This window comes from Rhododendron vialii, chromosome 12a, assembly GCF_030253575.1.
Source record: "Rhododendron vialii isolate Sample 1 chromosome 12a, ASM3025357v1".
Taxonomy (NCBI): Eukaryota; Viridiplantae; Streptophyta; class Magnoliopsida; order Ericales; family Ericaceae; genus Rhododendron; species Rhododendron vialii.
In genome coordinates this window covers 20139106-20283284 of record NC_080568.1, presented here as the reverse complement: position 1 = coordinate 20283284, position 144179 = coordinate 20139106, and the positions used below count along the sequence as shown (strand labels likewise).

At 37.8% G+C, this 144179-nt stretch overlaps 9 protein-coding genes, 3 long non-coding RNA genes, 1 other non-coding gene and 1 pseudogene across 20 annotated transcripts; 10 read left to right on the top strand and 4 right to left on the bottom strand.

The window, feature by feature from the left end:
* The first annotated feature begins 2495 nt into the window (after positions 1-2495).
* Positions 2496-4121, top strand: LOC131309546 (protein FAR1-RELATED SEQUENCE 5-like). The gene is made up of 2 exons (XM_058336162.1): positions 2496-3166; positions 3290-4121. Exons 1-2 carry the CDS (start codon positions 2496-2498, stop codon positions 4119-4121), a joined length of 1503 nt encoding a protein of 500 aa, XP_058192145.1.
* A 15-nt stretch (positions 4122-4136) lies between these two features.
* Positions 4137-4741, top strand: LOC131309545 (uncharacterized). Its single transcript, XM_058336161.1, has 2 exons — positions 4137-4430; positions 4574-4741. The coding sequence occupies exons 1-2, from the start codon at positions 4137-4139 to the stop codon at positions 4739-4741; spliced, it is 462 nt and encodes a 153-aa protein (XP_058192144.1).
* Positions 4742-6345: 1604 nt separating this feature from the next.
* LOC131311076 (protein MAINTENANCE OF MERISTEMS-like) lies at positions 6346-7439 on the bottom strand. Its single transcript, XM_058338398.1, has 2 exons — positions 7223-7439; positions 6346-7135 (listed from the first exon to the last, which is right to left on the bottom strand). Exons 1-2 carry the CDS (start codon positions 7397-7399, stop codon positions 6653-6655), a joined length of 660 nt encoding a protein of 219 aa, XP_058194381.1. The 5' UTR covers positions 7400-7439; the 3' UTR covers positions 6346-6652.
* Positions 7440-12036: 4597 nt separating this feature from the next.
* Positions 12037-13162, top strand: LOC131311182 (uncharacterized). Its single transcript, XM_058338526.1, has 2 exons — positions 12037-12268; positions 12515-13162. The coding sequence occupies exons 1-2, from the start codon at positions 12227-12229 to the stop codon at positions 13049-13051; spliced, it is 579 nt and encodes a 192-aa protein (XP_058194509.1). The 5' UTR covers positions 12037-12226; the 3' UTR covers positions 13052-13162.
* A 567-nt stretch (positions 13163-13729) lies between these two features.
* On the top strand, positions 13730-18989 carry LOC131311000 (uncharacterized). The gene is made up of 7 exons (XR_009195366.1): positions 13730-13926; positions 14568-14704; positions 15550-16635; positions 16738-16818; positions 17003-17041; positions 17614-18308; positions 18611-18989. It is a non-coding gene; the product is annotated as an uncharacterized LOC131311000 (long non-coding RNA).
* Positions 18990-32724, top strand: LOC131310998 (uncharacterized). Of its 7 annotated transcripts, XR_009195365.1 has the most exons (8): positions 18990-19053; positions 19172-19437; positions 20024-26518; positions 26635-26825; positions 26971-27174; positions 28902-28966; positions 29107-29184; positions 32016-32724. It is a non-coding gene; the product is annotated as an uncharacterized LOC131310998 (long non-coding RNA). The 7 variants fall into 7 exon arrangements; XR_009195360.1 differs by lacking the exon at positions 32016-32724 and having other exon boundaries at positions 20024-20179; positions 22897-26518; positions 28902-30200; XR_009195359.1 differs by lacking the exon at positions 32016-32724 and having other exon boundaries at positions 28902-30200.
* Positions 32725-35432: 2708 nt separating this feature from the next.
* On the top strand, positions 35433-39045 carry LOC131310997 (protein SIEVE ELEMENT OCCLUSION C). Its single transcript, XM_058338299.1, has 7 exons — positions 35433-36033; positions 36433-36540; positions 36627-37072; positions 37206-37318; positions 37466-37593; positions 37689-38177; positions 38255-39045. Exons 1-7 carry the CDS (start codon positions 35872-35874, stop codon positions 38873-38875), a joined length of 2067 nt encoding a protein of 688 aa, XP_058194282.1. The 5' UTR covers positions 35433-35871; the 3' UTR covers positions 38876-39045.
* Positions 39046-49063: 10018 nt separating this feature from the next.
* On the top strand, positions 49064-53964 carry LOC131311619 (protein SIEVE ELEMENT OCCLUSION B-like). Its single transcript, XM_058339125.1, has 8 exons — positions 49064-49383; positions 49648-49755; positions 49858-50306; positions 50555-50664; positions 50925-51067; positions 51165-51659; positions 52437-52704; positions 53412-53964. Exons 1-8 carry the CDS (start codon positions 49168-49170, stop codon positions 53759-53761), a joined length of 2139 nt encoding a protein of 712 aa, XP_058195108.1. The 5' UTR covers positions 49064-49167; the 3' UTR covers positions 53762-53964.
* Positions 53965-63303: 9339 nt separating this feature from the next.
* LOC131309544 (protein SIEVE ELEMENT OCCLUSION B-like) lies at positions 63304-78830 on the top strand (annotated as a pseudogene).
* Positions 78831-80810: 1980 nt separating this feature from the next.
* Positions 80811-80958, bottom strand: LOC131312206 (small nucleolar RNA snoR137). Its single transcript, XR_009195777.1, has one exon. It is a non-coding gene; the product is annotated as a small nucleolar RNA snoR137 (small nucleolar RNA).
* Positions 80959-86942: 5984 nt separating this feature from the next.
* On the bottom strand, positions 86943-88064 carry LOC131310007 (uncharacterized). 2 transcript variants are annotated; one of them, XM_058336768.1, is made up of 2 exons: positions 87937-88064; positions 86943-87509 (listed from the first exon to the last, which is right to left on the bottom strand). In XM_058336768.1, the coding sequence occupies exon 2, from the start codon at positions 87495-87497 to the stop codon at positions 87087-87089; it is 411 nt and encodes a 136-aa protein (XP_058192751.1). In that variant the 5' UTR covers positions 87498-87509; positions 87937-88064; the 3' UTR covers positions 86943-87086. The 2 variants fall into 2 exon arrangements, with proteins under 2 accessions (XP_058192751.1, XP_058192752.1); XM_058336769.1 differs by having other exon boundaries at positions 86943-87504; positions 87937-88035.
* A 24755-nt stretch (positions 88065-112819) lies between these two features.
* Positions 112820-118924, top strand: LOC131309543 (uncharacterized). Its single transcript, XM_058336159.1, has 3 exons — positions 112820-113539; positions 113585-113980; positions 118659-118924. The coding sequence occupies exons 1-3, from the start codon at positions 113077-113079 to the stop codon at positions 118922-118924; spliced, it is 1125 nt and encodes a 374-aa protein (XP_058192142.1). The 5' UTR covers positions 112820-113076.
* Positions 118925-127309: 8385 nt separating this feature from the next.
* LOC131310010 (uncharacterized) lies at positions 127310-130047 on the top strand. The gene is made up of 2 exons (XR_009195081.1): positions 127310-127537; positions 129744-130047. It is a non-coding gene; the product is annotated as an uncharacterized LOC131310010 (long non-coding RNA).
* Positions 130048-137149: 7102 nt separating this feature from the next.
* On the bottom strand, positions 137150-137855 carry LOC131310008 (clathrin heavy chain 1-like). The gene is made up of 2 exons (XM_058336770.1): positions 137732-137855; positions 137150-137630 (listed from the first exon to the last, which is right to left on the bottom strand). Exons 1-2 carry the CDS (start codon positions 137852-137854, stop codon positions 137502-137504), a joined length of 252 nt encoding a protein of 83 aa, XP_058192753.1. The 5' UTR covers position 137855; the 3' UTR covers positions 137150-137501.
* Between the last annotated feature and the right edge of the window lie 6324 nt (positions 137856-144179).

Sequence of the window (144179 nt, the reverse complement as noted above, 5' to 3'; positions counted from 1 at the left end):
CACACATCATAGCCAAAAGTACTCCTGGCTGGCTGCAACAAAAGTTACCCCGCCAGGGCCATTAACAGATATTCAATAAGAAGCAGACCACCACATATTTCAATACGAAATAGACCATATCCACCAATATATGTCAAAGAATTCTGTCCTTAGGCTTTGTAAATGACCAAATGCCCAACAACAACATGAGTGACTTTTTTTTTTCTTTCTAGAAAAGACAAACTTTGAGTATTCTAATCCTCTCATGCCCGAAAGAAGCATATGTGTAACGGTCTGAATGGTGAATTTTGGTTTCACATTACCATCACAAAGCCAAATCCTCAAGAATTTTGGTATAAGCTTTTGATATTGCTACTTCAAATACACCAAATTTGTTAACAATCCGAACCGAACTATTAGAGATTTTAATTCTACTGTTTTCATACACACAAAAAAAAAAAAGGAAAAAAAAAAAAGATTTTGATTCTACTATGAGCCTAGACATCATGCATGCTAATTGCAATCACGAGCCCATATCTTTTAACCTCAAGAAGAAGAAGAAGAAGAAAGAGTTCGAAGTTTGATCCCCTTTGCTAAAAAAATCTGTTTTCCTGGAAGACTTTAAAGCATTCGTTGCTGCTGCGCACAGCGTGAGCCTGATTGATTGTTAAGCTCTAATTTTGTAGAGCGATGGTTTAGATCGAGGATAACAATCTCAGCCATGGAGGGGAGGGAGATAAAAAGGTTCAAATCTCTAGTTCCCCCGAGGTTTGGATTGCACAATCGGGTTCAACTGTGGCTCGGCTGTATGGCTGTTCCTTGGTTATAAAAATAAAACATAAAAAATAAAAAAAACATCAGCCCTTTTCCTCCCTCTCACCTCAATGTTCCCTCTCCCATCAAAGTATGTGGTGGCTGCTATTTGCAGCGTACTTCTTGCTGCTCGCAGTTGATTAAAATTTTTATCAATTACGGACAAAAATGCCCTCAGCAGTTTGACCATTATACCCCTAAAACCTCATTTTATTTGACCATTTTACCCTTTAAAAATATTATATAACTCATTATATACAACCACAAAAAATCATCTCCCTGATTTCCCTCCCTCCCTCCCAGAACATCTCCTCCCTCCCCCACTTAAATTCCTCCATTTTCATCCCCAGCTGCCATCACCCACCACCAGGCTCCTTCCACCAGCATCCAAGTCTGCCTATCTTCCTCCCCTCCTCTTCCTCCTACATTGTCAATGGAAACCTCGATTGCTTCTTCTCCATCCATTGATAAACAAGCAATAGTTGACCACGATTTGAAGTCGGAAGATCACACAATGGATGTTGAGAAACATGTCAAAGATGTTGTAGTGACGGAGCAAAAATCGCAGCAAGAGGTAAGCCCGCCCTCCATTTTCAATTTCAGAAGCCCTCCATTTTCAATTTCAGTTCTGGCCTGACACAGTTGGACACGCAGTGCCAAAACTTAACTAACTTTTCAGACTCTAATATCTGAATTATGTACAACTATTCGGATATTAATATTCGAATATCGTCAACGTTGTTGGACTCTTATATTCGAATTTAGTGTCAGTTTTCAGATATTAATCTCTGAATGAAACTGCAGAAAATCCTGTATTTACAGTTGGATACATAGTGCCAAAAATTTACTAACTTTTCGGACTCTAATGTCTGAATTATGTACAACTTTTCGGATATTAATATCCAAATATTGTCAACATTTTTGGACTCTTATATCCGAATTTAGTGCCAGTTTTCAGATATTAATATCTGAATAAAACTGCAGAAAATCCTACACTTACCTGGTTGGTCTTTGGGTGTTACAGGTTGACACTTTAACACTTGGTAGTTATGTAGGGCCATCGACTATACCTACTTCAACTTGTCCTTCATACGATTATATGGAGCATTTTACAACGGAGATGGTAAGTGTTTTTATTTTGTGCAATCTTATATTATGGGCTATAATTTTTTGTTATGTGTGTGTAGGTTTTTCTATCCGATGAAGCGTTGGTAGATTGGATAAGATGCACTGGAAAACAACACGGGTTTATCATTGTGATTAAGGGTTCTGAGAAATGTATTAAGAATCGCACACATAGGATGAGATTTTCATGTGAAAGGAGTGGTAAGTATAGGCCGTTTATGAAGAAAGTTGATGGGAAGGAGGTAGCTGTGAAGAAGAGAGTACGGTCCACGAGCACCAAAAAATGTCAATGCCCATTTGAATTGAAAGCTGTAAAGGGCAATGATGGTTGGACTGTTTTTATCCACAATGGCACTTATAACCATCCTCCAGCGGTGTACTTGGAGGGCTATTCGTATGCCGGGAGGTTGTTGGCAGAGTAGACTAGCACGGTGGTTGATTTGTTAGTTGCTTTGGTGAAATCCAAAGAAATCCTAACCCATTTGAAGGTTTAAGATCCTGAGAACGTAACGTCTATCAAAACCGTGTACAATGTACGACAAAAGTATCGAGTGATAGAGAAAGCTGGAAAATCTCAAATGCAACATTTGTTGGATCGGCTAGAAAAGTACCACTACGTTCATTGGACCCGTGGGAACGAGACTGAGAATGTCACGGAGTTATTTTGGTCTCCTCCATCTGCCGGGGAGACGTTACGTGCTTTTTCCCACGTTTTAATGATGGATTGCACATACAAGACGAATAAGTACAAGTTTCCTTTGCTTCAAATTGTTGGTGTAACATCGACGGAGATGACTTTTTGTGCAGCATTTGCTTTCATGGAGTGTGAAAAAACGGAAAACTACACTGGGGTCTTGGAGAAGCTAAAAGGCATGATGGATCCCAACGCGCTTCCGTCCGTTATTGTCACAAATAGAGAGTTGGCGCTTATGAATGCCATCGCACATGTTTTCCCTCAAGCTACCAACCTCTTATGTAGGTGGCATATTGGCAAGAACGTATTAGCCAAGTGTAGAAAGATGTTTGATGACAAGATGTGGGAGGAATTTATTTGCAGTTGGGGCCTAGTCGTCCTTTCATCGGGTGTTGCACAGTATGAGGAGCGCCTTTGTGTTTTGAGGCGTAATTTTGAAATGGTTCCTCCAGCACTTAAGTACGTCGAGAAAAATTGGTTGGTACCCTACAAAGAGAGGTTTGTAGGAGCTTGGACGGACAAAGTCATGCATTTCGAAAACCTAACAAGTAACAGGTAAATGCTTCATTCATAACTTTGGCATTTTCCTTAATATTCATGTTATTCACGCGTTTTTGGAAAATTTTCATTTATTCATGTTATTTGCTACGGTTAATATCTTGCCATATTTATTCATAGGGCGGAGAGTTCACATTTGAAGCTAAAAAATCATCTTGAAAGCTCGCAATGCAATTTTGATACTATATGGGAGAAGATTCACAGATTGATGCTGTTACAAGTTACTGAAGTCAAAGCTTCGTTTGAGAAGAGCCTTAATTCTGTGCAACATGATTTTAGGACAACTCTATTTGATAGGCTAAGGGGAGTTGTTTCGTCAAATGCCATGACACTTGTTTTAGTGGCATCCTATCAAGTCGAATGGTTTGTGGAATCGAAGCGTCAATGCGAGTGTTCTTTGAGGCACACCCATGGTTTACCTTGCGCTCATGAGATTGCTCCTTACAAGATGGCAAATATCCCTCTACCGATTGAGTTAATCTACGACCATTGGAAGAGGATTTCTTTGCTTGCACCCCAGAATGAGGGTTCGATGGAGGAGACGCTTTTGGCTCACTTTGATTATTTTTACAACAAGTTCTTGAATGAAGATCAATTTGATGTAAAGCTAAATTATGTTAAGAAAATGCAAGAGCTTGCTCATCCGAAAACCAATACTCTCCTTGAACCCAAAGTGAATGCACAACCACGCGGTCGGAAGTCAACGAAAGAAAAAAATGCAGCCAAAGAACAAAATTCGACGCGTAGGGATCCCTCGGAATTTGAGCATGTTCTGGCATTCCTTCAAACCCCTAAGCCTGTCAAAGAGAAACCGCGGTGTAATCTGAAAGGGAAAGCAAAAGTTCTAGCACAACTTTTTATATGCCCCTTCATCAATCAGTTCCCAGAAGCAATAAGACCTTACATAGAATCGGTCAAGGATGTTGAAGATGATGGGAATTGTGGGTTTTGAGCAGTGTCGGACTTCATGAAAGACGATGTTCATGAGTGGTTAATGGTAAGAAGTGATTTGCTGAAAGAGTTGGAAACACATTTACACGTTTATGAACAAGTGGTAGGGGTGACGCAGAGGGCTAGGGAATTACTTCACATCTTGTCATGGTATGAAAGTCCGGCGCCCCAGGAACATTGGATGACAATGCCAGACATGGGTCACATCATAGCATCTGCTTATAATTGTGTCGTTGTCCATTTATCAAATGTTCAATGTCTTACATTCCTCCCCCTCCAATCGAAGCCTTTACCCTCCATGAAACGAAAGGTTATTACTATCAGGTTTGTTGACGGCGGACACTTTGTATAAGTATTATTTTGGTAAATGATTTGTTGTCATCTATATAATGAATTGTGCTCTTTAAATCCAACTTAATTTATCTTTTATAAGTACGTAATGCAATTTGATAGGTATTCCTTAAAAAAGGTTCCCCTATGCCGCCAATAGCTTGCAATTGGAAAAAATATCGTCTTTCTATCGCTAAAAATTGGGATGCAGCACATGTTGCAGCCATTCAGAAGTTCAATGAAATCATCGGCGTTGACGTAGCAACAAAGGAGGTCATCCATGTCAATTAGCCATTCAGAAGATTGAGAAACGATTTAATGTGTTGTATTATATAATGTGTTCTAATATTATGAAAATTGGATGATTACGTCTGCTAGTAGTTTTCGGATCATCAATGAAACTCTTATATTGTATTTCTGTTTGAAAACTCATAGTTGTCAAGTTGGTGACATTCTGTTCAGAAACAAGAATGGTGTCATGCATTTGACTAGTTTTCATTTTGTTCGGAAATTAGAATCCAATTAAAGGTATACAAATAAGATATTAAAGTCTGAACATGGGTATAAATTTCGGATATTTCTTTTCGAAATTATTGATCCAATTCGAACATTAGTATCTGAATGGTGTCAGGCTATCTCATAGTTTTCATCCTGTTCGGAAATTAGAATCCAATTAAAGGTATGAAAATCAGATATTAAAGTCTGAACATGGGTATAACTTTCGGATATTTATTTCCGAAATGATTGATCCAGTTCGAACATTAGTGTCCGATTGGTGTTATTCTATCTGATAGTTCTCATTCTGTTCGGAAATTAAAATCCAAGTACTGATATATAAATCAGAAATTAAAGTCCAAAACTTGTTATATATTTTGGATATTTATTTTCGAATTGAAGTTTCTCCGAATGAATGGGCTGTAATGGACGAAAAAGAGTATGGATATTAAAAGGAAAATTTGAAAATTAACTCCCTTATTTATTATTGGTGAAAATGGGATGTAATTCTTCCTCGTATAGCGTGGCAACATGAAAATATACATTTGCAGGAATTTTATTCCTCGTAAAACGTGTTTGTGTCCAAAAATCCAATGATGCTGGCATTTTTCTGTAGTAAAAAATGGGTTATATGGAGCGAATTTATGCCTCAAAATACGTGCTGATAGGACTATTAAATGACACCTGAGATTTTGTTGAATAAGAGAACGGATTTTGTGTAGAAATTTTTCCGACATGACTATTCAATGAAATTTCAGATTCTCTACAATAAATTACAATGGGTTAACTGGAAACCGACAAAATGGGTTTTTGGAGCAAAATTCTTATGTTCACCTCATAGCATATGCTTTTCAGGCGGTGGTTGTCTTTTTATCGAATCATCAATGTCTTACGTTCCTCCCACTACGATATCTGCCCCTTCCCCCTGAGAGTTGACGTTTGATTGCGCTCGGACACGTTAACGGCGATCACTTTGTAACGGTACATTTACGACCAAATTCCCCCATCCCGCCTATTGCAAGGAATTGGTATATACATCACTACTCATTCGCGAATGGATAGGATACACAATATTCAAACAAGATTGAAGAGTTTAAAAACATAGTGGGGAACAATGTGGCAATGACGGACATAATCAAACTAGACTAGGTTGGCTCGAAGGACTTTTATGTAAAATTTTAGTTCATAGAATCTTATTGTAAAACATGAAATTTATGCAAACCCTTGTTTTTGGTAGTGTTCTTTGTTTGTCTAGAGCATTGTCGGTTCGTACGGCACTCCTCATTTAAATCTAAATTTTCACATACGACTATTGTGCAGCGAATTATTTGTGCCTAGAAAAGTATCAAGAATGATTCAACTATAAAATTTACGTTTTGGTGCCCTACTTAACATTCATATTTTAACGATATCCAATTATTACAAATATCCTAATAGTTATCCGCACTAAAACAAAATTCATTCCGCCACGAAAAGTAGTCCATAAACCATGGTCATAAAGTGTCCAAAATAAATACAAGGCCATAAAGGCCATCAAAAACAAGCCATAAAGTCCATTAAAAACAAGCCAGAGAACACCAAGTCTCAAGTGCGGTCATGGCGCCGGCACCTAGTGTAACGACTCGAGTAACGATTAGAACTAGGGCCTGCTATGCTTGCTTCAGCAGCCTCCGGTCCCCTCAAAGTCATCTGCACTTCAACAAGTGCTTATCGTAGTTCATACGGGCAAGTTGAAGTCCTAGCCCTAGTCCCACCCAAAACACTGTCCAAAATGGCCAAAGCCGCTGCATTGTGCTCTTCCGTACTCTCGGTATACGGCACCTCTACGGGACGGGGTGAGACCCTGAAGTGGGAGACCGTCAAAAACCAAGGAAGGTAGTCGGGGTGTGACTCCCACGGGACTCCAGGCTGAATCGCAACTCGTTTCTCTGCATTCATGACATGATCGCGCCAATTTTCCCATTGACCATCTGTGTACGCGTAAACCACACTGTATGAATGACTATTAGCGCCTTTACTACCTCGCAATGGGACTAACGGAGGCCCAGGGACCAACTGCACCATGCCGAACTGCCTCAATACTCTATCAGGTAGATACGGCTCAAAGACGACCATGGCACGGTTGCAGCCCGTGTAAAAAACAACATCTGCGACTACTTGCCTGCGATCTGTGTACGGGTCAAAAACAACCTGCGAAAAAAAAAACATGTTACAATACATAATTTCGTATTTGAAGATAAGTATCTAACTCAAAACATACTTAAGTTTTCCACTAACCTGACTAGGACGTAGATCGTCTAACATCCCACGGTAGTGGTAAGTGGTCTCCATGGTAGTCTCCCAACGTGACAACCAACGTGCTGCCAGTGGTAGGTCCTCCGTGTAGGCTGGGTCCCTAGCGTGTCGAAACATAGGAAAATGCTCCCGAACCCATGCCTGCATTTTATTACACATAATACATATAATTACTAATGATTAAATGGAATAAGAATACATCACAGTTATGAATGTGTCTGAGTCCATATCCAAGTCTCACTCATAGTTGTCAATATCTCGTGTCTGTGTTGGACACGGTGTCGTGTTCGTGTCCGAATCCAAGTCCCACTTGTAGTTGTTAATGTCCCGTCCTTGTCGAAAGGACCCATAACCAATAAACTTGTCTAAGTATAACAAATTTGATGAAAAATACAGCTTTGGATGCTGCCCAAATTTTCTAAAATATCTTCACATCAATAGCAGTAAGCAACTTCAAAATTCTACAAGTTCATGCTCATAATCCATCTATATACCAACTAACATGCATCAATCTTGGGTTTCCATGATCAAAATCATATTATCCACAAATTAACAATATTTGAGAATTTAAGATGAATTAGGTATAAAATCACCATGTAAGCACTATAGAACCATAATTCTTAAATCTCTTCCATGTAGGTTGATTCTATATGCACATATTCATCAATACTCGTAGTTTAAGGAAGATTTCTTACCACAAGAAGAGAAATTTTCAGATTACTTGTCAAACTCCAAGAGATTACTTCAAGTTCTTCATGCCAAACTAGGGTTTTCCTATTCTTTTTCAATGGGGAAGAAAGAACTCCGAGTGGGGTAATGTTATGAATGTTTATGCGTTCTCACAATCGGATTCTAATGATTGAAATAGAGGGAACAAATCGGACTCTAATGTCCGAATGGGGTAAAATACTTTGGATATTAAAATCCGAATGAGGCAAAACATTTCAGATATTAAATTCTGAATGACCTTACCTTACAAATTCAGCTACATATTAAAATCCAAAAATTTTGTCAATCATTCCTGGACAATGTCAATGGTTTGTGTCATTGTCTAATCGGTTCACATTATATGATGAAAACGTCTAGAGTGAAAAACTTACAGAGACCGATTACAGAATTGGGGTAAAATACATACATAACTCGGGTAAAATTTAAAGTCCGAATGGGGCCAAATATTTCGGATATTAAAATCCGAATGAGGCAAAAAATTTCAGATATTACATTCCGAATGAGCTATACTAACAAATTTAGCTACTGCTGTAATACACAAGGGCCAATCGGCCAATCAGATACTAAAATCTGAATGAGGTAATCAATTTTTGATCTTAAAATCCGAATAGGGGACAAATAATCAGACTTTAATATCCAAAATCGTGTCAAACAATCAGACTCTGATGTTCGATTATATTCAAAATACATGAAATAGATACATGAAATAGCAGTACGCTCGTGGGTTTATCAAGAAAAAAATCATACGGAAATAAAAAAAACCGCGTAATAACAAGATTCAAAATTTTACCGATGTTCAACTTCGAAATTGTTGGTGATGCCGGCGTGTTGTGCTTCCTTCTCACACCTCCTTCACCTCAAAGTTGTGTTGTTGTTGTGGTGTGGTGGGAGTGGTGTTGTGGTGGTCACAGAGGGAAGAGAAGAAGAAACGGGGAAAAGAGAGAGAGAGAGAGAGAGAGAGAGAGAGAGAAGGGAGGGGGAGATGGCACTGTGGGGTGGGTGGTGGCAAACCTGGCGGTAATGGTGGGTGGGTGGGTGGTGGTGTTGTGGACCAGAGAAGGAACGGGGGGGGGGGGGGGGTGGGTGAAGACCTAGGTCAGAAAAGGAACGAACGGGGAGAAAAAAAGAGGTGTTGGGATATTTGATTGTTGGGTTGTATGTATTCTTTATACAAAGGCAAAAAGGGAAGTTCAGGGATATTTTTTTGGTTGCAAGTAGCAAATCCTTATAAGATGGTGGTTTGTAGGTAGCAATCGACTGAGAGTAGCACAAACTGGGCTGCAAATAGCAGCCACCTATTCGAATAGCAAGTCTACAACCCAATCGAAACTTAATATTTAGCCATTTTGAATAACCAAATATAGACAATATGTGTATCCTCGAGTTCTAGCACACTTATAATTTATCAAGCAACAAACCACCGTAAGCATTACAGAAACTCATTAGATGGTACTAATCGGACTGTAATGTCCGAATGAGGTATAAACTTTTGGATATTTAAAGTCCAAATGAGGCAATACATTTTGGATATTAAATTCTGAATGATCTAACAATCGGAAATTAAAATCCGAATGATGTAATCAATTTCAGATATGAAAATCCGAATAGGGGGCAAACAATTAGACTTTAATATTCGAAGCTGTGGAAAACAATTGGACTCTAATGTTCGATTAAATCTGAAATATACGAAATAGCAGTACATACTTACTATGGGTTTCTCAAAAAAATTCAAACAAAAATCGAACAAAAAAAAAAAAAAAACCGCGTAATTATAAGATTCAAAATTTTACCGATGTTCGACTTCGAAATAGTTGGTGATGCCGGTGTGTTGTGCTTTCCTCTCACACCTCCTTCGCCTCAAAGTTGTACTGCTATTATGGTGTGGTGAGAGTGGTGTTGTGATGATTGATGAAAGAGAAGAAGAAACGGGGCAAGAAGAGAAGAAGAAACGGGAGAGAGAGAGAGAGAGAGAGAGAGAGAGAGAGAGAGAGAGAGAGAGAGGGTGGGGGTTGGTGGTGCCGGTAATGGTGGATAGGTAGGTGGTGCCGGTACTCGTGGGTGGTGGAGGAGCTATGGACTGGAACGAACTGGAGCTGTGGAATCTAGGTTAGAAAAGGGAAGGGAATGAACAGACTGAATTGGGTTGTATGTTTATTGTATAGAAGGGCAAAAAGGGGAATTCAGGGATAATTTGTTGGTTGCAAGTAGCAAATCCTTATAAGGTGGTGGTTTGTAGGTAGCAATTGACTGCGAGTAGCAAGAACTGGGCTGCGAATAGCGGCCACCAAGTATGTCCCCCCATCTCTCTCACTCCCTTTTTGAGAAGAAATGTATATTTTTTTTCTCTCTTTTTTGCTAAAATTCTAGAAGTAAAAACACTTTAGACGATTCATAAAGTTTGGATTCAGATCAAATTGAAGCACTTTTAAATTGGCATCAGATTCGGATCTAATCCGGTTCATTCACAGGTCTAGGCAAGAGGAATCGAAAAAATACAAAATTACAAACCAAATTACTAGAATTTTTTCAATAAAGGCACAAATAATCTAAAAAGTTGCTTTCAATGATTTTTTTTAAAGATTTTGATAATTTTTCTTGAATTTAAATTTCACTCATCGAGACAAACCAATAATTTACAAAATATATTAAGACAAAACCATCAAATATGCAACAAACCAATAATTTGCAAAATATTGACACAACCGTTTAAAAAAAAAAACAAACTGTTGTAGTTCAAAAAAAACCAACCGTTGCCGCCTTGTTGTTGATGACGTAATCCAGCTAGCACCGCCTTTGAGAAAACAGTCATCAGCCGTTCGATCTCAGCCATCGGCATTCGTCACCTACCTCAACCTATAAATCGCGTATCACGCATAACATTTCATTCCTGTTGCTCTCTCTCTCTCTCTCTCTCTCTGTCTCTCTCTCTCAATATCTTGGATCCTCTTCCAGAAGATGTTAGAGTGTGTTTGGTTGGATGGAATAAGTTTTGGAATGGAATTATTATTCCAACGGATTGTTATTCCTGTGTTTGGTTCACAAATAAATAAAGGAATATGTATTTCAAAATGAATAACAATTCCCCCAAATGAGAGAATAGGAATTCCATTAAAAAGAGAAGGGAATAGTTATTCCAGTGCTTTCTATATTTTGTCATTTTGTCGGGAAACCCACGCTTCATATCTCTTGCCTCTCACAACTACGAAGCGTGTCTCTCGCCTCTCACAACTACAGAAAAGAAAGATCGATCAGTTCTCTCCACTCTTGCCTCTCTCTCTCTCTCTCTCTCCCTCTCTCTCTCTCTCTCTCTCACCTTGATCGGGTTCAAAGGGCTTCTCTCTCGTCGATCTGGATCTCGTATGTACTCTCTCTCTCTCTCTCCAGGTGCAGTACGTGCTTTCTATATGTACTTTTGCTCTCTCCTTTTGATAAGCTAATCGATCGATCGATCGATCAATTCTTCCTATGTATGATGGAGATTTGCTATTTGATTTTCTAGGGTTTGGTAGATTTCTCCATAGTTTGATAATTGATTTGAACCTTGGTTTTTGTAAATCATCGATTCTAAAGCTCATCAAACAAAAGAGAACCCATCCTAGTTTGTGTTGTGTGTGCTTTAAATCTGCAATGGACAATTAGCTCCTACAGTTGTGAAAATTTCGTTGTGGTGACTCAGGAATCTGGTATACCATATATTCATGTCTGTATGAATACATGTATCTATATTTGCCATTAGTTTTTTTTGCGTAAGATTCTATATAGGCATGACTGCTTTTGTTATCTAATAGAAAATGTGCCGGCTGTTGATAGCCCTCGGTATCGAAACAGAAAAGGTCAAATTGCTACGAATGTCTTGGCAGCGTGTACCCCAAACCTTCAATTCACTTTTGTTTTACCTAGTTGGGAGGGATCAGCAGCGGATGGATGGGTGTTACGAGATGCAATTAATAGAACCCATGGTCTAGTTGTTCCACGTGGTAAGACACCATGACACCAAAAACAATTGGACTTTTGTTTTTGAAGTCATAGATCACTGACATAATTAAACTGTGTTCATTTGTAAAGGGACAATGGGTTCAAGGCAAGTTCCCTCTCAGTAATTGAAGGAGTATTGCATGAGAAGTTACCTGGACATGGGATAAAGGCTAAACCACACATCGAATCTAGGATCAAGACATTAAAGAAGGATGTTTGCATCGTGTATGATATGATCTATGAGAGAGTACTAGTGGCTTTGGATGGGATCCAAACACAAATATGGTGGTCGCTGAAACACATATTTGGGATGGCTATGTTAAGGTATTGTGCATTTCCACTTCACGCTAAGTCATTTCTTTTCCCTTTTTTTGCCTGACCTGTTACCTTTTCTGTCTGATACAAAATTTCCACTCTATTGTAGACCAATATACCAATTAGCTACAAAATGGTAGTGTACGTTGTGCTGTCTGATATGTTTTCGGTTCTTTCCTACTCTTTTTTAAATCCCCACCCTGCTAGATTTTACATAGCATTGAAGAGATTATATCATATTTCATTTTGATTCAGAGCCATAAAGATGCAGCTAACTGGAGGAATAGGAGTTTCCCACACTTTGACATGCTTTTAACAGTCTTCGGGAAAGACCGTGCCACAGGTAAGAGTGCTGTTACTGCTGAGGATGTATTAGAGGAGGAGAGTAGGAATGAAGAGAGTTGTGATAGAGAAAATTTAGGCATTGGTATTGAAGAAATGGAGCACTTCTTGTCATCCACAAACGGAGAAGAGAGTAATTCTAACGGGAAAAAAAGAAAGAGGAATGATGATAGCTTGGATGCTTTCCATGAAGCAGCAACGATCATTGGTTCAAAGATTGAAGAAGCTACTAATAAGTTCAGTCAAGCTCTTGGTGTCGATCTTGCTATAGCTAAGATGAGGGACAAAGTAAATGATGAGCTTCGGAAGCTTTCAAATCTATCTATGATTCAACGCCATAGAGCCTTACTTGCCATAGCTCGTGATCATGCGACGACTGCGTGTTTCTTTACCTTGAAAGATGATGAGAAAGAAGATTTTGTGATGGCTTTGCTTAGGGGAGATCTGTGAAGTTACTACTTGGTGTATTTATTTTAATTTGCTTTGTTTCTTTTTCAAGAAGATTTACTTTGGATGTTAAATTTGAAGTGTTGGGAATTCTCATATTTTAGATCTATCATTAGGATTTTATAAATGTGACCGTTTGGCTTGCCTTGGAAGGACCTACTCCTATTTCAGCTCTTATCCATGCTGCTACCATGGTAGCAGCGGGTATTTTTCTTGTAGCTCGGCTTCTTCCTCTTTTCATAGTCGTACCTTATGTTCTTGGATTTTTGTAGAAGAGAGATACGCTAAAATATGTGTGAATTATGAACATGGCAGGTAATCTTCCTCTTTTCATAGTCGTACCTTATGTTCTTGGATTTTTGTAGAAGAGAGATACGCTAAAATATGTGTGAATTATGAACATGGCATACTTGCCATGTGAGATTTTATTGTTGGGAGACGTGCAAAAATTAGCCTGATATTGTGCAGGGGTATTTATTAATTTCATTCCATTGATGTGTGATTCTAGCATACCAAACACAGGAATTGGAATGTGAATTCCATTCTTTCTATTGATTCCTAGTCACAACCAAACATGGGAATAGGAATGATTATTCCAATTTCAATTCCTCAAATTCCATTCCATTCTTAATTCTATTCCAACTTATATTCCATTCCATCCAACCAAACGCACCCTTAGGGTTTTGGTTATAAGGAACTTTTCTGGCCTTTCCTGAGTTGAAGCGAATAGAAGACAAGAACAGCCGCCAGGTCTCCTCCAAACGACGCAGCAGTCTCACGAAGAACGACAGCGAACTCTCTATCCTCTGCGACGTTGATATCGGCCTCTTCATCTTCTCCGGCCGCAGCTGCCTCTTCGAATTCTGCAGCGGTGACAGGTACCGACGATTTATTCCATCCAAATCTCCCCAAATTCCCACCTTTTTTTCTGCACGAAGAAAGAGATCGTTTCTTTCTCTTCTCTCTCTTTGTAGGTCTGAAAAAGCGAGATGTTTGTGTTGTGGGCACGATCGCTTCACAACCCCAATAGTCTATAATATTATACTCCTAGAACTGTGCTGGCTGGACAAGAAGTGTACCCGTATAACTGATGGCACCATATGCTAGTTGTTCGAGTTGTTAGTGCAGTCATTATGGCGATAAGGAAAGCCGTTGTACTATTTTTTTATGCAAAGAAAAAACACTCTGTTCGTCCATTTTTGGAGATGTGTTACATACGTCTGTTGGGGTCATGGGTTTTGCTTGTATTAGTGCATCGGAAGTAGAGACAAGTCTTTTCAGCAAATGTGTGGTGTGTAAATTGAAGTCCAACTCCTATGTGCTTTTCTTGAAGATCAATCAATACTCTTGTACTAAAAGAACGAACGTTGGCAAGCCAAGCCACGCCGTGAAATTACGTTATTGTCCTTTTAAGTTTCCTTCATTCACGCAATAATCTCTTAGTTGTAGACAACTCTTTTCCTGATTTCCCAGAAAATTTCTGGCGTCTTACCGTGTTTTCCATTGCTTTGTCGGCAAGGTGGAAGCACAGTTCAACTTTTGTAGTGGCTGATGCTGTCCTTGAGAGAAGACGCTTGATTATTGCTCCATTTATGTGTTCATAAGGCTGTGCCAACTCGGGTGAGTAATTTCTAGGGTTTCAATCGTCAGTATCAGGTGTGTTTCTTGTTCTCTATTTCTTCCAATAGCTGATCGATTAACCTTTGTTCCCTACTGAATGTCCGAGCTTTCGTCCAATTCCTATCTCATTCAAGTTTGATTACTTCTTTTTAATCTGTTTGGGATGATTGTTTTGAGGTATTTTTTGGGATTTTTGTAATTCGGTGCGTTGTTTGTGTCGTGGTTGTGAAAATAGGAACTACTGTGAATGTATAAGGCCATGACTTAGTATAAAATGCTTTGGAATATGTTACTTTCATCATTGTCTTGGTGAGTGATTTTAAAGAATTGGTGTCTTTAAAGAATTGGTGTTGAAGCTGTAAAACTATTGTGTTTTTCTGTTTTCGTGAATAATTGTATTGCTTGGTATGTCTGAGATGATTATAAGTAGGTAAGAGAATAACATGATTTCAAAGAAGCTAATATGTTGTTTGTTGCGTTTGGTGAGAGATGAGAACAAAGAGTTATTAGTGGAAAAAACTTCATTTTCTGCTGATTATTGGAGAAGAAAAATATTGTAGGCAAGACTCATTTAGTTGGCATTCACATTCAATTCCATGAAAAATTCAAGATCCAAACACATCGTTCCGTATGGGGTCAATTACTAATGAGTAATGAGTGATTTCAAAAAGGTGGTATTTATTCTCCAAGAAATACTACTTTTTTAGGTTGTGAGTCTCACGAGTCTTGGATACATATATCTGTTGGTATCTGATCGGGAGCTGGAAAAATTTGCTTGTGTCATTTATGTTTCTTTGTACTCTTGCAGGCAAATATTTTGTATCTTGTGATGGTATATACGTTATACACATATATACATAAAATGTTGTTTTGATTGCCAGAAGATAATTCTGAATGGATGCTCCTTGGTCACTCCGTGTATTTCCCCGAGGGTATTCAACTCAAAGTCTCATTTCTCGGGTTCATATGGTGGCATCCCTCCTCTGCCTTCCCGTGTTTCATGTCGAAGCATTAAAAGTTCATGGAAACCCTTTCAAGGGCTGACAATGCAGTCTTTCATCGGTATGTAGACATGGTTGTTAAGTTGATGCTCTCTCATTTTTTTGATTTAGGTTTCATGTTTTGAAATTAGATGGATTTGTGTAATTGGAGTGATTTTTGCAGTAAAAAAGCTTAGTTTCTTGTACCCAGATTGTATGATGTTAGTTGAAGGAATATATGGCTTTGGTTCTTGCTAAGTGATGTTTTTTCTATGTGGTCATTTTTATTCAAAATCTTAGTTGATCAAGGCTTGAATTATTTTGGCACGGGCTTCTTTCAGCCTACATTATCCAATAATGCATACATTGGAGGCATGTAATAATGTCGGACTGCATATATCTAGGAGGCATATGTTATGGTAGATTGAAGTCGTGAGAGTGTGTTAAGGCCGTGGAACAGAAGTATTGCCTTCACATTGCTGCTCTAGGATTATATAACCGGATTGGGATGGGTCCTATAATGCATAGTACATAGCCATTAAGACATCTGTCATAAGCTTCGACTGTGTGGCATACCTATTGAATTTATGGATTTGTGTTCAAACAAAATGGCAAACAGGATTGTGACGCTCATCAATACACTTGTAATAAAAGAACCAACTATGGTAAGCCAAACCATGATTTGAATTTATGTTTTCGCCCTCTGAAGTTTTCCTTGCTGTTTGGTCCTTGCATGTGTGCAGCTGGGGTTAGTTTTGGTATTTTGCCTTTGGGTTGGGAACGGTCGGTAGCGATAGAGATGATAGGTGGTTCTCCGGAATTCACTCAGCAAATTGGTGCTCTGCTTTCGGATTTCACTGATTTTTGGTCCTTATTCAGCCGATTGATTTGTACTCAGTTTGACCCTTCCGAATTTTCCAGTGATCGTACCCTAACCTTTACCAGTTTTTTCGTTGCTTTGCCGGGAAGCAAGAACTACAGAGAAAGGTATTCGGTCTCTCTCTCTCTCTCTCTCTCTCTCTCTCTCTCTCTCTCACAAACAACAAGTCTCAACAAATTTCAGAGCTCTCTCCTCTCTTCCATGGCAAGTAAAATTGAAGAAGAAGTTGCCGACAAAGATGAACACACTTGAAAACCTATCCACCTCGAAACGAAATACGCATAACACTAGTAAATTTTGCGATTTCTTATGCATTAAATCCCTTTCTTAAATTCTCAGTCCAGTAGTTACATGATCAGCTTTTGATTTCGCTTAAATGTTGAGATTCTAACGGTTGCTCTCTCTTTCTCACGAATTCTTTGGACATGCAACTTTATTTTCTTTCTCTGATCTCCTTGGTTTCTTCGAGTGCAGAATCTGCAGATGTAGTGTGAACTGTGAAGCCGTTTTCAGGTAAGCCACCAATAACGGTTGTATTTATCGATTGCCGTATCATGATTGGGTTTAACTTTGTTAGAACCAAGGGTGTTGGTCATTGAATAAGATGAACTGATTTTAGAACCAAGTTAGCACGAAAACAAAAAACCCTCTATTCGCTAATAGTCATGTGGGTCTTTGAATATGTATATCGGTATATGTATATATGCATATAAATTGTTCATTAAAATACATGTTTAGTAGATTGAAGGTAGTGAGTTTGTAAACTGATCCTTTATGATACATTTTCAGGAGCAAATTTGCTGTTTACCAAGATTTATGCAGTTTGCTAATTACTAACCATGGCTAACTATTGATAGCCCATGCTAAACATTGCTGCAATTTCTAGAGAATTGATGGCTTGAAAAGATTACTCAAGTCACCACATTAAAGGTTGTGAGGACAATTTTTTGGATATCATGGTGTTCAGTTGAGCAATCCAATGGATGACATCATCTAATAGTAATTAAGTAGCTCATATGTGAGATGCAATCATGAATATTTGCGTCTGATAGAAATTCAAAATGCTTAAGTCATTGAGATGTCAGGGGTTTGTGCTGCATCTGACATATGGAGTGTTGGCTGCACAATGATTGAACTTCTTACATGCGTGCCTCCATACTATGATCTCCAGCTCTTCCAAATCGTCCAGGTTTCTTTTCTTTGTGTTATACAGTTTGTACTGCTCTCATGATGAAACAGTTGTGATCCCTAAATGCCTTGTTCTTCTGTGGTGGTTATACTTGATCTTTAATTATCTTTAGTAGTAATTGGAGTCCATTTTTTTCCATTGTTCATTCTGGATGTATAGTCAAGAATATTGCTTAATATCTCTCGGAAGTCAACTGGACCATTTTGATATTGTGTATTAGATTGGGAATCTTGGAAATAGCAATAGCAACTGGATTTTCCTTTTTGATTTCTCTGGATGAGCATCCTCCAATACTAGACGGTCTATCTCCTGACATTACTGATTTTCTATCTACAAAAGCTTGTTTCTACTGTCTCTCCATCTGCCGGTGGAATTGATACAGTAAGTACTCTATCTCATTTCTCAATCTCTGCCTCTCTTAGTATTTTAGATTTATTGATTTCTCCTTGTGCCATGCGTTTCTCTCGATCTCATTTCTCAATCTCTGCCTCCCAATTTGTGATGTTTGGGGGTGATTTTGGGTTATCTGGATAATTTCTACCCATTGTTGAAGCTGAATATGGCCATGGGATAAGCTATAACAGGCAAGTTGTGATCTCTGGTCTTATTCTACAGGTTTAACCCTTTGGGTTCTCATTTGAAGAACATTTCTTTTGTGTATTAGTTTTCAAATTGGCTTTGCTATCAATGTTTTCTTGTTAAGAACACTTAAAAAAAGAAAACATGTTTTCCCAATTTGTTTTTAACGAATTTTTGGAAAAGAGCCCACATTTTAAAAACACCAGATAGATGTAATGAGTGTTGATCGAGAAATCAAACTTATATTTTCCCTAACATGTAATGAGTGTTGATCCTTGCTAACTTATATCAATTGCCTATCCTACATTCTGCAGCTACGAGCTTCCAGATTTGCATCCTCTACTTAAAGGGGTTAGACTCTTACATGTTTAGATGCACACTCTAATTCAATGGACTTGCTAAAATTACAGTTGGACAATCGAGAACCAGATGACCCATGCTCATACCTTCTTGCTATATGGACACCTGGGAAGTACAACACAATAGTTAAGGTGGCTCATAACATCGCTAGAACAATACCGATGCATGATGATCTATACATAATCTAGAAGACATGAGCGTCTACCTCAGCCCCTCTGCAATCTCATTGCGAGACTAAGCACGAGGTCAATGTGGACAGTTGGACAATTAGCTCATTCATTTTTAATCCTGCTCTGATTTTGCTAATTGATTCTACTTTATGTCCAATGTCATGTCAGGTGAAACTTCAAACTCAATTGAACCACCAGAGAAAAGAGTTGTGGCTCTCAAGAATTTGGTAAGTTGGGCAACTTGATTTTGTTGTGGATGAATTGGCCTGTTAGTGGTCATAAAGAATCCCGCTCTTTCAAAACTCCTTTTAATTTGACTCTGTTGTTTGCTTATGTATTGAGCAGTTCCATAGCCTAATGACCGACAGTAGCAAAATTATCACTTCCATTTTTGCTGATTACCCAATTGGGAAGCTTCCAGATCACCTGCTAATAGAAATCTTTATCTGGGTTCCCATGTTGGAATGGGTGCAATTTTCTTGTGTGAAGAAGCAGTGGGCTAGCCTGTTTCGAGAAGAATGTCTGTGGAATGCTGCCCTTCTCAGAAATCTTCCTTTTGCTGGCCATGCCAAAAGGTGGCCTGGGCCTATCCCTTGAGGATTGAGCAAAAGGTATTTTTCAAATGAATGTCCTCTCTCCCTTCCCCTACTCTATCTCTTGTTTACTTGTCGTTCATTTCCCAAGAAGATAGGAAGTTTAAATCTTCTTATGAAACAATTTTACCTCATTACTGTAACCTTGACGTTCTTTTTGTTAATTTTAAAGGATTTATCTCTAAAACTAAATGACCATGGCGTCAGATTTCATTTGAAGAAGGCACACATAATTCTCTTATTCTGTCTGTTTCCGTGGATGTTGTCCATGGTCACCAAAAAATTTGTCTTTTTGTAAGTAACCAACTTAAGCTATTGTCCAAGACCAAAGTAAGAACTGAAACCTCTGAGCAAGGTGTGATTTTTTCCTTGATGCAAACAATTAATAATTCAGCATCGTAATGTCGTATTTTGTTGATCTGCTCTGGAATTTAACAACCAAAAACTATAACTTCTGTTGGGTCCTAATATGATAGTGTGCTCTATTTGTAATAGCAATTTTAAAATATTCAGGCTTGCTTGCGTTTCGTTAAGTTACATTTGTTGGCCTACTTTCATATTCTAAGTGACTTGGTCTATCATATATTTCTCTCTTTTTTTGCAGGAGGTATAGTGCTTTATATATCAGTAAGCACATCACTTGATATTGCATTGGATGAGAATCATGAGATAGTGGGCCATATCTATTTGTTTTTGAAGGAGCAACTCGAAATTTCAACCATACTCACTCCTGCTGGTATACTTCATGGGACTATTATAGGTGTGCTCGACTCTTTTTTTTTTTTTTTTTTCCTTTCCCAATAGTTTGCTTTTGGAATTTTAACTGTATCAACAATAGTTGTATCTGCTGATTAGAATGCCTCCTCTTGGTCACCCGTGAATTTTGAATTACCCAACATGAGGGTTGCAATAATGCAAACGATTTGACATCCCCATTGCTTGTTGGCTTTTGTTGCTCTGTGACTGTATTTGCAAAGTTTGGACACCTTACGTTATCCAATGTGGTGCCAATAAAATTAGCTTATATGGGTGTTTTCAGATGGATCCTATTTGAAACTGAGGATGAAAAAAATTGGTTTGTTCATTCTTGTGTTCAAGCACATACGTATTAGCATGAAAATATGTACTGTCAAAATGTTGATTTGTAATGGCATTATTCTGTCGAGTAATGGAAGCAAGACTTTGAGGCAGTGCAGAAGGACTGGGATGGGGTAGCATTTCTCATACTATTAAAATGGTAGGCCCGAGGGGCGTTTTGGAGGATTAAAAAAAAAAAAAAACTTATATACAATGCATCGACTATTCTACGGATCCCCTAATCCACTATCAATCAGGAGTCAAATTTTATGAGTCAATACAGCCTCAAAATAGGAGGACTTAACAACCCCATCTCAGTACACTGAAATTTGGACATCTTCCACAGACCACCTTTGCTCTCCATTCCTTGTGGCTCTGGAACCTTCAGACTCCATAGAACATTCAGTCATGAAGTCTTCTGTGAGTATAGAAAACCATGGCATGCACTAATTATAGTTTCAAGCAATGGTTCAAATCTCCATAAAACATAAGGTTCTGGTTCTTAAATGCTTTGAAAGTGTGGAAATTTCCTTGGGAAAACCTGTGTCTTGCTTCGTTTCTTGCACTGAGATCACAGATTGTGCCCGAAATAGAAACAGAAAAGTGCAACAAGAGAAGATGGCTAAAGTTAGTTTTATTTCATGCGCACAGTTAGAGGCAAATGAATGTGTAAATGTCATTGAGTTGAGTGCAAAGTTGAATAAATCAAACTGGCAAAACATGAGTGCTTCAGCTTCTTCAAAAGCTTGATAACTCCTTTTGAGAAATAGAGCATAGTTTCAGTTTTTGATAGTTTCCACCTTCCAAATGCAACTGCATACTGTCATTGGAATAATGGGTTTACTGCATTTTTGTACCTTTATTTTCTCACGAGTTTTACATTTGGAAGATAGGTTTGTATTCATTTTAGACTTTTTTTAGGTTTAATTTGGGTCTTCAATTTATCAAACGAAATAGTATTCTGCTAATTAGTCTTACTATGGAGTATGGATTGTTATTCTTTTTAACTCTTTCAGAAATTTTTTTGGCCGGCAAGACTTACTCATCTATATAGACTATATTCTTGCGATTCCTGTACTGTGAAGAACATATTCTCAAATTTAATTTTCCATGAGTTTATATAGCGAAATGAAATGAAGTAATGTCTATGAGAAATTTGTAAACTCTCTTGCTTATATATTTTATAAGTTAATATGTATTTAGAGACAGCTACAAATCACAAAGCCTACTCTTCTATTTTGGAATGTCACATGGAAAAACACATCTCATTCCTTTTTAGGTACTCGTATTTTTGCCAACTCCAAGCAGTCCAAAATGTCTGTAAGTCAGATTTTCAATATCTGCTCTTTGAGGGTATAATGGTAGCTTTTTTCCTCTTCAAGAGGCCTAACAGTTAGTTAATGACGCTACTGTCATTTTTGTTCTCTGTTTCTATTCTCTTCAACTTCTAAATCTTTGATGGCTAAGAGATGCTGCTGGCTAAGTAATTGATTTCAGTTGTGATGACATTCTTGTGGATCCAACTCATACCAGATTGCTTTGGTACTGTGACACTTATTTGGTTTTGCTGTTGTTGATGTTGCTTGCTCTCTTGCAACTCCTACATCTTGGAGAGCTAAGAGATGAGGCTGACAGGCTGTCAAAGTTTTGGTTTTAGCCTCGCTTATTGGAACCAATTCATCAGTTTGCCTTGGTTTTAGCCTCGCTTTTGGTGTGCTGCTGCTGCCATTGCTGTATGGATACATGACTATTTTGTGTGGCTTTGTTTGATCCAATTTGCCACTGTTCGGGCTCTATTGCTGCTGGCTTATTGGTACTGAATTTGATGCCTTTTGTAACTGTAGTGCTTCAATCTTGCGCGTGGACTTGTTTTTGCCTCTACCTTTTTCTTCAACATCCAATGCTTTATTGGAGTTTTTTTTTCTTTCCCTATCCCATGTATCAATATCATGGTACAAAACTAGAAGCAATTTCTGCGAGCACAATTGCACAGCATGGCATTCAGTTAGTTGCCACTACTCATGGGGTGACAATAGAGAATTTAACTATGAATCTTCACTGGGGATGCTTGTTGGAGGAATACAGGTGATATAGCATTTGGTTGTGATGTGTGCTTTCTACTTGATATGCAATTTCTAATGATACTTTGAATAATTGTTACTTCCACTTATCAGGTGTTTACTTTAAGTAATTCTCATACAGCTATACCATTTCTGTTAATAGTTTTTTATTTGTGTCTTGTACTCGCATAATGGTACCAATGACATGCATGGATCATTACCAAAGCTCATTTTGTGACTTTATGGGATTTTATGACTATTTGGGTCTGTAATGTTAATTCTCTAGGAGAAGAATGGCTTACTTTGTGATGGCTTGTCACATTACTTATCTATTTTTCAGAGTGTGACTCTAGGGGACGAAGAAGCAAGTCGGAGGGGTGTTCAGAAAACAATACTAGAGAGGAAAGGTCCCTCAACCTTTAGTTGTGGTGTAGAGATAATTTCGAAGACTGAGCTACAAGTTCATCGCAATTTAGAAGCAACAGTCGATGCTATTCTTCCTGGCATCTTTTCCTCCTTGTTCAAGACAAAATCCTGGCATTTACTTCTCCCATTTTCCATTTCTTTGTTAATTGTCCTTAACAAGTGCCCGTTCCAGTTTGCCTAATTGTTTGACATTCTGTTACTGTTGTGTTCAGGAAGGTGGCTGCCCAAACTATGAAGTTCGCAGGTTGAACCAAGGATCAGAAGCTAAAACTGCAGAAGGAAAACCTTTCATTCGTTATTCTTTAGGCACGGAAAATGAAAGTGTGGCTGAATATACTCTTGGGAGAATGATGCGACACCTACCAAGCTTGAAATCATTCCTGAAATGCCTCAAACCAAGGGAGTAACTTCTTCTGTTGACGGGGCACGTATTTGTTTGTTTTTTTATGGGGTAAGTCATCATCTTCGTTTGATAGTGTCTACATAGATGCCATCCACTCTGTTTTCTGTTTTGTAAGCTAGGTTAAAATGAGTGTTTCAAAGTTTTTTGAATTTGCTGACCTTAGTTGTGGTCCTTGTGGATGAACTAAATAGGAGTATTCAAGAGGATGATAATTGGTGTATCTTGTTTATAGAGGCCGAAGATATAGTTTTGGCTGGGGAAAACAGAAAAGTAAACTATGAGCTAGACTTGTCATAATATACACTGGAATCTGAACTGTGTAAGGAGAACTGAGAGATGGAGTGTAATTTTAGCAAAGATAGATTAAGATGAAGATTGAGTAGAACTTTATAGGCAGCTGATACTTAAGAGCGGAGACTTTTGATAGCTTGGTCATTTACTCAGAAACATGGACAACTTTTGGAGGATGTGAATCTTGGAATTAGGGAGGGATGGATGAAAGAGATGTGCATCAGATATGTTGTGTGATCACGGGGTAGCAGTGAAGTTTTTTTTTTTTAACAGAAGTTAGCAATGAAGTTGAAAGGGTACATTTGATAAGCCTGATATAAGATCTACTATGCTGTATGCACCCATGTTAGGTGGTTACTGGTTAGGGAGAATATATTTGCACAATTACTGTAGCTGGACGAGAGTATTGAAATCGATGTTGGCATTATGAGAAATTATAATTTGAAATGAATCTATCAGGATGAATTGAGATGCAGCACTAATGAAAGACAGTGGCAAAGAAATAGTTGGAAGGCTTAGGAGAACATTGATTGGGGCGATAAGGTAGGACAGTGTCACAGACAAAGATTTCGTTCAATAGGCTTATTCAAGAAGTCATGATTAATGCTAGTTTTTAGTTCTACAAGACCTATCAAAATCAAGTTTCAAAACATCAATGTGATACCATATTATTTCCAGTAGCATCTAGAGAAATGATATCCAATCTTTGATGCCATTACTACTATTTGTTTGCTCTTGTTTGACTACATTTGAAATCTTATGTCCTCAATTAAGCTTTAGGTCATCTTCTCCTGTCTCAAGTGCGAAGCCAAGTGTTGTGGTGTCAAACGACACTGCTGAAATTTGGAACCAAATATAATTGAGACAAGGTCTGTTGAGTTGAGTTGAGTAGAATGTTATCATGTAGCCTATGCAGTGAATTCCATCAGGCAAAGGAGGAAAGAATAATTTCTAGATTGAACATCTATGATTATAAGCTTCACTCTTCCCCTTCCCAAAAAATCTATCCTTGTTAAATGCCTTTTTCGGTAGATGGATGCTAAAACTCGCCAGAATGAACACGGGGGATGGAATTTTTTTTCTTGTCAAAAAAAAAAAAGACAAAAAAGATGAATGGCCGAACTTTCCTTTCAATAACTAGGACAGTTGTCCTTAATAGCATGTTCTTGGGATTAGCTTATTTAGGTAAATTATTAATGTCCATTTGATACTTGGTTGGAGGATCTTTTTGATGGATTGAGTTTTTTGTGCCACTCGACAGATACAATCTTGTAAATCTCCTTAAGAGTGTCTTAGCTTTGGATCTTTCAAAAACCAAGTTGAGAAGAATAAGCCTTCTGATTTTTGTTCTAGTTAACAGGCTACCATCAATTACCGGAAGAGCAACAGAGTGACTTTGCAGTTTCGCTCCGATATTTGGCGAGAGATCTGCGCTTGCCAAGTAGGAGAATGTTTTCTTTATAGGCAAAGCTGGTTCTCTATTGTCTTCTTCTTGCTTGCTCCTTGTTAATTTTGTAAATAGCATTTCGCATCTCTTATTTTCACTATCATATGGAGTACTTTTAAAGATATGTAGTACTTTGCTTTCTAGGGCTTTGATCCCTTTGTAACTCTCTTTTTCCACTCCATGCATATATTGAATATAGAATTACTTGCAGGGTCTCTTTGTTTGGAGGATAATTATTAGCATAATATTAGAGGCTGAATGATTTATGTATCTGCAAATAAGAAATGCTTGATACTCTAAATATTTTTCTCTATGAAACCACTATTGTCCAAGCTCAACCAAAATTCTCAAAGATTGAGCACGTGGTGTCGTGCAAAGCACGTTGAATTACACTAGTATTTATATTGTATGCTGCAGATTGTTGGTTTCCGAAATCGATCGAGGCTGTAGTTCTCCCTTCCATAAATGTAGTTTGGACTATTTATTGTGCTTTCTGATTTGTTTTGTTTCTCCGCGTACTTAATCTGCATGTTTTTTACCCATGCAAGCTGTAGATTGTTGGTTTCCGAAATCGATCGTGGCTATAGATCTCCCTTCCATAAATATATACGTAGTCCAGCCGATTTATTGTGCTTCCTGATTTGTTTTGATCCATGCGTACTTAATCCACATGTTTCCTACCCATCCAGGGTACATTCCTCTCGATTTTTCCTGTGATTCTGGTCTCCTGTTTGTGCTTTCCTGTATTTTTTTAATATTTGCTTCTTTTTTATTAGGTATTCATAATGTTCCAGATTTTCCTGACGCATACGTTATGATGGAGTTTATAAGAGTTATATGAAATTTTGGGACAAAAGTTTTTTTGACAATCAAAAGAAGCAATATAGTTCTGAATGTGTGATATATATTGTTTTGTTTATCTCTTCTTCTGATGATACAATAGCTGGGTTTTTTTATGCGATTAAGTTGATACTATTTTCCCCTAAGGTTGGGTTCTTTGCTTCTTGTGTTGTTTGATATGGTTGTTTTAAGCATGTCGCATGGCGCTTATAGATCTGTTTGTGGTGTTCTTGGTTTGAATATATATTTGCTATTGAGTGTGTTTGAGGGTGCTTATAGATCCATTTGTAGTGTTTGATATGATTGTTTTAAGCATACCACATGGTGCTTATAGATTTGTTTGTAGTGTTCTTAGTTTTGCAATATATTTTCTATTGAGGGTGTATTTGCTATTCAGGACCAGTGATTAGAATAGATCTCGGAACAACATACTCATGCGTCAAAGTTTGGGAGCACAATCGCATCGAGATCATCGCTAACAACCAAGGGAACTGTACGAGTTTGGTCCTTTGATATCTGCCATTCCTTTGCCTCTGCGCTTATCTCATGAGTTGGGTGAGTTGATGTCTTCCTGGAATTTTGATTTTCTGTTTGTGCTAGGGCAAGTTGATCTTGATTTTTAGTTTTTCTGCTCACATTTTTTGCTTGACGAGATTCATTTGGAAATACAGGCTGACGACGTGAACAAATGAGTTCCGTCGAGTTGAGTTTTCCATAAATTTATAGTCGCTTTGAGTGTCAAAACCACACCCGAAAAGAACGAGGAATTGGAGGGAATTGAAGACTCCGATGGTATAGATGAGGATATTGACCATGAAACTCAATCGATTTGGAAAAACTTGAAGAAAATGCAAAAGAATAGGTATATCTGAATGATGAAATAAAAAACTCGGATTGGCAATCTTTAAAAAAATTTCTTTTTTTGACATAGTTTGTTGTGTCCATGATCGATTATACTGGCTTCATTGTGATCGTAGATCTTTACTATTTTCCCTTGATGTTTGCAGGAATTGGATGCCTTTTAGGTTCGAAAAGTTTTGCGATGTAAGTTAGCATCTACAATCAGGGACTTATTTTTAAAATTTTCCTAACTCACCTGGCAGACATGGTCTGGCTTTGTCATTGTAGTTTTGATAAGCCATGAAGAGATTACTTCTCAACAAGTTCTTCGCCAAAGTCAGCGGAGCTAAGCGTCAAAACAAAGCCCATAGGTCTCTTTCTGACTCTCTTTCCTTTTCCTTTTTTGGTTTTCTCGTATGAATTGTTTGTACTATTGTGTCTTTCCTGCTAATTTCTGTCACTATTTGCCTCTGATGTGGGAAAATAGGGTTTTATGAGATCTCTCTGGCTTTGAATTCTTTAATGGTTGAAATCATGTTTTCTTTTTTTCCCACGAGTTTCCGCTTCAAAAAATCTGTCTTGATGTAGCGATAGAAGAGGCATTTGATGTTTAAAATGGATTTTTAAACTGCATAGCCAACAGACTCAACACCACCTCCCACAATCAATGACTCAATAGGTTGATCAACAATTAATATTAGGTTCTGTTTTGTTAGTGCGAGTACGGCCGGTTCTTATTGTGAGTGTTTTTACTGCATTTATCCAAATGATCAAACCAGTTTATCAAACCCGAAGTTCTGCTCAACTCATCTGTGTGAAGCTTTGGAACAAAGATTTTAACACCCTCTCCAAAAGATGGCTCATGAAAGTCCAACTAGAGAGAAGATTTGTAAAAAGGTTTTCGTTTGTATGTGTAGCATCTTTATTGTATTACGTATTCTGATACAGTAAGAAAAACATATGGCCTATATGGATGATTTGTATTATTTGTGCTTGGAGGGATGGTACTCTTATTTCAAGAATGAATTTGTTTGAGTGTGCTTTGCTCTGGTCAATTTGTTGGAGCATGCTATCAATGCTGAATTTCACTCAAAAAGAATTTTTTACCTCACAAAACTATTTTGGACCCTCTTGATGTAGTTTATTTAAATTGAGTTCGTATTACCGATTAGTTATCTAACTTTTCAAGGGAAATTGGGCATGGTTGTGGTAAACTAACATAAATAGTGAAGATATATGGATCGAGGATATTTGATACATTGTCAGCAATATGTTCACAGAGTCGCAGAACCTACTAATCGACTTCTTGAGAAAAAATGTTCCAAGTCCTACTCCATTTATCTCTATGTACATGCATGCCCATTTTTGGCATAGATTGCCTCTCATTTTGAGTCTTGACAAACACAGCATCTTTGCGGATCCCTCCAGGCCTGCACCTGTTAAGCTAATGCCTTAACAAACTTGGTTAGTCACTTTGAGGTATATGCTATTAGTTTGTGATTCTCTAAATGCAAAAAGGAGCATTGGTGGTTGAAACTGGGTGGTTTAAAGAATTTAAGTATTTTAAATTGGAAGTTGAGATATATGGTTTTATGGGCCAATACTGTCTCTTGGTATCTTCTGTACAACGGGCTCAAGTTTATGATACAATATACGTGGAAACTGATATTACAAAGAACACAACTAAAAAATAGATTTCTTTCTAGTGGGTTCTGGAGAAGCTATGGGGCCTCACTTTTGGCTATCCTGTATATTGGTTTCTGATGAGATTTTAACTGAACATGATCATATGACCTGTTAGGGAACTCCATTGTGGTAACATTGCTTCGTCCTAACAAAAAAGATATCTTTATAAACCAAACCAAACCAAACCAAACCGAGCCTTACGTCCCAATCACTTGGGGTCGGCTACATGAATACCTCCCAAAAAAGATATCTTTATGTTTTATTTTTTATGATATGTCGTTTGTATTGCTTATTGTATTGATAGTTACTTGCAGGCCATTGTACATGAATACGTCCCAAAAAAGATATCTTTATGTTTTATTTTTTATGATATGTCTTTCGTATTGCTTATTGTACTGACAGTTACTTGCAGGCCATTGTTGTATGCAAACGATGACAGAGCTGTGGCAGTGATGTTTGTAGCTTTCGGCAGGTGAGGTACAACATGAAGTCCGCTTCGTAGAACTTGGCACTTTCTTCTCCTATATATTTTGACTTGTAATTATTTAATGTTTTCAGCAGATGATGTATGAATATAAGTGAGGATTGTTTTATCTTTTTCTCGTACTGATGTCTAGAGTTTCTATTGAGACTGCCAGAGAATGATTGGACACCACTGCCTCACTGATTCTGCTTTATTTGGGTTCAACATTTAGGTGAGTTTTCTATGAAATGATCTATATGGAACAATGAAGGATTGATATGTTGTTGTGCTGAATAATTTTTTTTTTTTTTTTTTTTTGACCATGTGTTTTTGATCACCTATTTAAGAGACTTTTTCTTTATCTCCAATTTTTATTTTTGTAGACTCTCGAAGCTATACTTCACTATAGGCCACAATCCCTACTCATGAACTCGTTTTGAGGCTGAAATTGGGTACCATCTAGAATCGATAAACCAAATTTGTTACCATGGCTCCAACAAATTGATTAAACCGAATTCGTTTAAAACTACGACCCATCTAAACAAAGCAGACTACTTATTCAAGTGCGGGTGCCTTTGTTTTTTATTTATTTATAAGTAAATAAATAAATTAGAGAAAAATGTGGCTGCCTTTATTTTGAACAAGGACATCCACAATTGGGATGTAAAAAGCAATAGCTAGATGGATGACATATTCATAAGTGTACATATTTAGTTGTCAATGAAGTGTTTGATATATAGTGAACGATAGTGAGTGTTGTTTTTGTCTTTATCTAATAGTAGCTGCTATGATTTAGTTGGCATGATTCCTTTGTTTTTGTGTCACTGATACCTATAAAATTCATTTTCGCAGGAGAACTATCACCATGGCAAACCAGTTATAAATATGTAACGATACGTATATAACAAATAATAGAAGTATTATCCTTCTCCCCCACATTTTATACATGTGCTAAATTAAGTTCTGTGTCTCGCTTTTGATGCATCACCACCCAAAACTTCCCTCCCATTTTCCCTTCAGCATGTTGTAATGTGACATAGAGACAAATAATAGATATCATGCAAGAAATACACAATTTGGGTAAGTCATTCTTGGAGCTAATTTCAATTTTATCCTTTTCAGGTATGATTGGTGATTGTATGGGTTAACGACAGGATTATAATCACCCTTTGATACTGTCCTTGGCATAGATCAGTAGCTTGTTTAATGAAGCAGTAAGCCTTCAATCACACTCTACGTTGACCATTGATTGTTGACCATTGATTATGAGCTTCAATGTGATGCTCTATGTAATGTTTTCTACCTTTAATCATTGGCTAAGAATTTTAGTTTAAGTGTCAAATGAAATAGAATGCATAGGGTTCTCTCCACTTGCATGAAGACTTTTGGGTAGTTTGGAGATGAAAACTTCCATATTGTCCCACCTCTAATTGTGTGGACGCTGCTTCAGCAACTTTAGTGCAAGTTTGGCCTCTCTTCAGCCTTTGAGATGGGTTAAGACCAAAGGTCTTATATGCGTCGACATTCTTACCTATTGCACTGATGTTTATTTTACTACAAAACTTCATATTTGATTGTAGAATGTTAGCCTTAGCATTTGAGTTTGATCCTGGCTTATCAATTCAAGCTGCAAAAAACAGGCTCTAAAGGGGTGTGTGCTTACTTCATCCTTGGTATTTTCGGATTTCAAAACTGATAATTGGTATTCACATAGACTTAACGTTTACCTCAATGTACATACCTAAAAACTTCATCATGAAACCTACTACCGCATCACGGACACAAAATTCACAGGCACGACACTCCGCGTGCTGCACGCGTGCCTCACCTAGTAGTAGTACTATAAAATTATATGGAAGCAGGGATATGGGTGTGCTTCTTTTTTTCCTTATTTTTTAAAGTCAATTATCCTTTTCCCTGGGAATGCTTATGTGGAATATTTCCAATTCATATAGCAGGGAATAATTGTCGCTTTAGTGGTAATAATTGTCGCTTTTTATGTAGTACGATACCCATAGTTGGTTGGTGGAAGCTACAACATTTTCTGGCCCCACCAAGATCTTCCATCGAGATGCCTTTGAGCATTCATTACTTTTCTTCAAAAGGCGAGTAGGTAAAGTGATGGTGGAGAACTCTAGCATGTCTCCCATATATCATATCCCTTCGCGATACATGGAAGTATTGGGAAGTAGCGTATTGTCTCTACCCATTCTTGGGTTGAGTTCTTGACATCCGGATTTTACCGGGCTTTTGATAGATTGCCAAGATGGCTTGTCATGGTATATTTTACCGTGGCATATCTTGGTGTGGTCAGGAGAAAGGAACTTTCCACTTCTTGAGGTCCATTGGTCCAATACGGTGATGTCCATGCTATTGGAGAATGCCATTTAGATTTTGGAGAACGCGAGCAGTTTCCTTCCGTTTGCATGTAATGGGGGTAGGATAGGTTATCGGCATGTTTGGATTGGTCTTAGAGTTGTCTACGTCTTGACAGAGTTGGTATGCATGGGGTCCTCCATACTTGGGATGTATGTTGAAGTTCCGGGAGTGAGCGAGGCGGCTTTTATCCATTCAAAGATGTAGGATACAAGGATAGGGCTCTTCTGGCCAGCCTTTGCGTTTTCTTTCCTGGGGAGGTTATTACAAATGACGTTTTCCAGCTAGTAGTTGGTAATGAAATTTAAACTTTATGAACGAAGTTCAAAATATACGACTTTTATGTATATTTTCATCTCTCTGGTTCTAAGGTTGATTCTCCTTATTGTTGCATATCCTGCTTTTTTGGGTCTTTAGTGCAAGTCAAAAATTTTGGAACCAAAAAACACACGATTACCAATGAATACAATGAGCACGAGAAAATGTGCGGAGCACGGGCATTACACTAGTACTCTTGTAATAAAAGAACGAACGACGGCAAGCCAAGCCACACCGTGAAATTACGTTATTGTCCTTTTAAGTTTCCTTCATTCACGCAATAACCTCTTAGTTGTAGATGACTCTTTTCTTGATTTCCTGGCGAAACTGTTGGCGTCTAACTGCGTTTTCCATTGCTTTGTCGGCAAGGCGGAAGTACCGTTCAACTGTTGTAGCGGCTGTTGCTGTCCTTGAGAGAAGACGCTCGATTATTGCTCCATTTATGTGTTCCTAAGGCTGTGCGAACTGGGGTGAGTAATTTCTAGGGTTTCAATCGTCAGTATCAGGTGTGTTTCTTGTTCTTTATTTCTTCCAATAGCTGATCGATTAACCTTTGTTCCCTACTAATGTCCGAGCTTTCGTCCAATTCCTACCTCATTTAGGTTCGATTAGTTCTTTTCAATCTGTTTGTGATGATTATTTTGAGGTATGTTTTTGGGATTTTTGTAATTTGGTGCATTGTTTGTGTTGTGGTTCTGAAAATGAGGATCTGATTTTCGATGTTATTTTTCCATTTCTGACCTAAATTTGTTGTTCGTTGATTTTGCTACAAGGCTAGTTTGTAATTTTGATGTATTTCTTCCTCGGAGTAATATCGAAAGATCCTGCTTTCTTTGAAGAAACTGATATTTCCTGTTTCATGGATTGATGATTTTCGTAATTTGGTTGGAGTTGCTGTAAGTGGCATACGCAGAATTTGTGTTTAGCAGTGGTCCAAATCACGTGTATTTTCATATTGATAGTAAGAAATATATTTTATACGTATATATATTGCTATTTTAAGAAATGTTCTTCACTCAAGGGACTTATATGGGTATTGTTTTATTATTCAGTGCCGATCACATTGATATGATGAGAACCAAGTAATGTTTTATCAACCACCTTTAAATTGTTTTTCAGAAAGTTGATTTTTGCTAGCATAATGTGATTCTCATTACAACCACATTATCCGGTGAATGGTGATTATTAGTCTTTTTAACTGAAACATCTATTGAACAGTACAATCTTTTTGCTTGTTTATCAGGAACTTTTGAGGTTTACTTTTAGATATAGGCACACCCTTGTCACATGCCGGGGAATGCCTAACTCAGGTGGATTGTTATTTGATGTGGTTTTGAGATGGTTCACTGTTGTAATTTTCTTGTTCTACTTGATGTTTACAATACTCAAGGTGTGCAAACCTCGTTCAAGTTCGCTGTTTGTTTTTCTTTTAGCTGTCGTTGGTGGTATTTGTTATGTGGTTCTGTCCTTCCATCATTTTCCTCTCCTAATGTTATGTTTCTTTTACACTTTCTTTCTTGTTCCCAGAGTAATGCTTTTTGTTTTGTCCTGGCTTTTCAGGTATTTGGTTTATGTTGCAGTTACATGAGAGCTAAATTTTGGGAGGATTATAGTAGGGTGTACAACCTCCCTCTATGTTTGTCAGATGGTTCTTTACCTGAGATAAATGAATGTGCATCTTGTGGTTAGTATTGAATGTCAAGTTTTCTGGATTTTTTCGGTGCCCGTGTCCTATTTGAATGGATTTTCTTATCCTTGATTCGTTATGTGATTCCCTGCAGCAGAGAAGAATCCATATCCGACATGTGTTGGTCGCAGACACCACACGGCACTCTCTAGACATGTATTGGACATGCCAAAATGCTTGTCCAGTGTTGTTATTATATTTTGTTTTACTTGGACACTTTGTGGATAGTCTAGGACATGTTGGCAATACTCTTGGAACATGCTAAGGACGCATTAAAATGTCTCCGACGTTTATCCATGTCTATGCTTCTTAGTTCTGTATCATTAAAATTATTTAAGAGTTTGGACCACATTGTTTGGGGATTTTGGCATCTCTTTGGAACTGAAGTACTCTTGGGTAGTCTTTTTTCTGTTATGATAGATACCAGAATAGTCAATTGTAGTCTTCACTATCCCATATTATCATGTCAAATGATTGCTTCCTTTTACTTTCTTTGGTACAGTCTACAGAGTGGCCAATGTGAGGGCACTCTGAGAACTTCAAATAAATTTCTAGCATGACCAACAAAAATAACGAACATGTGGAAATGGCCAAAAATAACACACGTAGAGTTTGCCTAAATTTCAAATAAATTTCGAACCTAATAAAAATAACGAACATGGATCCATTGTGATCAAGAATAGAGGACAGCTGTGAAGATCAGAGTGTGGCAAAAATGGATTCTACTATGTCTGATCCTTTTTAAAAAATGAATTGGTCAAATACTCGCATTTCAGCAGCCCAAAATTATTCCTTTCTTTTTAGCAATGATATGTACATAGATGTTCGGACTTAGATCCTCCCACATGAATGATGCATCATGTGGAACGCATACATTGAACAGCTTTGGACACTTGCGTATGTATCTATGCCTGAATCTTTGTGTCCAAACAATTTTTATTTTCCCCTTCGAAATCTGTACGAGGGTAAACATAATGATGAAAAAGAAAAGAAAGAAAAGTGTAGTTGAGCAGTTGCTGACTTTACCAAGAATGGCATTAGCTCATCAACAGGCCAAGGAGAGAGTTGGTCACCTCAGCTTGGGTATATGAATTTGGCTTAAGCCATTCTTTCTAGTTAGTGGACTCTGAAGCACCATTGGCTTTTGAAATGAAGTCTGGCCACTCATTTGCAAATTCAGGTTAGTGCTTAATTTTCTCTTTTAATGCACATTGCAGGAAATTAGTCTTCCTGGTAGCGGGGGGAAATTATGAGATGGGTCATGTTCATTAATTCTTGAAAAAGTGAACTAGCACCTTAATTTCTAAATGCTCTGGAGTAAAGCTTTGCCTAATTCTAGTATGATTTCAGATGACCAAAAGACAGATTCACACTTTGGTGCATTGTAGTGCATTGATTCTTCCTTGTCTCTGTCTCCACACCACGATCAAAGCTCGATAGATTCATCGTGTGGTAGAGAAAAGCTCGATAGGCCCATTGTGTGGTATAGGATCCTGTCTCAGTCTTGGAGTATGTTGCTCCATATGAAGTGGGAAAATTGCATTAACCTTCAAAAGTGTAATATAAGGCCCCCACATCTAATTCCCCATTATTTGCTTTAACTACTTTTTCTTCAAGAAACAGTGGTCTTTGAAACTATATTTTAAGCATGTATCCGTACGACAATCTTCAGAAGGAAAGAATAAGGGTAAATACTTAAAGTGAAAAAGCTCATGTATCTTTGGTTTTTCAAGTTCCACCATTTCTCCTAAAATCACTTGGTGTTAGCGGGGCATCACTTATGTTGTTCATGACATTCTACATCGTACCCATGAGTCTATTTTAGAGCGATTGCAGAGAGCGGAAATGCGTAGATCGACACTATTCTTTCCTCTTTGCAAGTATTTCCACAAATCTGTAATCATGGCATACTAGTCACTTACCACTTTCTGGCCTGCCATTGGAGCAAATGAGACTTATTAATTAGCTGCTGGACACTTCGAAGATATATATATTTTTATGTTTTACTCCTGCCTTTACTTTTTCGAATTCTTTACCTTTTCTCTTTTCTTGTTGCCGTTAATTTGGCTTAATGAAAATGAGTTGTGTGCGTCAGAATCCATAGTAAGTACCTAAAGTGAGAACTACAAACATTTGAAGCCACATACCAAGAGCTTCTATGTCACTGCTGTTTATTGTTAGATATGTTAGTACTTGGTACAGCCACTTTTTTTTTTTTTTTTCTATTTGAGAGAGGAATAAATGAGAATGTGACTTGTCCAAGCAAAGTAGGGAACATGTTTGTCATTTTTACTAAAGTCATCCCATATAAAGCAAAAGAGCAAGGTCACAAGGCCATATCAAACCTATCAACCTATAAGCTTTAGGCTTTCTTCGGCCATGCACTCCTAGGAAGTGAAAAATCATTGTCATCTTCGGAGGAAGAAGATTTCCTTATAAAGCAGATCATGCTCACCCACAACCCTGACAAAGCGAAAGAGCAAGGTCAGAAGGCCAGATCAAACCTATCAACCTCTAACCTTCAGGCTTTCTTTGGCCATGACCTTCATAGGAAGTGCTAAATCATCGCTATCTTTGGAGGAGGACGATTTCCTCATAAAGCAGATCGTGCTCACCCACGACCCTGATGGTCACCACATTGATACTGAGCTATTGCTTCACGCAATGGAGACCGTCATGTCTTATGCTACCATATCTCAAGTATTAACTCACCCCTATGCCTCTGCCTACCAAATCTTTTATTTTTTGGACTCATGTTCTCTTCAAATGACTTGTATATCAGAGAAAACCAGATTAAGAAATGGGTTCTTATTATTATTATTATTTTTTGATCAGAGATATGGGTTCTTATTTGATTCAATGAAATGTATATTGACGGCTTCCATATATGTAATCAATCTGACTCTCTGAATAGCTACTCTCTGTCGATTATTGCCAATAAGAACCATTTAAGCTTACACATTTCGACTCTAGTTCTATTGCTATTTATGTAGAACTCATCTTTCATACTAATATCTTTCACCCTACTAAGTACAGTTGACTGAATGCAACCAAAAGTCCATTTCAAGATTTCAATAACCATAAAATACCTTGTTTTAGGTTTTTGATCAACATGTTGGGGCCATGGCCGAGAGCAATATATGCAACATTGAGGTGGTTGGATCTGAAGAGCCACTGGGACATACCATCTATAAGCTCTCAAGCGAGGCAATCTCTCTCCCTCTCCACTCTCTATATCTTTGAATTTGTTTGTGCATATGAGATATAGGTGCATACTATCAATTCTATTGCAGATACTTTGCAATTGCTCTGTGGGAGGGAATACACATGAAAGGACAATGAAACTGTTTGAGATGCTAGGACACTACAAATGGGATGCAAAAGCTGTCCTAGTGCTTTCAGCTTTTGCAACAAGCTATGGTGAATTCTGGCTAATAATGCAGCTTTACCTTTCCAACCCCTTGGCAGCATCGGTTGCGTTGCTTAAGCAGTTGCCGAACAATTCGAGATTGTTTAAGCCTCGTTTTAAGTCTTTGAGCGTGTTGGTGAAAACCATTATAGATGTGACAAAGTGCATCATCAAATTCGAAGGATTGCCTCTGCAACATGTAGTCGTGGAAAATGACGCTATTATGGTTGCAAAGTCTCGGATTTATATCACTACTTATTGGGTCATTAGAAGTGCCTTGGCATGCTCTTCTCAAATCACAGACTTGATAGCCCTGAAGAATATGCAAGTGCATGTTCCTACTCTTCAATCTGCCCATCCATAGGATGTTTTCACTTCAGTAGTAAAGGACATACTTGATTATCAGTTAATTATAGGTTGCATGCTAAAATCGTTTAAAATCATTTTTGTTTTCAATTTTCAGGCATTTAAATTCAGAAATAAGTGCATCATGGGAACTCTCAAGCTTGGTGTGTAAGTTGAGCAATATTAGCAGTCGCCTCAAGCGGCAAGTGGATCTTTGTTATCAGCTGATAGGTTAGTTTTAGACTCTTTTGGAATAACTGGAGTCCTTTGATTTCACAGCTGAAAGCATGATTTCACAACTGAAAGCCTAAAAATGGAATTACTATCAAGTATCAACATCAAATCCTAATATTTTCACCTCTTTGTGTGAGTTAATAGAGACAAAGATGCATAAAAAGCTCTTGAATCTATTTAAGGAGCCCCACATTGACAATCGAGAGGCGCTTGATATGTTATTTGCTTCAATTGATAACTTTCCGTTGATGGATTGTTCCACGAAAGCGAAGGTATGTTTTCTTTTAGAGAACTGTAATACCTTACGCATCCCTATACATTATCTCTTCGTTGAGAATATAACTAAGAGCTTTGAACTTATTGGTAGATTGGGTTGTCTGACCTAAAAAACAAGGTAGTGATACTCTTGGTCTCAAATCCAGAGCTGCTCCCTATAGAAGTGTTGCTCTTGTTGGTGCAACAGATGCACGACCACCCCCAACGGTTGACGTTAGAAGGGCGCTATGAAGTTCTATGGATTCCCATTCCAACATTCGATACATGGACTTACACTGAAGAGCAGATTTATGAATTCTTGTCAAAATCCTTGCCGTGGTATACAATTCGCCAACCACGGTCACTACACCCGATTATTGTTAAATTCATCCAACAAGAATGGAACTTCAAACAGGATCCCATAATGGTAGTATTGGATAGCCAAGGTAAAATTACAAATTCAAATGCTTTTGATATGGCAATGGTATGGGGTGCTAGGGCCTATCCCTTTTCTATTTCAAGAGAAAATGAGCTATGGGGAGAAGAAGCTTGGAATTTCCAACTATTGCTTGACAGAATTGACCCTCTGGTTGCCAATTGGGTAAGATTTCAACTCAACTTTCTTGCATTGATCAAATGAAAACTTACCTGTGTTAATGTTTGACGCACTAATGTCAGGTAGAAGAGGACCAAAACCTTTGCGTTTACGGAAGCAACAACATAGATTGGACCAAAGAATTCACCGATAAGATACGGGATATTATAAATTCAGGCCTTCAACTGAAGATGGTTTATGTTGGCAATAAAATTCCAAGTGAGCAAATAAGAAGCATTGTAGCCACCATACGTGATGAAAAGCTAACCGGTTCCTTAACTTTCACCAAGATTAACTTCTTTTGGCATCGGTTGGATAGCATGAGAAGATCAAAACTCCGATTAGGTTGCACAGACGATAAAGATCAGCTACTAAAACAACTGTTGGAGCTAATGGACACCGGTGAAAATGAAAAAGGTTGGGTACTTATTGGGAGAGGCTCTTCTACTGATATGGTTAGGCTTCAAGGGAGAGAAGTCATGGAATGCTTGGATCTTTTTCCAGAGTGGGGAGAAAATGTGGCTGTTTTGGGGCTAGCAGGTGCAATTAGAACTGCAATTGAACCAAAACCTCTTGTAGCTGAGCCTTGCGATCACTCTGATATTATACCATTTGTTGACGGACTCAAGGAGACTGTAACTTGCGCAAAATGTAAGCGAACTTTGGAGAAATTTGTCGTCTATAAATGCAATGTAGTGGAGTAGGGCATTTTCGTCGATGTCTGTATACAGTTATCAACTGATCATGTTAAATTTTATTGCATTGTAAGATTTTACAGTTCTTTGCTAGCAAAGTGCTCTGGATTATTTTTTTTGTGGTCTTCAAGATGATGTATATATGCCATTTTCTCCATTTTATTCTGTGGAATATAGCTGTTGAAGAATAATCTTCTCGCACAAATATTCTTGTCCTTTCAATTCTATCCATTTTTGTATCTTGATTTGTCTGTCTTCAATCAAGCTCCTTCCACTATTTAAAAAATAAAAATAAAAAATCAACTTCCTTCCAAGGTCGAATATCTTGATATGATCTCCAACACCTTTTTTTTTTTTTTCTTTTTCCCCCCCCTTTTTCTTAATCAAATTCGTGGCCTTCAAGAAGCATTCAAAGTTGGTCACAAGTATTGATTGAGCTAACTCAATCTCCATGGAGCTAGCTAGCTCAATAACTATGCAGATCTTCTGTCTGTTCATTTGAATTCCGATTCGAATACCACCAATTTGAGAATGATTCTCCATGTAGTCCTTTATTATTCTTTCAATCTTCAATATCCTTGAAGTTTCTTCACTAAACCTTCTACTTTCCATTGAGATCTTTAAATCTTCATCCTTGAATTTCATTCAATAAAACTTTTGCTTTTCATTGAGAGCTTTTTCCAGCCATTATATCGCCTGGGCTCTTTTTTTCCTTATTTATAGTATTTGTTTCTATTCCTATATATTTTATTCGCAAAAGACTACGAAATTAAATACTAGATAAATATAAAAAAAAAAGTGCAAAACTGTAAGAAGTTAACGGTGTCTAGAAATTGAAGGACGAAATTTGAGAATTACTCACGGCACAGTCGCCGTCCGTTTTGACAATTAATGTGTCCGGATTTTAATAAAACTTTTCTGAAAAAAAGTTCCAGGATTGAGAATTCTAATCCATATAGAAGACGGAATATAGAATCTAGCCAAGTTCGTCCGGTCGGCTATTTTTTTTGTTTTTCGACTGCTATTTAATTTACTGGTTGCTGCATGGGCGTCTTTTCTGTTACACCGACCCTAGTAATATTACTTCGTTACCAAAATTCCGATACGATATCACTCCTAACGCTAGGTTTCTGCGTAAGGTGGAGAGGAGAAAATATGGCCTCCCACGACGTTGTCGACCACGATCTACATGTTGGATCCCGTTGTCCGAACGGAATGCGTGGGTCATCGGAGGAGGACATTCATGACAACAAACACCAACATCAACCACGATCGATGACCCCAGCCGAGCATGAGAGATACCATCAACCACGATCGACATTACCCGCCCCCGCCCCGACCCCGACCGGGTTTTTTTGGGGTACTCCCATCCCCGCCCCGATCGGGGAACGGGTTTACCCGCCCCGCCCCGTAAAATTTTTAAAAAAGGCAAAATAAGAATAAAAATTATCTAAAAAATAAAAGTTTTGAAATTATTTTTGTGTCTTTTGGTATCGCGGTTTTATCTAAACTTTTAATTGCAATCAATATTTTGGATGATTCATTCCATTTCTTTATGTGTAGGATTTATTATAAATTTTTGAAGAAAACTTTTTAGAAAATTCACTAAACACCAATAAATATCAATTTTTATTTCTTTTTAAAATTTGATTAGATTACTTGACAGTAAAGAGACATTGTTTTTTGGATTAATGCTAAAAAAATTAAAGGACATATATATATATAAGTATATATACATATATAAATAAATACATATACATATATATATATACACACACGCTGGGTCGGGGTACTTTCGCCCCGAACCCGGGCGGGCCTTGAAAATTTTACCCCGACCCGACCCCCGAAAATGGAGTGAAAAACCCGCCCCGTTCGGGGCGGGGCGGGTACACTTGCCATCCCTATACCTACGTACGTAAGAAGATCATCACAACGACTCTTTGTATATGGTTAGCCTCTGCGCTCGAATAGTGAACGACTTGTGGCGTTCGGCTACTACTTTGGTCCACCCACTCTCATGTAGTTTCGCAAAAATCTAGCTCTCCCATTGGTGTTACGCATACAGTGATAAAGAGAAGAAATTCAGGTAGAGCCATTTATTGTGCCCGAAATGAGAGAATACGGAGACGAACTTTTTGAGACAGAGTTCCCGCCAAAGTATAGCTTTGGCAATGGATTTGGCTGCCCCAGTAGAGCATGCTCTCATTAACATTGTTTCTAACATTCCTATTCGTGATCTACAGGGGTTTGATGTTGACGTTCCCGACAGTGTGGTTAACTGTGGCTTAACTTATCCATGTCCAAACTTTGAGAAGAATCCCAGGGTGTTCGAGGAGCCCAATAAGTGTTTGAGCAATGCTATTGAAGACTTCAACAATAAACACGTATGCGTGTCATTCTGCGTTTTTTCGCGTCCACCTAATTCTTCTATCATCGCCTCTTTGTTAGGTCCTCTTACTCGGTATCACTGGTGTTCAAACCTTTTTGTTATTCTGCAGAATACAAACTACCAGTTTAATTATGAGGGTCATGAAGGTAGGCTCTCAGGCGGTTGCTAGTTACAATCACTATATTACCTTTGAGGCCAAGGCTAAGGCTGCTGCTCCTATGTACTTCCAAGCTCTGGTGTATGCTGGAATAAGAAAGGATCCGGAGGTTATCTTTTGCTGGCGTAAACCAGAATGTTGATTACCCTAAAGCATGTTTGTGTTCAAGTTGTTTTAGTTCCTATTTTTATTGGACTGGTGATGATTTTACGTTTCAGTATTACCTTACTTCTTTTCCTCTTGACACATGTACACTCGGGCCAATGAACCTCTTGGGACGCCAATATTTAGAAGAATTTTTTTAAAATTTATCCATAATGCATTTCTTCGAAGTAATGATTATTTTAGGGATTATCCAAACTCTTAAAGCACCACAGTAACCTAAGTTTTCATAGATCTGTCTTACACCATTATGTCAACCGCAATGGCATTAGAGAATGCGTACTTAGAGTAAATTTGAAACCTAAGTTTGGCACCACAGTAACCTAAGTTTTCTTTAGCATAATTTGGGTCCCTACTACCAATCTGTCTACATTGTTTTAAAAGCTGTGATCAGAGTTATATAATCTTACGCAAAACAAAAGTACCATTCGTCTTCTGTGAAGGAAAAGGTTTTATACATCTGGAAAAGTGTCTTTGGTAATCAACATTGGCGAACTTCTGGTTTGCTTGGATGCCTCTGTGTTTCTGCTGATCACACCTTTCGGCTATCTGTGCAGGTGGGACTGACGGATTTCCCCTGGAGTCTACGCACATGGATTGTCAGTACCAGTACAGAAAAGCTATGAGTACCGACCATGGAGGAGGGAAATCGTACCGACGGCAGCCGGCGGGTCGTCTCCGGCCCGAGGTGTGTAGGGTGCTTGATCCAAGCATCCTTTTTTCGTGTATATATGTATATACATGTATATACATGAAAAATAGGTGCTCGGATCAAGTACTCTACACATCTCGGATGCCGTTGATTCTCGCGCAGGCCCCATCGGTTTTTTTTTTAGAATTTTTGGACGGCTCGGATCGGCCGTCCGGTAGCCGGAGACGGCCCGCCGGCGGCCGTCGGTACGATTTCCCTCCCCCATGGTCGGTACATATAGCACAACTCGGTGGTAGGTTGAACTATATACATGGTTGCGGAAATGACTTGGACATTGGTTATTATTTTGTTACTTGTGGCGACTGTAAAGTATATATTCCAGCGCTAATGTTCTTTGTGTTATGTTATTCGATTCGAAGACAATCGTGTATTGACTTCTTATTTCTTAAGACGTTTAATACATGGGAATGTTATACAACACTGGATGTATTGGCCACCACTCTGTTTTCCTTATGAAAAGGCTTAGATAGAATACCGGATTTTGAAGGCAATACCAAATGGACTAATGACTACGTACATCTACATTCACTGCGTTTTCTTCGCGCACGTTTGGCAGAGATCATTGACTTAGGTCCGCATTGAGAATATAGCTTGAGAGACGGACAGACCCATGTCATCCTCTGCCTCCCACGCTCGCCGAAACCCCCATTGAATGGCCTTGTGGTTTTTCTCTCTTTGTAACTCTATTTATGTATGTTCATGTCTACTGTGTAGGGTGTGACGAGACAAATTAAAAAGACATATAGAATCAGAGTCTGGCTGAGGTTGATAGACAGTGTCTGTATTCCATTATTAGCGGCGCGTGTGTTATGGAGTGGTGTATTTCTCCATGGAGAGGGCATTCTGGCCCGATCACGTTTAACTCTCGGTGTCTGTGATATTGTGTGTGTAGTTCCCAATCCCTGACATTTGAATTTCTCCAAGGAAGCAATTGTTTGGATAGAATGCTTTATTAAAGGGTGCTGCTATTCGCAGCCCTTTATTTTCTCCCGTAGCCCATTATATTTCGGTAAATGGTTGTTGAAAATCATAAATAACATTTCGGTAAATTGTTGTTGAAAACAAGATTATATTTCGGTAACTACATGTCGAAAATATGTTCAACTTTCGGTAAACAACTGCCGAACATGCATTTTCGGTAAACATCTGTTGAAAAAAATATTATATTTCGGTAATTGGATGCTGAAAATATATCTCAATTTCGGTAACTAACTGTCGAGTATAATTGAAAATTTTTAACGGGCTATGAGAGTAAATAAAGGGCTGCGAATAGCGGCGCCCTTATTAAATTGATAACATACAATGAATTATTAGTTGGGAAAATTTCACTTAGACCCCTGAGGTATCTGACAATGACAGAAGATACCCCTGAGTTTTCAAAAATGACATAAACCTCCCATATTTCACAGTTTGGGTTTCATTCTGTTAGTTCCGTTAGTGAAATGGACGAAAAATGTACAAAAATGTACGGAAAATGAAATCTTCAATTTTATATAGTTCTACAGCTATCTTAGGGCTCTTATTAAAAGTCCTAGAGCAAAAAATTAATTATGACCTTTTAGGATAAAATGATCAGAAAAATAAGATCTTCGCACCGATTCAAACAGATAAAAAATTGGAGCACTTAAGTGTCTTCTCTTCATTTGGTTCTATGGCTCTCATTGAAAGCCTTGGGGCCAAAACTTAACTATGACCATTTAGGATAAAATGATAAAAAAATAAAAATCTTTGCACCGATTCAAACGAATTAAAAACTGGAGCACTTAAGTATCTGCTCTTCATTTGGTTTTATGCCCAACTTATATAGTCTTGTCACCACTAGATTTTTTTGGTATATATTTCGCCACTGCTAGGGCAAAATTCTGGTTCCGTCCTTGTGTAGAACTAAATAAAATTGAAGATTTCATTTTCCGTCCATTTCACTAACGGAACTAACGGAATGAAACCCAAACTGTGAAATGGGGGGGGGGGGGGGGGGGGGGGGGGGGGGTTCTGTCATTGTCAGATACCTCAGGGGGTTTGGGTGAAATTTTCCCTTATTAGTTCATGTTCTTTTTGTGCCCTCAACACCCACAGACCTGGCTTCTATCAACTTGGCAATCCTCCAGTCCGGTCCCCTCTTGTTTTCAATTTTTGCGGCCTCATTCCAGACCCACAAAAAGGATTAATCAAATCATTCATTTCATAGGTCTCGCAAAAAAAAAAAAAAAAAAAAAAAATCACCACGTAAAAATATCAGCTTTATTCGACATCTATAGTTACATAAAAATATCAAATTCGTCCATGAGAAATCGGATAGTTAAGTCTCAGATCATATTTTTGGTTCACTACTTCTTGCACAAGTGTTATTTGTTCATGTAACTTTGATGTCTAGTCAAGTTATTTTTTCTCGTGGTCATGTATCTTTTTTTGGCAAAGTCTAATAGATGAACGGTCTAGATCATCCTTACGGACCTATGAAAGCCAACAAAAAATAAAAACCAAAGGGGATTGGAGGATTCCAAATTGAATCGAAGCCTGATCAAACAAACTATAATTGAATCGGAGCCTGATCAAACAAACTATGGCATCAAACTAAGGGTATGTTTGGTTCGATGAAATCAAAGAATGACATATTTATTTCTATGTTTGGTTCACCATTAAATAATGAAATGATCATGTCAAATGGAATCACTATTCGCCTTAGTGAAGAAATTGTCATTCCATTGAAAAAATAAAATAACTATCATTCCATTTCTTTGCCAACATCTCTCTGCATCTTTACATCTGCAAAAGAGTGAAGATGCAGGGAGATGGAATGGCAAACAGAGGGTCTGTATGGACAATTTCAAATGTTAAGAGTCTTCGTGAGAAAAAATAATTATCGAGAAAGTTTGTGTACTTTTACCATGTATTTATCCACATAGTGTAGACTGTAGACATAAGAAATAAGACAAGATTCTTTTAGTGAAAAGAGCCCTGTGAGTGCCAAGTGGCAGTAATATAATTTTTCCTAGTACATTAACTGTAATGCTAAAATTTTAGCGATAGTTAGGGATGTAAGAGGTTCGGTACAATCGTTTTTTATGGGAAAAAAAATACCGAATCAATTTAATCGATTTTCAATTATTGTGTACTGAAACCAACTAGTACCACCAACGAATTGCACCAAACCGCATCATATTTAGCTGCTTTGGTTTAGTGCAGTTTATCGCTTTGGACTTTACATAATTGGGTTGGGTTTATTCCTTGTCATAAACAAAACCAGCAAACTCAAAACCAATTCTGTGTACAAATCATGGTTAGAAAACAAATCAGCTCAGTAAATTACATGCATGTAATGGATTACAAACTCTACCACAGAATGTTTAGGAAACTAAGGCTCTGTTTGTTTTGATGGAAAATATGTAATTTTACATGTAAAATGTTTTTTCAGAAAATAAATTTCAAACTTTTATTTTTCGGTGTTTGGTTGGCACTTGAAAATATTTTCAGAAATCTTTACAAAATAGTGTAGAGAGAGAGAGAGAGAGAGAGAGAGAGAGAGAGAGAGAAGCTTAAACAGTAGAGAGAGCGTCAGGATTGACGATTCATGAAATTGAGCAGTGAGAATTGCAGTAGAAGGCAACAAGTTCATTTCGGAAAATAACTTACATAATATTTAAGGGTAAGTTATTTTCATCCAATTGATGGAAAATGTTGTACATGTAAAATATTTTTCTAATTTTTTACACAACCGAACACTGGAAAATAGGTAAAACATGCATTTTACTGAAAAACATTTTATGCCCAAACAAACGGAGCCTAATTGACTAATTTGAATATCAAATAAATAGAGGATTATATATCGAGAGGGTTATGTTTGGTTGATTTCGGTGTCAAACGATTTTCAAGTATATGAACCACCACCAAACCAATTTATTTAGTTTTCCCATAAACAAAATCGCCTAGACCAATCACAGGTAAAAACTTGGACAAAATTATCCCCTGATTTGGTTCAGTTAAGGTGGTTTGAGCGATTTAATTGATACTTCTTATCTCCCTAGCTAAAGCGTTTTTAAAATTTGAATTCATCAAAAGGTTTAGACTTCAAATTACAAAAATTTAATAGCTGAGCATGCCATTAAGCCAGAAACACTATAGAAAGAAGTGAAGGGCTTATGAAAGACGGGAGGGCTACCTCTTACGTACATAAGAAAGTGACTAATTTGAGGCCAATATCTCCTTTGGTTTAGCTTGTAAACATAAGGGGAATGAGAAATTTTGTTAATTGGGACACCGCAAAGTGGTCGGTGGGATTGGTCCCCAAAAAATCCACACATCTGAGTTATTTATTTGTCTTTTTTTTAAAAAGAAGAAGATTGTGTTGTAGGGCCAGGAGTGTTAACCTTTTGCTTTTCAAAGTAACGAACCAACCCACCTAAGGTATTTATTTCATCCATGCCCTTTAACTTTATTTATGTCTCCATTACAATATATATAGTTGTTTTGGCTTTTTCCCTTTTGCTTCTAATTTTTGGTTGGATAAGATAAGATTATGGGCCCCATTGATATATCTACACTTTCGAATATTTTAAGGCCACGACGAAGATCACGAGTTAATTGTCTTTGCATATTACGATAAGCTCCCCAATAAAGAGAGAGAGGATTATAGTAATATGCCCAGTAAATTATCCATGTTTTTTAATTAGTAGGATCATTAAACTTTGTAAAAGTAGAATAAGATAGCAGTAACATAAAATATACTCCTACTAATTTGGAGCGATTATAGCGCCGAAAAAGTGGGAAAAATTCATCGTACGGGGAAGATGGTTAAAACCTGTTACTTTCTCAAGAGAGAGAAATTTTGATGATCTTGAATGAAAGAGGGTTTCTATATTTACATATTTGTTTTTTGCAAGAGTTGTACTCATTTGATGTATGGGATAAACAAAAATATTTGTGTAAGCTCAATATTTTATAGTGGGATTTACGCAAATGTGTGGTGGAAAGATAAATTGGGGCACCATGTAGCAATGCCTTAATTTTTCCCAATACCCCAAAAATCTCTCTCTCTCTCTCTCTCTCTCTCTCTCTCTCTCTCTCTCTCTCTCTCTCTCCTAAAAAAAAAAATGATAAATTTGAAAAATAAGGAATGGTGCTTGAAGGCTTGAGAGCACACAACACATTTGCTTGGTATATTGATTGATGATTGATAAGGGGCAACAAAAATCATAACAAACTTAACCGGAATATTATCGCCTTTTCTGATAATCGCATGTAAAGGCTAGTTGGCGCGCACCTCGACTTAATTCTGAGGCCTTGAAGTTAATGACATGGCAAACCTCTAGTGGTTCCAAGGTCTAGAATGTTTGACTTTCCATGTGGTTCGAACTTGCGATCTCTCAAAAGGCAAGCCCTTTATGTCCTTTTCCATGTCCACTTGGCCAGACTTGTTGGAGTTATTATCCTTTCCTTGTTGCCTTTTGTATTTCTTGGTAATTATAATTTCAATCCCACTGTGGATTACAACCCAAGTAGTAGCAAGTAAGGAAGCAGGATCTCTATACGTTTCCGGATCCCTCAGTTTAGCCAACGCAAGATTGCTTATGTCAGAAAATAAATAAGAACAGATAAGATAGTACATTTTACATTTTTAGAAGAATGATTACGAAAAAAAACTATTTGTCCACTTTTTGACTTTTAAGTGTCTCAAAATATTTATTCAATATGAGTTTGATTTGTTCGGATTCCCTCAATGCCCTTTCTTTTACAAAGTATACATTGAAGAATTTGTACTGCTATTTAACACTTTTTACTTTTAGCATCTTATGGTCCCGCCTCCCCGGCCTAATGGAAAAAGCTAAAAGACACGGGAAAAAAATTTGCAAGAAGCTAAAAATTGAATACTGATTCCAAAATTGGGAGAACGCAATTCAAATTCTCGAAATGTTATTTGGTCCAAATTTTAGAACCCTAGCATTGCTCCAAAAATGCTGTGATAGTAATAACTCAAAATCAAGGAAATCAACTCATCAGCTGGAGGAACACATACCAACTTTTAGTGTTGGTTACTGATGCCATGCAATGCAATACAGGATGGAAAATGATTTTCACGCTCTCCTTTTAACTATTCATACTCTTTTTATTTTTATTTTTATCCACATGAATTTACAATATTGTTCTTGAATGCGTGAAAAAGTGTATTGATTAAAGGGCAAGATAAAAAATTCAAGTAAATAAAGACAAAAAGGAGTGTGAATTATAAAAAAAAAGAGTGTGAAAATCAATACCCTACGAGATTTGCTTAGTTTTTTGCTCACCACACCCTGTGTTTAATTAACATTCCTTCTCTCTCTCTCTCTCTCTCTCTCTCTCTCTCTCTATTTTAAAGAATAATAAATTCGTTAATACCCAATGCATGTAGCTATTACAGTAGAAAAACAAAATGCCTAATGCACACCGACAACACGACAAAACTAAAGTATACACTATACGTCATGTCGAACACACAAATGCAAAACCTAGATAAACAATTGCAATAAGGGTTCCACTGGCGGCGAGGTGCTCCGCAGAAACCGACTTAATTAACATTCCACTACTTGTACGTGTAGCATTAATCCTTTACACAAATTAAGGATTGGACCCACCAACTCAACGCCCAATCAAATGTTCCTAAATGACACTCCAATCAGGTAAAGGTCTTTAGTGTTCACCCCACATTGGAAGCAAGGTACTTGATTCACTCATGAGCAGCCCCTTTCACCCTCTCGTTTAAACGAGTATAAAAAGAACTTAAGACGGTAACCAACTCCAAACCACCACAATCCATCAACAGCCTCTCTCTCTCTCTCTCTCTCTCTCTCTCTCTCTCTCCCTCCTCTTCAATCTTTCAACCCAAGACCTTCTTACCCTTTCCTTCCATGGCCAGCACCACCGCAATGGTACCCACCAGAATGCCGCAACAGCAGAGCAGGGGCGACCGTGGCTTGTTCACGACGTCCGATGACAACGTCATGATGAAGCAAATAATGGCCACCCACACCCCTGACGGCCGCGAATTTGACGTCAAGCCTCTGCTCCACGTCGTCGAGGACGTCATGCACCGTGCCACTCCCATCGTCCCTGGCACTGCTAATGTATGTATACAGGCGCGCGCACATTTAACCTGTTGGGTTAGCTATGTTCGATACGCTCTTCATGTCTGAAGCGTTTGTTTGCTTGTATCGTAATCATTAGATAGGTCCCGACTCTCCGCGACCACATAGATGTTGTGGGGTCTGCTAGACTACCAAACAGCGTGACCGTGGAGAGTCCAGTCTAGACCGACGAATAATTTATGTTTACTTGTGCATGGCTTCGTGATTAGTACGACTGCCTAACTAACTGAAATTGTTGTGCAGGCAATAACACAGGCACAACTAGAGGCACTGGATGAAAAGGCCCTCCACAGTGGGTTTAGTGACATGCTTGAAGTTTTGGCATACCCAATTAATAGAATTGCCTGCGAGGTAGGTTAAATTCCCATTGCCAAGGGAGAGAGTATAATAATAGTTTGGCTTTCAATGGGTATATCCCCAAATAGAACCATGATCGTGTTGTTCTTGTAACAGATATCCTGCAAGTGTTCAGGGGGCTCCGATGCTCACGCAACCACTGTTGGCCTCTTCAACACGCTTTCAAGCTACATGTGGGATGCCAAGGTTGTGATAGCCTTAGCAGCATTTGCTGTCAACTACGGCGAATTCTGGCTAGTGGCCCAGCTATACCCAACCAACCCTCTCGCCAGGTCCGTGGCGCTCCTCAAGCAACTTCCGGACATTCTGGAACGCGGAGATTCTCTCAAACCTAGGTTTGAAGCCCTCACCACCCTCATCAAGGCCATGCTCGACTTGACCAAGTGCATTGTCGAGTTCAAGGAGCTCCCGTCTCAGTACATAACCCTTGAAACTCCGGCATTGGTTACTGCAACTGCACATATTCCCACTGCAGTTTATTGGACTTTTAGGAGCATTGTGGCTTGTGCATCGCAGATCATGAACCTCATTGGCATGGGGCATGAGTATGTTCTCCTTAACCTTTTTCTCGGTCAGAGCTCATAATATTTTCTGGACAAATGGTCGAAATGCAGTATTGTAGCACCGAATTCACTGTCGTTGAGTGTGCGCTCCATTCAAAATGAATAAGTTCCCACAAACACAGTTGTCTGAAAAAAATAGTCTGATTTGTTTTGGTAGTGAAATTTCGATGTTGAATATTATAAAGCCAAACAAGTTCGTTGAATTGTTTTCACTATTGTTACTTTGTTAGGTACATATCATCTACTACAGAGGCTTGGGAGCTTTCTAGCTTGGCCCACAAGGTCAGCAACATACACAGCCACCTCCAGAAGCAACTGGCTCTCTGTTATCAGCACATTGGTAACTACTTCAATAATATTGCATGAATAATGCATCACGGAACAAATTTAGATCACAAAACATGAGAGATCATATCTCGCCTTTAATTTCAAAAGAACATGCTCGTGTGCTTACTCGATAGTAGAGAGTCACCTATCTAAATTAGATAGGTGACCTCTAACATAGCCTGAACCACAGTCACGGGGTATTTTGAAAAGACTAAGGCTGAGGCATTACATGGAATATGAGATGCATTACTAGAAATCGTGGTCTATTTGCAGATGAGAAAAGACACATCGAAGCATATCTGACACTTGTTCGACTCTTCGATACACCCCACATGGATAACACGAAGATCCTAAAGGCTCTGATATATGGCAAGGAGGATCAGCTGCCTCTCTGGGATGGTCACTTAAAGAAACGGGTTTGCTCTTGAATGACAACAAAAAAACAATCATCAACAAAACAAAGTTTTGATTTCATTTTTTTTTCCAGAAACTGATGCATTTGGATGACTACAGGTTAGCCTTGATGTGCTGAGGAGGAGGAATGTGCTGCTATTCATTTCAGAGCTGGACCTCGACCACAACCAAGAACTCTTCATTCTCGACCAAATGTACAGCGAGTCCCGACAAAACCCATCACGGCCAGAAAGCCAATACGAGATCGTGTGGCTCCCGGTGGTGGACAGATCAACCCCGTGGAGCGAAGTGAAGCAAAAGCAGTTCGAGAGTGTACAAGCACAGATGGCGTGGTACTCTGTGTACCACCCTTCGTTGCTCGATCCATCTGTGATCAAGTACATCAAGGAAATATGGCACTTCAACAAGAAGCCTTTGCTCGTGGCGCTCGACCCACAAGGGAGAGTTGTGAACACCAACGCTATCCACATGATGTGGATTTGGGGGTACTTGGCTTTCCCGTTTACTACGGTGAGAGAGGATGGTTTGTGGAAGGATGAGAGTTGGAGGATTGAGCTGTTGGCTGATTCTATTGAACCGTTGATCTTTAATTGGGTATGTAACTTTGATCCAAGACTGCACTAAATCACCAAAATTTTGATTTTTTATCTCATTACTTGGGTATTTGATCCATGGGGAGCTGAACAAATACGACAAATACGGAAAAATGAAAATTAAAAACGACCCATTTCCACATTTACTTGCGCGCGTCCAACTGTCCAAGTAACAATCTCTAGCTGCAAAACATATGGTTGGTAACTAAAATATGGATATTAGATTTAAATAAAATATTGCCTAAATAATTGGTAACTATTCATAAAAAAGTTTGGTGACTATTTGTGAATAGATATGATGACTATCTATGAATGAGTTTAGTAACTGTTCATATGTAAGGTTGCAACTATTAATGAATAAATGCCTTATTACTTCTTTAATGGAAGGAAGTATGAAGGATTATATCCATTGGGTAAGAATCCCGATCTATCTATATAAAGGTTTGTGGTTACCATTAAGTTATAGGTGTGAATACACTTATATAGATTAGATTGGAAATTCTATCCATTGCTCTCCAAAATCAATTAGTGAGAGTTTGTGTTAATCAAACATATTGGTTGAAGAACAAAACGGTTTCCAGATTTTTCTTAAGACTTAAACGTCATGGCAGAACGTAAGTAATTTTTCCGAAGGTAAGTAATTTTTCTGCTGCATATTTATTTTGATTCTCCTACATAGGGTTTTCAATGCTTACAATATAGTTATTGCAAAAGGAGTGACCATGTAAAGATTGGGACTTGGGATCACCTTACTTACATGTTGGATGTTATACTTCAGATTAGCGAGGGGAAGTATATTTGCTTGTACGGAGGGGAGGACATGGAGTGGATACGGAGGTTCACAACAACAGCTAAAGCGGTGGCACAAGCCGCCGGTATCCAGTTGGAGATGTTGTACGTGGGAAAAAGCAACCCGAGGGAGAAAGTTCGAAAGATCAACAGCACCATCGTTGCGGAAAAACTCAGTCACATGCTGCCAGACCTCACTCTCATCTGGTTCTTCTGGGTCAGGCTCGAAAGCATGTGGCATTCCAAGACCCAACACGGTAAGGCATGTTTGAAAATTTGCAATTGACAATAGTAAGGCTATGATATTGGCAGACCAAATGACTAAATTTATGTAGCTATATATTCTTATTCATGCAACAAAAAGGAATTTTTAAAGGGCTCTTAGTATCGTCAATCATTGAGTCAAATGTATATAAAATTCAATTAAACTCTTTGAATCTTTCAAATTTATGACTATGCCATAGCTCAATTTTACTTAAATAACAAAATTTGTATCTTCGCATTAAAGTGCTTTAAGTTATCAAATGAAACTTGGGCTCCAATTTGAATAAGAATCCGATTGAGGAGGGCTAGATTTGTGCTCCAACGATGAAATTGGAGCTAACCACCCCAAACCACAAACCTGAAAGGATCCGGCTTCTCTTCAAAGAAGCATGTGCAATTCAATCTGAACCGTTCATATTGACAATCAATGATTTAGATGTGTTGAATCTTTTACCGGTAATAGTCTTTTATTACCGGTGTAAGATTGAAAAAAATCTGGACCATTAAAAATACTATCCGACTGTTGCGATCACTTAGACCGCAACGGACTGCAGACAATCCAAATTCAACCTGAAAGAACCAAGTACTTCAGTGGGCTACCTTAAATCATGGCTTCACCTTTTGTGAAATTAGTTGGAGCCGAGGTCGTTTGATTTGTAACACACTTTGTGTTCTCTCTCTTTCTCAAAATTCCAACCAGGTAAGTCCGTGGAGAACGACACCATAGTGCAGGAGATCATGACGATGCTGAGTTTTGACGGGAGCGATCAGGGGTGGGCCTTGATAAGCCGGGGGTCGACCGAGATGGCGAAAGCCAAGGGGGACACAATCCTGACAAGCTTGACTCGGTTCGACCAGTGGAAGCAGCGAGCTGAACAAGAGGGTTTTGTGCCAGCGCTCAACGCGAATCTTCACGATCTTCACACCCCACATCACTGCAACCGTCTGATCCTGCCCGGGGCCAACGGGGCCATCCCTGAGAGGGTGGTTTGCGCCGAGTGTGGCCGCCCGATGGAGAAGTTCATCATGTACCGCTGCTGTACCGATTAAGATCTTCATACGTACAGCAGGTGTGCCTTTGGGAGGGACCTTATATATTAAGGATAAAAGACGCTCCGTTTAAGGAGAGTGATTACTACTACTACTACTACTATGTTCTGTATTTGGTTATTCGCTTCCCTTGTTTTCCTGTCTTATGTGTGTTGTAACGATGCTATCAAATAAGCTTAATGGAATAAATAACTTACAGACCACACCACCATTTGTCAATTTTGTCCACTGATCTTCACTTGATTGCTTGTTTGTCTTTATAGAGCAAACAAACAGAAAATACAGAGTTTTCCAATACAGACTCTGAAATGGCTACCAACTGGCGCCTTGACAAGGAAATCAACGAGAAACGAAGCCTAAACACCTGCTAATAGAAAATAACGGAACTAGACAAAACAACCAGCTGGGTACTGAAAATCCTAGAGTTTAAGCCCCAAACATCAGCCAGCAAACGATTCCCATCAGTACGCTTGAGGCCTCTTCAAGAGCATAGGCATGCCCGAACTTCATTAATAATGTGAGAGCCCAAGAAAGGAGCAGGGAGAGCTTTACCTTAGTATACTCTGGTGTTCCTTTCACGCCAAATCCAGTAAATAGAAGCTGCCAACGAGAGCTTGTAGATTCTGCTAGGGATAGAGGCACTATTCATCCGAGAACACACCCAATCAATTTTCTCAGACAGCCCCAAAACAATTCTTGCAATTTGATTATTGTTTAAGACCATTTTCCAAGGAGTTTGGAAAATGGACACTCAAAACATAGGTCTTAATGGGACTCCATGGCACCAAGGCAAAGGACACAATTAGCATCAATCCCCATCCCCCAGCTACGCAACCTGTTCTTTGTAGAAAGACGGCCCATAAAAGCAACCCACTCTATAAAGGCCCAACAAGGTACATGGTAGGGAAACCAAATACTTTTCGCCCATGGAACCTTAGGAAAAGAAGCTCTCAAGGCCTGCCAAGCAGAATTGATAGAAAACTTGCCATCCTTAGTTAAGATCCACCTAACCGAATCAGGAATAGCAATGTTAGGGATAAAAGTAGGGGGAGTATGTGCAACAATTTCCCTCGTGGCCATATTCCGAGGTCTAGGCCATTTCCAAGTACATTGATGTATAATGGTAGACACTTTGGTAAGCAAAGATCTCCCTCAGTCAACTGCCACTGCATGCCAGTTATCAATCCAAAGAAAAGTAAACTACCTTGAGTTGCATTTGCATATGGTCTGGTTTCTTCATTTGATAACTAATTTCTATTTCTCCCATACTACACGAGGAAAGAGTGCACAACCAATTACCAAAGAGTTGTACGTTGGCCCTTTCTAACCAAACACAACAATCACCCATCATAACATGCAAAGCAGAGGCAAAACACGAGGATGTGCAGAAGACAAACTTTTGCAAAAAGACATGACCTGCCCCATCATACCACGCAACCAGGGGTAAAAAACATAAAGCTTTCATCCATAAAAAGGGTAAAATGGTCATTTCGTCCGTGCTCTCCCTCTCTATATATTGTAATGGACTGACAATTGTGCACCTGTTTTTTACTAAAGGAACCGGCTTCTCTCCGGTAGAGAGCCTCTCCGGTCTTCTCTTGTTTGCATTTTTGTGGGCCCAGGACCGTTTACGTTGTAGATGTCATCAGAACTTCAATCACACAAAAAATCATGCTGACCGAGTACCGATCAATACCTGATCGGCACACATTTATATTTAAAAACACAAACTATGTGTCCAGTTCTAGTGTGAAAAAACACTACATTTGTATTTTTTTTCAAGATAAATGTGTGCCGAGTAGGTATTGACCAGTATTCGATCAACATGATTTTTGATGTAATTGAAGTTCTCGACGAGATCTACAACGTGAACGATTTCGATCATTGTTCCCGGGCCACAAAAATACAAACCGGAGAGGACAGGACAGGCTCTATGCACGCTTTTAAAGTAGTAAAAGATAGCACAGTGATCTAAAATATTTGGAGTGATTTTAAAGCCAAAAAAGTTTAAATATTCATGGTACGGAAGATATATAGTTGCTGTACTGTACTAAGGCCCTCTTCTACTTTCTCAAATAAGTACTTAAAAAATAAGAACTTATTTTCAAGCTTAAAAATAATGAATTTATTTGCCTATCAAAATAATAATAATGAATTTACGATTTTTTTTTTTCCAGAATTTGATAGATCTCATCGTGATTTATCAAACAAGATCAATATTGCATATTTTTTTTAATTTCACTAAGTCTATTATTTTTAAGCTTGAAAATTACAAATATTTTTTAAGGGAGTAAACTGGAACACCACCTAAAAAAATTGTTACTTTCTTGTAGATGCTTCAGATACAAATTAAAATAGATTTGTTTTACAGTGATCAAGCTTTACAGTGATTAAGCTTTAGACTATCAACCAAAGATTTGTTTAATAAGCGGAAAAAGTGATTAAGCTTTAGAATATCAGATATAATATTAAAAACCGGAATATTACAGTATCATCCTTTCCTTACTTTATGCATTTCTTGGCAATATTAATTATTAAAGTATTTCGGCCGCATGGTGCATTAAACCCAAGTATCAAAATCTTGGAATACATTTCCAGAGTAAATATTCCCTTATTGTTAACTTAAGAGCAAGCTTACCAATGGATTGGTATAATATCTTATGAACAGTTTATAATTCTATTTTAGCTATCAACTTTTTCTTTCACAATTATACCAATACTATCTATTTTACTTAACACCAATTAAAAAATATATTTTTTCACTCTTTTCCTATTATTTTTTTCCCCCAAGGAGAGAGGAGAGAGAGAAAAAAACAATAAAAAAAGAAAGGAGTGTGAATAGCGCTTAGGTAAAAGTGGCTAAGCCTTATTCATAAATATATTTTACCTACCATTTTACCTACTCTAATGTAGGGCTATTTTTTGAGTTTCTCCTCTCCAAAATAACTAAATAGGTGTTTTACCAATGCTAGTGTACATGCTCTTAATGTCTCGCTTTACATCTCGTCAAATGACAACTCGTCAAATGACAACTCTTTGAGCTAGTCTAGTCTAGGCAACGCAAGATTGCTTACGTCGAAAAAGATATGTAAAAAGCCGAATATCCATTTTGTGGATTTTATGGACAGTTTTTATTAATTTGTTTGTTCACTTTTTGACTTTTAAGTGTTCCAAAATATTTGTCCAATATGAGTTTGATTTTTTTTTTTTTGTCATTCGTTAAACCTAATCTACTTTATCATTGGGGACTTGCATGGGGAGTGGGATGGGTGCGTACGAGAATCGAACCATGCCCATGTGCATGAGAGTATAAAAAAAAACACCAACTGCACTCCACTTCACTTGCAATTTGATTTGTTCTAAGGTCCCTTAGACTCTTAGAGCATCTCCAACCTTGACCCATGTTAAGATCCAAATTTAAAATTTGGGCAAAATCCATAAAAAACCCTCTCCAATCTTTGACCAAAACCTTTTTCCATTTTGGGTTTTATCCATTTCTTTCTCCAAATTTGAGACAACCCAGGTCTCTCCCCATTTTTCCCCAATATTCCAACGGCTTTTCTTTTTTCAACGGCTCCTTCCATGTCATTTTGAGAGTATGGTGTCGGCTTTCCCAAACTTGGATACCTGCAACTCTCTCTCTCTCTCTCTAGATCTCTCTCTCTCTCACACACACACACACACACATGGGCGCCGCCCACCAGAACGAGTTCCTATAGATGGAAAAGAAAGGAGGATATATGGATCAGATTTCTATGCATGGGTGGTGGTAAGTGGTAGACTGTTTTGGTGATTGGCGGTGGTTATGAAGGTGGGCCGAGTTCTTCTTCTTCTTCTTTTTCTTCACAGCAATTAATCACTCTCTACCTCAAATCAAATTTATTCCCTTCTATTATTTATATTATTGTCATTGAATACTTAAAAAATAGTATATTTGGGTAAAAGATCATTTTGCCATTGGAGTGAGCCTGACCTGAAATGGGTTTTTATCCAAATTTAGGTAAAATTTTAGGTCAAGGCTGGAGATGCTCTTAATGCCCTCTCTTTTAAAAATTATACATTGGAGAACGTGCACTACTCTCATTTACTGCTAGAAATTAGAATCTTAAGTGAGGGGCATTTTTGGAATTTTTTTTGCTATTAGTAATGATACACCCTGACCTCTATAATAATCTACCCGCACGCATATCTGGCTCACACGCTGGCCCACTTCAAAAGACTCGTTCGTCCAAAATTAAAAAGCATCCAAAAATCTCAAATCAAAAGATTGGTCTAGAATTTTCCTGTGAGAGAGAAGAGATGGATGACTGGTAGAGTCCAATGGTGGTGGTGGTACCACGCAATGGCCGTCGGTGGTGCTTTAGGAGGAGAGAGAGAGTATCAGACTATCGTAAAGAAAATTAGGTCAAGAAAGAGGAGAGATGGTGGGATGCGTCGGCGTGGTTGGGGTGGGTTTGGGTTGGCCCGATGGTGGTGGGGTGGGTTTGAGAGGAGACGGAGGAGAGAAAAAGTTTTTCGTTCAGTTTCAAAGAGAGGAGAGGGAAAGTCATTGTGATATGGGGCCAAAAATTTTGGATTTTAAATTCCACTTCCCTCACCTGCCATTTGCTTCAAGTGACATTTCCTTGATTGAAATGTGAGGCACAAGACACCTTGATCTATACTATTGGGGTTAACAAGATTGGTCTCCAAAGAAGACATGGAATCCTATCTTCTACTCCCTCCATCCTAATTTACTAATTACTGGATAAAAAAACTAGTTACTCCCTCTGTCTCTTTTTAAATGTACTGTTTCGAATTTTAACTTATTAAAAAAACGTTATCATTATATATTTCACATCAACTTTTTTCTCCACTTTTCCTACTTACCAATTATCATTACACTTTTACTCACTAACTTTTTTGTAACGCCCCGATTTTAGGATACGTTAATTAAATCCGTTTTAATGAATTTAATAATTCATAAGACCGATTTAAGAAATGAAAATTTATTAAACAGAGTTTAGCAGCGAAAATCTCAAATATTAAAGTCAAAATTTCTTAATTGTCTTACAACCCCAAAAATAAAACAAAATTTGACTAATGTGATAACATCTTTGGAAATTCAAATAGCAGTATTTCAAACTAACAGAGCTTCTAAGGGTAAGACATCCAAAACTCGACAAACTCCCCTTCTTCAGCTGGGAGGTCCTCACCCTGGTACTGATCAACTTGTAGAGGATCATGTTCTTCGGTCTCCTGATATCCTGCACCCTCTGACAAATTGATCACCAAAGCAACCGATTTACCAGGACACAAACGTATCTGTGAGTGATAATTCACCCAGTAGAATAATCCTAACCCTACCAACCCTTACTCTACAATTAGCAGTTCAACAATATAACAATTCACAGGAGGTACAGAATAATAGCACATCGCCCTTTTTTTTACTATCCATTATCTTACATGAAATCTAAGGATCTTCTCCACAAGGTCCTTTCCTCCCACATCCACCAACTTTGACCGTCCCATGGAATAACTCTTCCTTTATTTGTCCTGCACCAGGGTTCTAAGCAAATACTGCTAAATTATGTATCCAGTCTAGATTCGCTTACAACCATAATAAAGGAACAGCTCACCACGATAACTCAGAATTAGAGGTCGCACTATCTCATTGTCAGGATCTTTTACTGTCTCCCAACTCTACACATTGGGTACTTTACCATACCCCTAATCTACACAATGGGTACTATACCATATTCAAGGATCCTTTACTGTTTCCCAAAATACTGTACCAGGAGTCCTTTACCGTCCTCCACACACACATTGGGTACTGTACCGTATTTAGGATCCTTTACCGTATCCCAAATACTGTATCCGGAGTCATTTACCGTTCTCCACACACTCTGAGTACTTTACCGTACTCGGGGTCCTTTACCGTTCCCCAACTCAACTAAAGGTACTTTACCGGCGCCCTACATCCTCCATCAACTTTACCATTTTATCATTTACTTATCCATGTCTATATGTTCACTACTCGAAACCATCCCAGGAATCCAAGTCCAATCTAGCAAGTACAACAATAAGAAATACATAACAACATTATTAATAAACAAAATACATTTCAATATAAAACCAACCATGACAATTGATATGGTGCGAGTAAGTAAAACACATAGAGTTTTATGATTGGGCCGATGCCCTTAAGGTTTGTTGAACAAGTAAATTAGTTATAGTTTTTATTAATTTCAAAGGTGCCATTAACAATTTCGTAGGCTTAGCTTTGATAATCTACTAAGGTACCCTTTTAGGTCTCAAGTATAATTATTGAGCCACATAGTTTGAATCCATTACAGTAATTTACAGTATAAAAATCTAAAGGTGCAATTTTATACATTGGCAAAACCCTATTTACGTGGTTCTCTTTTCCAGACTAGGTAAAATAGTAATTTAGTAGCTTTCATAACTCATTAGATTAAAATGAGGACATTGACTAATCTAGGATATTACTGTCCAAAACATATTATTAACAATTAGGGTTGAAACATAATCTTAATAAATTTCAGAGGCTAATTTTAATATGTTATCGAAGTACCTTAAATAGACAAAGGGGAAAGCTGTAATTTAGGTGTCATTTTTTTTAAAAGCCAACTTGTATGAACAGTACCAAAACTGTGAATAGTAACCACGCCTATGAACAGTGAACAGTGAGTTTTCAAAAAACCTGGGTTTCGTTCATTCGATTCCAATTTCGATTCTAACCATAAAAACTAGCATCTTAGTACATTAATATACTTAGGAGGAAGTAGAGTAGTGATTATACTACCTTTAATCCGGACAAAACGATTCGGTGGAGCCCGGTGGATTTTCGTTTGGCGGCGAAAGATCGACATTCTAGCGGTAACTTAGGGCTGGAATAACTTAACCAAACATCTGCCGTTTTCAACGATTCTTGTGTCTAACGCGAAGATCTTGAAATGCTCTACAACTTTTGTGAAGAAGTCTAAGCCCGAAAACCACTCTAAGTAGGAGCAAAATGAACGCTTAGAAGATTCGCCGAATCTGCCTGGAAAATAGAATCCGAGAATTTTACCAAACTTTGAATGGCGATAACTCTATCAATTTTTGACCGTTTTGGGTAATTTGGTTGAAATCGAAGCTCTCTACCCCCTCTACAACATTCGTGAAGAAACTCAAGCCTAAAAACGGCATCAACAATGAAGAAAAAGGCCATGAACAGAGGTACGTAATATGGACGAAAAACGAAATTGTGTGATCCTTGTTTTCTTGTTTCTGTTTTTGCAGTGGAATAAGAGTATTGTATTGTGAGAGAAGAGTGGGGTTTTGAGGATAAGTATGGAGGTGGTGGAATGCGAGAGGAGAGAGAGATATAGTTTAGGAAGAGTTTGAAGGGGAGTGGATAAGTGAAAAGATAGAGATAGAGGGAGAGATAGGTGAGGGATGAGTATCCAAATCCCATAAATTGTGGGATGGTTACTAATATCTATTTTATAGATATATAGACACACTTATACACAGTTACAAGCTAATTAATAATGTATAAGCTAAACTAATTTTAATCACCAAAAATTAATTTAGGTTCTAGTTTAATCTAATTACACTTTTAAAATAATTAATCGATTACTATAGACTATTTGATTAAAAAATAATTTCTTTATTCGAAAAAAAAATTGGGCAAAAATTCGGGTCGTTATATTTTTAAAATGGAATCTACTTCTATGGATAAAATAGACAATACATCAACTTTTATCCATTAACTTTACAAAATGGACACTTATTAAGGGACAACCCAAAATGGAATACTGAACTCTAAATAACGGACGGAGGGAGTATATCTTTAAATTGGTAATAAATTTTATATCAAATATAGATCTTGTTTGATAGATTTTAATTTGTTCTATAATACAATGTTTTCAAAATCATCTAAATATTATAAATTACAAGATATAATCAATTGAAAAGTGGCACGAACTCTCGAAAAGGACAATTAAATTAGGATGGAACGAGTATAAGCTATGCCAAAATAAACAGGAGAGGGATAATTGGGACCCATCTTGTGCCACGTGTGATGCCCACGTAGGCTCAGTGTACTGATCAGTATGGAGATCATTAAAATAGCTTTTTGTTTTGAAAAATCCAAACTTTTAAGAGTATCATGGTTGAACCTTGCTACACACAGACAATCTGTGCATAATCTATGCACATATTTCGCTGTGGGGCCCACCACGGGTCCCACACAAATAATTTGAGTTGTTCATTAAATGTAAAACAATTTTCTGAGTGTCGCCGCAAAAAACCGGCTCAATCCAATACCTATAGATGCTCAATCCAATCATCTAATTTTTCAGTATTCTAAAATTTGATTGAAAAGTTAGACAATTGAATCGAACATTTATAGGTATCGAATTGAGCTGATTTTTTTGAGGGAACCCTTGAAAAAATATTTTATATTTAATCAACGGCTCGAATCATTTGTGTGGGACCCATGGTGGGCCCCACAACGAAATATGTGCATAGATTATGCACATATTGTCTGTGTATAGAATTTCTGATCATTGTATTCCCTTAATAAATTGAAATTTCAAAAATGAACAAATAAATTAGGACAAAAAAAGTACTTCAAAATGATGTGACGTAAGTGAGTTTAAGTATAGATCAATTTCGTACTTTTACTGTTATGTTTTTATAAACATTACTCAGAAAAGTCAAATCACAAATAATTCACTCTCCTATTATTGGAGAAATAATATTTGACACTTTACTTTTAGCATCTTATTGTCCCCCCCTCCCCGGCCAAAAAAATTGCAAGAAGCTAAAAACGGAATACTGATTCCAAAATTGGGAGCACGCAATTCAATTCTCGAAATGTTATTTGGTCCAAATTTCAGAACCCTGCCATTGCTGCAAAAATGCTGTGGTAGTAACTCAAAATCATGGAAATCAATTCATCAGTTGGAGGACCACACACCAACTTTTAGTTTTGGTTAATGAAGTCATGCAATGCGAGATTTGCTTAGTTTTTGCTGCTGTGTTGTGATTTGGTTTGCTGCTAGTTCATTAATACAACAAAGTTAATACCCAATGTGTGCAGCTATTACGAACAATAAAAGAAAAATGCCTAATGTACACCGACAACACGACAAAACCAAAGGATATATACATCATGTCGGATGTACGAATATTGCAAAGCCTAGATAAACAGTTGCAACAGTGGTTCCACTAGCGGCGAAATGTTCCACTGAAACCGACTTAATTAACATTCCTTGTACATGGATCATTAATCCACCGAAACAAATTTAGGATTGGACCCACCAACTCAAAGCCCAATCAAATGTTCCAAATATATATATATATATATATATTCTGATCCCGTAAAGGTCTATAGTGTTTACCCAACATTGGAAGCAAGGTACTTGATTCACTCATGTGTGACTCTCGTTTTCACCCTCTTGTTTAACGAGTATAAAAGACTTAAAAGACGGTAACCAACTCCAAACCACCACAATCCATCAATAGAGCTCCCTTCTTTAGTCTTTCAACCCAAGTCCTTCTTGCCGGCACCATCGCAATGCCCATCATCAGAAGGGGCCGGGAGATCAGCTTGTTAACGATGTCCGACGACAACGTCATGATGAAGCAAATCATGGCCACGCACACTCCTAACGGCCGCGAATTCGATATCAGGTCTCTGCTCCACGTCGTCGAGGACGTCATGCACCGTGCCACTACTATCATCCCTAGCATTGCTCATGTATATATACATGCACACACATTAACCTCCTGCGTTCGCAATGTTTGATACACTTTTATATGTTCCAAGCATTTGCTTGTATCGTAATTATTAGATTGGTACCGACTCTCTGCGACAGCATATTAGTTGTGGGGTATTCTAGACTATCAGTATTTGAGATTCACAACAGTTTGGCTGCGGAGAGTCCAGTTTGGACCAATGAGTAATTTCATTTTTGGTTGTGGCTTCGTGATTAATACGAGTGCCTAACTAACTGAATTTGTTGTGCGGGCAACACAGGCACAACTAGAGGCATTGGATGAAAAGGCCCTCCACAGTGGGTTTAGTGACATGCTTGAACTTTTGCCATACCCAATTGATAGAATTGCCCGCGAGGTAGGTTTAATTCCCAATTAATGCCAAAAGAGATAGAACAATATTAGTTTGGCGTTCGATGTGTATATCCCCAAATTAATCCATGATCATGTTGTTCTTGTAACAGATATCCTGCAAGAGTTCAGGGGGCTCAGATGCTCAGGCCACCACGGTGGCCCTACTCAACACGCTTTCAAGCTACATGTGGGATGCCAAGGAGGTGATAGCCTTAGCAGCATTCGCTGTCAACTACGGCAAATTCTTGCTAGTCGCTCAACTCTACCCAACCAACCCTTTCGCCAAGTCCGTGGCGCTCCTTAAGCAACTTCCAGACGTTCTGGAAAATGGCGATTCTCTCAAACCTAGGTTGAAGCCCTGACCACCCTCATCAAGGCCATGCTCGACATGACCACCAAGTGCATTGTCGAGTTCAAGGAGCTCCAATCTCAGTACATAACCCTTCCGGCAATAGATACCGCAACTGCACATATTCCCACGGCAGTTTATTGGACTATTAGGAGCATTGTGGCTTGTGCACCGCAGATCATGAACCTCATTGGGTATGTTCTCCTTAACCTTTTTCTTGGTCAGAGCTCATAAAATTTTCTAGACAAATGTTCGAAATGCAGTGTTGTCACACGGGATGAACTCTCGTGGAGTGTGCGCTCCATTCAAAATGAATTAGTTGCTACAAACACAGTTGTCTGAAATTTTTTCCGTCTGATTTGTTTCGGTGTCGAATATTGAAAGGGGCAAACAAGGTTGTTGAATTTTGCCACTATTGTTAGGTCCAAAGCATCGATTACAAAGGCTTGGGAGCTTTCTAGCTTGGCCCGCAAGGTCAGCAACATGCACAGCCACCTCCATAAGCAATTGGCTCTCTGTTAGCAGTACATTAGTAATTATTACAAATCCAACCCACTTCAAAAATATTGCATGAATCATGCAGCAGGGAACAAATTTAGACCACAAAACATGTGAGAGTATCTCAATTTTAATTTCAAAAGAACATGTTCGTGTGCTTCCTCGATAGGAGAATTGGGTTTCTCAAATATAATGTGGAATTTAAAACTAATTGTAAAAATAGAATAAAGAAATAATAATCACAACAGATTTAGCAAGCTTTAAACAGATCAACACAACAGACTGAGCAAGCTCAAAAACAGAATCCCAGCAGATGCAGAGAACTAATTAACATATTTCTTAGGACTTTAATATATGGAACAAATCAATTAATTATGCAAGTTATTCAACCACAATTCTAATTTCAATGATATATCATTCTACTCATGCAATATTGAAATGCAAAAATTGAAAATAAAGAGAGTAGGGAAGAGAGAAATTGAATGCAATGATTTATAGTGGTTTGGTTTGCAACTTCACGGCCTAGTCCACTCCCCAACTGTCCAACTCGGGAATCGCTGCACTATCTCCAATAGTTACAATTCTTCTAGCTTAGCGGGTCTAGACAAACTTTACTTTTTCTTTTTTTTTTTGAACTGCAAAAATAACATTTTATTAAGGGAGGAGGGAACAATTCCAATGAAAAGTTGGAAATACACCCAAGGACCTAAAATGCCTAGATAAACTAATAACAGCACAAAAACACCCAAAAGGCCAAAAAAATCCAAATACAACAATGGAAGCCTAGCCAAAAAGAAAACCCAAAAAACCTAACCCTAGATCGTTGCCCACCGCATCAAACAAAGCCACCTCCGCCACCGGATTGCACCGCCGACATCAAATAGAATTGCAGTAGATGCAGAGAACTAATTAACATATTTCTTAGGACTTTAATATATGGAACTAATTAATTAATTATGCAAGCTATTCAACCACAATTCTAATTTCAATGACATACCATTCTACTCATGCAATATTGATATGCAAAAACTGCCGAGCAAAAAAAAATATTGATATGCAAAAACTGAAAATAAAGAGAGCAAGAAAGAGAGAATTGAATGCAAGGATTTATAGTGGTTCGGTCCACAACTTCACGGCCTAGTCCACTCCCCAACTGTCCAACTCGAGATTCGCTGCACTATCTCCAATAGTTACAATTCTTCTAGCTTTGCGGGTGCTAGACAACCTTTATAACAAGCAATTTAATTTATCCCCAATCACTCCAAATAAATTTGACTCCCGTGCTAGTCACACCTAACCTAACTAGTTTTGACTCCGGTGCTAGTAATACCTAACATTCAAGTGATTTTCTCTCCAAAACCACTCACAAAAAGATAATCTCTCTCAAGAGTATGAACAAAGATGTACAATCCCTTTTATAATTATGGCTCAAGAACAACACTCAATCTATGAAATTATTCAAGATGTAAGGATGAAGTTGAGTACTTGTATTTTTTGGAACAAGCTATCAGTTGAAATATTTTTCTTCAAAGTTCACCACTCTTTCCTTCTTCCTTTCTCTATTTATTCTTGGAGAATAAATTAGCCGTTGAAACGATTGTGCTCCAATCTTGCCTTTCTAAACATTTTCATCTTCCATAAGCAATCAATCTTCTTCACATAATCTTCAATCAAGCCTTCAATTAGCCGTTATAGATAATAAAGCTTCAACTAATCTTCTATCTTCCTCCTTGATTAATATTGCTTTCCATTTTGGTGTAGAATCTTCCCATGTGTACTTCAACCAAATCCTACAAAACAAACATGAATTCAAATAAATACCACATATCACGGTATTAATTATATTTCAATTTCAATAAAATATGTTTTGTTATCATCAAAATCAATAAGGAAAGTTTTTAGACACGAAGTGGGTACAAACACAAAATAGGTTAGGATCAAAGAGAGTGAATATAAGACACATGATATATTAGAAAAATACTGGCTTTCATTAACTTGATTTTTACAGAGGTGATGCTCTCCTTTTATAGGCGTAAGGAGGCAATAATAGTACAACCATATGCATCATTCATGACATCAGAGAATAGTACTATATATAATTGGTGCTAAATATTACTACACCAATTATCTGACAAAACTATTACAGCATAGACTTTTAGCCTAGTCTATTACTATTGAACAAACCTATACGTACTATTTTTACAGAAAACATTAATCATATAATACAACAACAATACCCAATAGTAAACACTAATAATTTCACCACCGTCCGGAAAAGGAAAGAGAAATAGGTGGCATGAGCACATGGTTTTCACTCTGGATTATCTGAACCACTGCTTCCAGAATAGTCTTCAGATCTGTCGGTCAAGTAATACTGTTCCAAAAGATAGCGGATATTTTGGCGCCATTCTTCCGGATAAGTATCATTGAATTTCCAGTTTGCAGATTCATAATGGAGGAGAGATGAGGGAACTTCAGCAGGTGTCAATCCATTGAGAGAACACAGTGTTTGAGTCATGACCAGATAATTTCCATTGTGAGTCTGGATGTCCTGAGACTCCTGATATGCAGAGAGGAATATATTGTGATACTCCTTTCGCCAAGTGATAGAACCATCTGGATTAGGAAGACTCCTGTTGTTTCGACTTGTCCAAAAAGCAAATTGGAGATCTCCGCCTGCACTGTTAGGGATTTATCTGATCTTCTGCTGCCAGAAAGATATGCTTCCGAAGAGCAAGAGAAATTTCAAAAAGAAATCTTCTGGAGGATGGACCTGATTGAACGCCGCATGTGCCAGATAAACCAAGATTGCTGATTTATTAAAACAGACACTTATAGTATACACATCGACTAAATACCATAAGAGGAGATAGGCTTCTTTTTTAAAATAAAAGACATTGTGGTAAGATACTTCAAACTGGGTGAGAAAGAGTTAGACAGGATGGAAATGTAGACCTTTTATGGGACCTTCATCAAGATCATACTTGAAAATACAGAGATGTTGAAGGTTTTGACACATTTGAACACACCTAGAAAGAAGGGTTAACTCTAAAATATGACACTGAAGGTGGACAAGAAAATTGACTAGATGGAAACAGAAAATCATGGGAAAACAATCAGGAACAAAGGAATGTGATTTTGTTTTTGAAAACTGGTTGATTTCTTTTTTGAGCCTTGACAGAAAATCAGGGAGGACATTTGTTTTTCCTTTTATGTGAACAGCATCAAAACTCCAATTGGAAAACTAATTTGCCCATCTAAGTAACTGTGCCTTTGGAAGGTGCTTCTGTTTGAACTTGAGCATGTTAGGAAATCTCATCATATCAGTCTCTATTAGAAAATGCTGACCGATTAGATGAAATTCAAACTTCTCAATGCTCTTTTTGATTGCCAGAATTTCTTTATAGGTAGAGTGGTAATGAAGCTCTGCTGATAGAATGCACCACTCTTGTATCCACAAATTCTGTGTCTTTGTTCTGGAATTTCTTCCAAAAAAATTGCTCCCCAATAAAGATCAGAGGCATCTGTCTGTAGAACTCTTTTCCCATCTGAACGTATGGTTAATGGAGGAAGAGTTTTGGCTATGGCTTTAAGGTCTTTTACAGCTTTGGTATAAAGGGCTGACCAAGGAGGAGGGATTTTCTTTAGTAGAGCTGAGAGATGAGTTCGGTATTGGGCAAGGTTGGGAATGAAATTAGCCATATAGTTAACAATTCCAAGGAACTGTTGAACTTACTTGACTATGAGATTTTCATCTGGAAAATGGTCAAGTTGGGAGGCTATATGAGGTTGGAGGGTATATTGATCTTTAGAGATATGCATCCCTAAAAAATCAATTTCTGGTTGGGCAAGAAGCATCTTTTTCTCTGTGAGCATGATACCATAGGTTTTGACCAAAGAATGAAAAATTTGTAGTAGAACAGCATGAGATTCTATATCTGGGGAAAAGAGTAGGATATCATCAATGTAGACGAGGGCTGAGGATAATATAGGAGCAAATACCTAAATTATGGCCTTTTGAAACAAAGATGGGGTGTTTTTAATCCAAAAGGCATGACTGACCATTGGAAGTGGTGATCTGGAATGCAAAAATCAGTTTTGGGACGATCATCTAGATAGATGCCCAACTGCCAGAAACCTGCTTTCAAGTCAAACTTTGAGAAAATTTGAGCTTTAGGCAAGTTTGCAAAAAGAGCACTTCTTCGAGGAAGAGGGAATTTGTTATCCTGCAGAAAATGATTAAGAGGCTGATAATTGATAACCAGGCGAAGCTTTCCTCTTATCTGCTCGGTCCTTTTGTTCACATAAAATGCTTCACATGCCCACTGAGAGATTGTGGGCTCAATTAAACCTTCTGACTGAAGTTGTTGGAGCTCTTGAAGAGCAAGCTGGTAGTGTTCTGGGTTCATTCCATGATGGGTAGCTTTTGTGGGATTGACATCTTCATTTTTCTTAAAAGGAAGAGAAATGAAGAAATCTGGGTTTTTCCAGAGTGGGTTGGAGCATTTGGTGAGGAACTGGGAATGGGATTCAGCACAGGAAGTTTGGATTATGACTTCTTTGATGGAGGAAAAAGTTTCAATGGAAAATAGATTTGGTTGAGTGGTCCAAGGTAACAGGTAGTTTTTGTACTTCAAGCCTTTTTTGAGCTAGGAGATTTTGCTGAGATTTTGGAGAATATCAAAGCCTAACAATAAATCTTTTCCTAGGAGATCAGAACCATAGACTTGGTGTTTTATGGTGTATCCTGGGAAAAGTTGAATGATAATAGGCTTGGTGATCAGGGTGATAACAAAAGTTTCTCCATTGGCTGCTGTAAAGGGTCTGAAACACGATTGCCAATAGGACCTGGGGAGGATTGCTGGGTTGAGAATGGAGGCTGTTGCACCAGTATCAAAGAAAGCGATGACTGGTATGGGTTTCTCAGATTTTCCAAGCAAGATTTTGACCTTGGCTAAAGGTTGAGCCAGCATGATGTTGGAGAACCCAATTGTTTGGACTTCATAGGGGAATGAGTCAGGATCATCAGAAGAGTTATCTGATTCTGATGAATCATCTAAATCATCAAAGGTGAATGCCAGGACTGCTTCATCTGTTGCTTCATCATCAATAGAGAATAAGGATTCGATATCAGCATTGTCAAGATCATCATCAATGAGAGCCAGAGAGCTCACCATCTTGTCTCTTGCTGCTTTTATTTGGACACTGTTTTGCATAATGCCCTTTCTTTCCACATATGTAGCAGCGATCAAACTTTCGCTGTCCTCTGAACTTTTTCTTCTTGAAAAATTTCCATTTTTTCCGGCGTGGAAATTTTCCAAATTTTGGAAACTTTGAAAACTTGTCAAGAGATTAGAACTTCCATTTTTGAAAGTGTTTGGACTTCCGATCTGAAGGACGGCAAGTGCATTTCTTGTCTTTGCACTTTATAGATAGGTCAGGCTGGTCACATGTTTTGCCAAGAAGTTTTCCCTGTTCTTCAAGAGTTCTGAGAAATTTCTGGTGATTGCACATTTTTTCTAAGGCAATCAAAGAATGCTGGTACATACCGCCGAGAGATGTTGCATTCAGCGTCAATCCTTTTGTTTGAAGTAGCCTTGTTGTCTCATTTCCCAAAGGTTCAGGAAGTGAATTGAGACAAGTTTGCTTGAGGTTTACATCATCCATGCCGTTGAAAAGATAAAATCTCTGAGACATACGGTCATAATGAATCTCGAGATCTTTCCGTTTGAAAGAACAACACTTCATGCTGAGATATTCCTCTCGAACGAATTCTTTTGTGTTATTATGGTCTCCAAGAAACTCAGTATGCAGGACTGAGATGAATTGATCAAGAGTTGGTAGCTGCTTAAGCTGTAGCTGTCGGTATTTACCAAGAAATAAGTACCATTGACAAAGACGGCCAAGAAATTTTGCTGTACACTTAGTAATGACAATACTCAGTGTAGCGTTTGGAGAAAGCATAGCATCAGTGCACCAAGCATGAATCTCATAAAGCTTAACCAGCCATTTGGATGGAGAAATGTTATCCAAGGAGAAACCTTGGTATGGATATTGGAATGTGAGAATGAATCAAAGGTTGGAATTTCTGGAGGCGTATCAAACTCAGGACCTTCTTCAATAATAGGATCTTCAACATGTTCTTCAGGAGGATCTGGATTCATCATGAAAACATGAGAAATTGGAGTTGAGTGAGTAGATTCAGAATCCAAATCAAACTCAATGGTTGGTTCTGGTGAGGGGGTTTCTGGTATAGTGGCTAAAGTATGTAAGAGAGTGGAGATTGAATTTTTGGAAGGGTTAGAAGTTGGTTGAACCATTAACTGGAGTGATTTTGAGTTTGGATCAGATGGTTTAGAAGGAGTAGAGGTAGTTGGAGTAGAGGTAGAGGTTGATGGTGGAGACGGAATTGTTGGATGTCGGATAGGTTTTATCTGGGGCTTTGGAAAAGGAAGTTTTGGTGGAGATGGTCTCTTTGGTGGAGGAAGAAAAGCTGATGAGCTTCCAAAAATGGAGCTTGAATCACCAAATTCTGAGGTAGGGTTTATAGGTAAGAGTTGAGACATTTGAGGATATCCAAACAAACTTTGTTGAGAGGAAGATGTGAACATGTCAAATGGACTTTTTTGCTGAGAATACTGCTGAGCTTGAAGTGAATGAAGCTGATTTTTTAGATGCTTTTGTAGACACCCTAATCTGGGCTTCCAGATTAGTTTACTTATGGTATTTGATTGCCCGATGATGAAACGGATCAAGAACACCCCGGGAATGTCGAGTGTTTGAGCTTTGAGTGTTTGAAAAACCCTTGAACCTAACCTGGCCTAAACCACTTCAAAAAGCCAAAAACCCTACTGATGCGCGCCAGGGCGCAACCATCCCGCGCCGGGGCGCACCATCGCAAGCCCGACTCACTCCATCACGCGACAGAGCGCCAGGGCGCACCATCGCGCGCCTGACTCACTCCATCGCGCGACAGAGTGCCAGGGCGCACCATCGCGCGACAGACTGACTCCGTCGCGCGACGGTCCAACCTACCACCAATCTTTCTGAAGGAGGACAGTTGGCCACCAATGCAACTCTCAGCCAGCCTCGTGGACTAATTGAACTCCTTTCCTGGCACCAACCAGATCCACCATCTCCCCCTATATATACCCCCTATGGTTATTCTTTCAAAGGGTTCCAAGTTTTGAGGTCCAAAGGAGAATTACACACACCATCCTCCATACAAACCCAAATACCAAGCAACGAGCTATCTTGTTCCTTGCTTCTACCACTCAAAAAGCTTCCAACAATCAAACCTCAAAGTTCAAACACTCTTTCAACCTCAACCAAAGGTATAGCTTACCTTTGTTCTGCTTTCTGTTCTGATCCCTGAGGGGGGCTGGCTGGGCCAAGGCTGGTAATCAATACCAGTTCTGGTCCTAAAGCTGGCAAGGTTTTAAAAACTGTCATGGTAGGAACCATCGCGCGATGGTCCCACTCTCTCGCGCGATACTCCGGTGCTGCATGCGATGGACCGCGTGGGGATTGGTGTCCTACTGTTTCATGCTTTATTTCGTATATAGATCACTGTTAAGCATGTTAAAAACTAGTTTACTGCTTTCCTTTGTTAGAAATTGCTAGCCGTAGTTCAATTTGCATGTCTTCTGTTTTGGAGTACCCCTGGGATCATTCTGGACCTGTCCCAGAAACCAGAAATATGTAAACCAAACACTGGTCCGCACCATCGCGCGACAGTGTGTCAGGGCGCACCATCGCGCGTCAGACTCACTCCGTCGTGCGACAGAGCGCCAGGGCGCACCTTCGCGCGCCAGACTGACTCCGTTGCGCTATAGTCTGCCTCTGACCAGTGAGTGGCTCTGCACGGGTAACTTGGATTGAGGCTGTTATTCTATCCCCACACTGTTTATGGGGTGCTTTATTCATTTGCAGGGCTTTTTAGCCTTTAACATTACTTAGGACTGTATATTATGCTGCTATATGAATTGCGTGGTTTGTCCTGAGTGTGCACTGGTCCTTCCAGAGTCCAGATGGTTTGAGAATAAGAGCTGTGGGTTTGAGCTCACCGGCGCGCGCGTGTCTTGGAAGTTTGCGCGCAGGAATAAACAGCATGTAGTGACTTGTTCAATGCATACTGGTTTCTTCCTACGTACGTCACTCCAAAACTCCCACAGCAGTCTGTTCTCATCCTATACTAACTGCTCATCCATGCTATCATTCACATCCTGCAAACATATTACAGCTTTAATCCCTTAAACTGTTCTCCCGCCCTAAATGGCTAAAGAATTGATTAATCAAACAGAATCGCAAACAAATATTTTCGCAAATGCCTAAGTAGAGACCGATCTCCGGATTGGGCGAGAGGGGTGCCATAAAATCCTTCCCCTCTCGTAACCTGGCTCCCGAACCCAGATATGGTTATGACGGACTGGTTCCTTAACTTTTTCAAAATCAAAACAGCGCGACAAGTGCTTCGAAATACGGTTCCTTGGGTGTCGGACCTTCAAAACCTGAGTGGCGACTCTGTATTTTGCGAGCGCTTGCTTCCCCGCTCGTGCTCCCTTGATTTCGGCCCTTGCATTTTGGAATCCGAAAATTCCAAAGGCACGATGCCCATAGCTTTATTTCAGCATCCTTTTGGTAAAAAGCCGCTGAAAATGCTTGGTTGGCGTATGCCATCTGGAGAAGTTCGTGGTGAACATTTTGAATTTTCTGCTGCAAATCTCTGATAAGAAGTTCCAAAGATGATAATTTCTTATGAACAACATTTTTCAAATTTTGCTGAGAGTTAGCAATTCTTTGGAGAATTTTATTTTGAGCTAGAGAATTGCTGACTGCCAGTTTATTGATGTTTCTGCTGCTGACACTACTTTTGTGCTACCATCAGGGAGAATGGTAGTAAGGTCTGGGATTTTATGACGATGGGTCGTCCTTTCTTGGGAATTATGAAATTCCAGAGGAGGGAAATCTGCTTCAGTCCAGGAAGGAGATGAGGTGAACATAAAACACCCACTTGGTTGACTCGAAGAGCCATCATCAGATGGAGGTTGAGGACGAAGTGGAGATTTACAAGGAGTGGGAGGTGACGGAGGACATATGGGACATAATTCTTCAAAGTCTTCTTCATCTTCTAGAAGACTTTCTTCTAGACACTCATCACAGTCACAGGCATCAAAGTAACAATGACTTGTTTCTAGATTTTTGAAATAGAAGACTGGAAGACCACTGGGTTGAAAATATTTAATTGGAGGGCTAGGTCGAGAACCATCTACAAACATGTCAATTCTCGAGGGAAAAATGACAGGATGGGTGCAGGATGAGGCAGATGTTTCTTTTGGGAAAGAAATCTCCACTGTACCATCAGGTTTTGAAATGAAAGTTGGATTTGAGAATTGGACAGGTATGGGCTTGTTTTGATTTTTCTCATAAGCTGTAATCTAAGACTCTGGGAGAAGCTTGAGAAGCTCAGGACGATAAATCTATCGTGGAACATGGACACAGGAAGCTTGATGAGGTGCGTTGACAGTTAGGAAAAGGGCTTCATTTGTGGAGGACGGTAAGGACATGTCAAAGGCATGGTTTTGAAGGCGATAAGCCATTTGGTAGTGAAGGGTTGCTGCATATGTGGTGAAAATTTGGGAGGCACCACCAATTTGAACTTGGACCTTCAAAGCGGATAGCAGATGAGGATCTGCTAATGGCATGTTGAAATTGGGGTAGAAGGTAAAGATCACAGTTTCAGCATTTAAAGTGGTTTGGACTGTAGCAATACAGGCATGCTGGTACTGGATAAACTTGGTGTCTACCAGAGCAAGTCTGGAAGTCATAGGTAAACCTTTCCTGCCATGGAAAGTGACAGCCAATCTGATTGCTCCAAAGTGAAGATGGGTAAATCCTTATTGTTGCCAAAGGCGAGGCAAATCAACCGGGATTTCCAAAGGTAAAAGTTGTTCAACTTCTGTAGCTGCTATGAAGTATTGGTCAAATTTAGAGGCTTGAACATATTCTTTTACAAAGGTTGGTCGTTTTGTGGAGAAAAATTGGGTGACGGTTTTTTTTACAGAAGTTTGTAGTCTGACAAAAGTATTATAGGGATTTAGAAAAGGGAGATCAGTAAGAGGAACCTTACTATCATCAAGAAGGTATTCAAACTCATACAAGTACTCAAGGTTAGATAAAGAGGTGGAGGAATTTCTACTGGTGGAAGATCGTGAAGGAACAAGAGATGAAGTGGCAGAAGAATAGGTAGAAAAAAGATGATTCATTTCTTAAAGTAAAAATCTGGGTTCTTCTTTTCTTTCGTACAACAAGTCTTTTTTTTTTTTTCAACTTAAGATCTTCAACCAATTTTGATTAATAAAATTCTGTATACCAGGGTAGATAAACCGAGACACACCGCTCAATAGCCAAAAGTCTCAATGTACTTTAACCCACTGATACAAAATTCTTTAACCAAAATAGTTAATAAAGTTTCTGATATGGAGGATCCTTAGAAGGCAACCACAGAACATACACTTCAATTTTTTTTTTTTTTAAAAAGATTTGAAGTAGTTTTTGGAAAATAAGTTCCCAGAAGGGAGTTTAAGCTAGAATGGAAGACATGGCTCTGATACCAAGTTTTCAGACATGAAATGAGTACAAACATAAAGTAGGTTAGGATCAAAGAGAGTGAATATAAGACACATGATATATTAGAAAAACACTGGCTTTCATTAACTTAATTTTTACAGAGGTGATGCTCTCCTTTTATAGGCGTAAGGAGGCAACAATAGTACAACCATATGCATCATTCATGACATCAGAGAATAGTACTATATATAATTGGTGCCAAACATTACTACACCAATTAGCTGACAAAACTATTACAGCATAGACTTTTAGCCTAGTCTATTACTATTGAACAAACCTATACGTCCTATTTTTACAGAAAACATTAATCATATAATACAACAACAGTACCCAATAGTAAACACTAATAATTTTATAGAAACCTTTGCGGGAATATGAGATGCATTACCAAAAATCGTGGTGTATTTGCAGATGAGAGAAGAGAAGAGAAGTCAAAGCATATCTAACGCTTGTTAGACTCTTCGATGCACCCCACATCGATAACATGGAGATCCTAAAGGCTCTGATATATGCCAAGGAGGATCAGCTGCCTCTCTGGGATGGTCACTCAAAGACCCGGGTTTTGCTCATATACCGCATTCTTCTTTAACCGTTTGGAAATGACAGATTTTCATTCCGCATCATATCTTTCGAATGCTCGCTTTCTCAAAAATGGGATTTTTACCTTCTCGGAAACTGATGCACTTGAATGACAACAGGATAGCATTGATGTGATGAGGGGGAAGAATGTGCTGCTTTTCATTTCAGACCTGGACCTCTCCCGTGATCAAGAACTCTTCATTCTCGACCACATATACACTGAGTCCCGACAACACCCATCACGGCCAGAAAGCCAATACGAGATCCTGTGGCTCCCGGTGGTGGACAGATCAACCCTGTGGAGAGAAGCGAGGCAAAAGCAGTTCGATATTGTACAAGCACAGATGGTGTGGTACTCTGTGTACCACCCTTCGTTGCTCGATCCATCTGTGATCAAGTACATCAAGGAAGTATGGCACTTCAACAAGAAGCTTTGCTCGTGGCACTCGACCCACAAGGGAGAGTTGTGAACACTAACGCTATCCACACGATGTGGATTTGGGGGTACTTGGCTTTCCCGTTTACTACGGCGAGAGAGAATGGTTTGTGGGAGGAAGAGAGTTGGAGGATTGAGCTGTTGGCTGATTCTATTGAATCGTTGATCTTTAATTGGGTATGTAACTTTGCTCCAAGACGGCACTAAAGTACCAAAATTTTAATTTTCCATCTCATTACCGTACACTAGTATTTGATTCCGCTAATTAAAATCCCTTGTGACTCCAATTTTCATTTCCACAGTTTCTTTTTTTTTTTTTTAAAGTCAAAGATTTATTGAACAAATCCGGGAATATAGGATCTAAGGAGCATACTCCTGAAAAACAAGAACCAACAACTACTAAACAGACTCCCTAACAAACAGAGAGCACAACAAAGAGCAACATCAAAAAATGCAAAAGCCTAACCCCTTGGACCAAAGACTCTACTATGGCCCAAGTACTACAAATTATTCTGTAAGCTACAAATTATTCTGTAAGCATCAGTTCTTCTTATAGATCTCCAAGAGCTAATGACACTTCTAATATCATTCTCCACTCTAGACACCACTTGATTAGCAAGAGAGCTAATTCCTTGAAAAATTCGAGTGTTCCTCTAATGCCAAATATGCTCCATGCAGGCCGCCAAAGACAGCTTATACACCGAATCCAACAGATTAATTAGTTCCACTCCTGTGCACAGTAGCCCACTCAATCTCCTCCCATAGACTAAGAACAACCCTTTGCACACCATTCTTTTCCCAGAAAATAAGACCAAATTCCTGAGGGAAAAAATGCAATAAAATAAGAGATGCTCATGTGTTTCGAGCCCATGAGGACACAAACAACAGCTAGAATCTGAAGTAATCCCCCACTGACAAAGTCTGTTTCTGGTTGAACATTTGCCCAAAACAATCATCCATTGAATAACAGCCCAACGTGGAACATCGTGCTTAAACCAAACCACCTTACGCCAATCAACTTTAGGACCAGATGCTCTCAAGTTAAAAGTACCAGTCGCAGTCAAAGTCCACCTAACAGAGTCATCTTGTTGCATGCTAGGAAGGAAACCAACAGGAGTATGAGCAATAATGTCTTGAACAACTGGATTTCTAACTCTAGCCCATCTCCATCCAGTAGCACCAACAATGGAAGCTACTCTAGCATTAAGAGACCCTCCCATATTGAACCCAATTCGATCCCCATATTTGTGAAGAAGAGGACCTAGGGGATGCCAATTATCAGTCCACAAAAATACACTAGTCCCATTGCCAACCACATACTTGATCCACTCTTGCATAAGAGGTCTAAGATGCAAGATTTTCTGAATCGACCAAGACACATTAGAAGGACACTTCATCGACCAGAGAGAATGACTCTTGATAACATAAGTATGAATCCATTTTATCCATAAGGCATCAGACTTCTTAGAGATAGCCCAAAGATATTTAGCCATGACCACTCAATTCCAGTCTTTGAGTTTTCAAAACCCCAAACCCCCTTCATCGATCACATTTACATGTTGGATGCTATACTTCAGATTAGCGAGGGGAAGTATATTTGCTTGTATGGAGGGGAGAACATAGAGTGGATACGGAAGTTCACAACAACAGCTAAAGCGGTGGCACAAGCTGCCCGTATCCCATTGGAGATGCTGTACTTGGGGAAATGCAACCAGAGGGAGAAAGTCCGAGAGAACAGCACCACCATCGTTGCGGAAAACCTCAGTCACATATTGCCAGACCTCGCTCTCATCTGGTTCTTCTGGGTCAGGGTTGAAAGCATGTGGTATTCCAAGACCCAATACGGTAATGCATGTTTGAAAATTTGTTATTTCAGACAATAGTATATTAGTATGGCTATGACATTGGCGGACCAAATCACTAAATTTATGTAGCTTTACTTATTCATGCAAAAAAGAATTTCTAAGGGCTCTTAGTATCGTCAATCATTGAATTGACTCAAATGCTTATAAAATTTGAGAAATTATTCAATAGTTCGGGAGTACCACCACGTAGTACTCAAGATTACATTACAACATGTTGCTGTGAGATTCATACGCTTAGTAGTAGACCCCACAGATTTGTGTGGTTGTAAATTAATTTGGAGTACCATGTGACGGTATTTCACATAAAATTTAATTAAAGTCAAATTAAGGGAGATCAAAACTTTGAAACTATTTGAGTCTTTCAAATTTATGACTATGCCATGCCTCAATTTTTCTTAAATAACCAAATTTGTATATTTTGCTTGTAATATTAGAGTTTTTTTTCCTCTTGCAGGGGCGACCACTCCTACTGGCCTCCCCGTGGCTCCATCCCTGTAGCCAGGTTGGTCCATGGAGAACAACACCGTAGTGCAGGGGATCATAACGATGCTGAGTTTCAACAGGACCGATCAGGGGTGGGCCGTGATCAGCCAGGGGTCAGCCGAGATGGCGAAAGCCAAGGGGAACACATTCCTAAAAAGCTTGACTCAGTTCGAACAGTGGAAGCAACAAGCTGAACAAGAGGGTTTTGTGGCAGCGCTCAATGCGAATCTTCACGATCTTCATCACTGCAGCCGTCTGATCTTTCCTGAGGCCACCGGGACCATCCCTAAGAGGGTGGTTTGCGCCGAGTGTTTCTGCCCGATGGAGAAGTTCATCACGTATCGCTGCTGTACTGAATCTACTGATTAAGATCTTCACACAGCAGGTGTGCCATTTGTCAATTGTCCACTTTAAATCTTCACTTGATTACCTGTTGTATTTCCATTTCCATTGTCAATTGTCTTTGCTGCCTGGTTGGGGTCAGTAGCCCCTACCCACACCTCAAAACGACCTCAACCAGGCAGCAGAGCCCCCGGGTCAATACATGCTCTGCGTTGTCAATGTACTCTGCCTACCGTCCTTTGGACAATCAAAATTACCCGAATCTGATTTCTGTTTCTATTCTAATAGCATATAGGCATTTGCTTTATTTGGACGTACAGTTATTCGGTTAATTACCTCCAAACTACCTTGAGTTGCATCTGCGTAAGTTCGTATGGAAGAGAAAAACAATCAAAATCTTGGGGATTGAACAAAACAAAACAGTAAGCAATATTAGAACTCTGTTTCCATTATGCGACCGAAGGAGTATATTTTTTATCGTTTGAAAAAACTTTCCAAACAAATTCTAGGCTACAAATTAGGCATATTTAGAGCATAACCAATCCAAGATGTCAAGTCTGACATTACATGCCAAATAAAAAAAAGGAAAATAACGACGAATGACATGTTTTGATAATTAATACCCATCAAGAATATTTTCAATATTAACAAATATTCTTAACTTGTCTTTAATAGGTATTAATTATTAAAACACGTCCTGAGCTGTCATTTTTCCATAAAAAAAAATTAACATGCGACATAAATCCAACCAAAATGTCAAATGCTTAAATGTCAATTGACATCTCTCTCGAATCAAATTTGACATTCTTTATTTGGTTATTTTACTTTCCAAAACTTAATAACTATCTTAAATAAATAATTAAGCATATTGGTTGAGATAGAAATGTCAAATTCTAAAATGCCAAATTGGAACATAAGCTTCCAAATTTTTTTGGCATACCACTTAATTGGTTTGAAGCCAAGGTTGGAGATCCAGAGCCATGTCATGCTAGAGATTTTTCCTTGCTGCTCACATGCTTTTCCTAAATTCAGAGCAAGTTTTTTTTTTTAAAAGCCAATAATGTCTTTTTGGTTTGTCTATATTAATCGAAATTCAATCTGGTTGAATTTGTGTCAAACTTTTGTAAATATTTGTTCATCTCGACAAAAGAAATCAAGAAAAAAAATTTATGACCAAAATCCAAATTATTTTGAAAAAATCTAAGAAAAGGGACAACAAGCCGGCTTTTGGGGCTTTTTTGATAAACTGTTGTGTTCCAGTCACAATTTTTTTTCAATTTCTGTAGCTCAAATGAATCAATAATCCACAAAAAAAATTAACGTAAAAATAACTAACATTCTTATGATGCAATTTCTATGGATATCACGTCCAGATTACAGCATTGAACCAACGAGGATCAAAGCACAAGACTTTATCCACATTTATCCAAAAATCCAAGAGGAAAAAACAGAAAATATCCTTTCTACTGGAACACATCTCCGAGAATCAAATGATCTCAGCACCCAAACACCACCATTGGACTGACCCCGATAGGCATATTCTATTTGGGCTGTGCTGTTATGAGATTCATCCAGGTTTTTGATCATCGAAATAAAACCTAATCTTGAAAGTAAAACCCTAACTACTTCAATTCATCAGAGTATAAATCAAGTCATAAAATTAGCTTTCTGCTAGTCTGCTAGAGGTATATCAAATCTGAATGTGATGTGCTTATATATATTACATAAAAGCAAAAGCGAAGAAAGAAATTTACCAGGAGACAGGTAGCACGATGCAACAGAACACATTCGTGTTATGCACCGAGCTGTTTAATGCTGGCTAAACAATACGTCTATGCTTCGGAAACATGAACATCCCTCATAACAGAGAAGGAGTTCACCAGTAAGAAGCAACAATCCTTTGTTTTGTGTGGATCGTGAAAAAAAAGAAAACAGATAAGGAGAGGGTGATTTATCAAGCCGATTGAGAAACAAACTACGACACTGAAGCAAATCGTAGCTGTGATGTAAAGATTACAAGTTTAACATAATCTTCCTCGGCTATGATGTTTTAATTTACGCTTTCGTTGACACGTCCAACGGCAGCGGCCGGCGGACGCAACGCCTCACGGAAGCGATTGGTTTGTGCAGAGTGAGTTCATCAAAATGACAGAAAGAAAAAGAGAGAGAAAAGATAGATCGGTTTGGTAAGAAAGGGAAGGAGTTTGAAACCGTATGCCTCTGGCTTCCCAGCGGCGCTAGGGTTTCCTACTTTCCTTAATCAGACTTCTTGCTCATGGTTAAGATATTTATAGAGTGACAATTCGTTCACGTGGGTCTGTCATCGGGCAAAATAAAGTACTGTTTGGATGCAGTTTTTACAAGGAGGTGGCTCCCCGTTTTAGGGCTTGTGGAAGGTTTGTCAATGCCTTGTTTTCTTTTCAATTTAAATAGAATTTTCCAAAAAAATTTCTTTAAATTCTTCTTAGATTTTTCATACTTTCAACATTTTTTTCTCTATCTCTCTCCACTAATTATCTCTACTATTTTTCAAAAAAAATTTCAAACAGCAATGCAAACATAGCACAATAGATTTAAATCATTCACGTTATAGAGTTCATCGAGAGATTTAATCATAATGAAAATCATGTTCATCAAAACATGGATACTTACCAAAAAAAAGACTCATGTACATTAAATCAAAACTTTGTTTTTTCTTGTTTTCTCAAGAGAAATGTGCACTTAAAAGATATGGATCGATATGCGATGAATATTAATTTTTGCCATGGGTAAGGCTCACGACAAACTCTACAAAGTGAACGATTTAGATCATTGAAAAAGGCCCGGCACGAGCCCCAAAACGTGCAATCCACAAGTAGCCGTTGGGGTCGAGAAGCCACCTCCTTCGTAAAAAGGATGAGGCTTCTCGTTAAATTGGCTGAAACTGCACCTCGTGTGATTTCGCCTTTTTCAGCCCATTGTTGAACTTACTTCAATAATCGGTTCATTTCATATTGTAGATCTCATTGAAATGCTTGAGCTTGTTTGAACTTATGTTGGTTGGATACCAATCAATACGTTACCTGAACAAAAAAATAACTCAAAACTAAATCTTGATGTTTTTGAGTTCCAAGGTGTGCAAAACCTGGTAGTAATGATTTGTTTTTCAGTCCGATTACATAATAATTGGTGTCAAATTATCTTAATTTTTAACCGCAATTCTTCTTTATAGTAATATCTGCAATATGAACATAATCGATTACTGTAGTAAGTGCGATAAGGCACTCCGTATGTTGGGGGTGCAGCTTCATACTTGTTTGGTTCCCATTTCAGAAGTATCCTTCCCAAAAAAATTGAGTGATTCGTTACCCGTGGTTTTTTGTTTTGAGTAATTTTTTAATCAAAATTTTTACTTATTTTTTGATTTTTGAATGTATATAGCGTACTTCTATTTAAGAAGTCAAAAAGTTTGTTAAAATGTAAAAAAAAAAAAAATTAACTAACAACGAAAAAATCTACAAACCTATAAAACATTTTTATCTCAAAAATACATTTCATAACTGACAACCAAATGAAATTAAGCCATGATAAAAACTCTACGGTCCATTTGTATCTGCAATCACATTTTTTGCATCCCTCAAAGGGACGATATAGTATGTCTATTGGGCTCATATTATTATAAAAATTGATCATGTTTTAGAATTAGTCAAAAATATTGGTCATGCCGAAAATTATAATTTAACATAATATTTAAAAAACACATTTATATTAGAATTTTATTATAATATTGGATTGGAACTCATTTTTCATTTTATCTGAATCAAGATGTATTCCAAATATTATATGAAACGAGATCCAATCAATATGATTTTCTATGAGGCTAACATTTTACAAAAATAAATAGTTTCGATCATCAAAATAAGCTCGAGAAATACTCACAAATAGCTCTAACAAGACTGTGCAGGAGAGGATCCAAGTCCAACTATTTTTTTGGTTCGACGCTCAAGGGTGTTCAGGTCAGCTAATGCGCACCTTAACTAATCTCCTTCCCAGTCTGGTCAAAGGCAGGCCATACACGCCATCCACGGCGGGACTAAGTTTCACAAAAAACTACACTTTCTTGCATATTGAACCAAAAAATCGAACCTTAGTCAATTGTTTGGGGAGCCGGCACTAAGCTAAAACCGAAGAGACGGCTGCTTTAAGCCCCAAAAGATTTTCAAATTTTAAGGGTCTCTCCACTTTTGGTACCGTTTATAATAGCCTAGCACCATCATGGAAGTTGGATTTTGGTACCGTTTATAAACTTAACCACTGGTATTAAGTTTGGATTTTGGTAATGAGCAAAATTTGGTTATTTTATAGTTTTCTGCAAAAAAAAAAGTTGCCCTCCAATTCAGCATTTTCATGATCAGCCATGAGGCAACATAACCACTGGTATAAATACTAAGATGTCTTATTTTTCTACATAGTACTTTGAACTTAACTTGAATCTGAAATTTTGTCTTTATTTGAATTTTTTTCGCATTTGTTAGTTTTGCACCAAACTTTTGTGGATTATTGATTCATCTCAACGAAAGGAATCGAAAAAATAAATATTTTTACTTTTACGCAAGTATTTTGAGAAATAATCACTTGTTAGCAAAAAGAATGACATTTTGTCACTAAAAAGTGGTTATTTCTCAAAATACTTGGATAAAAAGTAAAATAAAAAATTTATTTTTCCGATTCTTCTCGAGACGAATCAATAACCCATAAAAGTTTGGTGCAAAACTAACAAATGCGAAAAAAATTCAAATAAGGACAAAATTTTCAGATTTAAGTTAAGTTCAAAAGAACGCAACCTGAAAATGCATATAGAACCATGTCCAAAAGTCACAACATGATAATGAAACCATGTCCAAAAGTCAGAATATTACATAAACTCAGTTTCAAATCTAGCAAATCATAACCTAATACATAGACATAACAAACCACTCAACTAGGTTACATTAAACCTAACTTAACAGCCCAAGTGGTTACAAAAAATAGTGCCCTGTCATTTCATTCATTTTCCTACATTTGGCCCATGTACTGATTCCTAACTAGGGATGTTGAAGTTTGAGTAGTCCCCCATAGGGGAGTGAGAAAATTATTGTTTTAACCCTAGAAAACGGGCCCATTTGCGTTTGGCGTTAAAAAGGCTAACGACAATTAGTAATTGGACCAAGTTGGAACAAAATGGAAAGTACAAAGTGTAAATCGAGCCAATTAAAACTGCAGGGACCAAGTTGACACAAACACTTAACTACAGGGACCATTTTGGTTTTTTTCCCTAAAATATATCAGAAAGCTAACATTTCACTTACAATTGATCACAGGCTTTTACCTTTCAGTAGGCTTTAATGCTATCTCCTGTGCAATTTTCAATGTATGCATTAGTTGCACCTAATCCGTGCATCATCACATGAATATATCGTAGGGAAATTTGGTTGGGAAAGCTACCTCATACTTCATGACATTGGATTCGTTTTGCAATTATAAGGCAACTTGTGGAGACACTTACTATGATAATAGTGGCCGAGGGTTTAAATTTGCTTGAATATAAGGACATTTTATCTTCATGAAACGTCTTCAAGTATTAGTAAGGTGCAGCCGGTATGCCTTTGAACCCAATGGTCCTGGGTTTAAAACCTTAGTCATTGCAATTATTAAGATAATTTCTAAAGACTCTGTCACGCAAGTTTTACCAGAAACCGAGGTTTGTGATGATGCCGGATCTGTAGCTTCAGAATGCATACCAAACAATTCTTGTTCTATTCCTTTTGTACAAGTTAATAATGTAGTAATTGACATAGTGTATGTGATAATAGTCTCCCTTGCATATGGATGTGCATATTGGTGAAATGTTCAAGTAGGCTCGTATCACACGTTAATCAATTTATACTCCTTATTAGTCATGTCAACTAGGGTCAGATCTTTATCAGGTCATCCAATTATCATTGTCTCACTCAGATTCTCAGAATCTATGGCTGTTTTCTTACTACATCTCTACTAAATCCGGTTCCTGAAAGCTACGCTTGGGATCGTGCTATTGGATTCTAGGGCATGTTGTGAAGTACCTGGGGAGAAATTGATTACATTGTTATGGTGGTTCTGTGACCTACTTATCCCACTTACTATGAAACTTCAAAGAGGAAGATACTTGATTTGGGGCCATGGTTCAACTTATAGTGTGTTGCAGAAGCAAACAAGGAACGCGTACCTACCAATTGTTGTGGGTTTAATCCTTATGGTTGACTAGATAATTAATCTAAAAACAAGGTAGCAACCAAAATTTATCAGAAGTTACTGAGGTTCCCCTTTTAATAATATGTTGCATTGATGTTCTTGCCTGTACCCAAAAACTAGTTGTGGTGATAGGTACATCTACAAAGATATCATTCATTTTTCTCCTAATTAGGAGTTATTTTGTAGTGTCTTGTTCTCTTGGGCATAGGTTTCATCTAAAGTCTGAACCTCTAATTGTGTGATTATATATTATAAATCTATCCCTTATGCCTTCTCTTTATTGTTTTACATTTGTTGGATTAGTCAAGCACTGATGCTTGTGAAATGTCACTGAGAAGTCATCTTGTTATTTTCATTTCAGGTGTTCAGAATTCAAACACGAAGAAGACGTGCTATTGGAATGTCTCATTATGATTGAATGGAGAAGGTTAACAATTTGTTTTTGTTTTTGTTTTTACTTCTATACAACTAATTATTAAATAGTAATCACATTACCCAGGAGTTCAACCGATAGGCTTATGCCTAAAGTGCATTACCCAGGAGTTCAACCGATAGGCTTATGTGCCTAAAGTGATGTTAGGCTTAAGATTCATCCTAAAATGTCCCATACAAATTTAATACATGACAGACTTCCGAAATTAATATCCTTTGAGGCTAGTTTGTGATTTCGTCTAATTACAAGATCATGGGTCGATGGAGTGATTGTTGTGTAGCTTTAATAGTGAGTAATAATAGCCTCCTTTTCCAACAGCAAGTAGATCAGAGTGTGATCCTTGCTCTGCAACCTTTCCATCCTTTATCGCAACTATGGTGTCTGACTTCTGTATCATGGATACTCGGTGAGCAACTACCACACAAGTTTTGCCAACCATCATTTCATCGAGAGCTTTTTGGACTAGATTCTCTGACTCCGAATCAAGGGCACTAGTTGCCTCATCAAGAAGAAAAATAGCTGGCTTCTTTAAGAAGGCTCGGGCAAGTGCGACCCTTTGCTTTTGGCCTCCTGATAGTTGGACTCCTCTTTGTCCACAGTATGTTTCATATCCCTCTTTCATGGAACTACATCCCATAGCCTTTTATTACTACTAGTGCGATGCCGATGCGCTCGCGCGTCGGTGTAACTGTATGATTTTGTGGAACTAGATGGATGTTATTGGTATTGTAGATTTTAGGTATTCATTCTGATGTATGTATTTATAAATTTTGGAAATGTGTAATTGTTGGGAGCATCATATGGCATACAATGAGTTTTAGGAAAGGTGCTGCATTACTAATTCGATGATAAATTAAACAGATGCATGAATAAGATTGTTGTGCTAAACATTCGGAAATTGTTGGGGATAATTATCTGCAAGAAGAATTGAAGGTAGCCATGCTGTTTTCATTTGAGCTAATGTAAAAACTATAAAACGAAGTGTCATTTAGTTTAAATTTATTTTGCATGTTGAAGAATTGTAAGAAAAGGTGCAGTTAGAACCATCATCATTGGCTAAGTAAATAATCATTAAAAAAAATGCAAAAAATCAACAAGACATATAGGCAGAATCGTAAGATCAATATGCAGTTGATATACAATAATTTGCGTTAATCAAAAAAGATAGGGAGAGCTAAACAATTATGATAGCATTCTGTTGTTGCTCAAGATTGACAATTGAAGTATCGTGCATGTTACATGGATGTTCAGCCCTTAAACTGAAAGTAAAATTACCAAATACATACTAATATGGTTCTTACAAGATCCGATTAATTATATTATAGAATTGCTACAGAATCCTAAAGGGTACTGAAAGTGTCGGATTCATTCATGACATCGTTACGTTCTTCATTGATGTGATCTTCTGCCAATTCGGCATAGTACTTGGCCTCGAGCTCTGAGAATTGTTTCTCAAATTCATTGTCAACAATAGAATGACATTCTTGCACTAAATCCAATACAGGTTGTTTAAGAATAATATTTCGAATTTCTGTAGGCATCTTTGGATCAATTGCTCTTAGGCGTAGCATGAACTCAATAACTTGTTCCTTGAATATGCCCAGTAGAATTGTTGGTTTGCTTGTAACTGATTCGCTTGAATTTGGGTCGTTTGTTGCAGCAATAAAACCATGTGAATTTTCATCACTTGGAGGTGAATCAGAAGCTTTACCATCCTTTTGTAAGACAAGGGGCCAAGTTGCGGCCTTCATTTGAACTCTGATCTTAATATTAATGAAAGAGTTCATCATAATTAATTAAACGATAATTTGCAAAGGATGAAAAAAATCATTCAAAAGTACACCATGAATAAATGCTGTCATACGATAAATTTTTAACATATCGGTTAAATGAAGGCACTAACATGAACAAGGGACAAAGTGAACAGAAGGGTAATCACAGAATTATTTCCATTGAATGTTGAAAAGCATGGATAGTGATGGAGCGATTAGTTGCTGTGCTAACCAGGGGTATTGTTCTACAATAATGGAGTGATCGGTTTCTATGTAAGAAAAGGGTTGTGTTTTGCTGTCGTGCGGATAAGCACAGTAATATTGGTGGAATGAACGCAGATGACTGAAACGTAAACTCAGATCTGGGAATAACAACTAACCTATTTAAGATCTTGCGAAGTATTGATTTGAAAATTACCTAAAGAGTTCGGGTTGCAGGTGTTCAAGTTGTGTTGAAGATGAAATCTTCTTCTGCAATTTTTGATCTCCCTCTGTGCAAAGCTGCTTTTGCTAGTTTTTTTCGCTGATGTCGCTCGTGGGTTTCCTTGGGGTGGTTTTATAAGATGTCGTACATAGTTGTAAATATATTTGACCTTGTATTCATAACTGTTTAGTTACTATTTTTTTAGGCGCGAAATGCAAGTATGATAAAAATCAACCTTTGGAACTTAGGTCTTGTTCTGGTTTTTTTAGCCCTTTGTTTTTTAATAGAAGATAATCTTAAGATCAAATATATTGAAACTGAAATTATCGTTTTTTTTTTCACCTTTGAAATGTATTTAATGAAATATGGTAAACAAAATTTATATTAATTTAAAAATTATTTGTGTAAACACAAGATTTTTGATATTTAAAAATATTCGTTTTCCTAAAGCTTCTTCTAATATGTATCTAGAATTATGCCTTAATCTTTTAGTAAAATTAAGAAATTTAATTTTTTTTATTGGCGTTTGAAAATTTCTAATTTTTACTACCACTTTTGCTATTTATCGTGCATATGTCATTGATATAAACCATTCATGTTGGGGATTTCAAATAGTGATGCACCTAGTGGAAAAAAATATTTGATTGGAATCATCAAAAAATATGCAAAATGACAAAAACTGCTCCATATGAACCAAGTGTATGTCAAAATTTCTCTATATGAATTATGTATATGTTAAGAGCATGTCTAACTCTTGAGTTTAAATTGGAGATGTGAATTTTTTCTGAAGGCTTATGTGGCATTTTGACATTTCCAATTGTACATAAAAGTCTCTTTTTTAACTGTTATGCCAAATTTAATTTATTTGACGTCAAGTTATTTCTCTTCAATTCTTAGGTTAAATTTTTTTTTTTTTACATTTTGGATTTGTTAAAATTGGCATGCCACTATTTTGATGCAAAAATTAATACGCTTGGAAGTACCTTCAATTTCACGTGGAATTAGCATTTTGAAAGATAACATGATTGGAAAGCTTGAAGCTGTCAAAATGATGTCTTGCATTGTTCACGTTACGTTTGATATCTTCTTTTGCAGATGCTTTAAGAATATTATCCATCAAAAGGGTTAGTTTGTGTCACGCCCTCGATTTTCAACATAATTATAAGAGATGTTCATAAATAAAACCTCACAATTATCTGTACCATAACCCCAAAAGGATTTAACAAGTCCATTTCCATAAATTACACTTCAATGTCCAAATGTTTACAAAAGGTACATAATCGGCTCAATGGCCCCAAATTCAACAAAAGTATCAAATGGAGTTACAAATACATCTTCCAAAAAGTGATTTACAAAGATGGCTAAGTAACTTCTTCAATGTTAGCTTTCAAAAGAGTGTCCATGCTCAAGCACTCCAAGCATGCAACTACTGCCCAAGGTTAGTACCTGAAATATAATGTAAGGTTTGAGCTACACTAGCCCAGTAGGAAGCTCTAATCTAACGATGTATGCAGATGAAATGCAGGAACGGTCATGGGATGAATGATGGCAACCAAAACCAACGGAAAGGGGCAACAGCAGTAATCCGATTCCAACCTTTCATTTTCAAAACCAATCATGTGTCTTATAAAACAAACTTTGAAAACACCATATGTCAAATGTGTCTCGTACATGTGTCATGAGCCGAAGCTCTCACTGGGCCAATTAAAGGACCCCAATGTCCTCTGCCAGGCTCTTTACCCATTCAGGATGTCCTGAAGTATCAAATACGAGCATATAGCTCATACCGGGCCAATTAAAGGACCCCGATGTCCTCTGCCGGGCACTTTACCCGTTCGGGATGTCCTGAAATGTTCTCGTCGTGTCCGTAAGTTTCGAAATCCTTTTATCGACACATGCATACCTTTCAAATCCAACAATGATTTATAAAATGATTTTCGTAAAATCCAGTTTAAATGAGCATCAAGGTTATGGATACGTTCAACGAAGTCGTTAGGTATGAGTAATTGAGTTAAGGGATCATTCAGGAAGTGTTTGGGTAGGTTGGAAGTGATTAGAAACCAAAACGGTGAAAAATGAAGCAAAACAATGAAAGCTAGAGATAAGCAGCAGGTATCGATACCTAACACAAAGATATCGATTCCATTTAGTCAAAAATGGTTCCAGACGCAAGGGTATCGATAACAATGGCAAATGGTATCGATAACAAGTGATTTTTTGGGTTTTGGATACAAAGGTATCGATAACAAAGGCTAAGGTATCGATAACAAGGTTGTTCGAGCAGATTTTCATGGGTTTCTCAACAACATCAACAACAATAACCACGATCAACGGCACAAATCAAGCAATAGAAACAAGTCATAAACATATATTGAAAGTTAGAACTCCCTACCTCAAGATTGAAGAACGAAATCGAAAGATTTTCCAAGCCCTAGCGCCAAATTTGAAAACGGAAGGATTACGCCTCTACCGAGCTCAAACCAACGATAAACGAGCTCTACTACGCAATGTAATGAAGGATTGAAGGCTGTTTTGTGAAGGCTTTAGGGTGATTTTGGGTGAGAGCAAGAGAGAGGGTGAGTGAGCCGAGAGAGGGAGGAGGGAACGGGGGAGTGAGAGAGATAGGAGAATTGGGGAATTTTTATTCCCTACACACATATATGCTATACATACACACTAAGCACATATCACACACTCACCCCTCAAATGCAACACTTTACACATTTTAACCCCAACCTCTATATTCCAAATCAATTTTCCTCCTTCCATCTCTTATAAAACATTTAAATAAATTTTATGAATTTACGGGTCTTTACAGTTTGGCAATACATTAATTTGGTAACTCACATATATGGAAAGTTAAAGAGTTCAATCGTACAACAATGAATACTTGGTTAGTTTATATTGATGGTTGTTAGAACTCAAATAGTAAACTAAAGCAACGGAAAAAATTCATGGATGGAAAACATGAAAAGTTATCAAAAGGGTTAGTTTGGCAATACATTAATTTGGTAACTCACATATATGGAAAGTTAAAGAGTTCAATCGTACAACAATGAATACTTGGTCAGTTTATATTGATGGTTGTTAGAACTCAAATAGTAAACTAAAGCAACGGGAAAAATTCATGGAAGGAAAACATGAAAAGCTTAAAAATCGATAAAAGTAAAATTAAATAAATCACAATTTGGGCATCGTAATTCCGTGGGATTCATTGGTCAAAGTATGTAAATTGCAATTTTGGTTGAAAAAGAAAGAGACAAGAAAATAAAAAGTTTTGGTTTGCTGAATAGTAAATTCCAAATTTCTTTTTGCTTTAAGTTTGTTTTGATTTTTTTATTTTTATATTTCTTGCTCGGATAAAGCCAAAAAATGAGTGAAAATATAACAAGAATTAATTGGGGTAGGCAGGAAGCTGCTGTCGTTGTTTCGATGTACGATTCGTTCGCTTCTCTCTTTTTTGGGTAAAACAATTACGCTTCTCTTGCTTTTTCTCTAGTTCTCATTTTTTATGCGTACAAGGGTTTTATAGCATTGTGGAGGGGGGTAGACTTTGAACGAGGCTTCCGCTGCTTATATCCTTTTCCCAACCCTAAGCCTCCAGTTCTTCTTCCATCTCTGTTGCTGGCTTATTTGTTGTTTGTGGAGCACACCAAAAAGGGCTTGGTAGCGATTTGAAACACAATCGATTAGTCTCTGCTAAATTCAGGTATGGTTTTCATCTTGGCTGATTAGCATGTGTGTATGTGTGTGCACGAGTTTCTGTTTCGTTGATTTTTTATTTTGCAGCGGCGGAAATGGAACATTTCTGCTTTAGGGTTTCTATTAGTTTGCTTTGTTAGTGGGTTTCGATCACAACAAGGGTTTGAACTTGTTTTTTTGTGTTGGTCTGGAATGCAGGGTTTAGATTAGTGCAAGGGTTTCTAATTGGGTTTGGAGTAAAACCAAATTTTCAATAATGGATTATATCTTGTTTTCCACTACCGTTACAGTTTAAGTAGGGTTTGAATATAAGTACTTTCATAGTTGGTAAGTTTTGTTTGAATCCGATCTCATCCTTAAGCGTGTTTGAGGAAAGTATAGGATGTTGGTTTGTGTTATTTTGTGGTGTATTTCGTGCAATGGTTTATAGCATTGGGGATTTCTGTTAGTATAATTCTCAAGTGCAGGTGCATGTGTGTTTGACTGTGTACAGTAATGTCTGCATAATTTGGTTGAGGTGCCGTGGGGGTGTGTATGTGTGCGTGTGTGAACGTACTGCAGTGTTAGGCTTCATTTTTTATCCTAATTTGCAGTTTAAAATTGCAGGTTTTGGTCCTGTTTGTGCAGGAAGGTTTTGGTTATGTTTTTGTGTAGGTTTTGGTGCCTCTTTGTTATTTAAAACTGATGGTTGTTTTGGGTGGCTGCATTTGTGTTTAGGTGGGAGGTTTTTGTTTAGTATTTTGGGTGGTAATGCTGAGATTTTTATAAGTTAATTTTTTATATATTTAAACCCAGATAATGCAAAGAATCTGAACCAAAACATGCAGTTTTAGACATATTGGGGATTTATGGTTGCATTATTTTTTTGGGGTATGAAACTATGGGTATTTATGGTTGCATTATTATTTTTTAATCTAAATTTGTGTTTCAACTATTTGAGTTGGCGATGATGAAATTTGAGTCGAATGTCTTGATTTGTGTTTCCAACTCTTTATTAGTGTTTGAGAGGCATGTGATGGCTTATTCATTAGATATTAGGAAGTAATGTTCCTAATTTATAGTGAATAAGCCCTCATATGTCTCGCAATGTTTTATGGAAACTTAGAACGCCATTGTGATGATTTGCAAAAGCTATTGTGGTTGCAAGATCTTGTTGTCTCAGCGCTCAATATCTATTGGTATGTCAAACGATAGCTACATACCAACATGTGTGTTAAATCGATTCTTATTGCAGGTTATTTGTCTTTTTCTTCGTTTATGAACCTTTACGATTTTAGCATTCAGTTTTTTCATAAACATTGATTTCTACATTTTTGTTCTACTCAGTTTAATCGGATCCATTTATTTTAGCTGTTATTGTTGGTTGGAAGATTGGCTTTGAACTGTACACATTATGTCCTTTATTTTGGTCATTTTTTCTATTGCATATCAGTCTGTTCTAATATTTTCTTTGACGATGATTTCATTGTAAATCTGAATATTAGTTGTGCGTTAAAATTATTCCTCAGGTATTTGTAATGCCTTTATGATTATTATTGGACAGCATATTGACCCAGATGTAATGATATTTGTAGTTTACATTTTGCCCAAATTTAACGATTTTGTACTCAGAGTAAGATTGAAAAAAAAACAAGAGTTGCAGAAAGCGAATACATATATGTATATTTTGGGCCTTTTGTTACATGGCTTGAAATCATTCGCTATTGACTAAAATGCTGTTAATCATAGGAGCTAATACTAAACTCGTTTTCACTTGTTGACCTGTTTTACAGATACAGCTCATTCTCGTGTAGCTGAATGGATATTGAATTTCCATTTGTGCGGTGTTTTCCTAAACACAAACGGTGCACTGATGGAATTGCTCGGGGTGTTTATTACCTTGTTAACTTTGCAGGTTATATTGAGGAAGTGGCCTCTTCCTTGTTGGTTGATGAAAATACTGTTGTGTATGAAGCGTGTGCTGATTTTCGAGAAAAGTATCGGTATATTTTTCCTATTGGATCAATAAAAGTCTGGAATTCCGAAGAAGCAATGCTGGCATGGGCAGATAAGATGATATGGTTTTCATTCTTGATTAGAAGCCATGAAAGTATGTATTATGATTTGTTACATATGGTCTGTATTCTGGTATTGAATTTTTTATATTTATGATGAGCTGTACATTCTGGAAAATGCAAATGAAGGGCCATGTTGGTTTACGAAAGATATTTCCACAGATAGCTAGCGTGATATATTATATGATCTAGCACTATTTTAGTTATTATATGGAATAGTATTTCCACAGATACCTGATTGGGACGAGAGATTTAGCAACTCATCTAAATCCTCTCTATGGATTTTGTTGAGGAATCGCGGCAAAATTTAGCCTGTTCATGTTATACACAATCAATTTGGAGAAGGTTGGGCTGATTTCTGGGATAACCACAAGCTGAGGCGTGGTTTTGAGCTTGTCTTTGGTTGTGAACGTAGTTGGATCTTTGATGTCGTTGTGTTAATGATCAACCTGGAACCCTTGTATTATAGCTGGTCTACAACTTGTAAGGCCCCGAATTTTGGGTACGTTAAATAAGAAATTTTATTGAAAAATAAACTGAGTCGGGCTCTTTATTACAACAAAACTTAAAAGAAATACTTTTATTACAAACGGGAGGGAACTAAGGTTCCTAACTGCTGCTCCGCTTGTTCTTCCACCACAGCTAGCTCCTCGGCTCCAAAGGCCTCCAAAGTATAAAGCCCACCCTGCTCATCTATGTGATCTGACATATTATACCAGCGTCGCCACCGATATAACATGCCAGGGTCACCAAAAAGGCAACACCGTGAGCTACAACGCTCAATAGAATAATCCAAACCCTCTAACCCAAGAGAATCAAAATACAAGATATAAATCATGCGTAACGACAACAGTTTATCAAATCCACATTTCTTATTCAAACTAACGTTAACGTTGACTTTTTTGACTCATCGTAGACCGTGACTTTATTTTCACCTTTCTTTTTCCAAACACCTTTCTAACTCACCCAACCTCGGTTCCGCCGCGCCGGGTTCCCGAGTGTCACACCTCAAAAATGAGAAGTGACCGGCTGTGAACCATGTGGCTAATCCATGGAACACGCAGCCTAAATAAATCAAAGTAACCGGAAATCAAATGATCCTTTTTTTTTGTTATTAATCAAATCAAAAGCCAAATGTGTCTCAATCATAAACATGGGGTACAACCATCCCATGAACCAAACAATATCCAGTAATCCAACAATAAAAAAAAGAATTTGTTATCTAACAAATGTTTTCAATGTGGAAGCGATTTAATAAAATAAAATTTGAATGAGACACCCTAAGGAGGTCAACAAAAGAAATCCTCGAGATGTCGCCAGAGTCTTTTCCTAACTCCCCAACTTGCCTGAAAGAGAAGTTGGAATAAATCCGTCAGCTGACGAGCTCAGTGAATAGCAAGTATGTATAATAAATAAAGTTGAAAGCGGGGATTAAAATAATTTATCATTAAATCATAAGTTGGCATACGAGGTGTCCAATAGAATATTAAATTAATCAATGAAGCATTTAACCAAATAAATATTCTTGGTGGTGATCACAACAATAACTTCATCAACAATGTGGAACCACAATCAAATAGTACCATGGCCAAAATAAATCTCATCAAAATTTGGATCCAATATCGAACTTAGAGTCACCAGGATTGGCAGCCCGTGGTACTTTTCCCTAAGACGATCCGGCGAAAGAAAGCCGTTAAGCATTAGGGTCACTGGCCTAACACGGTCTTTTCCCCAATGGCCAGGGTCACCAACACGAGAAGGAATAAGTTCCCTGGATTTCTGAAATAAATGTTCCCATTAATATCCACCAAGTTCTCACCAAAAAGAATATTAACAATTGATCTCAGAAAATTCATCGCATGCCAATTTATAGAACAACTTATAAACAGTTTTGATTCTCCGAATAACATCCATATAAATTTTTGAAGGGAATACTTTTAAGGGACACAGGAACCTTTCGAAAATACGTAACATACTTAACTACTCACCTGGGTCCAAAGGTAATCTAACTGAACAACGCGAAATGAAATTAACCTGAACAAAAGAATATTACGAAATAATTAACCAATATGGATACGGCGTTGGCCAAGTACTAACTAGGAAATAATATATCAATGAACTACCCAATCCCCAAGCTAGATAACTAATTCAGTACCAAACCGAAACTATAAAACCCAAACTTTGGATTTCAATTCCAAGCAATTTATCTCCTACGTAACCACCTGTTCTCCAATCCCAAACTCTTACCAAATAGACTTTGTTCACACAAGAATAACTACATAATCTACTCACCAATAGCACAAGCACACAGCCTTACCAATAGTATTTAACTTTTTCTGCCACATGTAGAAACTAGCATTATTATTTTCCCTAATCTCCAACACTACCAATTCCCACAACACCAGATCAATCTGCCGACTCACTTTACACAACCATGACAGCATATGCACATCACTTGCCGAGATCTCTTTCTCTCTCTCTCTCGCACACCAAAATCACCATGCTCACAAAACCCATACGGCACAAGCCTTTTTCGAACCCACCAAATTAAGCCTCACAAAAGGACAAACTCCAAACCCAAATTTGTTTGTTCATATATACTATTAATTGGTGGAATAAGAGATTTAAGAGGATAGAAGTGAATGGATTACCTGACCACAAGATGCCAAGAACTACCATGGCTATGGCTGCTTCGGCTCTCAAACGCTATTCTCCAATATAAAACCCTAATATCAGTAAATGAATATATGCATAAGTACAACACTTAAAAGCCCCACTACTCACGTGCTCCCTAAATTGTAGCTACTAATTAATCATGACATTTATAAACAAGATACAAACTAATTACTAAACTAATTAGCCTTACACCCTCAAAACTATTATAACGCCAGTTATACCCATAGGGTGCACAAAAATAACTAGTTAGGACCCGGCCATAACACCCAATTAACAAATGGCAATATAAATAAATAAATAAATAAATAAAATGTTAGGCCGTAACACCGAGTATCCTCACAATGGTTCCGCCGCGCTGGGTTCCCATTGGCACACAATTGCATTGGCTCCTCTCCACGGATAACCAAGCCACACACCCAACCTCGATTCCGCCGCGCCGGTCTCCCGAGTATCCTCACAATGGTTCCGCCGCGCCGGGTTTCCATTGGCATACATACACACAACTCACATAATGCCACCCAAAACCGGTCATTATGCAGTTTCAAAATATTTCCTCCCTCGGATAAACACATTTTCATCTTCGTTAACACACCCTAGGTGCCATATCTCTATTTTCTTGGTTCTCGTGTCACGTTATCATGCATAGACTCCGTGGTGTAGGACTTTCCACATAAACAAGCATTTATCTAAAACTCAAAATGAATCCAACAAGATCATCCAACTCTAGACTACTTAACATGCTTGAATCACCAATAATGAACATCATGCATTTCATACGTTCCCAACAAAAGATAACCTTATCTACTTTAATTGAAATGATCAAAGTTACTTCCTAATGAACTTATATTTAGAGTTTAGGGTACAAAACTACTTTATACTTGGGATAGTAGATAAGGATAACTACCGTTCTTCTTGGCGGTGGTCGGCTACTAAGATTTGGTCATCGGTTTTGGAATTTGGCGGCGTAACGGCGTCGGTTTGCTTCGAAAGGAAAAGAGATGTACTTTCTTTTCCTAGAAACAACTTTACTAAATAATGTGGACTTCTTTAAAGATCTATGGGTGGTTTTAGGAGGTGGTTTGGTGGTATTGCTCAAGAACTCTCAAGAACACAAGAAAACAAGAACTTTAGAACTAAGAACACTTGAAATTTCGAGAGAGAAGGAAGAGCAAAGTTTGAAGGTGTGTGTTTGAAGCTTGGAATGGCTTCTATTTATAGGCCAAGACCCTCCTCTCTCTCTCTCTCTCTAGCCGATTCTCTCTCTCTCTCTCTCTCTCTCTCTCTCTCACTTTTCTTTCACTTGTCATGGTTGATTGAAAGGTTGATGGGAGAAGTTAAGGCTTGCTTGCACACTAACCACCTAGTTTTAGGCTTGCATGGCTAGTTTAGTACCAAGGATGAGATTTTGGAAGATTTGTTGGAAGGAAAGGAGACAATGGTACAAGATTTGGTGTTTAAAGAATAATTGAAGGACAAAAGGTGATGGATTTGGAAGATATTCAACCCAAAAGTTGAAAAGGTGAAAGAACAACGAGGTACAAGTCCCATCTTCTTCTTCTTCCTTCCTCCTTCCCTCTCTCTCTCTCCCTCTTCCTCCCTCTCTCTCTGGGCCTCTCTCTCCTCTCTCTCTCTCTCACCCACATATATATGCATATATATATATATATATATATATATATGTACTAGAAAGACTAATACTAATAATATATAAGTAAGTACCTAAGTACAAGATTCTGGGGTTAAAAAGGTCAAGATTCTTCCATAAAACTAATACAAAAGGTACTAGTACTTAATTAATATAATAGTGTACTTTGTACTCTCGGGAATCTTAATAAAAGATTAGTTTAATAGGACTGGTACTTAGTTAGCAAGACTACCCTATGGACCAATGGATAATAAATCCCCTAATGGTTAATGACCAATGAGTAATAAAAGACGAGTACCTTAAATAATAAATTAAGCCTTATAAAAAGACTACATGTCCTTTTGCATGTGGCAATAACATATATGTATATATATATATATGTACTTATCAAGATATAATATTTGGAAAAGCTATTGTCCAATGGGTAAAGATTACCCTAACGGTTATTGTCCAAAGGTTAAAGAACAAAACCAAAACAATAAAAAAAAATAATTAAACAATTTCTAGTCTAGGGTTTGAAAAGGTTCAAAAGGTTCAAGATGCGCAAAATGGTCCATCTATGGTTAGGAAAAAGTAACTAGGTGACTTCCTAGTTTGGTTTCTCCAACAAGCCGGTTAGAAGCTAACTAGACTTGCTAAGTAGGGCTTAAAAGTTAAGAAACGATCCTTGAGGGGCTAAAGTGTAATTATGACCAACTACAGGAAAATTAAGGCAATATAAGCAATTTAAACAATAACTTGAATAACTTTTTATTTATTAAAATTCAGAGTTATTACAGTTCAAACCGCTAGAAGTTAATAAGAAAACTATCGAGCAATTAAGAGAAATTAAGAAATTTCGAATAACAACGAGATTTTTATTGAATGAAAAATCGGGGTTGTTACACAACTACTCATGAGTTCCAAAAGTCATCACTTATGCCTTTTGTGATTGATGATTTGGGTACGCCAAGTAAGTAAGTGTTCCAAAGGGTGTTAATTGTGTGCAATGATTCCTGTATTTTTTATTTGCAGTATGTGATTTGTGAGCAGGGCACCTCCGTACTAGTTGCTTTCCATCAATGATGTCGATTAAGGATAATATAATGCAATTTGGATACGATTGTGGTTCTGGAAAATGCATTTTTAAGGTTTGTATTTAACTTAATTACGTTATTTATGTAAACTTATGTCAACTTCTCATAATCATAATGGTTGATTTGAAACATCAGTTTGTTTTGTTTGATTATGTATTGGTGCAGTGAATGAATTATGCATACTAAAATGAGCTCTGGTTTCGTTTTTTCAGTATTTTATAATTGCAATGGATTTGCACATGTCCATTTAGAAATATGCATTATATTAATTATATGATTATGATAAGCACCCGAGAATGTAATGTAGGGTGCGCTAGTATTTAGTTTTAGTTTAATTTAATTAATAATTAGTTGTTGATTAACGTTGTTTGCTTGTAGAGTGTTCTAGTTCTGTTTTATAGGTAATTCGCCAAACATGGGAGTTTTCAAGGAGTAAGGCATGTCATTGCCCGAGCAGAACCAGAAATGGCCAAGGCAGAAGCTGGATGGCCAAGGCAGAAGCTTATTTGCTCGAGCAGAAAGCAGATTTGCCCGAGCAGAACCAGATTTGCCCGAGCAAGAGGCAGGCAGCAAGGCAAAGGATGACGGCCAAGCATCGAGCTAACCAGCTCGGCATCGATGTCAAGGCAAAAGTTCCATCGATGCCGAGACCCTTAGTGGTCCAATCCCCTAACCAGTTCGGCATCGATGTCAAGTCTTACAGTCCATCGATGCTGAGCCCCATAGTAGAGCACTCTAAGGCCGTTGCCATCGATGCCGAGCTACTTAAGAGCGAATTTTCTGAGCATCTTGGGAATATTCCAGGCGCGGATCTCCAAAGTATAAAAGCTTATGTCATTGTTTTGTAAAAACAAGTAGATAGATTCAATAGTACAATTTTCTAGATCTAGATTAGATTTCTTTGCAATTCAAATTGTTCTTGAGTGTTCTTCGTTTTCAGTTTTAAATATTTCAATTTCTGTCTTTAGCGGTTAGTTTTTGACATTGTCTCTTTAATTAAAGTTGTTAATTTTCTCCCGATCTATCTTAATCTCTAATTTTCTTCTAGTGTTGCTTTTCAATTATACTAAGTAGTTTTTCACTTGCTCTTATCTCTCTAGATATGGGTGAGTAGTTTTAAAGGTTAGGTCATGGGGTGATTAGCACCTCATGGCTTGGGCGAAAATTGCATTTTGCACCCAATAAAGCTTTAAACTTTGATTTGAAAATTGATGTGGGGTTCGGGTTTGTTTGTCAAATTACCGAGGTGTTAACCTCTTTGATCATGTGTAGGTGGGAGCTTCGCCTACCCACCACATATGATGCTTAGAGCTCTGTCGCTTGAGGTATTGCCAAATGAATTCTAGAGCTAGCTTGGTTCTCAAATCATTTTATCTTCCGATTTGAGAACTATAATCAAGTATCTTAAATTGTGTAATTGGGTGAAGAGTGTGATTTAGCTTGAGTCTTGAGTGTTGATAATTCCTAGACCTAGCCTATCTTTTCTCTAGTTAATTCGTTTTTAATTTAGCCCTTTTATTTCCACCGTTTAAAGTAAAACAAAGTTGGCTGTCTAAAAGCCGAAAGCCCTTACTTGCATCTACAAATCCGACCAAGCCATATAATTATTCCCTTGGGTACGATCCCGGATTTCCGGTTTATTATGCTTCAATCGACGTGTTAAACCCTACGCTTGGGGTATTATTCCACATTATATTGGAGAACGAAGCATTTTTGGCGCCGTTGCCGGGGATTTCATATTATGGCTTTTTTGGAGGTTCGACAAACCACTGTAAGTATCCCGCTTTCGTTTAGTAGTAGTTTAGTAGTTTATATGTTAGTAGTTCGTATTTAGTTTGGTGGATACCTCTAACCTAGTTCATCTAAATTTGAGGTGTAACGAAGCCAGGCTAAATATCGAGTTTGTTTTTAGTTAGTTTAGCGTAATTAATTTAGTTAGTTAGTTTAAATTTGATTGCATTGCTTAGCCGAGGTGGTGGCATAACCCCTCGCATATTCTGTTTGTTGAGTTGAGGTGGCGGGATGGCCCCTTCTGTCTAGTAGTTTGTTGGTAGTTAGTTAGTATTTTTGCTTGTGTATGCGTGTTTACCGAAGCCCAATTTCAAATCGGCTTCATCGTTCTTCTTCACCGCCAAGAATCCGTAGCATTGCCAGGGCGTATCCTGCCCACTCTCCGCCTCGCAAATTAAATCGCAATTGCAAAGGCCTAATAGCCGAAGAAGTTCCAGTTCGTACTCTGCGTGATTATCTGAATCCAGAACGGGCTCCTTAAGTATCTCCTATCGTTATTCCGACTCCGACCGCTGGGAATACATTTGAATTCAAGGCTGAGTATCTTTGAATAATTCTAGAGTTTCGGGGGCGAGAATTGGAAGATCCTTATTTGCATATCCGGGAGTTTGAGAATATTCTACACTCCTTTGTTACAGTTCCGGGGCAACTTGATCAAGCTCGTCTGAAGTTGTTCCCATTACCTCTCAAAGACAAGGCGAAACAATGGTTCAATTCTTTGAAGCCTCAATCTCTGCGTAACTGGGGAGAAGTCCAGGATGCTTTCACTACTAAGTTCTTTCCAGCAAGCAGGACAAAGTTACTTATCGATCAGATTCAATGTTTCAAGCAAAGGGATGGAGAGACTTACCACAAGTATTGGGAGCGTTACAAGGACTTGCTTATGTCGGTTCCTCATCACAACCTTCTATTGTATCTCAAAGTTAACTATTTCTACACAGGGTGTTCACAAGAGAGTAAACAGCTTCTGGATACTATGGGTGGAGGTGATTTTATGGGAAAGACACCGGAGGATGCTTGGGATTACTATGAGTCACTAGCTGAGAAAACCCAGTCTTGGCAGTTTACAGATCCAGGAGATAGAGCAATGTTCAATCAAGGTCCTTCAGGTTCAGGAAAATTCTCTATTGCGGAGCATACAACTTTTGAAACTCGATTGGAGAAGATTGCTCGAAAACTTGACAAGTTGGAATTAAAGAGTGCTCAATCTCAAGAAGTGAAAGTAGTGCGCCAAATGGAAGAAGTTTGTGTTATTTGTGAGATTGTGGGCCATTCTACCGAAGCGTGCCCCAATATTCCTGCTCTCAAGAACGTGATTAATGGGATTGCTCCAGAAGAAGTACAAGCCGTGCAACGCTTTGACCCTTATTCTCAATCTTACAATCCGGGGACAAGGCAACATCCAGCTTTCCGTTGGAATCAACCTGTTGAGGGGGGTTCTTCCCAAGCTCCACCACAAGCTCCTCAAATGCCTTGGAAGCAACCTCAGAATGCTTTCCGTTTCCCTCAAGCTCAAGGTCCGCCTGGTTTTGCTCCTTCTGCTCCATTTCCACATGCAAACCAATTTCAACAACAACCTACTCAGTTCCACCAACAACCACCAAAGCGTTCTTGGGAAGATCAATTTAGTGCTCTCTTACAAGGTCAAACTGCTATCAATGAGCAACAAACTCAAATGATGAATGATATTAGAAATCAGTTGGGCAAGTTGACAACTACAGTGGGTTTGCTACATCAAGAGAAAGGGAAGTTTCCTACTCAACCTAATCTGCAACCGACGTCTACTCCGCCAAATTCTCAAGGTCTTCACTTTGCTAGCTCTTCGGTGACTTTCCTCGAGCAAGCAAAGGCTATTATTTCTCTTCGGAGTGGGAAGACAGTTGACAATCAAGTGGTGATGCCTCCGGAACCTACCTTGCTACCTTCTCCTATCGAACGTTCAATTCCAATCCTTGGGGAATCTCCCAAGGAAGCAAGTAAGGAGACTCTTGTAGAAGAAGAAGAAAAGGATAAAGGTAAGAGCAAGGAAAGTGTACCGGATCCTCGAGTTATTCCAACACCGGCACCATTTCCCAACCGTTTGAAGGCTTTGGCGAAACCAAATTTGAATGCGGAGTTGCATGAGTTATTCAATCAAGTAAAGATCAACATTCCTCTCTTGGATGCAGTCAAGCAAATTCCCTCATATGCCAAGTTTCTTAAAGATCTATGCACTCGGAAGCGCAAGCTTAATGTTCAAAAGAAGATATTGCTTACTGAGCAAGTGAGTTCCATCATCCAGACAAATATCGCGCCTAAGTACAAGGATCCGGGAGCCCTACTATCGCTGTCACCATTGGAGGGAAGCGTATCGAACAAGCTTTACTTGATCTTGGTGCAAGTGTCAACCTGCTTCCGTTTTCTGTTTATCAAGAACTGGGTTTGGGAGAGATGAAGCCTACTCGTGTCACTCTCCAATTAGCCGATCGAAGCGTTCGTACACCAAGGGGAGTAGTGGAAGATGTTCTAGTCCAAGTTGATCAGTTTGTCTATCCGGTGGATTTTGTGATTCTTGATACAAATCCGACCGACTCTTCTGCTGCTTCTACTCCAGTGATTCTTGGAAGACCCTTCTTAGCCACGGCGGATGCAGTTATCAACTGTCGGAACGAACTTCTCAATATGACCTTCGGTAATATGAAGATGGAGGTCAATGTTTTTAATGTGGGTAGTCAAATGGGTGATGACGAGAACGTGAATGAAGTGAGCCTTATCGATACTCTCGTAGAAGAACACGTGGATGAGTTGCTTTTTAATGATCCTTTGGAAGTTGCTCTTACAGCCGAAGAGGTCGAATTTCTTGAGTCTTCTGAAGTGAGTTATTTGAGTTCATTGCTTGGTGAGGAAGATGAAGCTTGTGCTATAAATTCTTGGACTCCAAAGTTTGAAGAGTTTGAGGAGCTACCACCAATTGAGAAGAAGGTTCTCCCATCTAGTGTTGAGCCACTGAAATTGGAGTTGAAGCCCCTACCTGATACTTTGAAGTACGTTTTTCTTGGAGACAATGAGACCTATCCTGTGGTTATTTCCTCTTCTCTTGGGAATCTCCAAGAGATGAAGTTGATTAATTCACTAAGGAGGCACATGAAGGCTATAGGATGGACAATTGCTGATATCAAAGGGATCGATGCTACTCTGTGCTCTCACCATATTGCTTTGGAGGATAATGTCAAGCCATCTCGCCAACCTCAACGTCGCTTGAACCCTATTATGAAGGATGTAGTCCGTGCTGAAGTTTTGAAGCTTTTGGATGTGGGAATCATTTATCCTATTGCCGATAGTAAATGGGTGAGCCCGATTCAAGTTGTACCAAAGAAATCCGGAGTTACAATTGTGCGAAATGAGGAGAATGAGCTCGTACCTACTCGTGTTCAAACTGGATGGAGAGTTTGTATTGATTATCGGAAGCTCAACGCAAGTACCAGAAAGGATCACTTCCCCTTACCATTCATTGATCAGATCTTGGAGAAGATAGCCGGCCATGCATTCTATTGTTTCTTAGATGGTTATTCCGGTTACAATCAAATTGAAGTTGCTTTAGAGGATCAAGAGAAAACGACATTCACTTGCCCCTTCGGAACGTTCGCTTATCGTCGTATGCCTTTCGGTTTGTGCAATGCTCCTTGGACTTTTTCACGATGTATGATGGGGATTTTTAGTGATATGGTTGAGAAGATAGTAGAAGTTTTTATGGATGATTTCTCTGTTTTCGGTGATTCATTTGATTCATGCTTGGCCAATTTGGAGAAAGTTTTAACGAGATGTGAAGAGAAAATTTTGGTTCTGAATTGGGAGAAGTGTCACTTCATGGTCACTCAAGGGATTGTCTTGGGGCATATTATATCGTCAGATGGTATCGTGGTGGATAAGGCCAAGATCGATCTTATTTCCAATCTCCCGACTCCAAAATGCGTGAAGGATATCCGTTCATTTCTCGGGCATGCCGGATTCTATCGTCGGTTCATCAAAGACTTTAGTGCTATCTCTCGACCCTTGTGCCATCTTCTTGTCAAAGACGTTCCGTTTGAATGGACCTCCGCTTGTGAGCAAGCTTTTGCTAAGTTAAAGGCTAGTCTTACTTCTCATCCTATTGTGCAACCACCGGATTGGAGCCTTCCGTTTGAGCTTATGTGTGATGCAAGTGATTATGCTATAGGTGCTGTTTTGGGGCAAAGGAAGGACAAGCATCCGTATGTTATCCATTATGCAAGCAAGACTTTGAATGATGCTCAAGTGAATTACACCACCACGGAGAAAGAGTTACTTGCGGTAGTGTTTGCTCTTGATAAATTCCGGTCTTATCTCATTGGTGGCACCCCTATTGTTGTGTATACGAACCATTCTGCCCTCAAGTACCTACTTACCAAGCAAGATGCCAAAGCTCGTTTGATACGATGGATTTTACTTCACCAAGAGTTCAATTTGACTATCAAAGACAAAAAGGGTGTCGAGAATGTGGTAGCCGATCATTTATCAAGGTTACAGTTCGAGGATCCTACTCCAAGCTTACCTATTGTGGACACGTTTCCGGATGAACAATTGTTTGCTGTTTCGAGTACCCCATGGTTTGCAGATATAGTGAATTATTTGGATACGGGACTCCTACCGCCACATTGGTCTCCTCAAGAATGTCGTCGGTTCCTTCATGAAGTACGAATGTTCTTTTATAATGACCCTTATCTTTTCAAGTATTGCCAAGATCAAATAGTGCGCCGTTGTGTTCCAGATTCAGATCAACGAAGAATTCTTGAGTTTTGTCACTCAGAAGCTGGCGGAGGCCATTTCTCTTCTAAGAAAACTTTTGCCAAGGTGCTACAATGTGGATTCTATTGGCCAACCTTGCATAAGAATGCTCATCACTTTTGTGTAGCTTGTGAACATTGTCAAAAGCTTGGGAGTGTGTCTCGGAGGGACGAAATGCCATTGACTAACATTATGGTGGTTGAGATCTTTGACTGCTGGGGCATAGACTTCATGGGACCTTTTCCCGTTTCTTTCGGAAACCTGTACATCTTATTGGCGGTTTGATTATGTTTCAAAATGGGTAGAAGCCATCGCAACACGGACCAATGATGCCAAGGTAGTGGTGGAGTTTCTCAAGGACAACATTCTTTCACGTTTTGGGATGCCGAGAGCAATCATAAGCGACCAAGGAACTCATTTTTGCAATCGTGTTTTTGGGGCATTAATGAAGAAGTACGGTATCACTCACAAGGTCTCCACTGCTTATCATCCTCAGACGAATGGACAAGCTGAGTTGGCAAATAGGGAAATCAAGCACATTTTGGAAAAGACGGTGAATCCGAACCGAATAGATTGGAGTCTTCGTTTGACCGATGCACTTTGGGCTTATCGCACAGCATACAAGACCATTTTGGGAGCTTCGCCGTAGCATTTGGTTTTTGGAAAAGCATGCCATCTTCCGGTAGAGCTCGAGCACAAAGCATATTGGGCAATCAAGACACTTAATTATCGTTTACCGACCGCCGGAGCACACAGAAAGCTCCAACTCAATGAGCTTGAAGAAATTCGGAGAGATGCTTATGACAACACCGCCATTTACAAAGCAAAAGTCAAGGCTTTTCACGACAAGCGAATTCACCGAAAAGAGTTTGAAGTTGGACAAAGGGTACTCCTATACAACTCTAAGCTTCATTTGTTTCCCGGTAAATTACGTTCTCGTTGGACTGGCCCTTATATTGTTGAACATGTTTATCCTCATGGTGCTGTTGATGTTGTGAATCCGTTAAATGGTAAATCTTTAAAGTTAATGGCCAAAAGCTTAAACCGTTTATTGGTACTTTTGAGTTTGGAGAACCGGATGAGGAGTTAATCGATCCAGTTTACACGGTTGATTAGTTTGATACTTAAAATTGCACGGGGAGCGAAAGCGTAACCGCTGAACTTAACTGTTTGTCGGACCCGGCCCCCGGGTAGGGGGTACCCTCCATTGACTTGGGTATATGTAGCTTCGCACGCCACTACTAAAAGAAGGATCGTGTGCCCAGCTCTGGTTCGAAGGGCAAATCATTTAATATCAGTGACATAGGGCTTTAATTAGCTTTTCTGATAGGAGTAATTCACAGTAAACCACTCACATTTCCCAGATTAGCCCTAACAGAGGCGGTATAGATCCTTAGGTTAGGCCTTGATACTCCCGTGCTTGCGCACTTGGCTCTATCTTGTTGCTTGCCTGGTTACGATCTTAGGGGACGCTGGACTTCATTGTTTGGCGGAGTCTAGCTGTGACTTTGACGCTTCGAGTTCTGATATTAAATTTGTATATAATGTGCATATTTGTTCTTTCTTTCTTGCTTTGTTTCTCTTTCAGTTTAGTTATGCATGCTTTGTCTTGTAGTGTTTTGTTTTGTTTTGTTTTGTTCTGTATTTGCATCAAATAAAATCTTGGAGATACATCACATGCAAAAGATTTCACCAATGTGTTAGTGTAAAAAGGGCTTTCATTAGTTCTTCTTGGTAATAGTTTATCGTTAATGATCCATGCTCTCCGCGATTGCCCCTAATCGGAGGCAACTTAGGTCTGTGAGCGAGGTTTGATATTGCCTAGAGTGCACGCTAGGTTATATTGCATCTTACTTTGTTTTGATCCTAGGGGACGCTGGACTTCATTGTTTGGCGAGGTCAAGTGATAGATTTTATTACGGGCGCTAGCATAACACGTGTTCAACGGTCTAGTATAGCCACCCATTTTTTACCCCACCGGTAGGGAATGGGAAGAAAAGTATGATTTGTGTGATCGCGTGAGGATCGGGTGGTGCATTTCATTATGTTTTGCATGTTTTCATTTGTTCTTTGCATTGTCTTTATGTTTTGTCTTTTAGTTTGTGTTTGTTTGGAAGCCGGATAACACGGGCCGGTGGTTCTAATGTCATGTGTTTTGTGGAAGGTCGTTCTCTAAGTCTTGCAGGGTTTATGTGCTACCACACCAGCCTTGGTGGATTGGGTCTAAAGCCGGAGTGAGTGAGGCGTTCAGGAGCCCTAAGTATGGGTACGGCTAAGCGCCGTGGTTGTTAATCTGATAAAGCTTTGGATATGGCCCTGTGTGACTAGCTGTGGTTCCGAGTTGGTAGAACCGAGGGAGTAAACCCTAGAAGCATCTAATCTGGCTGGAGCAAAACATTGACATAAAATCCTCCAACTTGGTCGAGGTATTTAGGGGTTGACATTCCCCTTGGACGGTACATTCGCGCACTTTTCCTTTCTTCGCTCTTGTTCCTAATGCTATGAGGGCATAACATCGTTTAAGTTGAGGGGAGGGGTTAGCTTATGTGCTATTTGGTTGATTTGTTTGATTTTGTGAAAATTTTGAAAATTTCAAAAATAAGAGAAATTTCAAAAATAAAAAACATGAGAAAATTGAAAATTTTTAAAAATAAATAAAAGGTTTTTACTTGCAATCCTTCCTTTTGTCATAGTTTTTAGTTTTGTTCATGACTTGTTGCATGCTCAATCGTTGTTGGTTAGCAAGAATTCGTAGCAATCCTAAGAATTTTGTGCTTTTTAATTTGCATGCTTAGTTGAAAATTGAACAGTTTTAGGTGTTGAGTTAAGTTTTTGAGCAAGTTTTGACCCATATCCCCATCTTTCAATAAAAATGCTTGTAGTTAGGAGAATAATCGCATGTCCATGTCTAATTGTGTTTAAATGTCGATTTTCAATCATTTTGGAATCCAAAGCGCACTTAGGAAAGGATACAAGGCATCCTTTGCATGATCATACCACATATGTGTCACCTAATCCTATTTTGCATCCTGTTATTCTCCCATTCTTTGCTTAGCCTAAGTGACCGGTTGTTTGGAGGGTTGTTGGTGTTGTTTTCAATATGCAAAGGTCTTTTTGGGGCTGTTGAATCAGTTGTTGGAAGTTCTGGGGACCAAATTGAAGCAAAGAAAAACTTTTTGGATTAAGGGCTTCGGCATCGATGGGATTCAACACTTTACATCGATGCCGGCTAGATCTAAGCAAGCGGTTAACAGGCTCGGCATCGATGGAGGAAAAGAAGTGACATCGCTGCCGAGCAGCCTACCTCACCAGGCCGTTAAAGGGATCGGCATCGATGGACTGCAATACTTTACATCGATGCCGGTTGGACTTTGAGCAACAGAACAGTGCTGATCTCGTCAGAAACGAAAAGAAATCCATCCTACCTTCTGAAACCCGACTGCCCCACTCCCCTTCCTCCAAAAACCCCACCAAAACCCTAGCCTAACCACCAAATCACCCACTTTTCCACAGAAAACTTCCCAATCTTCCATCTCCTTCAACAATACACAAGTTTCTTCCACCAATTTTGGGTTTCCAAGCAAAAACAAGGTAAACCCAAATTTTCCCCTTTCAAATCCGAAATTTATACTATTTTTCCATAACAATCCTTGTTTCTTCCTATCTTTTCACTCATATACACTCCCTCCACCATATTTTGACCCTACAATCACCCATTCCACTCAAAAACTTAAAAATCCCATAAACCCTAGCATAAATCCGAAAATACCCAAACCAAAATTCAAAAAATCCCTTTTTGCCTACAATGCCGAGAATCAAGCAAACCGCGCACCGTGCTCCTCCTTCTCAATCAGAAATCGAGGAGGAGGATGATTTCATGGCTGAAAGTGAAGAAGAAAATCAGCCCGCGGAGGCTTCTGGATCTAGGAGTAAGCGGAGGAGGCGGACTCCGGGTCAGATTGCAGTGGATAAGAGGAGGGTTTGGGAGGATAGTTTTATGGGCAGAAAGTTCAAAAATGAGAGGCAAGTGGATGCTACGGCATTGGCCGATGATCACACGGGGCTTCGGTACATCATGAGAAAAGGTTTGAATTTCTGGACTGAGCCGTTATTGGGTTATAATAAGAATGCTGCTATTGAGTTTTATAAGTTCATGATTATTCCTGAGGGTGATTGGGAAAGTGACCTGGCTGTTGGAATTTTTTCGAAAGTAGGGGGAATAGATATTATGATTACTCCTAATGATATTGCTGCATATCTGAAAATTCAAAGGCCTCCTCCTGAATCTGTGAATTACCCTAGAAAGGATGAGTTGATTGATTTGCAAGTAGTAAATGAGACTTTGTATTATGACCCCGCTTTGGCTTCATTGCCCCATGTGCCTGGAAATTTCAAAGGCAGCTTTAGATTCCTGAACAAAGTGATACATTATAATCTTTATCCCCGAGGTTCAGAGAGTAGACCAATCAGGAAAAGCAGAGAAATTCTGTTTGCATTTACAGCTAATGATTTGATAGTTGATTGGGCTATGTTCATCTTTACTCAGCTGCGTGATTTTAGGGCCAATACTCTGATTACTGCCAATATGCCATTCCTTTGTATGATTACTAGCTTGTGTAAGGAGAAAGGAGTTAGGGGGGCAGCTTATGAGCAATTGGAAGAACTCTCTCCGGGGCCTATAGATGACACATTTGATGTGAAGAGCTCATCTCAGATTCATACTGCTAAGGGTAAACAGGCAAGAAAGGGGGATTATTTGACTTCGATGCCATCAAGGAAAGAGAAACAGGGGTCTTGGCTCAAGAAACTGTTCTGTCAAGGGGTGTCAATAATTAACTCTCAAAGAAAGGAGAAGAATGAAAGAAGAAAGATGATGAGGGAACAGGAAGCACAGAGGAGAGAGATAGCCTGGCAGACATCGATTCTGGAGCAGTAGCATGGGGTGAAGTATGTCCCCGAGCCGGTTGATGAGGGAGAAGTGAGTGATGACTTTGCAGGGTATGAGAGTGAGGAGTTGGTGGATTGAGAGGATGACTAGCTGAGGTGGTGACATGGTGATGATCTGATAGAGAGTCGGTGGCTCTAGAAATTCCCCTTACTTGGTCAGGGTCTTGGTTGGTTGACATGCCAACTATCCTATCTTTTTATTTCGTTTCGTTGCATTTTCATTTCGTAGTATAGCTTTGCACATTGTTAGTTACTAGTTGGTTTATTGGTTTGGCCGGTTTGGCCTTGACTTGGTTCATTTCTTATGTTGGCGGTGGTCACTCGGGTAGTTAACCAAGCTAGTAATAGACCGTTGCCCATTTTTGCTAACCTGTTCTTTGTAACCAAGGTCATTACAAGCTGAAAAAGACCTTCGTTGATCTTTTATGCGTATGGATTCCTTTTTGATTGACTGTCTGATAATTGCATAACTAGTTAAGGGCATGCTTTCTTTTTGTTATCCAACTTTCATCTGTTAGTTGTTAATTCTGTTGAATAAAGTGCTTTATTGTTTGAGGCATAGTATTTCTTGTTCGCTAATGCCTGTTGTTAAGCACATCTTCGGTGGATATGGTTTAGTCTGAATTCGCAGGTTCTGTGTCCCGTATCCTCCCATTGTTCGAGGACACAGACCATTTTGACTTGCTCTTTAACTTGCTTGATACTTAGCCTGTTTAATTGAATGCTGAAAATGTGAGTTGTAAGAAATGAAATAAAAAGCTGGATTGTTGAATTCTTGCTAGGTTACAGAATTGAGCAAGTTCTAAGTTGTGAATTCGGAAGGATTGCATAGTTGCTAATTTTCTAAGTTTTTGCATTTCGTTCGCTAGGGACTAGCAAACCTTAAGTTGGGGGGTGAGATAAGCACCCGAGAATGTAATGTAGGGTGCTGATAAGTGCCAAAATATACATATTTTGGCCCTCCAATCTATATTTATTAGTCCTTTATTTTTGTTAACTGATTTTTATTCTGTGTTTTAATGTTTATAGATTGCTCGAGCTCGGTTTCCAATAATTTGGGTAAAAAGAAGATTTTATAGAAGTTTTGGATCAAGATGCAAAGTTCTTCGAAGTTGAATGACTAATGTTTTATTATGTAAAGTCCAAGGGCTACTATGTAATTATTCCCTTCAATCCCTATAAAACCAACTTTGTTACCCTACTGATGAGTTCAGCCAGTCCTGGGAAAAAAGAGAAAAAGCTGCGCACAAGGTGCTGCGTGGAAAAGAAGAAAAAAGGCTGCTGCTACCGTTCTTTGTTCTACATATTGCTTACAGTATTTTTCCTTCCAAGTTTTTATGTTTTGTTCAATTACTCGCAATTCAGTAACTAGTTTTAAATTCCGTTATTTATAAAAGTTGTTCGTTGATTCATGTTTAATTTAGAACTTTTATTTATTTACTATCTCGCATAATAAAAACATGTTTCAAACTAGGGTTTCTTTTGTTTATTGTTTAATGATGAGTGAGTAGTTAATTAGGTAGGGTCGCGGGGTGATTAGCACGCCGTGATCAGTTCGGATACTGCTCCTGTTTTCAAACAATGTAAAAAATGATTTAAGATTGAAAAAATACTTCCCGCGGACAAATCTGGGCATTTTCGGAGCCCATGAAAACGGGGGAATGGGGGTCCAAAACCCATTCTCCGCTGCGCATGGGTAAACGGCAACCATAGAGTCTCGCATCTTACGGGGTATCTTTTTCAATCTCAGATCGAACGTTTATAAGAACACCGAATGGAGCAGGTTAATCCGGACTGGTTACGAGTGCTATGAATCCTACGACCGTACCTTTCTTTTAATTATTTGAAAAGTACAATCAATTTCTAGGTTTTAATTTAATCTCAATCAAAACGACAAAGGGTGGCTACCTAAGAGCCCATTTAAATTAGTTAAACCCGAATTTTTAGTCAACACACATCACCGTCTTTGTGGATTCGACTCCGGACTTACCGGATATTATGCTACATCGGTCTGCGCCCTACGCTTGGGGCAACCCATTATTTTAGGTCTAGGAAATCGGTCAAGCATTTTTGGCGCCGTTGCCGGGGACGATAACGTGTGTTAAGAATTCGGGTAGTTATTTTTTTTATTATTATTATTATTATTATTTTTTTATCGATGAAAAGCAAAAAAAAAAAAAAAATGGCCCATTTTGCGAGGAGGTATGGAGGTTATGCAAAACAATTTGATTGTTCAGTGTCGCTTCCTATATTTTATGGTTTTGCATCAGAAAATCATTTTTCGCATGTTCATAAACTTGAGGAAGCTTTTGCTAGTGATGAAGTGGCTCTTTTACATGTATTCCCAGCATCTTTGCATGATAGTGCTCTAGATTGGTTTAATTGTTTGAGTCCAAGATTGACATGGGGTGAGATTGTAATACAATTTTTCAATCATTTCAATCCCTCATATGAGACTCACATGCTTTTACAAGAACTATCAGATTTCTCTCAACATGATGATGAGTCTTTGTCAGAGTGTTGGGAGCGATTTAAATTTGTTGTATTCTCTTGGTCGTTTAATTGTGAGCTTGGCAGTCTTCTGGTTATCTTTTGCCGTGGTTTAAACCTTAAGTCATGCGAGGTGGATTTTAGGTCCACTGACGAATTTCTGGATAAAACCCCTGAAGACGCTTGGGATTTTTTAGATGAATTAACCCAAAAGCTCCAATTTAGTGAGTTGACCAAAAGTTCTGAGGATACCAATTTTGATGCCAGAGAAAGAGAGGAAATAGAGTCACTTTCTGAGGATATTAATTCTGATGCGAGGGAAAAAGAGCCACTTCCTAAGAATTTTGATGCGAGAGAAAAAAAGGAAATAGAGTTACTTGTCATTAATGAAGGCGATATGCCTTTTGAGGAGTCATTGCCTATAGTTGCACCAGGTTATATGCCTTTTGAGGAGGAGTCATTGCCTATAGTTGCACCAGGTTATATGCCTTTTGAGGAGTCATTGCCAATAGTTGCACTGAATAATCAAGTACTCTCAGCTCTAGATTGTGCCACTCCTGCTACTGAATCTACACTTTCGCAAGAGTTTTTAAATGTGGAGCTGATTGATTTTCTTGGTGTTGATGAATTTAATTTAGTTTATCATCCATATCTTCTGGACTTTGTCAACGCTTTGAAAATTGATCTAGTTTGGGCTATACATTTGTTGGAATTTAAATGTCTAAAACGAATTCGGCAAATGTGCTACTCGAAGTATCTTATCTTATGGCATGGTCGGGTTCAATTCTTGATAAAAAGTGTAGAATGGAGCGTTATGTTCATTGTCTTAGCTTTCATTGGCATGATAAATATTCGGTACCCGCGTTTGGCTGCTTGTACATAATTTTTTTTTTGGGTCTGGAATAGCCACCCATTTCTTGCTTGAGAAATGGGGAGAAAAGTAGTACTCGTGTCTTTCGCGTGAAGAAAGTGGATGATTTTTTATCTTTTATTTTATTTTTTCCATTGTTTATTTATTTTAGTTATTTTTCCTGCTGTGTTGGAGGCTCACATTTTGCAGGTTGTTAGATCCAAGTTGGGGGGTCTCCCTCTTTCTATAATTTTCTCTGCTTAGCCTCTCCTTTTCGAGGTGATATCTCTCCTCTCTTTTACGTTTCTATCTTATCTTTATTTTTCATGCCTTCAATGCGGACATTGAATAGTTCAAGTTGGGGGGAGGGATCACTTTGTTCTTTATTTTGTTAATAAAATAATTTTGAAAAAAAAAAAAAAAAACTTGTTGGATCCTTTCTACTTGGGACTTGGAAATTGCAAAGTTTACTTGTTGGTTGCTTGTATTGAGAATCTGTGGGCATTTCTTGAATATTTATGTTGCATGGTAGTTCTTTTTGCTAGCTTGGCGATAGAAATTTATCCTGGCATACACTCTTAGCATCTTTGCACTGCACATTTCTTGGACCTTGACTGCTTGTGAATTGTGACTTTAGTGCTTTCAATGGCTAGATTAGTGAAGACTGTTGCCCATGTGAGCTTTAGTGCCTTATCTTTCTTTGGAGCGATGTCACATAAACTCTTCGTTTGTCATAAAAAAGAAAGAAAGAGAAAGAAGCTTAATCGTTGTCGATCTCATTATCTTTGTCGTCAAGTATTGGGACTTAATGCATGCCTATTATGTCTTCTTTTGGGAATGGAAAGTTATATGGTTGTATTGCCCCTAGGAGATGATAGTAGGCCATTTTTGTGCTTTGAGCCGGTTCGTTTCTTTTTCTTAAACACTTTATCCATTGCAAGCCACATTGTGCCTTTTGCATGAGCCTTTTTCTTGTTAACCTTCACCAACCAAATTGTGTCTTGAGAATGGCGAGCTAATCATGTGAAAGTTAATTTTTGAAGAGAATATGATAAGTGTTTCAAGAATGTTGTACTCGAGTTGCGGTATTCTTCCCCATGCAAAAAAAAAAAAAAAAAAAAAGAGATTGAAACTTGAATAAAATAAAAAAAAATAAAAAAAAAAAGATAAGGGGAAGACACCAATATACTTGTTACAAGAATGAAATAAGTTGTTTCATCTTGGAATTGTGTGAAGGGTGAAGAATATGAGGGATATGGCGGAGTTGAAAAGGGTTGAAAGAGGACGAACATTGTTATACTTGCCTATGTTATCTTGGCCTAATTTCGGACACTTGCCTATAATTTATCCTAACATTTGAAGCACTTTTCCTTGCCTACCGATATAACCGAATAAAAGTCCTATTTGATCTTAGGGGCAATGAGTTGTGGTTCGATGGATAGATAGTCTTTAATGCTTGACATTCCTTTCATGAGATCATGTGTCTACCTTAAAAAGCTTTCCCTTCGTGTCTAAAGTGTGCGAGGTACTTTGATTCTCTATTGTATAACTTTCGCCCGCACACATTGAGAGTTTATTAAATGCATCATGTTTCGAGTGTTTTCTTTTGTTGAGTGCATAACACGGTGAGAATTGAAGTCGAGACTCGGTCCGGAGAGAGTACTTAGTTGTTGTTCACTTGTGGTTAAGGTCTTTGCTCACACACGCTAAGTTTGAGTGCCATGATTTATTTCTATGTTTTGATAGCCTCTAGAACTATTTTTTTGCATATGCTATATTCTTGGCATTGGCGTATCAATGAGTTGCATTGCAGTTTTTGGGTTCTATGTGGACAGGATTCACGGTGTTTTGTGGGTAACCATTGCTGAAAATCCTCACAAGACTTCACTCGTCCTACCGGGGCCACCCGGGGGTTTAAAAGATTTATCTGTTAGTCAGTTGTTTTATTTATTTATTTATTTTATTTGCTCGAGGACTAGCAAAATGTAAGTTGGGGGGTGTGATAAGTGCCAAAATATAAATATTTTGGCCCTCCAATCTATATTTATTAGTCCTTTATTTTTGTTAACTGATTTTTATTCTGTGTTTTAATGTTTATAGATTGCTCGAGCTCGGTTTCCAATAATTTGGGTAAAAAGAAGATTTTATAGAAGTTTTGGATCAAGATGCAAAGTTCTTCGAAGTTGAATGACTAATGTTTTATTATGTAAAGTCCAAGGGCTACTATGTAATTATTCCCTTCAATCCCTATAAAACCAACTTTGTTACCCTACTGATGAGTTCGGCCAGTCCTGGGAAAAAAGAGAAAAAGCTGCGCACAAGGTGCTGCGTGGAAAAGAAGAAAAAAGGCTGCTGCTACCGTTCTTTGTTCTACATATTGCTTACAGTATGTTTCCTTCCAAGTTTTTATGTTTTGTTCAATTACTCGCAATTCAGTAACTAGTTTTAAATTCCGTTATTTATAAAAGTTGTTCGTTGATTCATGTTTAATTTAGAACTTTTATTTATTTACTATCTCGCATAATAAAAACATGTTTCAAACTAGGGTTTCTTTTGTTTATTGTTTAATGATGAGTGAGTAGTTATTTAGGTAGGGTCGCGGGGTGATTAGCACGCCGTGATCAGTTCGGATACTGCTCCTGTTTTCAAACAATGTAAAAATGATTTAAGATTGAAAAAATACTTCCCGCGGACGAATCTGGGCATTGTCGGAGCCCATGAAAACGGGGGAATGGGGGTCCAAAACCCATTCTCCGCTGCGCATGGGTAAACGGCAACCATAGAGTCTCGCATCTTACGGGGTATCTTTTTCAATCTCAGATCGAACGTTTATAAGAACACCGAATGGAGCAGGTTAATCCGGACTGGTTACGAGTGCTATGAATCCTACGACAGTACCTTTCTTTTAATTATTTGAAAAGTACAATCAATTTCTAGGTTTTAATTTAATCTCAATCAAAACGACAAAGGGTGGCTACCTAAGAGCCCATTTAAATTAGTTAAACCCGAATTTTTAGTCAGCACACATCACCGTCTCTGTGGATTCGACTCCGGACTTACCGGATATTATGCTACGTCGGTCTGCGCCCTACGCTTGGGGCAACCCATTATTTTAGGTCTAGGAAATCGGTCAAGCATTTTTGGCGCCGTTGCCGGGGACGATAACGTGTGTTAAGAATTCGGGTAGTTATTTTTTTTTTTTTATTATTTTATTTTTCTAAGTTTTTGCATTTCGTTCGCTAGGGACTAGCAAACCTTAAGTTGGGGGTTGAGATAAGCACCCGAGAATGTAATGTAGGGTGCGCTAGTGTTTAGTTTTAGTTTAATTTAATTAATAATTAGTTGTTGATTAACGTTGTTTGCTTGTAGAGTGTTCTAGTTCTGTTTTATAGGTAAATCGCCAAACATGGGAGTTTTCAAGGCGTAAGGCATGTCATTGCCTGAGCAGAACCAGAAATGGCCAAGGCAGAAGCTGGATGGCCAAGGCAGAAGCTGATTTGCCCAAGGCAGAAAGCAGATTTGCCCGAGCAGAACCAAATTTGCCCGAGCAAGAGGCAGGCAGCAAGGCAAAGGATGACGGCCAAGCATCGAGCTAACCAGCTCGGCATCGATGTCAAGGCAAAAGTTCCATCGATGCCGAGACCCTTAGTGGTCCAGTCCCCTAACCAGTTCGGCATCGATGTCAAGTCTTACAGTCCATCGATGCTGAGCCCCATAGTAGAGCACTCTAAGGCCGTTGCCATCGATGCCGAGCTACTTAAGAGCGAATTTCTGAGCATTTTGGGAATATTCCAGGCGCGGATCTCCGGAGTATAAAAGCTTATGTCATTGTTTTGTAAAAACAAGTAGATAGATTCAATAGTACAATTTTCTAGATCTAGATTAGATTTCTTTGCAATTCAAATTGTTCTTGAGTGTTCTTCGTTTTCAGTTTTAAATATTTCAATTTCTGTCTTTAGTTGTTAGTTTTTGACATTGTCTCTTTAATTAAAGTTGTTAATTTTCTCCCGATCTATCTTAATCTTTAATTTTCTTCTAGTGTTGCTTTTCAATTATGCTTAGTAGTTTTTCACTTACTCTTATCTCTCTAGATATGGGTGAGTAGTTTTAAAGGTTAGGTCATGGGGTGATTAGCACCTCATGGCTTGGGCGAAAATTGCATTTTGCACCCAATAAAGCTTTAAACTTTGATTTGAAAATTGATGTGGGGTTTGGGTTTGTTTGTCAAATCACCGAGGTGTTAACCTCTTTGATCATGTGTAGGTGGGAGCTTCGCCTACCCACCACATATGATGCTTAGAGCTCTGTCGCTCGAGGTATTTGCCAAATGAATTCTAGAGCTAGCTTGGTTCTCAAATCATTTTATCTTCCGATTTGAGAACTATAATCAAGTATCTTAAATTGTGTAATTGGGTAAAGAATGTGATTTAGCTTGAGTCTTGAGTGTTGATAATTCCTAGACCTAGCCTATCTTTTCTCTAGTTAATTCGTTTTTAATTTAGCCCTTTTATTTCCACCGTTTAAAGTAAAACAAAGTTGGCTGTCTAAAAGCCGAAAACCCTTACTTGCATCTACAAATCTGACAAAGCCATATAATTATTCCCTTGGGTACGATCCCGGATTTTCGGTTTATTATGCTTCAATCGAAGTGTTAAACCCTACGCTTGGGTTATTATTCCACATTATATTGGAGAACGAAGCAGATTATCTTGAGCTGGTGTTTGGGAAGCATTTTCGTGATTTTTTTCATGATGTTGGTGTTAACGAGATCTTTCTGCACATGCGAAACAAATGGTGGGCTGTCCCTAGGATAAATAACTGGGTTGATCGTCCAAGTTTAGCACTTTTCTTCAATGCTCTGAATCTAGAACCGTTGGATTTTGTTCTTGTTACTGTGTTTGATGCAACAGATGTGAATGTAATAGTATTCATAGGAGATGGCATTGAGAGAGTGTATCCCTGGACCTAGTTGTTTTTCTAGTGTTGTATTAACTGTAGTTATATTTATTAGCCGATATAGTATTGTACTGATAGCAATTACTATTGTGATGGTGATTTAAGTGATCATGAACAGGACTCCAATTTCTGCATGTGAATCTATGTGTTTCATTATGCTGTAAAATTTATTTGTTATTTAAATTTATGATTTGTATGCATGAATAACATGATATTACTTTTAATTCGTGTGTGGCTATGGTTTCTATTTTTGGGTTGTTATGCTGAATGGAGTTTGGACTGAAAATTTGGATTGCAGAACATAAATTGAATTTAATTTGTGAATATTTTACTTGTACTGAAAACGGTAACATATTGCCATACGAGTACATGTATTATGTTTTGCAAAATTTTGATTTATATTGCTGGATATTGCGTGGAATCGTTTTTGTAGATTATTTTGGAAAGAGGCTGGATGCAATTAATTGAGAAAGTTATGTACTTGTGGAGAATCATAAGCAATAGGATCTGTAGTGTTCAAATTGCACTTCGATATTTATGTGGGATTTAAAATCAAATTTTGGTAAAGCTACAGAACAAAGATATTAGCTAGCAAAAATTATTATGATCTTTTGCTGCTGGAGCCTAGAAACTTTGTTTGTGTTTAGAGGATGGGAAGAAAGCATGATAAATTTTGAGTCATTCTTTGCGAAAATAGAAACAACAATGTTACTAACTATTGATTGCATGACATCTCTACTAAAATCAATTATCAAAAGTTCACTCTCCTAGCCCAGAATCTATCACCAGAACAGTCAGAACCAAGTCATAGATAGACTTATCCGTAATAATTGCACCACAGTCTACCAAGGGCATGATCAATCGAATGCGAACAGTCAGAAGCAAGTGGTAGATTGAGTTGTTGGTAATAACTGTACCATAGTTGACAAAGGACCTGATCTCTTGACCTTAAAGAAGACGGAATGCAGCAAGGAATTGGACACAAACATTGCTAGCTGCTGGGTACCTCATTTCGTTAAGAAATAGTTCTTTAGCATAATTTTCAAGGTTAACAATTTCCCATGATGAATTATCGCAGTGAGAAGACTCAAGAACAAGCTTATATGTAAGCTTAGACATGGAAGTTGCGGCCAACTCATGAACCGATTCACCAGTAACAAACACACTCTTAATTCCATGCTGAGATTCTGTGATTGAGTTACTACACACATTTGTCACCATGCTATCATAACAGATAACAACATCCTGAAGAATCGCTATTAAGTTATTGAACAAAGTATCTGTTTTTGTCAACTTTCTCGATGAATGGACAATAATTTCTCTCTAAGAGATAGAATGAGGTATCTCTTGGATTATAGGATACTTGTTATGGAAGAGAGACCCATGTCGTCAACTAAGGCCTCTGTGTAAAATTTCTCCCCACTCAAAAGTAGAAGCCCCAAGAACTCAATCTGCTAAACAACCTTTATAATAAAGGAGTCACTTTTGCAATCAATAATATATCCTATTACAAATGACCTTAGAATGAAATTAGCAATAGGTAATTTCAGAAGCCGTAAGTGTTTTTCTACTTGCAGTTCAGTTAACTCATTGTAGGTCGAATGTAGGTCACCAAGCAAGGGGTATTTTCCTGAAGGCAATTATGATTGTCCTCTAAGACAGCTCTCTGAATGAAGAAATCTTGTAACATCATACTGAATTATTGAGAAAATAAATGTTCCATGAGGAAAGGCTGTAAAGCGTTAAAGAATTTCAAGACATCACTTGGGTCATTCTTTAGGAAAATAGAACTAATGTTATTAATTATTGATTGCATAACATTCGTACTACAGTCAATTGTTCAAAGTTCACTCTTGCTAGCCAAAAATGTATCATCAGAATAATCAAAACCAAGTGGTAGAATGAGCTCCTTGTAATATTGTACAGTACTCCACCGAGGGCCTAATCTCTTCATCCTAAGTAACGCCAAATGTGGCAAGGAGCTGGAGACAAACATTGTCAGCTACTGAGCAACTGGTTTTGCCATGGAATAGCTCTTAAGCATAATTGTCAGTGATAAGAACACATCAGCAGCCAGCTACAAGTAGTTGAGGTTACCATTATGAGAACTAAGCAACTGCTTCTGTATAGATAACAGTTCCAAAACCTTTGCTTTTGCAGTAAGAGATTGGGGATAAAATAAATGGACATAGTTTCCATGAAAATCAGCACTAAGAGGCCCGCACATAAGAGGGTTGATCATCACTATATGATCCTAGTGATCATAAATTGATAATGCCTGCAAGGAATGTATAGGCATAATCAGAAGGCAGTTAATAAAAACAATATCTGCATCCATTATACACCATTAATGTACCACTTCACCTTATCTTAAAAATATATTCCCCTTTCAATCTTTACTCAGCAAGTATGTTAATAAACTATCCATATAAGTCAAACACAACTCTTCATCGACCAACCTTTGTAGATATTGTACGTTAGGTTGAGTAACTCTGTCCTCAAATGTTATGCTCTGAGCAATTTAAGAAGGCAATCCGACCTCATGGACACCTCTGTATGTGTTGTCAGTTATAACGCTTCATGAAGAGAATCCACTCCCCTTTCTGATAAATAAGGTTTTTGTATTCTCAAGCCATGCTTTAGCTAATAAATTGTTCAGTTTTTTGCTAATTCCAAATCGGGTATCTACATTACGAGGTGCCTCATGGAAGAGATATGCAAGCAACACAACAAATAAAGTAACAGTTCATGAACGTTTGTGCTGAATAATTGCCAAACCAAATAGGAGAATCATCTGTAATGATATTAAAGAACAATGTTCTCAAGGAAAGAATAAACCACGATAACCTTGTGAAACTGCTATCTTATAAATTGGTAAACATCTAAGAAGGAACGAAAAACATTCAAACTTATGCGCTATTTTTATCAGATATATCCAAAGACACAAAATAGAGTCATAAAGTTTTTACAGGCAACACAAACGTTGTTTGGTCCATAAAATCAACACTAATTAATAAAGCAATCAAAAGCCAGAGCTAACAAAAGGTTCAAAAGTTTCCAAAGAGTTATTATACTCTCTATTCTACAATGCTAACAACATTGTGCCTCTGGTTCTGCTGTAATTATATGATGCAACCGTTGATCTATTGAACAAATTAAGTCAGAGGGGCCTGCTGAGGAATGTCCTTCCTTTTCCTGGAATTCATGTGGTTGAACATGGGTGGAGTTGTAGGAGAAACGTTACTTGGAACTTCTTTGGCAAGTGAAGTAGCCACAATAGGAGATTTTGAAACCAATATATCTAACTTCCTCATTTTTTGTTGTCCTTCTGGTGCTAATAATTAATCAACCTGGAAGCTGTTATTTAATTCACACGTGCTGAGCTTTGGTTCAAGCGTGAACGTTTCCTCTGGAAAACCACGATATATAGCATCGCGCTATATCAACAGCATAAATCAAATTCACATCCATTAACTTACCATTCAAATGATTGTTACTTCCATAATTACACTACAAATCATGGATTTGAGAATATGTCCATATTGAAATATGTAAGCAAGAATATTTGCAGCTTTCCAAGTTGCTTTGTCAGAGGTGAGGATGTAAGTAAATTAAATATCATGCTTATAAATAGATAGCAAACTAATAGAATTCATCACTCAGACTAATAATAGGAATCAATTATTTTAAGGAACGCATATTTAAGAGAACAAAGAACGCTATTCGTTGCATGGAAACGCAGCTGAATTTATTAGAGGAACATAGGGATAGTCTTGAGAAGGCAAATTTTGGGGGACTAACCTTTCTAATCGACTAATTAATAAATGAGCATAGCACTACGATTCATCAAATAGACGAAAAAGGTTTGTACAGTTCTTCAAGTCCATTATGTAACATCTCAATTACGTGTTCAAGTACCAATCTCGCTACCAAATATTAATTCTACAGTTCATGTTAATTAAAATCCTACACATTTATTTCATGTTGTGCCATTTAGAATCTGCAATGTATCCATAAGAAAACTTGAACCGATCCATTTAATAAAAGTTATAACGATACAGGACTAACATCATATATACAGTTTCTAAGGTTTTTAGTAACATGGTTTGATCATGTATTTTCTATGCATCATGTTTTTTCGGCGCTAGTAACTATCACAGTACTTTTTCCCTTTCCACGAGTGACCAATATAACGATGTACCAGATAGACAAGATCTTTTACATAATACTTAAAGAGTATGGTTTGGGAAACAATGACTGATAACATTCAATTTTTTACCTTGCTCCATATTTCCAATTGTGGTTTATTTGGACTAAACAAATATTGATATTTTGATGTTTATGGTACTGAAATTAGTTAGAGTCCAGCGACAAATAATAATCGTGTAATTTTGAGCATGCCTATTCATTGATATACCAATTGCTTTGAAGGATTAACTTTGTGATTATTCAATCCTATAGTTAACAAAATTCATAATTACCTTACAACCGAGAGAGTAGAATTTGAAGTTAGCTGTTGGGAGACTGCGATGACAAATGTCACAAGTATTGATCACACCATAAGGCAGTCTTGCATATGGTCTTGCATTCAAGAACACAATATCTCCATTGTTTATTACGTATGTTTGAATAGCACCAACGTTTATATACTCTCCGATATCATCAACTTTCACACCGTTGTTCAAAGACGATCTCCTTATCTGATAACGTGTCAGAGCACACATGCAAATTAGAATTATAATTTTTTAATTATCCATTAATTATACAGAGTATACGAACGATTGAATATGAATGTTTCATTACCTATATGATGTGGTGCTTTGGGTGGTCATCTGAACAATAGACACAGAAAGGATTTCCAGTACATTCTAAGCAGTAGTAGTTGCACTGATTATATTCTTGTGAGTCTCACAGTTGACGAAGAAAGTGGCCTCTAGGAGTGGCTTCAGCCATGGTGGATTCTGTTGTTCAACTTTCTCTATAGCTGTTGTTTCTTTTGTGTCTCTCAAGCACGAATACAAGCAGCTAAACCAAACAACTTTGTAAAAGAGTGATGTTTGATAGATTTAAGGACAAGCCATCATAGGGAGTAGTCAAACGTCAGCCTAGGTACAAGCTTCGATTTTTCTGCACAAAACCATGACTATTATGCATAACAATGGCCCGAATTGATTTGATCTTACTGTAAACCCAAAATCAAACCAATACTTTCGGATTATGAATGAAAACAACGGGTACTATTTCGAAACTATAATTGTCCACGTTAATCTACAAATCACATCATAAAATACATTTTCTATATTTTTTTTCAAATCACATGACAAAATCATATTACTAAAAACTTAAACCAATTTTTTTAGTTTGGATTGGATTCGTGATTTAAAATTTTTTTGGCTCTTCCTTGAAAACTATTGTATCCGATTAAACAGACTTGAATATTAATTTGGATCCATTAGTTTCGTTAATAGATTGAATAGAAAGTTGGCAACATAATTGTCAATGAATTTGGGTCGTATTTTATTGCATCTTCAATTTGACGATGTTAAATATCTGTTTTTTAAATTTATTAACAATGGTTCAGCTTTTGTTGCTTTTTTAAGTTAACTTTAATGAATTTTTTAAAGATCCTACATTTTTACAATTATAAATACTATATTATTCTTGTTAAATTGAACCCCACTAATTTAATTATTATGAATCACCTGAAACGAAGTTTTTAGTACTGGAAATATTGTAATTTTTTATTTGCGATTCAGAAGTTAGTAAATTTCTAATAGCAAATAAGTTATTGAAAAATATTACACTTTCTTCAACAGCAAATAAGTTACTAATACATTTAGTCAATAGAATTATTATCAGCAAGAACAAAATTTTGACAATAACTTTCCATCCACAAACGTAACATTACAAGATGTCAATATTTTTAAATTATTGTAAATAGGCTGATAGAATGATTTGAGTCTAGAGTGGTTCATGCTAATGATAACATTATTGTCAACGGGTAAAGAATATCAACATTCTGAGCTTGCAAAAAATAGCCTATATATACATAGCGTCGATAGATAGTAATTAGATCTATAAATAACATTTCTGTTGCAAATTGTTTGTCCAGACTGTAAGAAGAGAACCTATAAACAACCGATTTCTTTTATGAAGAAATTCAAACTTTTTACATAAATTGAAAGAATTTTTCAATATCTAGTGCATTGTTGTAAAAAAATTAAGTTTTATATGCTAGGAATATACTATTTTTACGTTTTTATTCCACCGACACGATAAATATTATGAGACTGAGAGAATGAGCTATTTATATGTAGGCTATAGGTTGCATAAGTGGGCTACTATGAGTTGGTGAATGACAACAGTTGTACTTGGCTGCATTCAATAGGTGCCGTGTAGAGCCTTTGTGTAGATTTGTTGGGCTGTACAAATTAATGATAAAAAATCTTGCTAAAGTTAAGCTCCAACTCCCATGATTTGAGAATACTCAAATACTATTGCCGTGTTTTCGTAAACCAAATGTAAAAATATTTAATGCATAGTATTGTCTGGCTTGCATCATCCAAGAAATTTATTAGTGCAAGGTGGGTATCACATGGTGCCCATTTGGTGCATTTACGACAAACATTTTAATTTTGGATAGCATAGATTTCAAGAGAGACAAGAGCGGAGACAGAGTAGATAGGTGAGTTGCGAAATAAGTTTTTTATACGAGCCATCATAAAATATATCATATTACCTGAGAGTACTGATCAAGTATCATATGCAGAGGTGACAATCTCAACTCATATTTTTTTACCCATCCAAATTCGCTCACTTATAACCCAACCCAATCCGCTTATATTGTATAATGAGTTTATATGGGTTGAACTCATATAAACTGATATATACATGGGTTTAGATGGGCTAAGAATGGGTTCAATATAGGTTGAAATTAAAAGACCCATTCTCTCCAAAAGAGTTGTTATACTTCTCAAATGTGAAATCCCCGTAAGATATTTTTGTTAAAAAAAAAATTCAAAACTTCACGGAGAATGGGGGCATTATACAGCATATTACAGTAGTTGATTTAGAAGATCTCTCTCTCTCTCTCTCTCTCTCTCTCTCTCTCTCTCTCTCTCTCTATATATATATATATATATATATATATATATATATATTTGGAAGCAAGTTAATTACATGAATAATCGGACACAGTTTTAAACATAAAATTTCACCCAAATACGCCAATAATACGAGTTGTTTAATAAGTTTAAAACATATTTTTAAGAACTCTTATGAAAAAATCAACTAACTCAGACATCGATAAGGATTTGATTAATTCATCCAGTTTTTATTCTGTGAAATTTAGGGACAAATATCCTAAAAACATGTTTTAATCAAATCAAAAGGCTCCAATCTTTTTGGTTTTTATTTACAAAAAAATTGCATTTGTTAATTTTGTGCCAAACTTTTATGACTTCTTGGTGCGTCTCAACAAGAGAGCCGAAAAAGTTTGATCGAAACTCATAATTTTTTTAAAAAGGGAAAAAAACAGGTAAAAAAAAGATGCAGCTTTAATTTTGACATTTTTTTCCCCTCTTTCCAACGAATTATGGAGTCCAGTATGAAGCAAAGTAATAAGCTTCGTGCAAAATAAATAAATGACAAAAATATTCAAAAAGGAAAAAAATAAAAAATAAAGTCACCTAATTTATTGAATGAAAAAAATCCCACCCCACCCCCATCCCTCTTTCACAGACACACACACACAAAGATGCAAAAAATTTGGCCTTTTAGTTGATGTTTCTCTTTGTTCAAATAAATTTTAGTTTGACTTATATAGATGCAAAAAATTTTGCCTTTTAGTTGATGTTTGTCTTTATTCGAATAAAATTTATTTTGGTTTATATCCGAAAAATTGACGCAAAATGTACAAATACCAAAAAATTAAATAAACACCCCCCAAAAAAGGAAAAATTGGCTTATATAACTGAAAGAGTCCACGGGGTTTTGCCTATTTGTGAACGTGCTTCAACTCATATCAGAGGAGAACAGTGGAGAAGGAAAAGGGGGGAGGGGAAAGAGGAAAAAAGGAAGAAGAAAAAAAGCGAGGAAAACATGTTCGGTTGGGTGGGTTTGGGCTTAACTTGACCCATATTCAACCGACCCGTCTCAACCCGTTCATTATTCGAGCCATATTTGTAGAGACCTGTATTTTTTAGGCCGTATTTTTTTTTTCTTTTGCAATAGTACGACTTGTCAAGATAGACGGTGTGGATTTACGGTGTGACGTGTTCGTGAAAGGATATAAGGATATGATTAGGTGAGAGGTGCATGTGTGCGTTTGTGAAGTGAGAGCATGGGATAATTTTTCCCATCTTTTCCTCTCTTTTATTTCCCAGGAGATATTCTCTCCTTTATTTCTCCTTTCTCTCGGTCGACACTCTCTCTCTCTAGCTCTCACCTCTCCTTCATCTTCTCTCCTCAATTTCACCTCCATGGAGTATGATTCCAAACAAAGTCCGAGAATTAAAGTTGTTCTACGGAACGAGGGCTATCTATCCATCCAAGAAAAATTACGATCGGATCACGTAGGAGTTTCGGTTTCGCTCGGATCTTTGGGGTTTTGCTCAAAACCCATGAGGTAGGGATTTCTTACTCTTGTTATGTGTTTATACGGTGTTTATGTACCTAGATCGTATCTTGCTTCGTTGTTTAAGCTTGTTCCTTCCATTTCCGAAAATCAGCAGAACAGGGCCTGTGTTTTTGGGGTTTATGCGTTCTTAAGCTCAGATTTGAATTTTGGTTCCTTCGTATGAAATAGAGTAGACTTAGAGCCGGTTCTAATGCCGCTGGAATCATACGAAACCGTTGAGAATTGAATTGATAGTGATTTTTAGAAAACTGGTCTGCAATCTGTCTCGTGTTCTGGATTTCAGCCCACTTCGAATGGCCATAACTTCCTCGCCCGATGTCCGTTTCATGCAAACTTTATATCGATTCGAAGGTCTTGAAGTCAGCTTTCATTTGCCACTAGAATCGTCTTAAAACTCTTAGTACACAGCAAGTTATGTTTGTTTGAGTGGAGGTGTGTCAATCTGTCATGCTGCGCGACAGATTCGTGTAGCCTGGGAAAACCCCTGTTTAACCACCCTTTGAGGGCAGATTTGACAAGGGTTCCTTCGTGACTTTTAAGCTTCGTTCAATCGCGCAACTATTGGGACCGGAATCACTCAAAAATATTAAGAACTCGATTTATAGTAATTTTTAGAAGATTGAACGAAAATCTGAAAATCTGGGCAGGGCATCGGGTTGCGTTTTCTTTTTATTGTTTGTTATGGTTAAATGATGCCATTGGTTATGGGTCCTTGTGGGTTTTAAAGATTAGTAAGTTGGTGATAATTTGGCGTTGAAATCATTGAAAAATATTGAGTATGCAATTTTTAATGATGTTGTATAATCGTTTTAACTCGATAATGGGTGTGAGATTGATTATGGATGGATTGTGCATAATGAAGGATGTTTATGGACCTATGATTCGAGTGTTACGGCTACGTGTGACATCGAACTTTGTATGTATCATGGTGTGGCATTTCATAGCATATGGACAATGGATGGAGTCGTATCCAACTTCGGATGTCGACGAAGGTTACGGGGCCTAACACCGCCCGGAATTCACGTCAATATGGACGGAGCCCGGTTCACCTCATTGGTGGGACCTTGGCGAGGGTTACGGGGCCCAACACCGCCCGGAATTCACGTCAATATGGACGGAGCCCGGTTCACCTCATTGGTGGGACCTTGGCGAGGGTTACGGGGCCCAACACCGCCCGGAATTCACGTCAATATGGACGGAGCCCGGTTCACCTCATTGGTGGGACCTTGGCGAGGGTTACGGGGCCCAACACTGCCCGGAATTCACGTCAATATGGACGGAGCCCGGTTCACCTCATTGGTGGGACCTTGGCGAGGGTTACGGGGCCCAACACCACCCGGAATTCACGTCAATATGGACGGAGCCCGGTTCACCTCATTGGTGGGACCTTGGCGAGGGTTACGGGGCCCAACACCGCCCGGAATTGACGTCAATATGGACGGAGCCCGGTTCACCTTCTTGGTGGGACCTTGGCGGGGGTTACGGGGCCCAACATTGCCCGGTGCATTGCTTTGCATCACATATCACGCATTGTTGATTGGTTGAGCTAGACTTATGACATGTGTTGCTTGAGAAATGAAAAGAGAGATAAAGTTGTTAATCTAATGTTTGGCTTGTCGTTCGACTTTGAACCGTATCTTGGATTACTATTCTTCCTCACTGAGCCTCTTGTTCGGTACAAATCAAGGAAACTAGTTCTTGTTGCATGGAGTGGCTAATACTTGAGAAATGAAAGATAAATCAATTATGTTAAAAAAAAAGGAAATCCAATGATATGTTTGTGTTGTTCTGCTGATAGATATACTCATTGTTATTATCGTCTTGGGGTTCGTTGTACATATATAATGTTGCTCACCTACCCCTGTTGGTGCATGATCATCACATATTCGTATAGATCGAGGCAAAATGGAGTAATTGCGTAGCGATGGACAAGTGACGGTTGAGGATAAGTTGTGATCTAATTAGGATAATTCGAGTTGGTTTATGCTTCTAGTTTGACGTATGAGCTGTTAGGAATACCTTTATGAAATTATGATCCCCTGGTTGTAGTATGCTCGTTTGTGATGGAAAACTCACGTTTCTTTGTGGTATCTCGTCGCATCACTCAGTCTAGGTGTATGATTCATCACATTTTCATATAGCTTGCGTATAGATTTTCCTATTGGGCTAGTGTAGCTCACCCTATCATTTTCAGGTACGATTCAAGGAAGTTGACATGGAGTACATGTTGTGCACTTGTGACCAAACCTTTAAAAAGGTATTCAAGAAGGATTTCATAGCACAAGATCTGAAATAGCATTTTTTTTGGAAAGATAGTATTTGTAAATTGTAATAATATTTCTCTAGGATATTGGTATTTTGATGATTTAGGGCCTTCGAGTTGGAATGTAATTTTTGAATTTTATTTGAGAACAGTGAACAAAAAGATCTTTTGGGGTATTATTTGTATTACAGCAAGGACTTTATTTATTAAAAGTGTTTATTATTTATGTTGAAAATCGAGGGCGTGACAATATTTGCCCCACTCATATTTGATCCACGACCTGTTTCAACCCACTTAAACCCACCAAAACCCACTAATTTGCCACCTCTAACCATACAGAAGCAATTAGAGAAGCAATAGATTTATTTGAAGAAATTTGAGAAGCCTTGGATTTTGGTGTTTTCTTTTCCTAATTTATTACAATATTATAATCCTATTGAAGAGATTACGAGCTTGAACCACAAGTGATATAAATATTTCATTTGGTAGTACTACAGGATTCTCATGAAATAACACAATACATGAACTCTAGATTGCTGAAGTTGTTTAACATAAAAACCAAAAGAGACCACAATTATATGATTGTGGCACAAAAGAGTCACACATTCAGTTAAAGCTTGTCAAACGTTACCCAAGGGACTAATTTATTATTTGGGAAATCTACTATCAAAAGGGGACTCCAGCTTTAACCCTTATGGTTTGCTACTACCGATAGTAGGTTTAATCAATAGTCCACGGAATTGCAATTTCATGTATGGCAACTTCGTCCCAAATCATGTTTTGCTGAAACTCTTCCAATTCCTGCTAGATATTAGCTGTGATTTGTTCCTCTATTTGTTGGTCAAACTGGCGTAGCAACCGAAGCGATGGATTAATTTGAAGTGCAAGTGCAAGGTGTTGGGAGGATGAACGCATGACTTTTAACATTTGGAACAGATCAATAATCTCATCTTTGAGATGCTCATATGTTTCAATCAGCTCCATAGAAACTGGTGGTTCTGCTTCTAGTTGAGGTTGTGGATCGTTGATTTCCATGAGATCATGCTGAACAACAGCCACCATCTCCGGTTTTGGTTCAAGCTGTTGATCATTGACTTCGATGGAATAGTGTTGATCCATTTTGTTGTTTATTATAACCTAGCATCAAATAGAAATTTGAAATTACTTTCATAATAATAATTGCAAATGATTTGACTAAACATGAAATTTCATGATAAGCAAAATACGTTGCAGGATTAGCATATGTTGGTTATGATCAGTTACATTTAATTTAGAAATAATCATAGCGATCATCTATAAATTTAACTTAAACAAACCAATAGATGCTAAATACGTAGAACGAAACATAGATGTTCATGTATGAAGTTTGATTGCTCTGTGACCGTTTTACCTACAATTTGCCAATATTCCCTGGAAACAGCAACATGAGACACTTTGTTCTTCAGCTCTCTTTCTTTTAATGGAGGATGTTGCCAAAGTTTGAATCCGGGCAGTTTAAATAGATTTTAGAAATTGGTGTGGAACAGAGTATTCCTGTGAAAGCACAGGTATTTCTACAAGTTGAATCCAGGTATTCGAAATCATATGATATAGAACACAACTCCTCTCAAGTACTGTGAGCCACGAAGGATTAGTTAAACCTACGCATAGGCGTATGTTGCAAGTACAAAGACCACAATGCTCTAGATTTGACAAGTACATATATATACTGTTTCCCTGTATATTGAGACTCCATCAAAAGAAGTTATACCATTGTTCTATATGCAAAATCAAGTAGGCTCACTCTTTTTTAAACTCCGTAAATTTAAAATAATAATCACGATCGTTAACATCACAATGTCGAATTTTAAGAACAGTACAGCGATCTTATTTTGTGAAATTTGAGAATTGATACGGTTGGAAGTGAGATTGTTACAAGATTTACACAAACAATATTTCGATGTACTGTCACTTATTGGAGTTTTAAATTGTTCGAGGGCAATTTAAAATAATTGCAAAGCTATTGAGAGAGAAGCCAAATCAACAATTCTAATGTTATCGAGTATTATAAAAAATAACATCCGACGCCGATGATTATAGTTTCTTAAGCCCATTCCTTTTGAATGTTTGAAAAGAGAGAAATACTAATATACAATCCATAAGTATGAGTGCTCATACCTGGGCAAATTTCCACTCGAAAGAATGATAAGCATCTTCTCAGCAGCGATGGAGCTAAAGAGGGGCGAGTAGGGGCGGTCGCTCCTACAATAAGAAGAAGAAACACTACTATTATATGTAAATAAAAAAAATTCTTATGAAAGTATAAAGGCCCGCCTTTGTGCAGAATTTTGCAAAGAAAAATATATAATTGTAACTTTTGAACTACGAGAATACTAACATTAATTACTAAAGGCTAAGGGCTAAAATAAATTTATAGAGTTAATATTATGAATATTCAAGTAAGAAACTTCCGCATTTCGTTAGATGGGTTTAATGTTTTATTGTTTTATTTCTTTCATGTTATAGATTTTTCCTAATTCTTTGTTTTTTTGACCGGTAAAATCAACTAATATGAAAGCCCATCTACTGAATTCATCCACTTGTGATGAATAAAAAAGAAGATGAACAATAAAGAAAAACAACACACATACATCAAGATCGATTCCATTAGTTAAACCGATTTATGTATTTATGTTATTTTGAGTTTTAATGTACTTACGTGATTGTGCATATGTATTTATATTTTTTTCTTGCATGCACAATCGCCTCAATGTGGTAAAATTTTTAGCTCCATTCCTGATTCTGAGTAGCTGCAAGATTTGACGTAACTCAAGTAGTATATATTCTCGGAGGCTTTATGTGATATGAGTTGGATTAGTAAACTGCAAGATATTGAATGAAGTTGCATCACAGTTGATAAACTCAACCTTTTCGCGTACTGTTGACTCTGCCATAATTGTATACCAGAAACAGTTTGTTCAGCGTACTTGTGATTTCATATTCACAAACTATATCTAGGTTTTTAAGTTGCATGAGGTAAACGCTAGCATTGATGTGATGGACACTAAAATCATGAGCTAGCAGAGGGAAATCTAGTAAGGAGCCGTTCCGCTTTCTCCCGAAACATTTTTCTTTAAAAGAAGGTAATTTCAAACTCAAATATAATTTTTAAAAAAGATTTTAATTTTTTATTTGCATCATTTAAAAGATCTCAACGAGATCTATCAAATAAAATCCATATTGGTAGAAAAATTATTTGTGTAAACGCATGATTTTTAACCTTGAAATTACCTTCTTTTTCTTAATTTTTCTTTTTTAAACTGGAACAACTAATAAGTCTTTGTACTTGAATCAGCGCAAATCTTGTAAGTATCTTTCCCGCAAATGATAGAGCATGGACATAAATTGCTGCAGTGCTATTACTTTCTATTTTATGTATTTAAAGGTACACAAACAGCAATAACTATGTTTACAATTACAACTTTAAATTAGAGAATGTTTCTGGTATTAAAATCTATATAAATTTTTATTCCTAGCTATAAAATTGTTTCTTGTTTTAAATAACAAATGAATTAGTGAAAAATAATTATATGTTTCGAAGGTAAAAAAATTGGTTACAACTTTTAGGCTAGTGGAAATAAAACACGAGAATATAAGAATTTTCTAATTTCCAAAGATGAGACAATAAAATATGTTAAGTGTTCAGTCTTATATATTTCCAAGAATCCTACTTTCAAGATAGGATTTCACTGGTTATGATTGAATTTTGTATCGAACTCTGTGTTCTATTCAGCGTATTTGCAAATCTCATCTCCCATATATCATGCCTAGCTTTTTGTGCTACATGGCATAAGCATAAAACACCAACTCTGATGTGATTGATGCTTGCATCAGCTTCCCAAGGCGTAATCTTTTGAGGACATTCACCTTCAAGGACATTCAGCATAACATGTGAATCATGGTATGGATATTCTTGTGTTGTAATGTCGTACCTTGCATTTACTATCTTCAAGATATGACAATAAATATGACTGCATCCACATTTATAACTTTGAATTATTCTAGTTCAAATACCTGTACTATTAGTTTGTGTAAAACATTGAATCAAAGTCCAATTCCACAGAAGTCCACTGTATTCTTCATGTTGACACTTGAAATACAGCTAGTCATTGAACATTTGAGTGTGTCTTGAATGTTTTTCATTGTATTGCTCCACATTTATTTTAATTACTTGTTCTAGTAGGTAATAAAAACAAACAAGCCTACAATCTAAAGTTCCAATGTATTTGAAACAGAGTTTCATACATGCCTGCCCTGTGTTTGATTAATTGTCTCAGCGACATACAACCTGCAAAAACATTACATGCGTTTGGCCTTTAGTGAAGCCATGTGTTGTTTTGTTTTTTGTTTAGGAACCCAAGCAGGCCAACATAGTCCATTTAATTGCTCCAGTGCTATTTCAACCAGCACATACTCGCAATAAAATAAGCAATGATTTTACATCCCTCACGTGTTTCAGATAGTCTGCTCTCCATTGAGTTGTGTATACACACTCTTCATCCAATAGAACTAACAACTTTTAGGAAAGAAAAACTTCAAGATGTTATTTGAGTCATCCTTTAAAAAAATAGAACTAACAATGTTACTAATTATTGATTGCATAACATTTGTACTGCAATCAATTGTCAAAAGTTAACTCTTGCTAGCCAAGAATTTATCACCAGAATAATCAAACCAAGTGGTAGACTGAGCTCTCCGTAATAATTGTACAATAGTCCACTAAGGGCTTGATCTCTTCATCCTAAATAAGGCCGAATGCAGCAAGGAGTTGGAGAGAAACATTGTTAGCTGCTGAGTAGCCGATTTTTCCATGAAATACCTTTTAAGCATAATTTTCAGCGATAACAACACATTAGCAAACGGCTGCAAGTTGAGGTTACCATTATGAGAACTAAGGAACTGCTTCTTTACAGAGAACAGTTCCAAAACCTTTCATTTTGGAGCAAGAGATTGGGCAAAAAATAAATGATCATATCAGCACTAAGAGGTCCACACAGAAGAGGGTTGATTTTTTATTGTATGATCCTCATGATCATAAACTGATAACGCCTGCAAGAAATGTTTAGGCATAATCAGAGAGTGATTAATAAAAATAATACCTGCATCCATTATACACCAATGTACCACTTCACCAGATGTTTAAAATGTATTCGCCTTTTAATGTTTACTCAGCAAGTATGTCAATAAACTATCTATATAAGTCAAACACAACTTTTCATCCACGAGCCTTTGTAGATACTGCATGTTAGGTTAAGTAACTCTGTCCTCAAATGTTATGGTTTGAGCAATTTCAGAAGGTAATCCAACCACTTGGACACCTCTGTATGCGTTGGCAGTCATAATGCTTCATGAAAAGAATCCAATTCCCTTTCTGATAAATAAGGTTCTCGCATTCTCAAGCCATGCTTCAGTGGATAATTGTTCATTTTTTTGCTAATTCCAAATCAAGTATCTACATCACAAGGTGTTACTACAAGAGAGTCAGTCATTATCCATAAGAATTACCAAAGCCTCCTGTCTAAATTCACTATTACATAGCATTGCATAATTTGTTTTAATCATCATACATACAGAATGCACTGGTACATAAGTATGAAATTGCATCACAACTACAATGTTCCATTATTATTTAGACTTGGCTTGCACATTTGGAGCTACTCCTTCTTCTTCTTCTTCTTCTGGAAAGCAACTGCAAGCGGAAGATCGTCATCATTTGTTGAGCCATTGCAATGTTTATCCACAAATAGTTGCTGTCGCGCCTTTTTACGTGGCTTTTCAGCACTTGAAGTTGATCCACCGGCATTTTTTACAGTCTTCCCACGCTTAGTTTTGGCGAGAAGATCATACTCCTGAACTGAATACAAACATTTGGGCAGCCTAGACTTTGTATAATTGTATGCTTTGACTCGCACAACATAACTCATACCTTGACATAGCTTTTCAAGTGCCGATGCAGATAACTCACCCTACGTTTAGATTTACACTTTAGAAATTATCAACATCAATAAGCTTGTATGAATAATATTTCTGATGCAAGCTACCTATTGTATGTTTTTTGTCATGAATTTAGCAGTGATACCAAACATTCCTTCAGCATCTCGTTGAAACACAGTAGCAACGATTGAACCTTTTTTGTCTGACAACTCAATGTTGAATTTAAGGCTGCGAAACATTTTGGTACGAACCATACAATTAGGTTTTTTAATTACGATATCAAGTATTAGTTAATGTATCCACTTGCAAGAATTTTCATGGGCTAAAACACACCTTACTACTGGTGGCATGCGCTTTTTACAATGGTTGCACCAAAATGGACCATTACCCATTGCATCCGTGGCATGATTGCATTTTGAACATGTTAGGTACCAGAATTGTTGTGTCAAATCAACAACTTTGCAAGTAACTGCAACCTAGTGGAATTCTTGCTGCACATAGTTCTATGTTAATTGTCATGCTATTGCAATATCCTATTGAATCACGTACCTATGAATTTAAAGTCATACCTTGTCAACAATAGTGGGAAGTTCATTAACACATTTAAACTCATTCTTGTTTGGTGTTTCAGTACGCGATGGAGTTACACCCATATTTCTTTTCGGCATTGCCAATTTGACAATTGCCTTAGCATTCGCCATACACCTACAATAATAGTTGGATTTGTTCTTAGGACTTATATTGCCTAATATGTATAAGTAAATATCTTTACCAAGCACGTAATTTTTCGGCAGCATGAATTGGGGGATTGAAAGTAAATGTACTGGAACCCTTTGTAGCAAGCTAGTAATTAACCTGCCAACATAATAGTATTTCCAAATCTTACAATGCTTAAATTCCATAACCATGATTTGCTTAGAAAACATAAACAAAGAAATGTCTTATTTTTTTCACCTAATTGTTTATTGTGACACTAAAACCAAAATTATACAAGTTCCAATTAATGCAAAATGGAAATAGAAATTGAACCCCAAATCTATTTCTACTGATCAAAAATTTCCAATCAACAAATCCTAATCGAATCACGAATGGGTTTGTACAATTGATCGTTTCCCAATCAAAAATTGGACCCTAAAGAGACATACACACACACACCCAGAGAGAGAGAGAGAGTATGGAGGCGATAGCAAGAGCTCCCGGGAAAATCATACTTGCCGGGGAGCATGCCATTGTCCACAGATCTGCGGCGGTGGCCACCTCCATTGATCGTTCTGAATGATTTTTTGCTATTGGTCACAGGTTAAAGAATGGCACACGAGAGAGAGAGAGAGAGAGAGAGAGAGAGAGAGAGAGAGAACCATCTTACCCAAGTGGGGACTTTATATTTAGTTTTCTAGACACCTAATCACCTCCATATTGGCCAATATGAAGGCCGCAAACCAGATCATTTAAGGCTTTAAAGCTCAATTGACTTCCTTTATTTAGCCTTCCTTTTGTTCTTTTTTGGACGAGGAGGAAACGAGTTGTGACGGTGGACGGATGAGGATGTGACAGTGGAGAGTGTTAAGGCTACCGGAAAAGCCGGGTTGTGACGGTGGGCAGATGAGGAGGAGCTGGACAGTGGAAGGTGATTTCTAGATCTGGACCATGGGGCAGAAAGCGTTGTGTTGTTTGGGTGGATAGTGTCAGAGAAGATGATGGGGAAGAGTAGTGCCATCATCTTACACTCCAGTGGTTCAACTGGAATAAAGAATGGACAGAGAGAATAAGGCCTTCGATAAAATCTTCAGGGCACTCATCATCTAGCAGTTGCCCTACCACTAACGGAGCATTTCCTGGGTTACCCTATACAGAGAAATCCCAGAAGAGTTCAGCACTGTGCCATCGAAGGAGTTTGAATTTTCAAGTGACGAAAATGTATCTTAGATCCTTGACAATACTCTTACCTTCTGAATGTAACCTTCTATGTAGCGAAGCATGTTGTTCCAATAAAGGTAGTGGGTCAGATCTGAAACATACCCAAAACGATCGCTTATAAGTGGTCGTGCATTGGGGAGCTTTGCTTCCATCAGTAAGTTCTTTGTCATTTCAGAGTCATAGAAGTTCGATTCTCTTGTCACACGTTCAACCTCCTTAATTTGTCCAGTCTTCGGAAGTGAATGTCCGGATCCTCACTTCACTGTAACAAAAAATAGACAAATGAATAACAGAATCACAATTTGAATTGAATATTAACAATAGATAATTGACTTATTTTTTGATGAACCGTCGTTAGTGCTCTTGAGATCTGTCTGCCATAAGTTTTGATAGTTTTGATGAACCGCTGTTTTGTCCAGATGCGCATGGGAGACCATTGTCTCCTCCAGTTGAGAGCCCAAAACCAGCCAAAACCAAAATCGAACCCTAATTCTGCAGAAAGACAGCTTTTAGAGAGACATATTGGAGGTAGAGAAAGATAAACAGAGTACCAAGAGGAATGCCAAATATAAATGGCCGAAACTCGTCCATTCTCTACAACCCATCCATCAAGGTTTGCACACAACAGAGGAAACCATTGCACCCTCATTGACTACCCAATCTGTTTTATGCCTTGCAGAAGACAATGGAAGGACACGCAGAAACACATGGACACGCAAAAACACATGCAAGAAAGACACAAAAGGAAAATGTGGAAAGTCTAGGAAATCATAACGGTAATTGATGCAAACGCCAGGAAATGATGGAATTACCCCAAGCAAATACCTGAAGGAGATCCAATTTAAGGGCTCAATTGGAAAATTCGGATCAAAGATTTGCCAACACCAAAATGGTTTTCAAACAAGTTTGTGGATAAAAGCACTTCTTGTAGGCCGTCGATTCAATCTGATGGGATTTTTCCTTCTGTTGAATGGTACAGAAGGAATTTCTCTAGTAGGTAGCGACAAGAGGCTACATCAATGTGTTGTTGATTCCCAGGTGTAATGCTTCTTCCTCTATGCCACCTATTGGTACTGGTAGAGTTGGATTGATCTGGAATACGAACCGCTTGGTGCAACCTTTCGTTTAATACTGGAATCCAAAAATGCAGGAAAAAGATCACTATAAGTAAATTTAAAAACGTATCACAACATGTACATGTGTTTTGATTTGCGCTTTCTTTTTGTTGAACATATTTTGAGGTTAAATAGGCGAACCCCGTTAATTATAGAAATGATTGGAGACTTTGGTCAGCGCTAGAATAGATGCTGGACCTGCTGGCGGAAGAGAGAGAAGAAAACTTGGATGGTGGCCTTGGAACTTATGAAGATTGGAGAGAAAGGAATAGGCTCATAATTAGGGACATAGAGTTAGGGATTGAAAGATTAATAAGTGTCTTCTGCATAGTCATTATTGTGTTATGAAGAATGTTTTTTAATTTGGAATGGTGCTACTGGTACAGACTAAAAATCTGTACCAGTAGGTACAAACCCCTTTTTAGGTCTCAAAAAAATGATCGGAGTCGCTCATTTTGTTTAAAATACTTTGTTTGTGGTCCATACAAAAAATAAGTTTAATCCAGTATCGGTAAGAGTATTTACGAAACATCCAAACTTTGCTCTATTGAATTCTAGAGCAAAGTTTGGATGTTTCGTAAATACTTTTACCGATACCGGATTAAACTTATTTTTTGTAGGGACCATAAACAAAGTATTTTAAACAAAATGAGTGACTCCAATCATTTTTTTAAGACCCAAAATGGGCCCAAAAAGGGGTTTGTACCCACTGGTACATATTTTTGGTCTGTACCAGTAGACTTTTTGTTTAATTTGTGGGGGATCGATTCGGTTCTGCTCTTGGACCTCTGGTATGGGTCCGATCCAATCTGAACCTTCTTCCATGACACCTACCTAGCCTGCAAGATCAATCGCCAATTATTGCCTAGCTCGTCGTACACAGCCAGAAGGCACTTTGATGCCTAAGTTAGTCTCACCTCAATAGAAGGAAAGTACAATGCTATTTGGTGAACGAGTAACGGCGTACCTTTTTAGGGTTTAATTTTGTATTTTTAATAGTGAGACTAAGCTTAGTCTCCAAGTAATCGCGTGCTAGGCACATGCCTTGTGACATCATGCCCTAATCGCCTTTAGGATTGGCCTCATGAAGCACGAGTATCACCACAAAGCTCGGCTTAGCTTTGCTCGTTTGCAACCCTACATGTAGGATGACCCTGAAATTTTAGGAACCCTACACCAACATGTAGAATGTGGCACTTTACGTATTATTGTTCCAAGAAAAGGTAAAAATAAAATTTAGACTTGGGAATAATATTACTGTAAGGATTACAAAATTTGAAATGTATTTCCTTAAGATTTGTTTGATTAAGTGTAGAACTTAGAATTAAAGGTTTGAGAAGTGTAATTTGGTAAATTTTTTGGAAGTGAGGTCTCACGGAAAAACTAGATTTTGTTGGTTTTGTATTTGCAGTTGCACAATTGGAAACCAAAACAACTAGTATAAGGTGATTTCAACCAAGAACTTATTGATATGGTGATTCTAATCACGACATTAGGTCAAGTTTTCTACTTTCTCCATCCCAATTTGTTGCGCTTACTTTGACTTTCACGTAATTTAAGAAAAGATCATAATTATATTGACTTTATGTCAATTTTACCATTTTACCCCTTTGTAACTTGTGACTTTTTGTCAACTTCCCTTGTCATGTCATTGAGAGAATGGAGACAAATCTAATTTGCTCTACTTTCCTTTCAAATCAAGTTCAAAATTTGAATTTGGGAGTGAGAAATGAGGGGTAAAATGGTAATATAGACATCCAAAATTGAAAAGTTTTGAAACAAGCACATCAATTTGGGACATCCCAAAAAAGAATAAGGGCACAACAAAGTGGGACAGAGGGAGTGGTAAAGATTTACAATTGAAGTACCTTTTATTTTGGACAAATTTGTCGTCACTCTCATTTATGGCAAATTTGTCGTCATTCTATTTCTCCAATTATTAATTTCATTTCTCTCTCTATCTCTCTCTAATCATTACCCTTCTCTCCAATCATTATCCTATTTCTCTCTCCACCCACTACCAAAACTAAGAGAGCTGTTAATCGCTCCCCTCGTCAGGGGAGGGTCTGACACCAACACAGGAAATTTTCCGTTTTACCCCCTCTCTCTCTCCCATTTCTCTATCTCTTATTTTATTTTTCTATAAAATTGTAAATACTAATAGCTTTTTTTTCACCTATTTTTTAAAATAAATTTTAGATTTTTGAAATCTACTCAACGAAACCTATCAAACGAGCCCAATATTGATGGTGAAATAATGTAAAACGGAAAAATTATATTTTTGTGGTAGTTTAAACTGTCTAAAAAAGTTAAAAAAATTAAGTGTTCCAAGTTTCAATTCGTTTGAACCATTGGAAAGATTTTAGTTTTCTGATCATTTTATCTTAAATGGTCATAATTAAATTTTGACTATAGGGCTCTTGTTGAAGTCGTAGAATCAAATATCTTTTAGGGTTAATCAACGAGAGCTCTAGAGTCAAAATTTAAATATGACCATTTAGGATAAAATGATCAAAAAAATAAAATCTTTCCACCGGTTCAAACGGATTAAAATTTGGAACACTTAATTTTTTAACCATATTTTTTAATATATAAACTGTCCGAAGAGTTTGAAATCACGTATTTTTTAAAATAAATTTTATATATTTGAAATTTATTCAACAAAACCTATCAAACAAGTCTAATATTGAATATGAAATAATGTGTTTAAATTAAATAATTTTTTTGGGCCCAATATATTATCTCTTTGTTTTTATTTTTTTATCCGCCATTTTTTTAAACTTCTATATTTGAGTTTTCAAGTAATTATGTATGTTGAATCTACTTAAATTTACTTTATATTTCTGTGAACAATCATAAATGCAAACTGAAATCAAACTTCATTTAATTAAAATTTTAATATATAGAACTAACACATGAACATAAATAAATACACAAATTAAATACTCCTGATTCCTGCACTAATTGACGAGTCTTGTTGTTTCATGAAACTAAGAATTTCACGAGACGCAGTGCTGTTAGACATGTCACGAACTAATTGCTGCTGGATTGGGGTCAGCCTTGACGGGTACTCATGTCCCTCAAAGCTTTCTACTAGTTCATAGTTATGAAAACCTTTAACAACCTTCAAACTCCACATGATACCGTCTGGAGGTTGTGGTACACCTCGCAGCTTAAATTTTTTAGTTCCAGTATTCCTTTGCCTTGAATGCCCTTCCGATGGCGGTTTGTACAATCCTCCCCTTTCACAAATAAGAATGCACTTCGGCATCTTGTTGCCCTTTATACTAGCAGATTTACTTATGACAATCACAAAATCATTTTCCTTACCAACTCTCCGCACCCAATCTAGCATGACAGCTCTAGTTTCAAATATCTATAACAAAAAAAATGAATACGTATAAGCACAATTTAATATTCCGTATATGAAAAATATTGATTCTTGCATGTAAGCTTTAGGTGACATATAAGTGAAGGTGTGTGCACGTGGGTCTGCATAAGAATAGAGGGGAAGGAGTCATATATTTGTACTCATATCAACTGCGAAGAAAGAAGAATGAACCCGATCAATCGCTATATAAGTCGGCAATCAATCGAAAGTTGCTGGATGGTTTAGTCATCAGTAAAAAACAAGTCTCGAGTTTTATTTTGTTATCCCTACTATATATAGCAGTCTTTTATTGGCTGCTTAAGGTAACGAAAAAACACAGCAGCAGCGGAAAAACAAAAAAGAAACGTGGGTCTCTGGTCAAGAGATGAATCAATATGCTGATTCGGTTTTTTAATTTAATCAAAGGTACGTTGCGTGAATCTGTATTTTATTATCTTTGAACTAATTAATCAACCATTATCCTATAGTATATGTTCTAATGTGTCCTGCATTTTTAAACTAGATGGGTCCAATTGTCATGTCTGCGTGCTACTTAGTTTGGGGGCTTCCGATCGATGTTTTCTATCGAGATCCATACAAGATTAACAAAAATAAGTAACAAATATGTAGTAATTGAAAGAGTGAGAAAAAAAAAAGGCAATAATCATATCAACTGCGAAGAAAGAAGAATGAACCCGATCAATCGCTATATAAGTCGGCAATCAATCGAAAGTTGCTGGATGGTTTAGTCATCAGTAAAAAACAAGTCTCGAGTTTTATTTTGTTATCCCTACTATATATAGCAGTCTTTTATTGGCTGCTTAGGGTAACGAAAAAACACAGCAGCAACGGAAAAACAAAAAAGAAACGTGGGTTTCTAGTCAAGAGATGAATCAATATGCTGATTCGGTTTTTTAATTTAATCAAAGGTACGTTGCCTGAATCTGTATTTTATTATCTTTGAACTAATTAATCAACCATTATCGTATAGTATATGTTCTAATGTGTCTTGCATTTTTAAACTAGATGGGTCCACTTGTCATGTCTGCGTGCTACTTAGTTTGGGGGCTTCCGATCGATGTTTTCTATCGAGATCCATACAAGATTAACAAAAATAAGTAACAAATATGTACTATAATAACAACAGTAATAATTAACCTGGTCAGTCGTAAATTCCGCTGTGCAATCACGCCCAACGTAGGAGCTGCTCTCTCCGCAAGGAATATTATTCGCAATATCATTGCCAACTGACCAATTATCCGAAAATAAAAAATTGTATTGATCCATAATGTTCTTTTATGGAACTCTCTCTAGACACTTTGTCAATCAATAATAATCAAAAACTGTCCAGCCCTAAGGCTTATAACTTCTTAAATAAGATGCAAACCCTAACCCTACTAGGAAAAGGAAAAAAAAACCAATATGAAACTCTCTCTAGACAGTTTGTCAATCAATACTAATCAAAAACTGTCCAGTCCTAAGGCTTATAACTCCTTAAATAAGATGCAAACCCTAACCCTACTAGGAAAAGGAAAAAAAACCAATATCGGAAAGTTCCGAAATTATTACATATTCTGAAAATATAACAAAAAATACAAGTTAACGTTATAAACAAAAAGATTACTTCCTAAATGGTCATAACTAAAATGATCAGAATTTTTTTCCCTTTCCACCGGTTCAAACGGATTTAAATTTGAAACACATTTTTTAACCTCTTTCAATATTAGGCTCGTTTTATAGGTTTTGTTGAGTAAATTTCAAAACTATTTAATTTTTTTAAAAAAATACGGGAACAAAAAGTTATTAACATTTAAAATTTTACAAAAAAAATCAAAAGAGAGAGAGACTGCTGGACACGTGGGTGTGGGGGGTAAAAGGGTCAGTCTGCCGCGTCATCGTGGGGGGGGGGGGGGGGGGGGGGGGGGGGGGTGGGGGTTTGTAACCTTCCAAAATTAAAATACCCAAAGTTACTAAACGAACAAGGCCGGTTCA

Coding starts and splice junctions, on each gene's coding strand:
- LOC131309546 (XM_058336162.1), top strand. CDS start 2,496: ATGCAACATTTGTTGGATCGGCTAGAAAAGTACCACTACGTTCATTGG. Junction 3,167..3,289: donor GAAAACCTAACAAGTAACAG/GTAAATGCTTCA, acceptor ATTTATTCATAG/GGCGGAGAGTTCACATTTGA.
- LOC131309545 (XM_058336161.1), top strand. CDS start 4,137: ATGAAAGACGATGTTCATGAGTGGTTAATGGTAAGAAGTGATTTGCTG. Junction 4,431..4,573: donor TACCCTCCATGAAACGAAAG/GTTATTACTATC, acceptor GCAATTTGATAG/GTATTCCTTAAAAAAGGTTC.
- LOC131311076 (XM_058338398.1), bottom strand. CDS start 7,399: ATGTGTAATAAAATGCAGGCATGGGTTCGGGAGCATTTTCCTATGTTT. Junction 7,136..7,222: donor ACGATCTACGTCCTAGTCAG/GTTAGTGGAAAA, acceptor TTTTTTTCGCAG/GTTGTTTTTGACCCGTACAC.
- LOC131311182 (XM_058338526.1), top strand. CDS start 12,227: ATGGTGGTCGCTGAAACACATATTTGGGATGGCTATGTTAAG. Junction 12,269..12,514: donor TTTGGGATGGCTATGTTAAG/GTATTGTGCATT, acceptor ATTTTGATTCAG/AGCCATAAAGATGCAGCTAA.
- LOC131310997 (XM_058338299.1), top strand. CDS start 35,872: ATGACCTTCATAGGAAGTGCTAAATCATCGCTATCTTTGGAGGAGGAC. Junction 37,594..37,688: donor ATTGTTCCACGAAAGCGAAG/GTATGTTTTCTT, acceptor ACTTATTGGTAG/ATTGGGTTGTCTGACCTAAA. Junction 38,178..38,254: donor ACCCTCTGGTTGCCAATTGG/GTAAGATTTCAA, acceptor CACTAATGTCAG/GTAGAAGAGGACCAAAACCT.
- LOC131311619 (XM_058339125.1), top strand. CDS start 49,168: ATGGCCAGCACCACCGCAATGGTACCCACCAGAATGCCGCAACAGCAG. Junction 50,307..50,554: donor CTCATTGGCATGGGGCATGA/GTATGTTCTCCT, acceptor TTACTTTGTTAG/GTACATATCATCTACTACAG. Junction 50,665..50,924: donor TCTCTGTTATCAGCACATTG/GTAACTACTTCA, acceptor GTCTATTTGCAG/ATGAGAAAAGACACATCGAA.
- LOC131310007 (XM_058336768.1), bottom strand. CDS start 87,497: ATGAAGGCCGCAACTTGGCCCCTTGTCTTACAAAAGGATGGTAAAGCT.
- LOC131309543 (XM_058336159.1), top strand. CDS start 113,077: ATGCTTTTACAAGAACTATCAGATTTCTCTCAACATGATGATGAGTCT. Junction 113,540..113,584: donor ATTGCCTATAGTTGCACCAG/GTTATATGCCTT, acceptor TAGTTGCACCAG/GTTATATGCCTTTTGAGGAG. Junction 113,981..118,658: donor GTACCCGCGTTTGGCTGCTT/GTACATAATTTT, acceptor AGAACGAAGCAG/ATTATCTTGAGCTGGTGTTT.
- LOC131310008 (XM_058336770.1), bottom strand. CDS start 137,854: ATGGAAGCAAAGCTCCCCAATGCACGACCACTTATAAGCGATCGTTTT. Junction 137,631..137,731: donor TAGAAGGTTACATTCAGAAG/GTAAGAGTATTG, acceptor TTCTCTGTATAG/GGTAACCCAGGAAATGCTCC.